Genomic DNA, 114,605 nt, shown 5'->3' on the forward strand with positions numbered 1-114,605 from the left:
TAAGTCTTTCTTTTTTTGGTGGACTTTAAACTCTTGCAAAACGATATTAAGAGGGAAAAAAAAAAAGAAATATTCCCTGTCCTAGAAGAGTTGAAGAGTTGTAACAATTTCACCTCCCACCTTAGCTTGCTCCAGGCTGATTTCCCCAGGCACGCCCAGGCCTTTTCTCAGGGCCGTTGTTCATATTTTGCTTTGGCATTCCTATACAGTCCTGCTCTTTCAGCTTTTCCTCATGTTCTCTCTCAAACAATAATCCCTTCCAATATTCCTTGAAGAGAAAAAGGGAACTCAGACTCTGAAATCATTTGTCAGGCCAGACATCTACAGGAAAATGAAGGAAGGCCCGTTCCCCGGAGTTTCCAAAACCTTGCTGAGTTTTGTCAGAAGAGCTTCCACTGTCCTTCAGAAGACTGCTTAAACTTGAAGATCTATGTTGGTAATCCACCAAAAAGAGCAGGGACATGGCACTGGTGTTCACATTTGGGTCATGCCTTGTAGGCAGTGCACAGCAGGCTCCTGCTCTCCCTGTGCAAGGTGCTGCCTGCTGGGATAAGGGATGTAACATGGGCTGTCTTTGCAAAGGTCTCCTTCTGAAGCAGGTAAAACTCTTTCCATGAGGTCAAACTGCACCATGAACAGGGACTTCTCTTTAAGGGCAGAGATCCATTCATTACTGCAGGTGGTTCCCTTCAAGGACCAAGCTTGCACTGCAGATGCTGCCCCTGAAATCCAGTGGAGGGGGGCAGGTATAAATATGTCTCTGAATGTAGGTCAGCTCTGAACTTCACTGCCACTAAACCAGGTCTTTACTGACTGCAATTAAATGTCACATTGTGTTAACAAGCAGGAAAAATCAAGAGTGATTTCCTAGTGAATAACCCTGAGTATCCTGTCAAGGACAAGGGAGCGGCTAATGAAGCTCATGAAATCAAAGTTTTGTAATGAACCAGATGGTCTCAGCTGTTGAATTATTCACCAGAGAGAATGAGTGCCATTTCTTCAGGTGTGCTACTGGGTGATATGTCTTCTTGGCATCTGCCAAGAAAGGCCAGACATATGTTCCTTTCACGCTTTCTTTGCTCTTTCTCAGTTGAGAGGCGCTCGAAGAACAACCTTTCACAAGTCACAATGGGATCAAAGCCTGGGGCCAGAAGTACATGCAATAAATTACAGGTTTTGGAGTGCAGCAGGAGGTCACACCTTTGTTTAGTCAAATTTTGGAACCTCCAAGGAAGCCAATGTGACATTCAGAAAGGGCCCAGTGTTCCTGGAGGAGTGTATTAGTGTTCTAACAAATTCCCCTCTGTGCTGCCATGGGCTCGCCATGGAAAGCTCATGTTGCAGTATCAGCTGGGGTAGTTGGAGGGGCATCTGTTGCTTCTCTTCATTTTCACCAGGTTATGGACAGCATCTGTAAGTTCTGATTCACAAATGTGTGTGGTTTATAAATCACTGTGAGCCTGTCTGAAAGAGGAATGCCCTCAGCCCCACAAAAGGATTTGTGCAAGTAGAATTGCCCCTACAGCTGGGTCATCTCTGTGAGGATCCACTTTAGACCAACCTGAAACATCTCCTGGTGGATGCAATAATGGCTCCACATCAGGAACAGGAACAGGACCTGCCATCATGTCTTTGTTAGGTGGGGTTGGCACTGGCTGTGGCCACCATGAGGACTGAGGACTGGGCAGGAAGAAGGCTCCTGGGCTGGAAGCAGTGGCCTGGCTGCTCTGGAGAGCTGATGCATGTGCCTGCAGGGAGGGTGGAGAGATGCCCAGTGCACCTGGGGACAGCAGACCAGGAGAATGGGGGGACAGCAGAGCTGGGCAAGACCTGTAATGGTGATGCTGAGCAGATCTGGGGCTGAGTCTGAGTTCCTCCATGGCCATGCAGTTCCCAGTCTCCAGGCTGTGGCTACAAGGGCAGAATGCCCTGTCCACACTGGTTTTAATGGTGCTCTCTTTACCTAGCCCTTGAAGAAGGGGGCAGCTGTGGTGATTTCTGTGCAGGTTGATCTGGGAAGAGTTGTGGAGTGCAGCACTGGCCCGTGGTTACTGCATGGAGATGATCTCTGAGCAGGTGTGGGGCAGTTGTGCCTGGCTATGGCAGTGGGTACACACAGACCCCACACAACATCCCTCAGCACCAGCCTGTCCACTGCAGCAGTCAGCCAGCACTGCCTTGTGTCCCTGGGCACGTACCCAGCAGCTCAGCATTAGGAGCCAGGAACTAAATTCATTTAAAGGTCTGTCCTTCATGTAAAAGAGATCTATAAAAGAGAAGGAGTAAGGGCATAAAGCAAGACCTCAGAAAGGAAGGCTGTAACTCTGCTGTGAGAGATGTGAAGTAGAAAAGCACAGAGAGTGCATTAAATAAGCACTGTTCATTTTCTCCTATAATATCACATAACTACCTCCAGAATGATAAATGGCTTTTATCTGCCCTGTATTAGAGATAAGGTTTTCTTTAAAATTACCATAGTTATTGGAATCTTTTTTGCCAAAGATGTATTTGCTGTAGCCTGAAGTGTTTCTGACACTACCTGGCAATCCCAAGCAAGAGATCACCTGAGGGTTTATTAAACTCCCTTACTAACCAAAGAACCAGGATGGACCTCTACTCCACTTCTGTAATTTGCATATCACCATATTACTTCAGGGAAATAAATGATGGAAGATGTGCTTCTGTTTTGAATTTTAACATCTGAGAGAGGCCATGTAATTTATTTTTTAACCTTTATCTATTGGTTTCTTAAACAAATGATAATAAGCTACTAGGCTACTTACTCTAAGACTAGTTAGGAGGAAAAACCTGCACAGTGCTAGAACCCATATTTTTATACTTCATTAATACATCAGGACTTGCAGCTGGACTTTTGCCCCCCTGTTATTTGAAAAATGGGAGTTGAGCCATTCTGCAGTGCAGTGAGCCGTGGCCATTCCAACACACCAGATATTAGTTTAGGAAGCCCTGGCAGCCTCCTGCATTTTGATGAATCTCCTCATGGCTCTGCATTGTTAAAAAAACTTCAGAACTTCATGCATGAAGGTTGTAGCAAGGCTGGCTCTCACAAAGAAGGCATTTCTTACTTGTTTTCCAGAGGTTATGGATCTCTTGGTTTGTGCATTACCTGGTTCAGGGATGGCAATAGGTAGCTCAGCCCTGAGGAAAGTGCTTTGCCCATTATCTTGGATGTGGGGAATTCTACACATCTGCACCAGGTCATCTTGGTTTTGATGCTGAGCTGAGGACATGGTGGGCACCCACAGTGCCCTGCCCTGGATGTCTGCAAAGCCCTGGTCCAGGTGGGATGTGCAAAGCAGAAACAGGAGCTACTTTTATAGAACCACAGAATATCTCAGGTTGGAAGGGATGCAATAAGGATCATCAAGACCAACTCGTTGCTCCTCACAGGACCTAAAACTAAACCAGGTTAGTAAGATAGCCGTGCAGAGATTGCCTGAACTCTGACTGGCTTGGTGCCGTGGCCACTTCCCTGGGAAGCCTGTTCCAGTGACTGACCACCTTCTGCGGTAAAGAACGTTTTCCTCATAACCCATCGGAGCTTCCCCTGACAGTTTCATTCCATTTTTTCATGTCCTGACACTGGTCACTGGAGAGAGGAGATCAGCATCTCCCCCTCCACCACCTCCCTTGAGGAAGCTGGAGACTTGCAGAAGTCAGAAGCCAAAGGCAGTTAAAAAGTCTATATACGAAAGAAATGAAAGTGGTGACATCTTGTATTTTAATGAAAAGTTTAATGTCAAAATTCATCTAAAGATAAGAAAAAATCCAACCTGCTATATATTTTTAATTCCCCCCATTCCTTAGCTCTTTGGGGAATGTCAAAGGCTCCCAGGGGCGCTGCAGACAATCCACATTCCAGCCTGCAGAACCCCAGCACAGCGGCAGTCCAGGGCACCTGCTTGGGCTGCCACCTCAGCCAGCATCAGTGCAGATCCAGGGTCTGGCCTCCTTATGCCAGGGAGAGGCAAGGTGGTGAGGCACAGCACTGGAAAAGGCACCAGGAAATGTTCAACTAAACCCCAAAACAAACAAAAAAACCCAGGTTGCACTTTTGTCTCTTACATATATCTCACTAGATCAAAAACCACTTGCTGCAGCCATTGCATGAGTAATTTCAATCAGGCTGTTCTTTGAGCAGATGAACTAGGGAAGCCCTGTCTTCTGTGGCTGAAGGCTCTTGTGGATGAGGAAGGGGAGTGCTGGCAGCAGCTTATCCAGCAGCTGAGTGTCTCTGTCCCACCGTTTCCCGTGTCAGAAGCATTGAAGTCACTTTCTGCAGCCAGACTAGCTTAAAAACCCTAAGTCGTGGCATTCAGAAGCTACTCAAAGAAATAGGTAGGAACTTAGTTTGGTGATTGTTTCTGTCTCTGCCAAATTCAGCTGAAATTTGCCAGTGGATTCAAGAATATACTGTTCTTGCCTAAAATTTGTTCCATAGGAAACAAGGCCACAGTAAAAAAAGGTGCAAATCAAAGATGATAACTTTACAGAGAAGTAACACTTGGCACTTTTTCATAAAGAGACACCTCATCACAAGCACTCCCCTGCCCAAGGGCTGGTCCAGGTCAGCCAGCAGAGCTTCCCAGGGCAGCCCCAGAGGGATGCCCTCCTTGCTGGCATGTTCAGGCATGGGACAGCTTGGAAAAGCCATGCTCTTAGTTCCCCCAGACAAACCTATACAGAAACCTCTGTCCTTAATGGGACAAATACATTGCTATACAATGTACCTTCTATTGCCAGTTCTTTTGACAACACACAAATACAAAAGCCAGTTCATTTTGTTAGCAGTCACTGTGTGCATATTTAGCAACTTTAGCCAGTGACACCAGAATCCTCTTCAATAACGCTACGGGGCCAGATGGCTCACGATCACACATCATAAATTCCTTTCTGCTATTTCCATCTCGTATTTACCCAGCTCAGTGTGTAACAGCTACTGGCGTTGAAGGCTTCCTTTTTCAGGAACATCTGTGGTTTTGATAAGTCTTTGTAGGTATGGAAAAGCCTGAAGTCCTTCAGCTCCAGTTCTCGGAGCAGACTGTACCAGTACCGCACCACGGTGCTGTCATTGCCACTGACCTCAAACCCAGGCCAGTGGATGTGCACCTCAAAGACCAGCTGTCCTATCTGCTCAACAACGTCTTCCAGGATCAGGTTTTCCAAAATTTTCCACTCGGCGCTCTCCACATCTGCCTTGAGGACATCAATCTGCAACAAAAGCACCGTTACTATGTGAAAACCAGAAACTTTGCAGTTATAGTTACATCTGAGGCCAGGGTAGGCCATTTTTCAATAGACAGATATTTATTTTGTATTAAAAAAATAAATCAAAAAGTCTCAGAGGACTAACACAGCAGTACACGGGGTTCCATGCTTGACTGTTCGCAGCCCTTGGGTAGCATCACAGCTATGAAAAAAAGAAACAGAACCAAAGAACAGACCCAAACCCACTAACAGGGATTACCTGCACCATAGCTGAGTAGGGTGCTCATGAGCCATATGCTACGTGCATCACACAAGTGCAAGAGAAGGGCAAATCAAAAAATGGACCCTGTGAGCAGCTCAGGTGATCAGCTGCCCTTGGCCAAGCTGCTGGCTGTAGCTTTTGCAGGCATCACTACAGATGCTGAGAGAGGAGGACCAAAACAAAGGATAACTATGCAAAGAGTCTTCAGGATTTTAAGGGCAGCTCCTCAAAAGGAAGAGGCAGAGCAGAAAAGAAGACGTGAAGGTGTTTGAAAGGAAATAACAAATCTAACAGAAAAGTTCCGTGTTCTAGTTTTAGACCATTATTTAATTTTGTAGTGAGATATTCAGCAATCCAGCTTTTCACAGCTGTGGGTTGACTTTGTTTGGAGGAGGCAAGCTGATGCTTTAACATCAAAAGAGCATTTCATCATCATTTCACACCTGGTAGAAAACAATGACCACAGTGCAGCAGTGGTCACAAGCTGCAGAGGTCAGCTTGTTTTCCAGAGCCCATGAGAGTAGGGTTTGCCTGTGCCAGTTCCACCTGAGCTGATGCTTCGGCCCATCTGCTCACACTCAAGATGGGTTTGAAGTGAAAATCTGAAGACTTTATTTAGTCAAGAATTCCTAAAAAAAAAAAAAAAAGGAAAAAATAAAAAGGAAAAAAAAAGAAAGAAGAAGAACCCCTAAAAATCAAACCAAGAAAAAAAAACCGAAACAAAACCAACAAAAACGCCCAGATCCTCTCTGGCAGTCTACCTTAACCACTTGTGGCAGTATCAAAAAAGGCACCTGTGTGGGTATAGGAGAGAGATTTGGGCAGGTGATGTAAAAGCACTTCCAAAGCAACTGTTCTCCTAAGCTGCCCCATGCCAGGGCAGCTGGCTGCTGTCATGCACGCCATCTCCCACCTGTGGGGTTCTTCACAGACCCCTCTGCCCTGGGCACAGGGCAGGGGTTGTGCTGTGAGCACCTCTCCAGCGCAACCAGAGCTGTGCTTTGTGTGGGCCATGGCCAAGAAACCACAGGGCCATGGCAAGGGCTGGCCACATCCACCTTCCCTTGTTCCATGGATGCTGACTGGAGATGCCAGGGGCTGGGGTGCAGGTGTGCAGAGCTCACAGCCACGTCAGCCCTCCTCCGGGGCTGGGCCCCAGCACTAAGGATGGGCATGGCATGGCAGGAATCTGCAGGTGCTGGACACTTGCCCGTTCTGGTCTCTATCTGTAAAACAAGGGTGGCAGTCACTGAACAGGAGTTGAGTGCATGAAGGGCTGTGAGACTCGCATGGAACAAGCTGTGAAACAGCTGGGAACAAAACACCACATTTTGAGAGCAGGACTTGAATGGGGCCCGTGGTCACAGAGTGAATCATAATAAGCCAAGCCAGCGCTTGTCTGCTCATTAAGAAGGCATTGTGCCTCCTTCACTCTGTAGGAGGCAGGGGCCAGTGGAAAATGGCCGAGGAACTGTGGAATTAAAGCCCACATTGTGGTATGTGCGCATGGGGAGCAGAAAGGAAGGTTGCACAGACAACCTTAGCTCTGGTATTTCCTAACTTGCCCCTCTAACAAAGAGCCTGTCAGTCTGTCCATCCGCGGGTCAGTGAAGCAGTTGAACGCAGGGCTCCTTTGGGTTCAAGGGGAGGCTGAATTGAAATGGTGCAGCTCATGACATTTCAGCTGGTGGGTGAGCCCACTTGCTTTCCTTCATACATTTAAATTGGTTATTTATTTTGCAAATACCAACTCATATCTCTACCTGCAACGCAGTTTCACAGGCAGCTGGTTCCACACGGGTGCGATTGCCACGGGACCACACTGCCACACTTAACAAACCACAGATTTTTGACTCTGGGAGACTTATGTAACTTTGAAAGCTGACAAATTATTCAAACCCCTTTTTTTCGGGGGGGGGGGGGGGGGGGAGGGAGTGGATGGATAGGGGAAGAAACGTTTCTAGGCATTTGGTTTTGTTTTCCCATGATCTTACTTTATGGCATCAGCAGGACATCTTTTTTCCCATGGTAATGTTTCCAGTCCTTCAGGTTTGTTTGTTTTTCTCTCGTGACACTAACTGCTGCTCTGGCTGCTCAGCAGGCACTCTGCATGCTTTGAGCTGTATTTGCAAAACTGATCTGAAAAGTGGCTGGTAACCAGCGTTTCAGTAGGAGAAAATGAGTTACCACAATAACAGCTTGAACACACAATGAAATGACCGGGAAAGAAACACGAGGCTAGTGGAGATGTGCTGCATACACAAACCAGAGGCTCTTTGTTGCTCCTAGTGCTCTGCACTGCTCAGAAACCTGGAGGGACAAAGGTACCTGTCTCAAGCCACCACATTTCATGACTGCTTTCCAGGCAAGGTGTCCCTCTCTGCCCACAGTCTCCATGCATGCCATGGATAGTGCAAAATAAATGGCAGAACAGCTCTGTTTAGGCATATCTGAGCAAATTACAAGCATCCTGCTAACACCAAATGCAAGTTTTGTGATGATCAGACAGCTCAGGAGATATTTACCATTGGTGATAAGCAGTGCACTAACGATAAAAAATGCACTACCGCCTTCCAGTTGCCTTGATCCAAAGTGCCAGTGAAAGGATTTGTGGACAAATCTATAAATTCAGAGCTCTAATTCACCCGGGAGCACAGCTGGAGTCTGCTGCTGTGAATAAATCCTGGAGGGCAAAGATCTACAGTGCCCGAAGGTAAAGTATGGCAGTGAGTTTCAAGCACTCACAAAGGCTGGTTCCTCTTATCTTCCACAAATCCTCTTATCCTCCATGAACTAACTAGGTTATCACAGGAAAGTTAAAAAATGGGGATTTTAGAATGTTTTCTCAGTTTAGCTCCCTTGAAAAAAGCACTGCAGCATTGTACCACTTACACTTGGAGGGGAAAAAAAAAGGGGGCCACGCTTGGGCACAACCAAGCATGTAAAACAGCTGAAAAGTTGTGTTTTACTTAGTGAAGGTCAACATATACTGTATGAAGGCTCATTTCTTCGTTTTAGGGTAATGACTTGTTACAAGTGTGCATCATTTCCTAAAGCAGAGATCTGAGCTCTGTTCACCTTGGCCGCTTTTGAAATAGCAGGGTTAACAGGGATTCAGGCTCCGTGCTGCCCCGTGGGCATCATTTAAAGCTCCCCATGGAGAAGAGTCAATTGAGAGTGAGTAGCTGGAGGAAGCAATTTAGCTGTATTACTTCCAGCATGAGCTCAGCATGTGGAAGTGGAAGGCAGGAAAGGCAAAACCAGCAAATGCAGGTCAGGCACAGAGGATCCCTCCAGTTCTGTGGGGGCAGGTCTGCAGTGTAAGCTTGGGAGGAGGGAGAGGAGAGCTGGCTGCGGCTTTCAGGCACAAGGACAGAGCTTGGAACCACCTCAGCCCCCTGAACTGCAGGGCTGCTCCCACAGTGCGAGAGAAAAATATTCTTCTGCTCCCTGTGATACCTGGTTACCATTCTGACACCAGCTGTACAGCAAGGAAAAGTCTGCTGTCTTGTGCATCAGTTTTTCCCCTCTTTCCCTAAGTACAATTCTCTGTTCTCAGAAAACAAAACTCCAGAAAAAGTTGTTTAATTTGCATTTTGATAGCATGTCTTTGCAGGTAACAGCGGGTGCTTGGGTGTATTTTGTTTAACTGTAACTTCTCTCTTATCCTTTTCCCACATGCAGATTTTCAGCATGATACTTCCCTCATTTTCTTTCCTCTCAAAATACATCCACAGCCTGTCCTCACCAGCAGGAGATGCCTTGGATGTAAAGTCCCTTTCATTCCCTTTTATTCTTAGTGAAGGCTGTAATTGATGGCAGCCAGGATGCCACATAGCCTAATAGCAAATTACCCTCCCAGCAGCTTGTGACTGTCTCTTTCCATGCTCCCTGTGAGCAGTGGGAAGGGGAAACATCCTGCCTCTCTCTGAGCCATCTGCTGGGGAGACCAGGAGTGCTGGGGGCCTGGCCAGAGCAACACGGGTGCTGGAATCAGGAGAAAAGTCAATCACCACTGAGCAGTGATGCACAGCCCCAACAGGCAGCACTTCTCTTCCAAATCACTTCCCTTCCTTCCTGCTCACATTTACACCTCTCTTGGTGGTCTGTACAGCCAGTTTCAAATTGGCTCTGGAACAAATGTGTCATTTGAGATTATACACTCCCACTGTGACAGATCGGGCACGTCTTCAAGAATCTGCTTAAGGCATCAAAGTCACAAAGCTGATTTGTGCAGTCGGGTGCTTACAGGGTCTTTGGTCTCTTTTTGCAGTAAAGGGCAACTGTCCAGTTGAAGTTACTCATACAATATCCCCATCACTGAAACAGAAAGCCTGCAGTGAGTGCAGGCAAGCTTCATACCTCTGCTCTCACCACCGATTCTGCACAGCCTCACAAGTGCCAGTCTATTCTCCCAGTTCTGGGGATGTACTTCCATGGACCCATTACACAGCAGGAGCAGGATATTAAGGAATACTATGTTTACCACTTAAATCAGAGAAAATGTTTCAAAATAATATTTTAAAAGCTTATTTAACTTTCTCACAGCCAACCAGCAGTACAGCAACAGCTTGCCAGATGCAGTAATGGCCCCAGACAAATGCACCCACCCAGAAAGCCTGCCCAGCACAGGCAGGAGGCATCAATCTCAGCTGCGTGCTCGGGAGCGCTACGAGCACTTTGCCCATGCTCTCCCATGGGAAACTGTTCCTAGGAAGGATCCATGCTGGCAGCCCAAGTGTTTCCTTCCCACAGCCTCAGAGCCCAGGTCTGGGGGGCAACTTGGCACTTTAACTCCCCAGCTCTTCCCTTGGTCTCTGATGCCAAGACATTTCCCATATACTCTCTCCATCTGGAAGCAATTTCTCTTTGAGGACCCATTCCAGAATAAAAGATACATAGACCTCATCCAGCCCAGTTAACTGGACCAGTTAAGCAATGCCTCTTACTCCAGTGAACAGGCAGAGAAGAAACCTTTTAGCTGGCAAAAGGCTCCTTTTAATGACACTTTACCAATGGACAACATAATCTTTGGACAAAGAAACCCCAGATGATTTACAAGATCAGCATGGCCTGAAATCTTTTCTCCCTGGCTGCAGTTGGTCAGGAGGTCACAGGTTTTCTCTTGTAGCCTTCTGTCACCACATACATCGTTCTTTGTCATGAGAGCAGCCCTTGGCATCTTTCCTATTTTGTGCTGAACACTGGACTAGTCAGAGACGGCAGGGCACTTGTTAATCATCTTCTGGTTGTACAAAAATACAGGTCCCCAAGCCTGAATTGATTTTCAGATAGGTTTGATGGGTCTAGCTAGCTCTACACTATAATGATCTTAAAGCCAGACATCTTGTCTAGCTTGCTACCCAGCAAGAACAAGGTTCCTGTACAGTGACCCAGAGAATAGGTTCTACAAACCCTGCATGGAGCAGGCACACACTGCACATGGACGTGGCTGAGGGAGAAGACCTTCCCCTCACAAGACAAAATGAGCATCAAAGATCTTTTTTCCCAATTTCTTTAAACTGAGACTGGTGTCCAGAGCAGGCAACAGGAACCTCACTACTAGCTGAAGACTCAAAGAGATGCTTCCTCAGAGGAAATGGTGAAAAGTCACCGTGAGGATGTAAGCCTTCAAACAGTGACCTCCTCGTCTGCTCCAAGTGGCAGCAGCTCACAAGTGTGCATCTCTGCTCAGAAACAGTGTGCTCCAGCTCCCATTTGCACCTGTTTCCTTTTCCAGTTCACATGGCTCTCCTGCTGTACACTAAAAGATGAAAACAACCTGGACCCCTTGCCCGGTCCTTCAATCAAATGTCTAGATTGCCCAAGTAGGAAAAATCCCACAAGGGGTCTGCAGAAATCCTGACTTTAAATTAATTAACAGCCTGATCAGCTGCAAAAGCTCTGCTTGCCAATGCCCATGCTGCAAACAGACATTTTAAATACTGCACGTCCTCCTCCAGCAGCCGAGCTGGAAGTGCAGCCGCTCTGTGTGCAGGAGTTGCTCTGCAAAACGTGCATTCAGCCATCTAATCCTGCTGGAGGTGTCCTGCTGCCCACTCCCCCCACAAAGGGGGGAAACCCTTTCCTTTCTGCTCTTTTGGTCTTCTCTGCCAGACCCTGCTGGATGCCTGTGGGAACGGATGTTTACTCAAAAGAATAAATGGTGTATGCTAGACCCTCAAGCCTCTTCATTAGAGGGGAACAAACATTTCCAGTCTCTTTGTGCTGCACCAAGCACGGATGGTGGGACACAGATCCCTGATTGCAAAAAGCCACATTATCCTGGTCTTGCTGAAAGTGAAAGCCAGCAGCAACAGGTCAAGCACATTGCAGCAGGACAAGAGAGCTGTCAGGGCAGGAGGTTTGCAATAGAAGGCAAATGGTAAAGTAACAATTGATTCCAAAACCCCGAGCAGCAAGACCTGCAAGTGTGTGCATGCAGTGTAAGGGACAGAGGGCTAGGCTACCATGAAATAGTTGCTCAGAGTAAACAGCATTTTGCCTGCAAGGCCTTCTGTGGTTTATTAACACAGTGCCCATGGGGGCCTTCAAAATGTAGGTAATTGAAGAAAGGAACCAGAGTCCCATCTTCAAAAAATGTCCACCACACCTTAAAGAACATCTCTTGCAGGATGGGAACCGGCAGCCCTGGTATACCCAAGTAGCTCCACTTAAATCTGGTGGAGGATTTGGTTCCCCATCTGCACTAGCCAGAGCAATAACATCCTTTGAGACTGCATCCCTCCATGGGGATCTATTTGTTTCATTTCATTTCTGGTCCAAGGTGCCAATCTGCCTCCCTGCTATTTGCTTGCAACCATGACAGGAAGAAATCTGCAGGTACATTCCTGAAAACCTGAATAAAAACCATCACAAAATGCTTGCACAACTCAGATTTCATCTGGGACAGGCACTCAGGAGGGGCAGGAAGAACTGCTAAGCCTTTGACCTCTGGATTTCAAATTTTTGAGAACGGAACCTTAAACTGCTGTCAGATGAAAAGAGAGACCAGAAAGGATCCAGACACTAAGGTGAAAGTATTTAAACAAGATATGTCCAATTCCAATGACAAGAACTTGTAAACCATGATAGGAGGAGGGAAAAATGTGGGGAGAGGAAAAGGTACATTTTTTTAGAAAGCTCCTAGAGGCTCTGAATGGGGCATTTATCTGAAGTGCTTGTTAATGTCAACACCACTGGGAAATTGTGAGAAAGATGGGCGGTGGAGAAAAACCAGGATGCTCATAGAAAGGGGTTGCTCTCAATTCTCATTAAACCCATGTCACACCATGGACCACCACCCTGATCAGATATTCAGTACCTTGGCCAAATTAAAACCGTAAAATTGACATTATTGTGTTTAAGCCAGGGTTAGTGGCTTAAGGAGGAGCTGGGGAGTGTGCATACAGGTCTGGGCTCAGCAGGTACCTGCAGCTGGCACCCCCTTGTGAAGCAGGGCAAGCTCCCCAGGCTCCTGCTGAGCTCCAGATTTGGCAGGAGGAGGGAACAGGACTGCCTGGTTTCCTACAGCAGCAGCACAGCTCTGTGCACTGCTCCACAGTGCCTGCAGCGAGGGCCATGCTTCTCTGAATGCAACTCTTAGACACTGAAATAGTCAAATAGGAAGGTGGAATTGAGCACAGCTTGCACAGCCCTCTGGCAAAGTGGGGGAAAGTGGATTTTTACTACCTGATTTTTTTTCTGGAGCGTCTTAACAACCACAACAAAGGTAGCAAAAAAAAAAAAAAAGAAAATAAAACCCTAAAAAGAATTGTCCTTCCCTTCTAATTTTTAGCAGACGATAATATGCTTTGAAAGTACCTTTATTTCTTATTTTGAAAGATGACCTGAGTAAGTTCTGCTTCAACAGTGGAATGCTTCAGCACTTTCATTACAATTCAGGTGTTGCACTAGGCCTTTTCCTAGGGGAAGAAAAGGCTATGGATTGCACCATATTCAGCCAGTGGTATCACTAAGAAGATCTTTCCTCAATGCCTGACAATTGCATACTGAACAGCACCTTTAGGTCGCTGTCTAGAAATACCAATATTCTTAACAATGTCCTGAGAAGTGCTCTTGGTGGAGAGAATTTAAATGAGGCAAAAGGAGATGTAAGGGACCAAGAGAAAACCTGCAAAGGAAAGTGCATGAGGCACTTTGTGCACACAACACCAAAAGCAAGAGGTGGTGAGCAGTAAATCACTATCCAAAGATCTTTGCTTCCAGAAACATGAGCCCATTTTTAGTTGCAGCCAAACTCTTCAATCTACCTACAATTAAAATACTTCAGGCAGCAGCAGCCCTAGCTGATTAAGCAAATACAGACCTATCACCACCTTGATTCCATTATCCCTGAAATGAAAAAAATACATACATGCAGGAAAGAAACACTGTGTGCCATGAGCTTGTGGATTACTCAGGGGCAACTATTACAAGGCTACAGAAGGCAGCGTTTCCAACTGCAGGTAGAAACATCTGCACCATCCTGACTGCCTCTTTCCAGCAAGGGGAATGAGGTTTGCCAACTCCCTGACAGACCCCCAAACAAAGGGCTCCCACGTGGCAGCAGTTAGTGCTCAAACTGCAGCAATGTCTGCCCTTGAATGAGACAAACTGCACCATACCAGTTTAGCTGGAGTCTATAAGGACTTCAACAGCTATCTCAAATGTAGAAATTTAAGTTAATGGAGGTGAGGTTTGTGCTCCTCCATCCTGTGGCAGGTCATTTATTTAGACTATAAGCTCTAAGTGCTACGGCATTGCATCTGCCTGGTGCAAAAGGGTGCAGTACTAAAATGGGACTTCACTGAGCAGACTTACTCCTTCTGTAAATAGGTCATGACCAGCCATTTACACTATGAAAAAATTCAGTGTTCTGGGACAAAACTCTTTCTACTGTGCCAGTCAGAAACTGATATAACAAGGAGACAGTCTAATGAGTCACAAAAGATCAAACAAGATGATAAGCAGTAACTGCAGACATTTCCAGGGAAGGACAGTCAGGACATTTCCAGGAAGAAGGCAGTCACAGCCTGAGCCTTAGCAGAGACACCATTGGGACTTCTGAATAGTACTGATTGCTGATGCTCCAGCTGCAGGAGGGGCAGCTGAACACAAATAAGATGTTATGGGAAATAGAGGATCTCTCATGTTGGAGAAATCTTAGAAAGGCCAGTATGATCACCCTGCAAAAGCAAAGGCTGTTCTTCAGTGCTATATATAGATGGTAAATAACAGCTGCAGAAAAAGGGCCACTTAAGCTTAGAGACCATTGATTGCACAAGAAAAATTGGATGTAAAAATAATGAGGCTAAAAATCAGATGAAGGGTGGGTTTTTTCCTTCTAGAATTGAGATTCTGGAAAAGCCCCAGATAAGCATAAAAAGCAAAGAAAAAATTAAACCCTTTCAAGAATTCAGAGCTCCAAACACTTTAGGATTTGTGATGCAATGATTCAAAAGACCTGGTTTCATTTGTTCTTTCTGACACTAAGCCACACGTAGCAGAGCAGATCTGAGCTGGTGCCCCCCCCTCCAGCAAGGTGATGGGAGCTGTTCCCCAGCTGCAGCAGCACCAGAGACAAGGACTCATGTCCCTGCCAGAGTTCCTGGGCTTCTGAGCTCCTGGCTTCTCATCTTGAGCTCAGGATTCCACATCAGGACCAGTCTGCAGGTGCTCACCAGCTGGAGCTGAGGTCCTGCTGGGAGCTGAGATGAGCTGAGTGTGCAAACGCTGGTGGCACCCACACACTCAGCTAGGGCACAGGGAACCTCAGTGAATGCCACTCACACCAAGCCACCCCCAGGCTCCCTGGGCAACACCTAAGTCTAGCCTTGCAAAGGATAACCAAAGTTAAATGATTTTGTATAGGCAGGATCAAGAATTCAAAAGCCTGTTCTGGCCCCTACAGCCCTAAGGTATGCATAGTAAAGAGTAATTTCATTGCTACAAAACTTGAACATGGAGAGTTTGAAGAGTTTTTTGTTTTTTTTGTTAATAAAATCACCATTCACATCTAAGCTGCTGCACATTTTCTCTGGTCTTTTTTATCTATTTGTGTACCACCAAATAGATAAAAATAAATAGATTTGAAGCAAAAATGGTTAATCCTTTCTTTAATACTTGTCCTTTCACATCAGCCTTTACAAAGCTGAAAGCAGCATAAAATAAATTCTATAGAATCTACTTGAGGAGAAGAGCAAGTGTTAAATTACTTGCCTAGTCAGAGATGATGTTATTAATCAAAATGACTCCAGGGTACAGTGTTTTGAAGTTGTGTTGAGTATTAAATAACAGGTGAAGAGTTTTTTCCTTTTGAAATCCTAAATTGAAGCCTATTCGTTAAAATGAAGCAGAATTATCCAAGTTATTACAGAAAAAAAATCTTCATGCAGGGAAAGTGTAAATTAAAGCCTTCAAATCAAAATCAGGATGTAAAGATTGATTTGCAATTCTTTCCATAACAAACAATGACACATTTTGGTCTCTTTCAGAGTTTGTTTGAGATAACTTGAATGTCAGGAGTGGAACACAGCTCTGCTGTCCCCTGAAAGTTACAGCTATGAGCATTTCCTGATTAAATTAGGGTTTTACCCAGCATTCTCAGATTCTCCTTTGCAGACTAATTTGTTTTACAAGAAACAATTTCATCCACTGGTGAGCCATACTGCCAAGGAATGCAAACTCATAGCACTTACTGAGGGCAAGAGACTTGTCCTGCAGAGTTCCAGAAGGAGGAAAACTACTATTGAAATAAAAATTTGCATGTGTGACCACTGTCCATTGGGACAGAATAAACTCTTGCTTTTTTCTGCTCCTCAGGGCCTTTCTGTGGAAGGTTTTTAACTGTGCTTCGCAGCACAATCTTTGGAATACAGAATACACTTAGTAGCTTGGTTTGAATTTCTTGTTAAGGGTTAGCAGTGCATAGGAGCAGGACAAGAGCCAACACACATGAAAGGAAATTAGGGATGTTCAGACTGGGTAAGAGGAGGAACATTTTCATGAAGAGAACAGTCCAGCAGGACAGCAGCTGACCCAGAGAAGCTGGAAAGTCTCTGCTCTGGAGATAACTCAGTGTCTTTCAAGACCAGAGTGGATAAAGCCTTGAACAACCTGGTCTGACTTCACAGCTGGCCTTGCTTTGAGCAGAGGACTGAAGCACAAGCCGTTCAGAATCCCTTCTGACTTGAATTCTCCAACAACTCCCTAGAAAGGAAGCTCTCCACGCATCTACCGCTAATCCATGGAAACACCAGCACTGCAGCATCCTCAGCCCTGTCAGGAGTTCAAGAATAGGAAAGTGAAAGCTTGCATTAAGTTGAACTCCACTGCCATAAGAATCATGGCCCCTCAGTGGCTTTCTCCCTTCTTTCCCCACTGTCCCTCCAGAGTGCACTACAGAGTGTGCATGTTCAGCAAAAAAGTTGAGGGTGGGAGGGATGAGATGGGAAGATGAGCAAGATCAATTTTTACATCTTTATGCTTTCCTGTGGCTGATAAAATATTGCTTTTCTCAGAAGATACACCAGTAAATTTTCAGTTTAGATCTGTATATCAAGAAATATGGCTCCCGTGACATCCTTTGGAGATTACTCCAGGGCTTAAGAGATTTCACACTCTAATGGTTCCCAAAAATACTCTGACTACATGTTTCCTTTGTCAGCCACATCCTAATATATTACTAGATAAGTCCTCTGCCTCCAGGCTATTTACAATCCTCAGAGAACTGAGGACTGTTTTGCCACATAGCCAGTTAGAAAGATCAAGTTCTTCTAATCTTTTCTCACATCCACTCTGACTCCAAAAAGTGTTTGTATTTCTTGCCAAAATATCAGGGTGGGTTTCCCTAGTGTGGATGAAGTCCCAGTATTGCCTGCAGAATAGCAGGTGTGCTCTCATCTGAGTCAGGGTGCAAATGAGCCCATCCAAGCTCTTTGATTCTCTTGCACACAAAACCCCCAAAATGCAAGTTTTCTTTTCAAGACTACAACAGCAAGAACTCTGGGAGATCTTGTCTGCGCAGCCTTCATCAGCCTGATTTTCTAACATCAGTGGAAGTAGTTTCAGTCACTTGTAGGGTCTTGGATCAAGTCCCAAATCTCAAAGAATAAAAGCATGGATAAAATGAGGCATTAACTTCAAATGCAGCTGCCTGGAATTCCTGCCTTGAAGTGGGAACAGAACAACGTTGAGGGTAGGAGGAAGGGTTTTTTAAATTAAAAATGGGACGAAGAGCATGTTTTAATTTTCTAATTGGAAAAAAGTGCTTCGGAAAATATTCTGTGAAACTGTTTTGAATTAACTTATTTATTCAGTCAAGGGAACATTCCACTCACATTCACCAGAAGAATGGTGTCTCTACACAATATACAACTTCTCAGGCTGCCTTCCTTCTAAGTTAAAGAGAACCTAAACAGAAAAATGTGAGGACAGTCATCCCACTCAGATATTTCCCAAGTATAAAACACCAGAAGTCTCAGAGTGTGTAACACCTTTATCTCCACTGGGAGAAGTCAGCACCTGACTTCACTAAGCCATAGCTTTGCAGACGGGAGCTCCTCAAATGCTACCAGAGCAAGAGGCATTAGTCACTGTTCATAATGCACCAAAACACTTAACCAAATCCCATGTCATAAGCACACAGCTAGAGGAAAGCCTGGTTGTATGTGTTATATGTGCATTATGTTCCTTGGCTGCCATCCAGCCCACTGTTTTCAGAAAGTTACACACTCTGAATTCAATCCTACATCCTCCTCTTTCACAGAAGGGGTTACAACCACTCTGTTCTGCCATGATAACCTAACTCTGGCCTCAGCAGGTCTGGTATGTCACAAGACTTGTACACTTTTTCTGGATTGGGTAATTCGTTTTTTTGCTGTGTGACAAATTCTTCTAAAAGCAAAACAATGCAAGGCTCACATCTAAGAAAAGCCATCTCTGTCTGCCCAGATGTTTCACTAATGCACAGCCTAGTACAGTTACAGTATGACTGGGAAGAAGAAGAATGGCTCCTTTTCTCTGCTGTTATCTTCAAAATGTTCCAATCAGTAGAGCTGAACCAAAGGAAAACATTCTAAAAAGGTAAAAAGTGAACTGAAAAGGACATCTTGCACTTTTAAATAACAAGCCAAACAAACGTTGCCCTGCTTGCTTTGTAAATCTTACAGAAGAGCACCTCCTTAGCCCAGGCTGCATATTTCTTGAAAAACAAAGACAAGCAGAAGTAGCTGCAGGCAATGAAGTATATTAGCATTTGAATTCATGTTTGTATATCCTCTGAAGCAAAAACTCTCTTAAAAGCAACCTAAGAACTTCCTGAAATGTATTATGGCAACATTTATTTGAGATTTGAAGATTCCTGATTTCTTTATAGTTCCTTAAAAACAAACTGAGAAATGCTAAAAAAACACCCCACCGATTGCTGCCAATTTCAAAACAGGATGTTTTTGTTTTTGAGGACCGTAATTAGGAACAGTGACCTTGAAAATGTAAACAAACCATCCATTACCTCTTCTCTTCAAATTACTGTTGCAAATATTGTTTTCTCTTTATGAACTTGCCTGTGTGAGTAGTTTAGTTTTCATACTCAGGCAAAGACCAGAACTTCCACAGGACTAAATGTGCTAGCACCCAATGTCACCAGATACTTCAAGGGAAAAGGAAGTGAGGAGGAGAAAGAAAGTATTCGCTATAGAGCTAGGGATTTAGAATCATTGTGGCAGTTTTCAGCACACAGAGAAAGCAAGAGAAAAAAGGCACCCCTAAAAGAAATGCATTACAAGTACTGCTGAAGAAAAAAATCCACTATCAGAGGAAGAGCTTGGAGAGCGTTTGGTCTCCTCAGGCAGCAAGAAGGGAGATCTGGAGCTTTCCCAACACCCAACCCTGCAGTCAGAAACCTGACACACAAGCCCTTGCTTACCTTCTGATGTCCAAATTCATTCAGTACTGTGCCCAGCTTCTTGGTGTTGCTGTGAAGTTTATGAGCTGCAATGGCTGGGTTGGGATCCCTCCAGTCAATGGAGAGGCGATGGTACCAGAGGTGCCGGCCCTGCTGAATGTGAGCTGACTTGATGCTGGGGTCGAAGCGATGCACCTCACACCCACTGTTGGCCATGCTGAGCTCAAACTGGTTGTCATCGTTGCCTAACCTATGTTAAAAAAAAAAAAACATATAAAAAACAGTAACTATTGATGCAGCAAAAAGAACTATTAGTGAGTAGGATGTTCTGAGGATGAATTAACTTAACTTGAAGAAGTTCAAGCTCAATGCAATATTAGAACTTTCTAGGCAAGAACTAAACCACTTTTAGCCAGGCTGATAACTTTCCCCAAATACTTTTCCTTAATTCAGAAGTTGGAAAAATTTGTACGAAAGTAAATTAAATATTGGAATCTTTGTGCTGTCATTAATTATATTAATATTTCATGTTTATATATATATTTCTCTATTTTCCATTTGCTTTTTTCTTGAAAAGTTTACACTACTTTCCTTAGTCCCTGCTGCACAAACTTCCAATAACCAAGCCATAAGCAGAAGAGAAAATACATTTAAAATGGTTGCAATACTACTTTGTAAAAATCTGGCATATTTCACACCACATCTGTCACCTGTTACAAACATGACCCACAGTGACCACCAGTATGGACATGACACAAGAACCAAATGCCTCCCTTTCTCTGTGGACAGGAAGACACAGATTTAAAATAGCATATTTAAAAATAAGCACTTCACAACAGTAGCAGAATTGTTACGTAAATTTGAGAGAAAGATTGCTGATAATTTGGTGAAGACCCCAAAGAAGAAGAAAATTTAATAGCCCACTTGTACAGCAGTATTGTCTCAGTCCCTGCCTCTGTGAGAAGACGTGTTTTAAAAGGCTGGGCCATATTCCCACCTCCTACGGCCCAGTGGTTCACACAGGGTGCACTAAAATGAAAAAAATCTGGTATTTACCATTGCTGTCACACATCTGAACCATGGGCCTTCCCTACTCCATAAAACAGGATGTTCTCTTCATTCCTACTCCTCCAAGCTTATTCCAAATGTGATTCAAATCATGCACTAAACATTAAACAAATTAAGCTGTTTGATATACATACGTGTAGCACTGAGAAAAGAATTAAGTTTTTTTCAAATCAGTTGTACTGCAAATTGTACAACTGAGATTCTTCATTTTGTATTAACAGCAGAGCATTTATCTGTTGTGCACAGACCATGACAGGGCAGTCCTCTTAGATGTACCAGCAGAGCACCTGCTACACTACACCACAGTTATCTTAAGCAAAGACGTGGGTCTGAAATAATTTTGGCTATTTGCATCAATATGTGAAACGTGGCACATTTTAAATCACATCACACACTATGGCACAATGTTAGGCCAGCACCAAATGATCTACACAGATGACAGGCAGGTAGGAAAAATTGAATTCAACTCATGAAACAATGTGTGGAAGAGCATTTGCTTTGGAAGCTACCAACACAGTGTGACACTTGCTGTAATACTGGCCAAGCACACTGTAACAATACCCTAGGACGCTGTCTTCTCCTCAACCAACTTCCCTTGGGAAAACAGGAGGAGAAAGGGTGTGCAAAAATAGCCCAGCATGCTTTTAAGAACAACCCTAATTCACAGGATTCCAACCCATACAGCTGTGTGGGAGGAAAAGAGAGGAGTTTTCTTTTAATACATTCAACACACATTAGGAAAAAAGTTCAGAAGTTAACCAAGTGAATCGACATGTTTGTTTGCATGTGGCTTTCTACAGAAGGGACAGTGAGGGACAAAGAGCAGCGTAATCCCTCAGGAATGAGACACTGGCTAAAAAGGAACAGCATGGGAATTGCTGGGGACACTCACAGCATTAGTGATGAGCCCAGCAGCGACTGATGGCCACATGTGTCCGTGACACACTTCCGACCATACCAGCTGGTACAACCCAGAGGGCCAGATGCTCTCGGTGCAGACAAACCTCAGGCTGCCTCCAAACAGATTGCTGCTCATGTGGACTGTGGTGGTTCTTTCCTCACTCGGGGTCACCATTTGTGACAGTGTTTGCAGGGGTCACAGGATGAGGGAAGAGACAAGAAAGTCGACTCCATGTTCAGAAGGCTTGGTTTATTATTTTATGATATATACTATATTTAAAACTATACTAAAAGAATAGAAGGAAGGATTTCATCAGAAGGCTCTAAGAATAGAAAAAGAATGAATAACAAAGGCTCAGACTGACCGAAACAGTCTGAGCCAGCTGGACTGCGATTGGCCATTAATTAGAAACAACCACATGACACCAATCACAGATCCACCTGTTGCAATCCACAGCAACAGATAATCATTGTTTACATTTGTTCCTGAGGCCTCTCAGCCTCTCAGGAGGAAAAATCCCAAGGAAAGGATTTTTCATAAAACATGTCGGTGACAGTGGACTGCAAAGGGAGCTTTACAGTAGTGGAAAAAACAGGAAAAAAATACAGATGAGGGTAGAGACGGGCATGTGTCTTCTGGCAGTCTAGTTAACAGCTCAAATTTATACCACAAGAGAGATCCAGCCAGCAACAAATACATAGGAGAGAAATCAGGTGTTCTCCAAAGGAACTGGTTCAAAAAATGCCTGGTCCACACGTGATCATGCGAAGGGATAATGTAGCATGAGAAAGATAAAAAAATTAGGTCTCCTAACAAAGATTTAGTTACTTAAAGAAAGAGGTGTCACTTAAAAAGGGATCATGATTTTAGAAGGATGGTGCGGAGGTCGTAGAAGACTAGCGAGGCCTTTCCTCACCATCAGGAGAGAGCAGCTGCTGCCTCCAGCAGCAACAAAACAAACCTGCCGAGGAAGATGGCCCGTTTTCCCGCGAGGGAGAAGGGAGCTGGGGCAGAGCTCCCGCGGTGCCCTGCGGAGGGGCAGAGGGGCCGCTCCCGGCTGCGAGCGCAGGGAGGGCTCCGCTCCCCGCCGGCGGCAGGGCAGCGACGCTGACCCGGGACACAGCGGGCAGCAGTGTCCCTTGGCTGTTCCCTGCGCCCGGGGTTCGCAGAGGGTCACGGGCACAGAGCCCTGCGCTCAGAATAGGCGCTGGGCCGCAGCTTGCGCTGGGTGAAACATCGCAGCGGCCCCGGCATCACCCGGGGGCACGGCGAGCGCCGAGCCGCACAAAAGCCGCTTTGTCCGCTCTGCACGGCTCCGGTGCACACCTGTAGCTGATCCAGCCTGAAAACTGCAGGTACTCCAGCTCCCACAGCGACCGCAGGACAGAGCTATAAACACATGCAAATTAAGGTCCAGCTTTCCCTTTCTCTGCTCCCCCTCCTCCTTCTCTCTTTCAAAGGAAGATAACTGAGCTAAGCAGCTCAGGGAAAAACGAAGGACCCCCTGCCTGAATCCTAAGGCTCCTACACACACTTTAGGATGCACCTGAAATGGCATTTATGCTGTATTACAGGAAGACTCTTAAAACCTCTGCTGGTAAATTTCTGAAATCCCATTCATTTATGTTATCCCAGCTTGAGTGCTTGCCTGTGGTGTTTGTAACTGACTTTAGTTTAATCTAAGCAGATTTAGCACTAATAACTAGAGCTCACTAATGCATATTGCAATTATGTATCACACTGGGAAATCCTGTCCCCCAAGCAAAAACATTGCTGCCTCCCAGTAGTGGAAGCAACTCATACTAATCCAGAAAGATCCCCAGATGTTCCAGACGCTGCTCGCTCCCATTCACAAGTAACCTCTTCTATGGCATTCAAGGAGGCAAAGCTTAAGCAGCATGTTTTATTCCAGCTCTAATGATATATGGATTTAATTCAGGATGCCTGCTAACACTCCCACTGAACTTTCACATTTGTCCTCCATCCATTTTCTATGCAGTGAATGCTCTTCATTAGAAGCAGCCGCTCCCCATTTGCTCCTTATGAAATATAAGAGACAACAAAAATGTTTAAAGTGAATTTTTGCCTTAGAACAAAATTACTTTTCTGTCTGTCATAAACTAAAGGAAGTGAGTCTGAGGGGAAGAATTATACAGTAACGAGCTCCAAAGCTTGCAGAAGTAAACTGGTGGATTTTAGAATGCTTCTCCATAACCTCAAGTATTTCTCTTTAATTTTTCAGGTATTTCATGTGATGCATCCTGGTTGGTTACTTACTGCATGTGTGTATCTAACGATTGATGGGAGAGCCAACATCAGTTCTGATCTTTGCTAAACCCCATCAGTACAGAAAATCTGGCACTTGTGCTCCCTGGACCATACACAGAACAGTAGCACATATAAAGCACTGGTATGCACACATTAGCTCGGTTTTGGCTAGTTTTTTTTTATTTTTTTCAAAACCATTGGCTGGTCAGCTTTGTGCCTTATCTGAACTTCCTAGCACAGATTAAATCAACTCTGTGTTGTGCCTACTGGACAAGTCAACAAAAATACCATTCTCAATCCACATTTGATCCGTAACAACAGGGAAAATGGACATAAACACAGGAGCTCAGGTCTAATATTAATGATCATGCAGCTTGAAGGGCAAGGGCTAGGTTGATTCCACTGAACTTTGAGTACTTTGCCAAGACATCTAAAATCAGCAGCCACCTTATCCCAGACTTCCACTATAATCAAAGGAAAGCTGTACCTACCTCCAGAATGCTATTTAGCTTAGCTGATTTTCTGCCTGAATGTGCTTGCCTCTCCCTACTGACTACTAGAAAGGCCCTCAGGCAATAAGTCAGTACTACAGTCAGAGAGTAAGTCTGGAACTGAGCATGCACAGCATCTCTCCTAAGTTTCATGGGAACATGAAAAGCTGAGAAGGAAAAAAATCATGTAAACCTCTATCTTGCATTAATGCCAGGTAAGAATAGTTTGAAATACATTGCAGAGAACACTCAGAAAATAAGAAGCAACAGTAGTCAAGAGAAATCTTCTCTCTGTATATGTGATTTGTCTCTAAGGAGCATGTTCTTGTTCTGCACATAGAGCAGCACTGCTGAACAAAACCTGAGAGCACCTCCCTCTCAGAGGATCTGGGTCTTTACAGCTCAAATAAACTCAGTCAAAGTACAAACCCACCCAAATTAACCAAAGCCACTCCCTTTGACTAGAGGGCACCCTGCCTCCCCTCCATGCTCCCTGCAGGTGTTACCTGCCGTGAGAAATGCCACCCCAGCATGGTTCCTTGCTATCCACCCTTTGTAAATCCACAGCAGCAAAATCACAGGAACAAACTGCACTGGTTCAAGGGAGATGGAGCCTTTCAGTGCACCTCTAACCTAAAGGTGCCTCTCAGGACAGCAAGCACAGTTTCATCAGGCAGCTCTACGTGGTGATCTGTGTGAAATGAGCCCCAGATCCCAGCGACTGTTCTCCTAATGCATCTGTGTGCTGATGGCCTGATGAACTCTGAGGACTGACCTCCCTCATCCTCTGGGACAACAGAATGCTTTACTAGCAGGGAAACAGGCTGCATGTGTGGTTTTGCTACCTGTAAAAGCACTTCTTCTGAGAAGAGTGAAAACTTCACTCTCAAGAGCTGTAAATATCATAAACGCTGCACGCATTTCACAGTAAAACCACAGCTGATTTTGTCACTATCACTTTGGCACATGTCACCCCTGAGGTGTTGAGCAAACACACTCTCATATGGAAATGTACTGTTTTGTCCCAGAGCTGGTTATTGAAGTTTTGTAAGCAATGCTGCTGAAATCCCTGGCAGTTATGAAAGTCACCTCTGCTCAAAGAGATGCTGTAGGCTTCTCAGCTTACCTCTTTGATTTCCATCTTCCTCCACATGAACTACCACTCACAACTCACCAGCAAGCAATTTGTTTTCATACCAATATCAGAAAGGTAAAGGAAAATAAAGACCCTTATGGAGAAAGGATTTTTCCCTAAAAATAAAGTTTACAGGAGCACATCAACAAATGATAAACACACCTGAACAAAGTTTGTATTTTAGAAGACAACCTTGCTGCAGCCTGTGTTGTATTTATAGGGCTTTTTGAAGCTACTTGCCATGAAACAATTTCCTTTCTTTTAAAAAGAGCACTTACCCAAGTGAATAGAGACGGCATTTCTTGCTTCTGATTCGATGGATGAGGCTAAACCTCTCATCAAGACAGACTGACCAGGGCTTTTTTGTGGTTTCAGAGTACCCTTTCAAGCTGTTCAGGTTCATGTGCTCACATGAAATCTGTTGAAATCAAAGGATATTTTATTTTAAGACAGGACTTTTAACTTGTTTTTAATTTGCCTTCTGGAGGAGTAGTGGAAAAAAGAAAAATGTTCATTGGTTTAATTTAAGTCTTATTGTCAATCTGATACACGGCTACAAAGATTTGATCATTTTTTTTCCTTGTTTGTCTGTTCCGCTTGGTGAAATTTAAGGCTTACATAATTCCCCAGAGAGCAACGCAGTTTGCAAAGCAAATAATTAAGCATTAGTACCATACCCAAATTCTTTTTTTTTTCCATGAGGAAAAGATGTTTCAGCATTCAAATGTGTAATTTTTTTTTTCTTTTCAAACCTTGGAGTGGATTCTGCATCCTGAATAATGTTAAAATCAAGAGTGTAATTACAAAGTTGCAGTGTCTCTGCAATGAGTACCTTACCCAGAGTGTCATGGATCTCAGCTCCAGAAGGGATTTAATCTTTACCCCAACACATGCCCTCTCCAATAACAAAGGGATTTAAGCAAGTGCATAACTAAACTAGAGGAATCATAGCATGTGTGTCCACGCTGAGCTGGCTTGGACATCTGGAGTCTAAAGCCAGGATAAAAGCCCTGCAAAAATAGAGACAGGGACCCTGCAGGGAGGAACACCGTGAGTCAAAGCCCTTGTGCAGACCAAGAAAGCAAGGACTGAAAATGCACTGGTTTCATCAGAGTGTCAAAAATCACTGAGGGGTGAAGTCAGCTTTGCCAGCAGCTGGGCAGCAGCCTGGAACAGCCAAACCCACAGTGACTGAGCCAGCAAAGCCATGGCCCTGTGAGTGACACCCTACAGAGGAGCTCCTGCCTGCAGCACCAGCTCTGCCTGTCCATCCAGCAGCTCAGGCCAGAATTTCACCCCCAGGCCATCACATTCCACTCCACCTTTTTCCTCCAAAACCACTTTGGAAAAGGCAGGCACAGAGCTGGAGAGTGCTGCACCCTTTGCAGAACACAGGAGCCAGAGCACAGCAGGGGATGGAGAGCTGGCACAATTCGTATGGCTCTCACCATAGCAGTGGCAAGGAGGCAGGGGGAAGCAGAAGGAAGCACCAAAGCTGTGGCTAATTCTGCCCAAAGCTGTGGTTGCTTCTGCCCAGGAAAGGCTGCACTGCTCTGCCTCAGCATCATCACCCACAGCCTGTTCTTGAAGGGCTTCTCAAACCATGCAGCCCAGCCATCAGTCAGGGGTTGCAGGGCACAGGCTGCTACCACGCAGAGAAGAAAGCAAAGGCTGAGAAGAGCTGCAGGAACCCAGCCGGGCCATCGGCATGGGAAGTTGTTCTTTGGGCCCAGTACCAGCCCTGGCTGCAGGAATGCGAGCTGGCACTGTCAGAAAGGCAACAGCTAAAATGGTGGAAAGGACAAAACCAGGTTGAATATCAGTCCTGAGCAGAGTGTTCTCATCTTGCTCCTTTCCTTCTTCTACAGCAGACTGCAGAGGCTCAGTTCTCATTAGTAGCCAAACTAAAAAGCACTGCTCTGGTCCCACCTGGAACCACAGAAACTAAACAATTGCACACAGAGGTGAGAGCAAAACCTGGAACCCAGCCTTTAATGTGGCACTCTCCACCACATACCTTATAATAAGTAAATAAAGTTCTCATTCTTTGAGAAGTGTATGCTCTGAAAGATCATTGCCTGGAGCTTTACATTCAAAGAGCTGCACACTGCATCACCACCTCCCTGCTCCTGCTTGGCACATAATTCCCATGGAAAATTCATAAAAGCAAATACAGCATCTCTTCATGCTGTTCCCAGGATTCACAAAGTTTTAAGCAATGATTTGCACTGCACCCCACCACCCATTTCCCTTCAGTCACATAACAATCAAGGAATAAATGGCACTGCAATAATAAGCACTAATTTAAGACACAGAAGAATAATGTACTCTCTACAGAAAACTAAGATTCTGCAATGCTGCCACTTAATTGACTCATGGCATTATGAGCAATTACAACAGTCAGAGTTTGAGGCAATTTTAACAGCTCTTGCTACTGAATAGCTCTTGCTATTAAAAAAAAAAAAAAAACAAAACCAAAAACCAACAACAACAAATTTTTTTTTAAAAAACCAAACAGAAATCAAACCCTGAACCTGCCTTTAGCACCATCATCCATCTGTTGCATGACTTATTGATGCACTGAGCTCACATCTTCTTCTGGGCTTCTGATCAGTACTGTTGCACAAACAGCAGCACAAGAAAAATACCAGCACTGAAAATGCTTTTTATGGCCACACCTTGACCCTGCTGACATGGCACCTTCCTGCTCCAGCAGTTTGAGCCATTCTACACTAAAGGCATGGGGCTGAACTTTGGCACAGTAATTAGCAGACACTTGCTCAGCAAACAAGGAAAATTACATCTCATGCTTATCTACATAAGCAGGATGCCATTTTCAGAAGTGCTCATCCCAGTCATGGTGTTATCCCATCAGTGACTCATCTTGTAACATCTGCCAGGTCAGGAACAGGGATTCCTCCCATTTTTTGTTTTCACTTATGCTTATTCCCCCAGCCAGGGTCATTTACTCTGGGAATGAAACTTCTCGCTGAGTGTGTCAAAAGCAATAAACTCTCTGTTAATTGATGTCCTTGTAGGCTTTGACCCAACTAGTGGAGTTTAGCAGCATCTGCCACTGTTTATTAAGTTGCTGAGATGAAGGATGTTTTCAGACTTAGTACTTCTGCCACAGTCTGAACTTCTGTACAACAAAACAAGCAGTTCTACACACATCTCTTGCTGTCCCACATGCATCACCTTGCCTCCTGCCCTCTCAGTGCTGGCATGAGTGCCAGCAGAGGTATCATTTTATTGAGAATTTAGCCATGGGTACCCCAAGCTGGAGAATACGTGAACACCCTGTTATCCTCTTTTTTAGAGGCTTTTCAAATTATCTCAGCCTCAAAAGCACTGCATTAACAAAGAATTTCATATGTGAATGACATTTCAGTGATGTTGGAACCTGGGGCTTTGTGCTGTTCTTCAGAGTAAGTAACGATGCTGTCAACTCCGTATGCAAGGGTCAATTGCTGATAGACCTGGGTGCCAAAAGCAGTAGCCCTGTCGGAATTGTGAGCATCCAGCACCTTTTCAATTTTTTTCTTACAGGAAATGTACACGCAGATGCTGTTGTGCATAAGTGATGCCTCTGTGAAGACATGATGGCCCATGAATTTCCATGTATGCTGAAAGCTGGAAGTATCCACCAGCACAATCTGGATTTGGAAATGCCATATTTTAAAAAGCACATAAACCCACCAATTTCCATGGCTGTTGTTTTTGTCCTGAAAATATCAATATTCTGTTGGTATCATTGAAACAACTTGTCCAAGTGAGGGCCTGAAGCCTTGTTCTCATTTTACTGGGAACCTCAGCTGCCTCCTTTTGGAGCACAATGAGCCCACTTATCATATTATTATTGAGAGGTGGAGAGGTAGAATACACTCTCTTGATACAGAGTGCTCTGTATTTTTCCATCTGAAAGGGAGAGAGGGGAGAGAGAGAGAGAAACATCACATCTAGAATTTCAGTCATACCATACTCCTGTCGGGACACAAGCCCATTTGGAAATAAATAACATGGAAATAATGCATTCTTTCAAACCTGTGTTTTGACCTTTATATTCATGTTGACCATCAGTTCTAGGTCAAGCAACTTTGGAAATAAATCAGTTTCAAAAAGGTTTGGTGTGAGGTTAATTCCTTAGATACCAGGGAACAATCTGCACCAGGCAGAGTGTTTTCTAAATGGAGACTGAAACAAAAAACCTACCTGAGAAGTGCTAATGTACTTTAGGAACCTTGAGGCCTCATAGTTGAGGGAAGGGGTTGGACTTGCCCATGGTTGTAGTTCAATGTGCCATCTTACAGTCTGTAAAACAAAGCAAAACAAAAAAACACCTGAAAGGCAATGCGAGCATAAATTACACGGGCTAATAAATTAAGGAGATTTAATTTCAAACTAAAATAATTTCCTGGGGGCTTGTCTACACATGAAAAACATTTCAGAACAAAGCAGGGTTTCAACTACAGTGAAAAAGCATCTAACTATGATTCAAAATGATCAGCTTTGAAAACAGATGCAGGTAATTCAGAAAGAAAGTGCTCCTCATCCAGGATACATGTGTTAACCCAATTATTCTAGGACACCCAAGTAACTCGTGAGAAATGCATGAAGAAAACCAAGATGTAAATAACCAAATCCTACATCAAAACATCTGGAAACAATGATATAATTTTAATTTCATATCTATCAGGTATGAATGTCCACTGAAAGAAGAACTTGGACTGCAAACACTAATCACCAAAGGAAAACCCTGCATGCAACCTGTTTTCTTTTTTAAGATCTATATTTTATTGAAAAAACAATCTCCTTGTGGGCTTTGAGAAAAGCCTTCTTCCTCTCCCCTGCTTGTCTGACAGATATACCAGAATTCTTTGTTCCCCTGGAAAAATAAAAGCGTGGCTGGCTGTAGCCCTACCACTCCTCATTTACATAGCCCCAAGGAAGTAGCTTTGGTGGGTGCTTTCTGCACTCCCTCAGCTCTGAACCTCGGGGATCCTGCCAGCTTTTCCAGAAACACTTCCCACGCAGACAGAGTGGGACAGAAAAGGCCTTTCAGACACGTGCTTGCAGAGCAACAGGGCTCTGGGCTCCCATCTGCACCTCCTTCTCCAAATTCTGCCCGCTGTCATGCTGGGAAGTTTAGACTTGTCATCTCTTGCCCTCAAGTAGATAAAAATACAAGCAGGGTGTTAAGTTGTGCTAAATCAAGATTGATTCCTCGTGGCCTTTCATCTTCAGGCGCCATAACTCACTTCTATGGTTGGGCAGGTACTATCAAGCTTCCCTTTAATCATCCTCAATTAACTGAGCTTCCATAATGGACAGGATGGGGTTTCTCCCTCAAAGGCTCATGCTGGCATTCAATAAAATACAATCAGAAGCCCCACTTGGGACTCCCACAGGACTGTGTTTCAGATGAAGCCCTGGAAAACACCTAGGAGAGAGCAATTAGCTGGAGAGGATGGAGGCAGACAGGTGAGGTGGGGCACTGAGCCCCCAGACAGGACTGCTCTGTGGCTCCAGGAGAAGAGTCAGCACAGTGACAGCAGGGATCCTCTGATGCCAGGGAGGAATGCAGGAAAGAGAAGGTAAAATTAGAGAAGATTATTAAAGAGGACCGCCAGACCAGATGGTGTTTGCCTTGAGCTGGTATCATGAATTGATATTTTTGCAGACAAAGTAAACATAGTCTACAGCAAATGCGAGCCAGGGGGTCTGCATGAGGTTTGTTGTTCCTTTCGGGGTTATTTACAGATTTGTTGTGGGTTTTGGGTTGTTTCGGGTTTTTTGGGTTTGGTTTTTTTTTTTGGCTTTTTTTTTTTTACTGTAAAGAGATGCTGAAAAGGATATTGAGGATTTTTTTTTCTACCCCAAAAGCAGACAAAAGTAGCATTTCTCACCCTGAAACTTCCTCCCTGCAGCAAACTTGGACTCCTACACTCTGCACAGCATGAGCCTGGAAGCAAGCTAGCAAGCCAGCTCTGCAGCTGCATGTCCCCCTGACCTCTGCCTGCAGCAGGCAGCCTGCAAACAGGGAACAGCAGGAGGATAGGTGCACACCAGGGAGGGAAATTCGTGTAATCTTTCAGAATGAGTCACAGTTCACACGGCTGAATAACGTTTGCAATGACAGGAATGCTGCTGTTTCAACAGGCTTGAAAGCTGAAATGAAAATGAAGACTGACAATCGTTTTCAGAGGAAAAAAAAAAAAAAAAAAGAAAAAAACCCAACCAACCAAAAAATGAAACAAACAAAAAAACCCAACCCAAACCAAATAAAATCACCAGCCACCCAGATACCTACACATCTGTGCCCAGTTTTTCTGAAATCTATTTGTGTGAGAAGTAGCTGAAGTATCTCATTAAGTAGAGGAATTGCAGGGTGACCATTGTGGACTATTCAGCAAGAATTCCTTCTGCACAGAGTTGTCAGGGAAGAAAAAAAAAAAAATCTCTATAATGAACCACATGAATGAGATTCTTTTTCAGCAGAGTGCAATGTCCAAGGGCCACTGCAGCTTACACTCAGGTTCTTAAAATCTTCAAGACGATAAACTGCCTTCCCACTGACTGCAGACTATTGATAAACACATGGAAATGAAATAAAAACCCCAGTGACTTACTAATGCAGTTTCACTAAAAAATGGGGGGAGGGAAGGGGGTAAGGAAAAAGAACAGAAAGAGATCAGGCTTTTGTATAGTTCTTTAAATTTAGGAGCAGTACATAAATGCTACCTTTGTGACAGAGATCAGACCTGAGGCTCCTGTTTGACAGCAAGGCTTTTGAATAGCTTCTCAAACTTCACACTTGGTCCCTGGCTCCTTGGGAAGCAGCAGCCTATTTCCATTCGCTAACGAACACACAGGAGAGTCCTGTTCCTAACACCTCCTGACACCCCTACAGGGTGCCTCAAGAGCTGCCTTACAATAAGATTCACAGACAATGGATGGGGGTGAAAATCCAACACATCTCTGGGACTGGGTGCACCCCTGCCCCGAGGGTAACTCACAGATGTCGGTGATGAGTTGATGAGTTTTGGGTACATTCAGGAATACAAAATATCCTCCTGAAGGAGCTGTTCCATAGGTACCTTCATAGCCTTTGTTTATAGCTTTCCAGGTAATTTTCAGCCTGGTTCATAGTGTTTCCATGTAAGCCTTCTCAAATAAACTCTAGAGATGCTTTGTGAAAATCAGGTTTACCCCTGATAAAAACCGACCCTTATTTGAGGAGTTTTCCCCTCTCTTGACTTTGCAATTTTGTTTACTCAGAGCGAAGCGGGGTGGGGCATCATGATTTGGGTTTTCCCACCTGTATCATGGAAATCTCTAGAGTCCCTGTGGCTGCTGAACAAACAGGCTGAGGAGCAGCTCCTTGCACAGAGGGCTTTGCAGCAAGAGGAGCAGAGGAGCTATTACAGCTCAGATTAAACAGCCCTGGATATGAAATTCAGACAGGCTACCCAGGAGGAGCCAGAAAATGGGCACAGACAATCTGCATTTTTGCCTATCACTATCAGTGTGCTCTCTTCCTAGGGTTAGGATTCATCCAGCCACACACCATGACTGTCTTTCCTAAACACCAACATACCCATATTCCGCAATACAAAGACATGACAGTACCTGGAAAGTTACAATGCCACTTAAAAAAATATCTTACCGAATATTTTAAGGTATTCCTTAGTACATAGCTTCACTTATAGACACATCAATTGAAATTAGCATTGTAAGAAAAGTCAGTCTTCAGCAAGACTTTATCACAAGCACTGGTCAGACACTGACTTCAGCTACCCCTGAAGGTAATGGATAGCCAGAAACTGTTATTCAGAGTGGTGTCTAAATTTTCACCACGTGAGATAACCACAGAGAAAAGAAAATCTTAAAGCAATGCCATTGTTTTGTTAGGAGAACTGGGATGCATTTGAAGGTCTGATTTTACTTCACACTGAAGAATAAGGACTGGTGTTTCCTTCAGAACAATCTGACAGTAATCTGCAGAGACTTCTCTCTGGAGACCACTTTTTCTTAGACCTTTTTTTTTCCCCTCATAGCCATCTGTGATAGTCATTTGATAATCCCTTAAGAACCTGTAGTATATATGTGATATATGTGTAGTGTATATGTGATATACTTTTAAACTGTCATTTAAAATCTGTCCTAAAAATCTGAAATCATAATATAAAATTTAAATCAAAATGTGCAAAGGGCTCACAAACAAGGTCTAAAATTTAGGCTGGAAAAGCCAAACATTTGGCAGACCTACAATTTTAGACCTGCCAAATGTTTGGCTTTTCCAGCCTAAACTTACGCACAAATAATTAACTTCTTTCCAGACCAATCCTAGTTTTAGTGCACTAATTCAAAAAGCCCAACCCCTTCCTTCCCTTCTGCTTACATTTGAAAGGGAATTAGTAAGTTTTTCACATTTCCATCTCTTTTAACTCAGTAGCTGTTTCTCCCCCCTTTTAATCTCCTTCCTTTTTAGAAGCCAATCAAAATACAGAAACATATTAGCCATTTTTGTAAACAAAAATTTGGATATCCCATTGCCCTGCCAAGAAGTCTGTTGCTTACAAAGAAGAAACAAAAGACTTGTCAATATATACACAGATGCCTTAAGTAAATCCTCTGATTAAATCATGCAACAATTTAATTTCTTACATCTGAGGCAGGACCAAATGTGAGTGGAAATCATTTGTGGCAATAAATTCCATCAAGAACCATAACTATTTGCCAGCCATAGGAACAAATGACATGCACATCTTCATCTCCAATAATTCTGCCTGTGTATTTCAGCAGAACAGAACCTGCTCATGGGTGAAATTTTGCAGGGTTTTTATCAGTTTGAAAGGCAATGCATGGGATTCAGATTCAGGCTGCAAAACTTCAGACATCTACACGGCAAATTTATTAGATTGCATTCCTTGAAGGCATGCCCTTGTGAGAACAGATTGCCCCCAGATACGGCTTACAGAGCTCGGACATAATTTCATTTGTGGTCCCTTCTCAAGCACCTGTGGCCTTAAGCATATTAGCTTGTTGTGGTCTTACTGACTGGGGTTTTCCCCTCAATTCCAAAGCACCCTGACCAGGGAAAGCTGCGTGCTGCAGCCCACACGAGCCCTGGCTTTGCGGGACACGCCAACGCCCCACGAGGGACACGCGACCAGCGCCAAGCCTGCTAGGGGAGTGGGAGGGCTGCTGAGGGTGGAGGCAGCCAAAGCTGGCACACTGCTCCTCTTGTGACAGCACAGAGCAGCTCCAGCCGCAGAGAATCCCTCGTGAACACCCACTTTTAGTTTCAGAGGCAATTAGCTGGGTGACTCCCAGGGAGAGCCAGGGGGATAGAAACGCTTGTGCATGCAGACAGCCGTCAACGAAGCTCCTGCAGTGGGCTGGAGAGCTAAGTTATTTGACAGGACAGATGAGGCAGACAGGATCTTATAGGGAATGATTCATCTCACTAGAGAATAGGCATATAAAATATGCAAGGTGAGTCAAGCACTGGAAAAGTCCACGTCTCTCCATGACCTGCAAAGGAAGCGTGAAGGATGGGCTCAGGAACACTTACACTGCAGACCCTCAACATCACAGAAGAGAAATGCCAGACCAGACATTCACACAGCCCATGCTGCAGAAAAATATGCATTTTAGAGGGCTGAGCCTGCTCTTTAGCTATGAGCCCTAAAGCAATATTTAGCTGTGCTTTATTCTTCAGCAGGGTTGAGTAATTCGTGTTTTATGTTTGGAGCAGCAGCACGTGGCACAAGTAAAACAGACTCCACCTAAAAGTGGAGGCATCAGTAGGAAAGAACAAGTAGGCCTTCAGCCTTGGCACAGACCTCCTTGAGAAAGGTCAATTCATACAGTCCCCTTTAGCTGAATGTAACCAGCACCACCAGGGCTCACAAGACACACACTCATAAAAACCTGCTACCTCACATCGTCACTGTAGGAGCAGTGGGGACACACACAGCCTCAGCAAGCTGTAATTTAAAACACAGGCTTACAAAGTGACTGACTCATATTTAAAGCTTTGAGTGAATTAATTTCCGACACAACTGGCTTTATAGGTATTCCATCCCTACGTGTCTGAACTGTTTCTTTCCTTTCTTTTCTCTTTCATATTACTATTATTTCCTTTTTCTTCTTTGCAGTTTATCTTTCTTAAACATATGAGGTTTTCTCTTAAGAAACCATAGTGCAAAACTTGCTAATACACACCTCCTCTGCATGTGTGTGCCTGCATTGAGGGAATCACAGGGAAAAGCAGCTGACATCTAGTTCTGCAGCCACCTAAACTGAAAGCAGCTGACATCTAGTTCTGCAGCCACCTAAACTGAGAGTTTGCCCTCCAACAGTGAAAATTCCACACATTGCACAAAGTCTATGATGAACTGAAGGAAAAAAACTAATACAGGAAATCTTTCTTCATATTTCTACTTTTCTGAGTTTAACTAAGGCAGAGACATCTCTGACACCACTGCACACATGCACACAGCCTTTTCCATACCCAGTCACCACCAGATTGCTCTGTCCTCTGCAGGCACCACATTGGAGCAATGCAACGAGCAGGCCACAAAGGGAGCCCCTCCTGCAGGCAAACTGCAGAGCTAAAAAATCTGCAGTGTGTTCCAGAACCACAGAATGGTCTGGGTTGGAAAGGGCATTTAAATATCCCCCAGTACAGCTCGCTTCCATTGGGCACACATTCCACTAGGTCAGGTTGCCCAAAATAAACAGCATTGCCCCCAGTACACACCCTTGATGGGCACCACTCATTACTGGTTTGTCATCTAGACATTGAGCCACTGACTACAACCAAATCCTTATCCATCTACCAGTCTATCCAGCAAATCAATATCTTTCCATTTTGGCTGTGCCTAAACAGCTCCCCATCCTCAGCGTGTTTTAAGGTGTCTTCCAGGAGGATCCACTCCATGATCTTATCCAAAGATCTGATGTTGGAACAATAGGCTAAGGAACAATAGCTTTGTGCCAAGATAAGCCAGCAATGTGTCACACATGCAGTCCAGCTTTCCCATGCAGGAAGGCTGCTCAGGAGAAAGTAAATCCTGCCTATGGAAAGCAGTCCCGTGATAAGAGTGCATTCTGAATTAATGAGTGTGTGTCTTCAATTTAAATGGGTTTCCAACATGATCTGTATGAGGAGAATTCTATGTCTGGACATGTGTGTTTAATTTTGTGGAAAAGGGAATGTCTAGGATGCACTTAAGTCTCCCCTAGCTCCTCACTCTCTGTACATCATCTTTTCCAAGTCTCAGCAGTGCAGCACACATTTGTCTGCCTGGAAGCAGGATGTGAGTGCTGCAAGAGTCAATTTAGGAAGCTCCAAACATCACCCAGAGGGCTCCACTTAAAAGCAGTTTATCAGTACTTGCTTCATAAGGCTCCAGTTTGCACCAGTAAGTAAAACTCTTAGACTTAGCAGGGAAAAGGAAAAAAAGGCAAAGTTTTACATTGAAATGAAGCAAACTATTTTCTGACTTCAATTCTCATTAGAAAAGCTTTCAGTCACTGCATGGTAATTGAAACCAAGAGTCTTTACTCTAGTAGAGCAAATCAGTCTGAACATGAATTCATAACAACGCATGAAAAGGCAGCAACCACCAAGCATTTCACCTCTGCTTTCCTTTTGTTAATGTTGATGTTTATTTTCTGCTCCTTTTGCTTCTCATTTCCCATCTGAAGGTGTGAAATGCAGCCACACCCATACAAATTACTGCTCTGGGGGCAACTGCCGCCCTCACCTGCAGGCGAGCTGCACTAGAGAGCTCCACGCAAAACACCAACCTCGATGCCCTGGGAGATTCTGTGTTTCACACACAAAGCCCACACTCAAGCTCTCTCCAACTCTGTTTTCAGGTTTGTGTCTTTTCCCCTAAATAAGCATCTCAAAAGAAAAGCATGCACAGGAAAAAAAAAGGACGCCCACCATTGACTTCAAGTGGCAGAATTTACATCACTTTAAGAATCAAGAAATGGATTTGTGAAATAAAGAGCAGCTTCCAAAATTAACAGGAGGAAGCCACATCTGTAGAGGAATTTAGGTGACTAATGCTCTAATGAATTCAAATAGTAACCCTGAATTTCCCAGGAAAGGTATTGGGATGTTGGGGTATTGGGAACTCCCTTGCCAGGTTTGCTTTAGCCTCTGTGGACACCCCTGTAAATTCACCATCACCCTGAGTGCAGGTTTGGGACTTACAGGAAGCAGGGTTTCAGAAGAGTTGCCAAAATATTAATTTGCAAGTACTTATGAATTCAGAAAGCATTGCATCTAATTCATAATTTACACAGCATAGCTACCACTCCTCACTACCTCTGAGGCATAAATCCACTGCAGCCAAAGGATCTGGGGGCTGCAGGGGTAGGAAAGGGCAATGCTGCACTGGGGAACCTCTCCTCAGGCATTCAAAGGTCACCAGAGACTAACAGCTCTGCCACTGGAAATCCCAGCTACATATGGGAGAAATGCACATTTATTAAAAGAGAGATAGATTTTACTCTAAGAGACATACAGCTTTGAAAATAGCCAAGTGAGATTTCTTTGCTATGGTTCTAAAATGAAATAAATAAACCGGGCAGCAGCATTCCTGCGCTATCCAGAGGCTGACAGCATGATAATATATCTAATGGAGGTAAAACCGGGAGCCAAAACAGATTGAAATTTATGGGAGTAAATTCTCAAAACTGCTTAAGCAGCTCAATCAGCCCGAATGCCTTTGCCAACAATTAAGGGTAACAGCAAGAAACAGAGACAGCAACTACCGGTCACTGCTTGTCAAATTCAGTTTCTTCTAAGCAGAGGCAAGACCGTGGTTTCAGCCTGTATTCATAACTGCTTTAGCTGAAGTGCACTGGCTGAGAAATATGGAGATGTCATAATCCATACAATAAAGGAAAAAAGCTATTTTCCTCTAGGTTGACTTCACTGCAAAATTTAAACCATGGAATACAAAAAACAGAATTCATCAGTAAATACTCAGCCAGATAAGCTGCGTTTATTTTGTGCACGTTCCAGCACTCTAACTGTGATTTACATGTAGGGATGCCTCTGGCAGCCTATCCTCTGACTTCAGAGCCTCTGCCTGAGGCTAAGAACTGGGGAAAGAGAAGGTGCTTTAAAGTAAAACCAATGCTTTCACACAAATAAGAGCATTTCACACTTGTGCAACCTTCTCTCTCATCCAAGTGGAATGCAAATGTCTAAACAGAAATGGTCCACCACACCTTCTAGACTAAAGGGAGATTGGAAGCATCAGAAAAGCCCTTCCTCTTCACCTTCCCCTCCTGGGTAAGTACCAGGACAACCCCCTGTGCCCAGGGAGCAGAAGGTAGTATTTGTCACTATATGTCTATAGTCTCATACAGCAAGTAAATATCAACTCTTATCCATGCGTAAACCAAAAGGTTGAGTAACTTCTACAGGTATATGGATTTCAGAGTGTAAAACCCTAAGGCAAGATAGACAGTATTCACAACAGGTACTGAGGGTACTGTTCCTTCAACCCACCATCAGTTCACTTGGTTGAACTGGGTTTTACTGGATACCCAGGGAAGACTCAAAAAGCCAAAGTCCACTTTTTTCTTCTTTAACTCCTTATTTAATAAAAGCATTAGATAACGGAGTTCCACAGAATGAAATGTATTCTAGCTTTAAACATTTTCCCTTTCTTTTTTTAATATGGTTATGAATTAGTGTCCTTGGTCTAGAGCTATGCAAAAGTCTTCCAAATAAAATAAAACTGTGTTGGGCAAGTAGTTCCCTCTGTCTAGAAAGGGAACAACAGCTGGCTTACAACTGTTAGGATTTTAAGTACCAAATGACACATTTATTTTCCAGTCTATAGAGAAGAAAATCAAGCTCATTTCAAAGCACACAACTTTGAAATATGTTTTGTTCAAGACAAGTATAGAAACAAGCATCATAATCCCGTGGAGGATGGGCTTGAGCAAACATGTACCATCCTCTTTAATCAAGGATATTTTCCAATGTTTTATCACTAATTCTGAGCATTAAACAGATGAAATACTGAAAAACTACATGGTTTGACCCTGAACTTATGATGCACCCAGAATTCCCACGGATTTCATAATGAATAATAATTGCAAGATCAAACCATTAATCAAGACATCTAATGAAGAAAAAACACATCAGCTCAGCGGCAACCAATTGACACATAATTGCTTCTTGTTTAATTTTCACTAAAGAGGGAGGGAAAAGGAACACAATGTTGTTGCTTCGCCCTATTCAAGATGAAACAAAGTTCATTTCTTTGAAAGTTTCAGTACTGCAGAACAGCCATGAGGAAAGTCCAAAAACAGTCAGGGCACCAGTATTAAAAATTTGGGGTTTTTCAGACAGCCCCTACCCTATTGTTTAAATCTCACTCCTCCACTACTGCTGTCCACTCTGCAGGGAGCAGGAAAGATTTGGAACTGATTCCTATCATTTTTAGGCTTCTAAGTGGCAGATATTTTCTAACATTGCATGCCATATCAATAGACATTACCATCTGCTCCCCCTAACATTTCAAACAGCGTCTCTTTGTAAAATATGAAAGAGGATACTAAAAAAAGGCCACTGACTTTGAAGCTCCCAGTTGATTATTTGACTTAGCTAGCTACTAGGAGAGGAATGAGGAAGAGGGCTGGGGATTGATGAGGCCAAGAGGGGGAGGACAAAGCAGCAACAGCAACTCTGTGATGTTAATGTCTGCTGGTTCTAGCATTATTTTCACAGGCACAGCTTTCCCAACCAGGTCCAGCCCCTGGCACATCACTGATTTTTGCTTCTCTGCAGTAATTTTGGCCAGCTGACCAACGTGCCACAGAAACACACGCTAAAAAAGTGACCCTACCTTATCAAAACTAATAGCAAGAACGGATTTTCAGCAATATCCCTAAGACAAACAAGTTGCCTATCAGGGTCTTGTAGGTGTTTCCTTGCTAAACTCTCAAGGCCCACAGATTTGTCTTCCACAGCCCAAGAAGGGCAGAGGTTTCAATTCCTTCAGTTTGCAGAAGCCACAAGGTCAGTCCTGGAAAGAACCCAGAATTCTGTCTCTTCCAGAAGAACTCACAGCACTGCACCTGAAGCTGCATCTGAAACCTATGAGAAAGTGGAACCCAAAGTAAACTTCAGTGGGTCACTTGTTAAATGAGCTGCTGGTTAGCTCCTTCTTCCACAAGAACCTAAACCCAGAGGTTCTCTACACAAAATCTGAAGCAGGTGGCTTGACCTGACTGTCCCAAGAGATTCCAAAAGCCAATGGCCCACTGCATAGTCCTCCTGGTCCTAAATGGCAAGAGAAGCCTCCATTGCATGATGGGGAGAGGTGGCAGCAGGAATGATGTTTCTCACAAGTACCCCATATTTGGGATTTACAAAGTCACAACAATTCTGTTCTGACTTTTGAAGAACTCTGCAAAGCCATTTTCTGCAAAGAAAATGGAGAAGATTTGGTGAGAAGCAAGATTTCTGTCTTCTAACAGCTGCATTACACAAAGACACAAGGATAGGATTTTTTATTTTATTCATACATGTGTCAAGGTGGACATAAATTACAATGCTAGCTTTTAAATGCTGCAAAAAATCACTAAGAGAGCAAAATAATCACCAAGGTGTTCCCCCAGAACCACGCTCAAGACCTGTGCTTTTCAAGGGGTCAGCAAAGACCCCATCCACCCATTCTCTTCTGACAGTGCAGTTCATGAAAATTTGCAGCCAGAGCCTTTCCTGGGGGCACCTGAGCTTGATGGCACATTGAAAAGCAACGATGGGGAAACAACATGTCATTGAAAATCCAAGCCCTTCCATTTAGCATAAACATCTGGGAACATTTCCGCAGTCTCCTGTTGAAATTGACCCAGCTGTTGCCACAGAGCGAGTTCAAAATCATGGCTTTCATCTATTACCCCAGGCATCAGTCCATTTGTGCACATGGTTTCTATTACCCTGAGGGACTGGCTAACTCAAAAGGGGGCAGCACATCATCTTGTCACTTTTGTAGGCAAAAACACTAAAAAAAACAGCATTAGGGTGGTTGTATGCATACAGATTGCATGATACGTATGTTAAATACCACAAACGAAAGAAAAATTGAATCACGCCTTTTTTTCCCCTCTTTTAATTGTTCCACTGAACTGCAGGTCATTTGATCTTAGACTTACAAACATGGAAGGGCTCTGGACAACATTTCATCACGCACAAAAGTATCTTGGTGCATATCTTCTAGCTACAAAAACACTGAAGTTGATTAAATGAAGTTGATTAAATGACTCACATCCACTGCACACAGCTCTGGAGCACCGAGCAGCCGTCCAAGACAAACTCAGCTCTGAGTTAATATTAGAACAAGCGATAAGAGCGGGCTGTGTTGTGGATGCCATCAAAGATTAGTGGTGGTTCACACAAACTCTCTCACTTACATGTCAAATCTTTTATCTAATCTGTGCCACGAGTGGCAGCCATCACTTGCAGGCTGCAGGACAGCCTGATCTAGCATGACAAAACCAGACTGCTTGAGCAAAGGCTGGAGATCCCTTTGCTCCAAAATCTCCAAATTCTACAACTGTTTTGTAGGAAGTGACACACTCATCACGCTGTCTGCACAAGTCTGCAAGGCAGCTGGGAGAGGGTTTTGTTGCTCACCACAGGATTTCAGTGCTGCTCCCCTTGTCAGGGGCTGCTGGAGTTTTGCTCACACCAAAGATCCCCCAGCTGCACCTCGGTCTGAACTGTGGGCACAGCTCAGGGAAAGTGGCACGAGAGAGATATCTGGCATGCTGGCACCTACCAGGCAGCCCTGAGCAGATACATCTCTGTTAAGAGCCTGGCTGGCTGAGTAAATGTTGATGTGAGCTGACTGAATTAAGTGGGATGAAAACCTTACTAGCAATGAAGTTAAACACTTGTCTCCTACAAAGGCAGATAAAGGTTGGAGATGTAAAGTAAAAGCCCTAGGGCTATCCAGTAGAATTTTTACCTGTCCAAATCTCTCTTTCTGGACTCTTCTTTCTCCACAGAAGGAAATTTTAGAAAAGAATGTAAAAAGATTGGCTGCCTTGAGAGCTGCTTGAGCAAGGAAAGCTTTGTGTCCTCAAAACTATCCCCTTCCTATTTCAAAACATGAAATGTGACAAAAGATCATTTTTGGCACTAACCATGCTACTGCTACTGGGCAGTTCAGGTCACTTGGCCCCCAGAGCAGCCCCATGAAACAGTTTGAACTGAACACAGCAAACAGGAACACTTTTTTTCTGATCTGCTGCAGCAGTTATAAAGGATTCACATTTCGTACAATGTGAACTATGTCTCTGGGTTCAAGGAAATGATGGCACAACTGCAATGGCCACACAGAGCAAGGCATCTGCAGAATAAATTACCACCTCAATCCTTGGGTCCATTAGAAGAGAAGGCCTAAACACCTAGATTTACTTTCTTCTGTACCACAGCAACCTAGAAAAACTTCTCTTGTCTTTATATGCCAAAAGAAAGCCCTAAGCTGGCATTTGAAAGATTTTTAAAGAAATCTATGCTATTGGATATAAAGCCTCATAACACTGTAATGACTTTCTGAAGAATAATATTCCCCATCTGCTTCTCAAAAATTCATGAAGAAAGAACTATTTCAGGTAATAAAAAGTGTGTAAGAATCAAGGTTATTCTTAGTAATCACTTATCTCACAAGCTTGCAAGTGACATCATTGTCAGAAAAAACATTACCATTTCCTCTTTATGGTATACTATAAACACATTTCATCTGCAGTTAAAATACAATAAAAGCCCAGTATTGCCATTGCTTGACTACTTGGAGAAGGATTCCTGTGTTTGGGTACTTTCTGCTACCTCAGCTGCCCTTGTTTAAGGACAGGGCTGATGCTCCCCAGATTTGGTTATCAGCTGACGAAAACTGCTTTCAATAAAAGTTTATTCTTTTCTTCCAAAGACAATAACCTCGCCCAGTCTGTGCTATTAGCCTGAATATTTGAGCAAAACCAGACCAAGGCTGTTCCCCAGGTACTAACAGATTGAAGCCTCAAGCTTCTATCTTGTGCTTATTTACCAGACAAGTAACTTTGGGTTGGTTTATATTTGCTAAGAGACCTCCAAGTGCTGGAGGGAAAAAAGTTGTCAACTAGTGTCCCTTCCTCTGGGGTCCACTAAGTCATCACACAGAACAATTTTGGTGGGTCTGTTCTCTCTAGTGAGGTATTAAGCCAGGGCAAAGATTGCTTATTATAGTCTTAAAAGAGCCCATTACCTCTTTTTATTCCACTGATGTTAGATCATTGTTCAGGCTAAATTCCAGTTTGGCTAATCACATTGTATCTGCCAGATTGCTTCTCTAATTGCAGAGCAGGTAAATGTAGCCAGAGGGATGTCAGGAGGTTGCCCTGAAGCACTAGGAAAACATTCCTAGACCTACCCTGTGTGCATACCCACAGTTCACATTTTTCTAAGGAGTTTTTCCATTCCTTACCAGCTGCAGAGTTAAAAGATTTTCCTAATACCTTGCCTGAAAATTACGCCAGTTACTTCTTGTCCTACTTCCAGTGGACCTAGGGAACAATCGGTCATTATGTCCTTCAAAAAAATTGGGTTTTTTTAGTTTGAAGAGTCTTGGCACATTCCCTCAAAACCTACTTTTCCCTCTTCAAAACAAGTACCAGTACTTCAGGCTTTCCCTGCAGGCTTGCCTTCCTGCACCTCTTAACACCTTTTTTCCTCTGAATGAAACTCTTTTCGGTTTGTCTACCTGTTATTAAAGAAGGTGCCCAGAAGTAGCACACTCCAAGGAATAACCAATATCCAGCTCTTCAGCTCTGTACTCCTCTGCAGCAGCATCCCACGTGCCACTCCCATCCATCAAAGCCAGGATGTTATTCACTCCTCAACACAGCACTTAGGGAACAGCACTGCACTCTGTGAAGCTCATCATGCTGGGACACAGGTGGAGAGGCTGGAAAAATCTTTGGAGATGCAAGAGGCTGCTTTAACTCCTGTGGCTCCTCTGGTTTGGCTCAGCCAGGGTGAACCCGCTGCTGCAGACGCAGCCTGGTGGGACTCCCTGCACAGCTCCCAAAGCCCTGCCGTGTCAAACTCTGCTGTAATGTTAAATCGTTGCTCCAGGCACACAGAATTAATAAACTTAAAAAAGTTAAATCCCAATCCAAAACAGACAAGCTATTACACCATGAGATGTGGAAAGACAGATGGATAAATTTAACTTCAGAAAGACAGACGGATCAATTCAACTTCAGAATAACCAAGTTTTCTCCAAGAATTTTGGCTCTTCCTCAAGAAGAGTCAGAGTAACTTCCTATAAAAGCAGTACCCAAAACGTACTGTACTTTTAAAGATGTGAAGACAGCTTGAAAACCCTATGCATGCAATTAGGCAATGGAAGCATCCAATACATTTTTTTAAACCAAATTTCTAGAAGAACTAAAAAGGGCTCTTGTCATAAGCCCCACACATCACTGACACCAATGTAAATGGAATTGTCACTCTAAAGTTAAAACACAAATGTAAATTTAAGTAAAATCTTAGCAATAGTGTAACACTAAAACAAATGAGGTTTTAATGAGCCTGCTGTATTACTAAGTGCCAAACATGTGTTATTCCACATAATTTCAAAGATATCGCTCCAAAATAATTTGCAGACAAATAAAGATGAGACTGTTATCAGTCATCACTGCAGAGGAGCAGTAACCCCTTAGAAATAGTTCCTATTTAAAGGAAACCACAACTTTCAATTCAACAAGGAACAGCAAAAGATAATTAGTCTGCATTTAAAATGAACCAAAAGACAAATGTATACAAGTGAAAGGAACACCTAAAAAAATATAATCTCAAAAGAGTTTTTGGTTTTAGGCAATAATACATCATGTTTCAAATTACATTATAATCCCAGGCAGAGTATACATGGGCCCAGCAGCAAAATCTTATTCTTTGCTTTTAATCACTGAAGATAATATACTTTTATGTTCCTAGATATGACATGAAAGTGCATCCAAAATAACATCAGGTTAAGTTTAGCAGCATACCACACTCCCCACCTCCATGGAAATAAATCTGCCCAGAAGGCAAGGAATTCCAGCTTTTCTCAACCAGACTCTTGAAGAAGGCTCCTCCCAAATTCAGTGCACAAGAGCCAACATAACCTTGTTATTGCAATTATTGTGACAGGAATTTGCTGTTACTTCAAATTCCAAATGCAATATTTTTTTTTCTTTTGCCATGGCATCCTGGAATAACCTTTTAAAACACACCTCACATCTCCTCCACAGTGCTCTGTGGGCGCACATCCTGCTAATAACTATTGCAGGAGGAGGTACACCTGGCAGAATCTGCGTGTTTCCAGGTAGCCAGAGTTTTTGTCTGCCGCATATGTTACCAGCTCAGTGCTTAACACAACCAGATCTCAGAATCACAGTTTAAAAACATAATTTTATTAGCAACAATGCAGTTTTAAGTGGGATTATGAACTTCCACCAAGTATAAGTGGGACTATGAACTTCCATTTGCTTTACTCTTGCAGCACAACAAAACTTCTGATTCTTCAGATGACCATCATATGCTGTCAGTGCCAAATCTTGCTTGTTATTTGTCAGCAAGAGCAGCAGCATCTGCTCTTTGGTAGACTCAACCGGGAGCAAAACAGCTGGGAGCAGCACAGCTCCCTTAAGCACCACAACAGACAGCTCCAGCAGCTCCCAGAGATATCACAGCTAAATTACTTTATTCCCTGCCCCTTTCAGTTAACATTTTTTACATATGCATCTTAGGGCACAAACAGAGCTTGGAACCTTTGTGGTCAAACCCTCCCACTGCTGCACAGCCATCGTCTCCGCTGACAGAGCCTCACCCGTGGTCAGGAAAAGCACAGACAGTTTTCTGCAGACTTAGGGACCATTTATGGACAAGAGTCCATCTTTCCCATCCTGTGTCTTTTTTTTTTTTCCTCTTTTGGTGGTGTTGGTGTTGGTTGATGACTGCAGTTGTGCTTGGGAAATAAATAACACCGCCCTGCTCAGGAAACTTTAAAGTGATTCAGAGCAGGCACCAAATAATTTCCTTGTGTGCTTTTGCAATTTATTTTTTTAATACAGCCACAAAGTAGGATATTCAACTTCATCTATGGAAACACTCTGTTCATCAGTCTTCTGCATTAATTCAGTGATGTAAGTGTGAGCAGAGCTATAACCTAGAGGCACTAGGAAAACAGAGCAAAGTCTGGCCTCACTGATTTTTCCTTGCTGCCATCCTGCTGGCTCACACATCCCAATATAGTCCAACACCATCCCCATAAACAGCAGGAGAGAAAAAACTCCCATACCTGAAAGCCTCTGCAGGCTTTAAGAAGAGACTGATAATAATTTATGGACAGACAGAAGACACTGAAAACACATAAAAGCCACAGCAAAAAGCAATCCCAGCCCAATGTAGCACAGATCTGTGCAAAGAGCCTGTCCGTCTCCAGCAGGCAGCATTTATACTCAGTGGTACAGCACACTGGCAGATGTGGCATCCTGATGCCTTTCTCCAGAGGTGCTGGTAGAAGCCATGGACCATCAATTTAAGCAGCCTTTTTTGGTAAATGCTCCCATCTTGTCATACAATAGTCTGATATGAAATACCATGTTTCCTGATTAAAAAAAAAAAAATTACAAATCACCCATTACATTTTTTAGCTATTGCGATTCTTCTCATGAAAAAATTTCAGAGCACAGACCAGTTCCACTTTATTTTACCATAACTTTTGCCCCTATATTTTATTTAACAATTCTATTCCAAAGTACAGTTCTGCTATCCCCAAATCCTATCTTTAAGTAGATTTTTCTTAGCCTGAAGCAACATGTTCAAGTCAAATAGCTGAACACAGAAGACACTTGATGGTTTCAAACCTAATAACCTGGAAACAACTCCACCCTCTATTATATATACTAATATTTTTCCTTTGACTTAACTAGAGGGATTCAAATGAGACCTCAGCAGCAACATGCCCAACACCACAAACCACAGCAGTGATGTTTCTTTCACACACTTCTCCTGGAGTGCACAAAAACACACTTGGGCTTTCCAGAGCCTCGAGCTCTCCAACACTGCAAGGTCCTGCCAGTTCTCAGGTAAAATGACCAGCCTCTCCTCTACTTCCCCACTAGAATTTCCTCAAAAATCATTAACTCAATTAGGATGTGTTTTAATTTTGCCTCTTGTTTTTTGATGCCATGGCATATTTTCAAGAAACTCTCTGAATCCACAGGATTACAGGCTTTTTCCTCCATTAATGCTGAAATTCTTCCACGATCAGAATCGCTTAAAAGCTGTACTTTAGGATAATGCCAAGTAACAGAGCATCAACAACAAAAGTCACAAAAACTGACACTGCAAGACCTAGGTATCTCAAAGCACAAGCATCAAGACCACAGCACAAAAGAACACCACACAGTTATTATTCTGAACAAACATGTGGCAATGTTGACCTCATCACTGCCAGTGGTCAAGGAAGTGTGGTGAAGGATTGTCTTCTAAACCTTTCAGGAAACCAGAGGCAGAAAGTAGCAGGTTATTTTTTACATCACAGTTTCCCACAGAGGATGAGCCGAACCTTGGAGTCAATCTATATATGAGATCATTGTCCATCTCCTCATGAAATAAAAAAAATTATTACTGGGGTGGAACAGGCAAAGAAAAGAAAGCAGATTTGCAGTTGACACCACATGCATGACCTGTGAGAGATCACTAGTCAGGTGGTGGTTTGGATGTTAACAAGTAGTCTTTTATCAAGGCAGTAAGGACAAGCTTTAGCCATTACACAGAAAACTGGTTTTATTCTTGTTGGGGTAAAGATCAGAAATAGTTTTCTACTTTGACCACAAAGGTGGTCTCATCTCTAGCAAAACCCTGTGTGCTCCTCCTCAAGATCATTCCAATTTTATTAAGAACCTGTACATCTCTGCATGGACCATCACTACTGCGCCCTGACAGCAGTACATAACAAACTACTCTTTCACCACCCTCAAAGCTGGCTCTTCTCCCCCTGACACTCTGCAAAGAAAACTCCACAAAATCATTATCTATATCTCTAAGCAGTTCCTGAGAGCGTGGAATCTGCCAAAACCGAGGACGACACGGAGATCATTGAAGAAGGCAACATCCCTCTACTGGCCACACACGCAGCTGAATGGGGGGTGGAGGTAGCACAGGCACTCCTCACTCTTGCTGATCTCCAGATCCTAATGACGGTCCTCACTCCCCCAAAAGGCTTTACAGTCATTGCAGGGTAGGAACCTTGTTACAGGTTCATTTTCCAGCTCGTTCACTAACTCACTAATTCTCAGGCAGACCAGGTCTTTGAACCATTTCTTGACGCCTTTCTGCGAATGCAATGGCACTCGGATGCCAAGAACGCCAAGGGCCGTGGTCTTTGCCCAAGGTTGATCCATTTGGGGATGCGGCAGCCTGCGGAGCCCACCCTGACTCGGGGTCACTGTCACCTTCTCAGACCGAGCTCTCTCCTTGTCCAGCTCCCCTCCCGCTTCACTCCAGCTGAGCAGCACTGCTCAAAAAGTCGCTTGACCGCTTCCCAAGAAGTCGACATGCCACCACACCATCTCGCTTCCCCACCGCCCTCCCGGCCGCCTTTTCTCAGGTACCAGCCGCATCTCCGCCCCGGGCGCCCGCTCGCCCTCAACCTCTCGCAGGGAGCCGGGGTCGCCTGTCGCGACACGGCGGCCGCTCCCCCCGAGCCCGCCCTACCTTCCTGCGGCGGCTGCCCGGGGGCTGCGGGGCGCAGCAGGCGGGCGCGGCGCTGCCCCGCCGGCCGCTCCGCACGTAGGTGACCCTCCGACGGCCACCCCCGGCCACCGGCACCGCCACCGCGGCCGGGCGCTGCTCCGCGCCGCGGGACGGGGCGGGCGCCCGCGCCGCCGCCGGGTCCCGGGACTTCTCCTCCGGACACCAGGATCGCCTCATGCCCAGCTGCAGGCAGAGGAAGAGCGCGGCGGAGAGCAGGCAGAGGCGGAAAGCGGCGCCCCGCCAGAGCGGCCGCTCCTTGGGCATGGCGTCGGGGGCTGCCCTGCCCGACGCTGCCGCCCCCCCGTCCCGCCGTAGGGCTCATGCCGCCGGCGGGCCGGGCCCCGCGGCCCCCGCCGCCGAAACTTGGGAGTCCCCGCCCCGAGCGGGGCCGGCCGGGGAGGGGCCGGGATGCCCCTGTCCCGGCCCGGCGGGGGCTGCGGGGCGCAGCGGTGCTCGCCCGCAGGCGGCCCGAGGGATGCTCCGCGCCTCGGCGGGGACAGTGCCCGCTACGAACGTGGGGCCGCGCCGCTGTGTAGCTACAGGTGCGTGTCAGCGGGCACAAACCCGCTGAGCGAAGACACAAACCCCTGCCCTAACTATTGTATCAGCTCGTCTCTATAGAATGGAAGTCTGCTGACTTGTTAAGGTACGTATTAGTTCAGATTATACACTGTGATGTCACGAGGTAGTGAAATTTTACTGGAGTCTTAGGGATTGTTTATGTTGAAGTCAAACAAAAGGACAGCCCAGACCTGGAAGTAAGGGCTTTCCTTCTTGAAAGGTTAAAATCCTTATCCTGTGAAGGATAAAGGATTTTAGACAACTAAGATAACACCAAAATCCTAGCTCCTCTGATGCGTCTTTGAAACCCCCCTTCTCCCCCAGTATCCCTGGCAGTACAGATAACTAACTCTAGCAAGGTTGACTCCAGGGACATCTGGATCAATAGACAAGCAGCAAGGATGTTGCAAAAATAGACCCGCTTTGGAAAGTTTTACTATGATTAGTAACCAGTGGTGTGGCTGTTAGTGACCTGTTAAATCATGCTGGTCCTGAATTTTTGAAGGATGTGAGAAGCCTGCGTGAAACATCAGTTGGGGGGCCCTAATTTGGCTGCAACACCTCGTGCTTATGAGTAACTCTTTCAAGTTTATACTTCACCTCCTAGCCTCTCTCCTGAGTAGTCACACCATCCTGATGATTTTCATGACACATCCTTGGTTTCACGTGTGAAGGAATGGATCTGCGTGAGCTGAGAGGCAGTGCAGGGGACACGTCCTGCCCATCTCAGTGGGAGCGCGGGAGGCCCTGCATTTGTTTTGCAGTGGGGACACACTGTGAAGAACTGTGAGGTGCTCAGGAAGGCTTTGGCACAACACTATTCCATGGCTAAGGCATGAGCAGGGAGCCATGGCTGGTGGGATTTTCTGAAGCAGGAGCACAGCAGGGGAGCAGGGTCAATGACAGGAGGCAAACTCTGTGGGAACAGGGACCAGGCAATGGCAACCAATTTGCAGCTCAGTGAGTAATAAATATATTTCCAGATGGGATATACAGGGCTCAGATACATGACTATTCCCTGTTTCTTTAACAAGAGGGGCTGTGACTTTTGTCTCCTGTGAGCAGTTTTGTGCTTCCAGTGTCCCCGCCTTGTCTGCTGGCAAGGGAGGGGCTTGTTGCACCAAGCTCCTTCTGGGGTCCTCTCTTCAGCAGCAGGCTGCACTGCTCCTCTCTGACCTTTCCTGTCTCTTCACGGCCTGGAGCAGAGCCAGAGCAGGCTGCTGCTGGGAGAGCAGGTCAGAGAGGAGTGCTGGTAGAAGTGGAGCGTGCCAGCAGCCAAGCAACCTGACCTGCTGGCAGCAAGATGGAGGAGCTGCACCTAGGAAGATAAGGAAGGGAGCAATGATCTCTCTGGAGAAGTGGGATTTCAGTGTGGCTCTAAGCACAGATGCACTGACAGATGAGGTGCATGATTCCTGCCATTTAAACATTGCTGTTCTCTATTTTTTAGGCAAACTGTCCTTCTGAATTCGGTTAAAGCAATTCCATGGGTGTTTTAAAACACCATAAATGTCGGCCCCTCTCAGAAGGGTGTGTCAGTCCTACCTGCCTTTCCTGTAGCAGGAGGGTGGCTCCTTTGTCATCAACTAAGTCAAAACAGGGCCTGGCACAGATGAAAACTCACTCAAAAAGCACCCTATCTGGAGCAGTTTCCTAATAGACCTGGACATATTTATTGATATAATTCTATCTTTTGATCAGCTTTCAGCCAACATGGGACAGCCTCAGATGTTTGCCACAGGGAAGCCAGTTGGCTCTGGAAGTGGATCCTTCTGACAAGCACACACTTTTCCTATTTCCACCCCACTCAAGTGGCTCATGAATGGATCAGACAAGTCGTGGTGCTTGTGTGAGGAACAAACACATTCATGGGGGCAAAGGGAGAGTGCAACTTAAGTTGCATGACTGACATCAACTTAAGAGACATGAACCTGGCTCCATTTGTGAGCATCACCTGGAGTTCACCAGCAGAAGGTCACTTGGGCTGTTATAGGGCTGCCTGTGCATCACTTTGCTCCTCTGTGAAATGGCAACATTCACATGGAGGACAAAAGTAATGTTGCTGTTCAGGGAAGAGAGATTTTAGACATCCCTCAGGAACATTAAATGCAAGGGTATCATTTCATGAACAACTTAGCACAAATGTTGTTTTAAGCTATCGTCACCTAGTCAGTAAATGAGGGTATGTGAAGTTTCTTTTAAAATGTAAGTTTGTGTGTGTATGGTTATGGAGGAAATCTTGAAGGCAGGTTGACTCCAGAAGTATAAAGTGCAGAAATACATTTTAAAACTCTCTCTTGAAGTTTAATCCTTGAGAAATCAAAGCTTTTCTAAAAGCTTGAACAATGCATACTCACATAAAAGAGGTCTACCTAAGCAGAACAGAAACTGCAAGGTATTTCTTGGTTTTAGCATCAGTTTCCTTTTTGTTCTTCTCTTTGTGTAGTTTCAGCAAAAAGCTCAAATACTTGAATCCAGCCACGCTTCTTGTCATCACTGAGCTGTAAGTGCTGACCTTGTACAAAATATTCCCTTCCTTAGAAAGCTGATAAGCCTCAATTTGTGGGTATGCTAGGAGGGGTACTGATAAAGAACAGTTCACTAATTTAACTCAGTGTTTTCATTTTCCTTTTGTGTTTTAACAAACAGTTTAATTTCTTGTGTTTCCTCCCCACTCCCCTGCCCTGCAATTTCTTATGAATGTAAGTCTGCCTGTTAAAAACACAATGGAGGGTTTCTAAAGATAGAGAATAAAAGAACAATGGTAGAGAATGATCTCAGGAAATCTCAGGGACAATGAGAAATCTTATCAGGGTTAGCAGGACAATCAGTGAGAATTAAGAAAGTCCCTTAAACAGTCCCACTTCTTCATTTTAACAAGTGTATTATAAATCAATTCCTCCCCCAGGAATTGGCTGCAAAGATAGCTGTGTGAGCAAAGCCTGTTGAGAAGTAGAGCAAATTAAAATTTTAGCATAATGCATGAAACTCCAGTCCAGCTGGAGGATGGGCCTTTTTGAGGCGATTACTGAGAAACACAGCTTCTGCAAAGTTCCATATCTTTTGCAAAACACGCTCTCTCACTGAGTCAGGCAGCAAATAACCTCCCCTGCTTGCTCTCCTAAAGCAAGATGGATGGTGTTAGAGGGACATTCATCAAGCTGGATCCAGCTGAGCACAAACTGCCGCCATGAAACGCAAGGAGTAACTGGAACAGAGACTCTGAATGCGAGCATGCAATTTCTGCTGAGAACAGGGAGCTTCGTGCCCTGATAACCAAAATCAGATATTGGTCTTGCAGTATCTACTTTTTATGTAGGTACCACAGAGCTACAGCTCCCTCAGTTTCTGCTGGCAAAGTCTTTAAACTATTAAAATTTCTCTCTCATTTACAAATTTGTAGTAAGAGCACAGTGCTAAACCTCTAGAAGGAAAAAGTTTAACACAAATGAAATTTCATTGCTTCGGTGCTATCTTTGCTGCATACAAATTACCTCTTGCCTGGGATATTGCTGGTAGTGAAATCTCTCCTTTGCAGCAGTTATTTAATGTTTCTCTCTCTTATGGCCATTTTCAGTTCAAACACCTTGCCTACCCCATTCATATTCTGCCTCCACCCACTGTCAGGGCTTTTGTTTATCTTTTGGTTAGTTAAAATGTCTGCCTCAATCCCTGTGCAAAATTAAACCCCAGGCAAGAAAAATGCCACTAGGATCCCCTAGGATTCTCCAAGGGCTGTTAATACAAGTCAAACCTTCCTCCTATAAAATGAGTAAATGAATAAAAACACTCTTTTTGACTCTGTGCACTGGAATTGGTATGAGCCAAAATCTACAGGACAGAGCAAAGGAAGAGTTTTTTCCCCTCTCCTTCCTCCTGCACTTCTGACTAATGCTTCAAAAATTGGAGTGACGTTGTTCCGTGCACTTGAAAACAGAGATGTTCTGTGTAGAAACTTCCCCAAGCACGGTGTGTCCTTCCCATAGAAGATGCATGTGCCTCAGATCCTGAGTCTGCAGCAGTCAGAGCTTGGGTCCTGGCCCAGTTTATTGCCTTGTGCATTTATGTGTGAAAGCTTTGCCATAGCCCTAAGGAACATGGAATTAAAAGTCTGTAGTTCCCTGGGTGGCTTCTCAGTGACAGCTTTGTGCAAGCCTGGTTTCAGTTCTGTTCCTTGAAACTGCAGCTCAAAATCCTGGAAGGATTTCTTTATGCACCAACAGACCCTCTGTGGAGCCTGCACACAGCTCTGCCAGGTAAGTATAGCCCTTACTCCTTCCCATGCCTTAAATCCCACTGAAAACGATGGAATAATCTCTTTGTCTTATCTTTTAAATGTTAGCAACAGAGAAGTAAATTGGCTGTATTGGTCTATTACCCACTTACCGCTGCTGAGAAATACGTGTCTGAACAGCTGTCAAGGCAAAGCTGTGTGAATCATTAAAACAGCTTCTCAGCTCGCCACTGGTAAGTTTGAAGATAACAACTAAAAAATATATGTTCATGCATTCTCCCATTAGCTCTCATCAAGCTCGTGGGCCGTTTAGGCAGCTTAACACAAGATTGATCTTGATGTTCAGCGGCACAGCACGAGGCACAGGCAGAAGCTGTTCTTTCCCTCCAGCTACAGAGGGAATCGAACAGCACAGCCTTGCCGCGTGCTCCAAATTTGATGGAAGAGATGGTTGATAATTATTGGCCTGGAGAGGGGATTATAGCTGAAGGTTTACCTGTGAGTCACACCCTTGTGTGGTTGCACTCATACATACCTGTACCTGTGCACACACATTCGCTACAAGAAGGAGAAGAATAATAAGAATGAGACGGCCCTTTGGGAGAAGATGCTCTGCAGCTCTCTGCTACTCGCAGGCTTCAACTTCATTCATTTAACCCTGATCCTTGGGGTATCTACAAAATACAACTGTTGCCTCCAGAAGATGTGTTTCAGTCCTGGATAGGAATAACGGTGCTTTTGCAGCTTGCCTCTTACTAAATTGTTCAGTCATTCTGAACAAGCAAAATTCTGCCTGTTTTTTAAAATAACGTCTGGAAATTTTATTGAAGAGATATTAGTATAAAAATTGAAAATGTGTTGCCATTGTGGAAAAAAGACATTCCAGTTTACAGGAATTAAGTAGTGATGGCTCACATGCAGTTCACATACCATTGCACAAAGATTTTTGTGATATCAGTTCCTCATTTGTATTTCCCCTGTATCTATATTGTAATCCCAGGCAGATGTCCAGCTTTGCTTACAAATTACCCTGTGTTTCTATTAAAAATCCTATTTTCTGTATGTTTTAAATATTACCTTAGTGTTATTCTAGCTTCAGCTCTCTGCCTTTTTTTGGATGCAATAAATTTGACTTACATTTTTACACTTCTAAGCTCAAGGATGAATATCTTTCATTAAAAAGTGTAATTTGGCATAGGGATTAATCTATAATTGTCAGAATTTGACAAAACACCACAGCTGGAGTAGTAATGATGGCTTTAAGAAATTATATAATCCTTTTTATTACATGTTTTTAATGGGCTTATATAGAACAGTACAAATGCCAAAGTATTTATATAGGGGATGGCAGCAGCACTGGCACAATGGAGCAGATGTCACTGAGAGAAACCTTCCTTCATCTGCAAGCACTCAGGGGGGTCTCCAAAGGGGTCTCCAAGAGGGGATGAGGTGCAAGCCAAAGCACTGGGGCTGACAGGGAGAAGAACAGTAGCAAAATGTGTCAGGTAGAAGATTCACAAACAAATTAAGACCCATAATTAATGTACTATTCACTTTTTCCATGGTCTGTCTTTCAATGTTGTTTGATAACCTGGCACGTTTCCATACAATTTATGCATCATTAAAGGCGATAGGAAACAATAAAAGCTGGGAGGAGCTGGCAGCATCCTTGAGACCTGATGGATGAAAAGCAGCTTTCCTAGGATAGGAGGGTTTCCAAAATGTTCAGGACCAGTATTCAGGCCAGTTTAATAATATGCATCCATCTACAATAAAGGTCTCATCCACATGTCTGGAAAGCATTTCATTTTTTCATGACATTTTTAAATTCAGTCTTTATCTGTAACAAAAAGGTTGTTTTTCTGAGCTATTACCATGTGGTCAGCCAGTCCTCTCCTCCATCTGGTTGCATTTTGAAGTCTTAGATACAATCCTAACAAGGAGGAGAGAAATGGTCTGCCCTCAGCAGAAAAGATCCCACAGCTCCCCTGCAGCTGAGCAGCCTGTCTAGGAGCAGACGGTGAGGATAAAACTCAGTGTTCTTCCTGCAGGCTCTTTTCCAAGCAGTTTGCCCTCAATGTCATGTGGAGCAGCATCAATGATGCAGAGACACCGGTATTGATCCAAAGTGGAATAACCTCCTCAGCCAAGAGTTTGTATGTAGGTTAGGTGCTACCACAGGGCTCATCCTTCCGGCATGTGCCTCCTTGCAGTGTGTCTGCCTCCCTCCTCAGCTCTGGATGTGGGAAGCAAAGGCCAGTCAGACGCCTCAAAGATGTACTGGGAAGGACAGAGTGGGTTTGTGACAATGCAGGCACCTCTAGCGGCATTGCTTCCAGTGAGGAACACTCAGCAGGGCTAATGCTTGTGCCTGTGTCCTAGCTTTTGGCTTGCTTATGGGCTCCTTGTTAGGAGGAGATCCCCTTGCCAGAATGTATTGAATTTCCTCAGGAACAGGGTCGTTTCTCTGTATGCTATCAGCAGATAAGGACATGTTTCTGAAAGCATAAAGGCTTTTTTGCAGGGCTCGCTTTGTGCCTCCTACTCTCCTGTCGGCAAGGCTGGAGGCAGAGCCACCAGCTACAGAGGAAAGCCTGCTCTGCTATCTCCCCATGGTCCAGTCAGCACAGAGTGGGGAGGAGTGTCTCACAGGACACTCACCTCTCCTGCAAGACAAAAGTGAAGCCGTGGCTTCTCCTGAACTGTAGCTGGGTCAATGCCAGAAGTCAGGCAAGCAAACGAACCTCCTAGCTGGAGCCCAGGACACCGAGACCTGCAGGGGGACACCCCAACACTGGGACATGCAGAGCAGCAGCTAGAAGAGACAAATTTTCCCCCTTAACTTCTCACTTCTCCCTCAGGCTTAACATGAAGCAAAGAAGATGATCACTGATATATAGCGGCAGGAGCCTTTAGGAATCTAGGGGTTTTTACTCAATCTTTGTGCTGAAGTGCTCAGCCTTATACTGCAAAGACAAACAGCAACAAGATTGCTCTCAGCAACCCAGACAAGAACATTTTAGTGCATAATTATGGATGAGATGCAAAAGGACAAAAAAGAGGGAAAACAGCTGTTCGCATAGAGTTTATTGCCGTTCACTTAAGAGGCCCATTAAATGCCAGAAAAAGCTATTTATCCTTCTGTTTGAGGCAATTATCCTGCTGCAAATCTCTGTGTCAATTCGTCCTGTGATTATTCCTGGAGTGCTGACACTGTGCAGATACACTCACCACACAGAAAAAAAGTGCCCACCCAGGATTACGGAGGGATTTTCAGAAGCAGGATAGCCAGTGCTTCTCAGGGGCTTTACCTCTGTAGAGAAGTGGCTTGTTTCTTGGAGTCTTTCCCTGGAGTTCAGCTGCCTCTACTTTTTTATTTCAAAAATACCCTTCGAGCTTTTTTTTATTGGAAGCACACATTAAAGTGGGATTGCTCTTCTTGTAGTCAAAGCAACATGGGATGTGAGAAGCCAAAATCCAGTTCTTCAAATGCTCAAAGGAGACCAGCTGTCCCACTGACCAAGGAATCATTTGACTCACCAGGCTGCAAGGTCTGTGCAGAGGAGAGGCTTCATCTCCTTGAAGCCCAACAATGTTCTTGTTTGGCAAGGAGGAAAGCAAGTGTAAATGCATTGGTTCATCCCTCTCCCTGTCTCCTCTGGCCTGTTCAGGCCTTTCCACAAGAGATTTGTGGTGAAGCATCTCTTGATCATACTGGGAACTCTTGGAAAGCTAAGCTGGGGGGCAGTACTGACTGTACCAGGAACTCCTGCTGCCTTATCAAGGTGGGAGAAGACAGCGGGAATAATCAATCACCCCTGACAGCCCTGGAATGTTCCTTATCTGAAAAGTAGCTCAAGTGGAACAGTACCATCCTCACTGGAATTTCGTAAATTCCAGTAATAACCCAGACTGCAGCCAGGATGAAAATATATCAATGGCTTAAGCCAACCATTCACGGCCCTAAAAACAGTGGTCCTAAGACAGACCCTTTAAGTTCTTCTGGACTGCAGTGGGCTGCATCAGTATTTCCCTTTGTGTGGGATGCCTCTCAGAGTGCCCAAACTCTCTAGTCTGTGAAATTCAGAGAAGTATCACTTGGTGACAGAAGCTGGACTGATATCCCAATACTTGAGGCTCAACACCCCACCTCACCCCCGTTAAGAAATGCCTTTAAAAAAGGCATTAGATATGAGTGTTTCACTGATTCTCGAGGGAAATGTTATGGTACATATACCTTTGCACTTACACATTACATATCTGTGCCTGTGTGGGTATTACCTTTGTACATTTGCATACACATATCTGGGGGTGTGTATTCACTTGGACACCCCCTAGCAAATATAAGTATGCCTGTTATTATCTTGAATCCTTAACTGTTATTACTGTTTGTAGTTGATCCTTGGTTAATCTAACATTTCAGTGCTTCTAGATCCTTTCGACAAACAATTGACCCTGTGTGAGTCTGAGATAGGATCCAGCCATGTGTCGGCACCTCTCTGAGAAGCAGTCTACAAGCAAGGGAGTTCACTCTGAATCTCATGACCCACCAGAGAGTCTTCCCTAACCTTTCCTTCCTTACCCCTTTTTACATCCCTGGCCTCCATATAAATCACTGTAAATTGATTCTAATTGGTTTATATATATTTATATAATATTTATATATATTATCCACGCAGTATTAGAACAAGCCTTTAATACTGTATAGATAATACATATAAAGGAAATATATGTATTGTATATCAGGCTTTGCCTGACTTTTGCATTTGTATTAAAGTTTGTTTTCACTAATATATTTGATGGTGATCCTTTAAGCAATCTAAACCATTCATTTGTGTGTCAGAGAAGCTCCCTCCATGGCTCTACTGTGTTCCCTGAGGGAAGGATTATTTTTCAGAACCCTGTTTTAGCTAAAATGCTGACTGAAGGCTCACACACAGGTGCTTCTGAAACACGGACAGCTGGCTTAGCTGCTTAATTGTCTGATGACACAGAAAATAAGCAAACCTCCCCTCCTTTGTTTGGCTTGCAAATTGAAGGAAAGGCTAATGTCAGGCTTAGATATCCACTGGTTGACTGGGACTTTGGAGAAGTTTAATCAAAAAGTGAGAGATGTGACAATGATGGGAGCACAGCACGTGATGCACATGGTACATGCCTCTTACTGTGTGAGAAATATATTGGTGTTATGGTGGGTAGTGGACATTAACAGGAGCAGAGGAAAGTGATGTGGGGCAGTGCTCCCCTAGTGCTGGCTGCTCTCAGTGGTGTAAGACAGTCTCAAAGAATGAAAGCAAAACACAGGAAAAATATTCCCTTGAAACTACTTTTACTTTTGGAAATACCTCTTGTATGAAATTTTTCACTTTCAGAAAAGTTTCTTTCCCTCTTCTTTTCTTACCAGCACCTCCCTTTCTTAGTAAGCTTGGGTTTTGACTCATGTCTGCTTCTCCTTCTCCAAAATATGTAATTTTTACTTCTTCATTGAGAAAAATAGACATGAAGGGGAAATTCACAGAAAGAAACCAGTCCGTTTCAGATCTTGAAGCAGCAGTAATTTCTAATACCTGAGCACCCAGAATGGTGTCTGGGCTCACTAGGAACCTGGTCAGGAGCCAATGGACGCATGAACCAGGGTGCAGCCCCATAGGGACTGCCCCACAGGATGTCCAAACCAGGCATTACTTGAGGGGCTAGGGGACCCCAAGAACCCACAACATGAGGAACTGAGGACACTTGGCTATCCAAGACAATGGTTTCCTCTCCAGCCTTTTGGTAGGGGAAAAAACTCTGGGACATGGTGCTATAGCAGCAGCTTTACCTAGGAGGATTATTTTTATTATTATTATTATTATTATTATTATTAGTAGTAGTAGTAGTAGTAGTATTTCGTTTGGGGTTTTTTGTTTTTCTTGGGGTTTTTTATTAACAACCCCTTCTGCTGCTACCTTCACATTTTATTGTACTTCTTTTAAGTGTTCTCCATAAATCCATAAAGGATCCACAATCATTATTCAGAGCTTTATTGAAGCACCCAAATCCCCCAAGCCCCGCAGGAGCCAGATTGGCACCCAGATTTTCACTGAATTAAGTATCATTGCATTTGCTCCTTGAGATGGTGTGAGGTTTTTTCAGCAACTGCTTGATCCAATATCTCCCTCTGGTGGAAAGTAGGGAATGGAGCAGGATAGACTACAGCAGCGGACACCCTAACAATAGTCACTTGATTGCTGTGAAAACAATAAAAAACTCGGTCCACGCCATGATGTTATCTCTAATTGCTACATTTATTCCTAATGAATTTGCAGTTTACCTCAAATAGTCCTCGACTGGAAGAGAATGGTAACGAATGGTGAATGCCAATTTTCATGTATTTTCCAGAAATTTGTTTTAAGAAGAGGCAAAAGCCTATATCAAGAAAATATGATTTTTTGGCATTATTTCTGTAAAGAAAAATCAACAACATTCACTGTTGCAGAAAACTATTATTTTGTGCTCAAGCTCTAAAATCCATCACACATTCCATCTGCTCTCTGGAATCACAAGAATTGATAAAAATGTCTCAAAATATAATCGTTCTCTTTCTATACCACAATTACACCTTTGAAGTTCCATGTGAGTGTGACAGATTGGTTGCCATCTGCCAGGGGTGCCTCTTCGATGTAGATCAGAAAGTGTGGATAAGAAGGAAATACTCAAGCACAGTTTGGATAACTTATGTCCAGACACGCATGGGCTTAAGGAACAGCACAGGGATAAAATGCTTTGCCCAGGTGACAGCTAAGTCTTTCTTTCAGGACATCTTTCATAAGCACAGACAGGTCAGGGAGATTTAATGAACCTTCCACTGTTAATCCTCTCCCACATGTGAGTGTTTCTCTGACACTTGTTCTGTGATTCCAGATGAAATCTACAGAGCTGATGCGGCAGAACAGACAGACTGAAGATCAAAACAGTGTTTTGAAAATTCCTCAGCTGCTGGCTCAGCTTCAGCTGGAGCTGGAGAGGCAACAGAGGCCACAGCTTTGCTTCAGCTCCTGGCATGAGTCTTGGGTGAGGAGCAGAGACTCAGGGATGGCTGATGAGATATTGCTGGAGACCGACACCTGGGGCTGGGCAGCTGAAGCAAGCCAGGACTCATCTCAACAAACCTCAACTGCCTGAAAGCAGTCAGTGTCAGTGAGATGGCCTGAAGGCTCTGAAATAGTGTGACTCCCCTTTGTGGGCAGGTATACAGCTGGCACATGTATCTAGGATCACTATGTATCTAGGATATATTTTAGATTATTTAAATTTTCCATGCCCAGGGAGGCATATTACTGGCAAACTGAAAGCTTTTGGAACAAAAAGACGAGGTTTCTGAATAGAATGCCCAGTCTTTTTGTGGCATGACTTTAACCAGGGAGAATACCTCTGTGAGGAGTAAGATTTTAAAAAGAATTTCAAGCTAGAAACTGGAGAAGTGAGGAGGAAAAGAGGAGCAGAGAATCATGATGACATTTGTTTAAAGGTGCCATTTTGACCTCTTCATAATCACAAGTCAGAAATATCAGACATATTCCAGAAGGAAGATAATTACTGGGGTATTGTAATAGCATGATAAAAATTACATGGGAAAAAACCAAAATAGATCCCCTCCAAATTAGGAAAAGGACATGAACTCTGTGAAATTAAAAGCAGAAACAGAAAGGAAGACTAAAAAAATATTTTGAGGAAACTTGCTACTAGACAAAAAGCCTCCTCTATCCCAGCAGGAGCAGGGAGCCTGCTGGAGGGTTCTGCAGGTGACCAGGATATGCAGTCAGCAGATGATCAAGGTGGCAAAGGAGTTTGAGAGGAAACACATCCTAACACACCAGCTAAACAGATTACATGTGTCTGTGTTCAGCACAGAAAAGCTTAGTGAAATTCCCATGCCAGAACCACTTGTTAAAGGGATAATGCAGGGAAGCTGCCTCAGATCGAAGGGTCATTAGATGAGGCTTTAGATCAAATAAATGCAAGGGACAGTAGCAAATTCATGAAAAGTAGATGTTACTCGCTTGTGGGTTTTTAAGGAATGCTAATGGAAATTATTGCACTATAAGAGGCAGTGTATAAGCTTTTACTTAAAACAGCCAAAGAAAAAGGATGGCAATTGATACTGTTTTCTTTTAAGTACTGAAAGGGAACTAGAGAAATGCAAGCCATTAAATCTGACACCTGTGGCAGGCAAACAGCAAAAGCCATAGTAACAGAATAGTTGCAAGGAGAGACACAGACTAAGAGGGGAGAATTGGCAGAGCTTTGCAGTGAGAGCCTATGAAGCTGTGCTCCACCACCCTCTGACAGCTTCAGAGGAAACTGTGAAGCTGCAGATGAGAGCAATCCGCTCGCTATGCTCTGCTCAGCTTCTGGAAAGCCTGTAACAACATCTGTCACCAAGGACCCATTAAGAAGATAATCTGGCACGGGGTAAGAAAAAAGATCCTCTCATGAGTCAGCAACTGCATACAGGATAGAGAAACAAGGTAAGGATAAATCATCCATTCTTCACAGTGGAGAGAAGCTGCCAATTGCATCTTAGAGGGATTGTGGTAGGGCCAGTGTTCACCCACAGACCCATCAGTCAGGCAAATGACTGATCTGCTGGTGGTACCAGTTTGTTCAAGGCAGTAAAATGCAAACTGCCTAAAGGAGTTGCAAAAGCCATCTCATGAGTTTGCACAAAGTAATGGCAGGTGAAAATCAGTATAGCTAACAGCAGAGAAAAACACCTGGCTGAGCTGGGAGGAAGACTGCCTCACTACCCAGGCACATCCATGGCCTCTAAAACACCTAGTACTACTCAGGACAGGTATCTGGTTGCCACTTAAATGCTTATTAATTACTAGAAAGCATTTTAATATGAAGGGAAGAGGGGTCATGGAGTTATGGAATGGTCTGGGTTGGAAGGGACATTAAAGATCATCTAGTTCCACCCCTTGGCATGGGCAGGTGCACCTTCTATTAGACCAAGTTGTTTAAAGCCCCATTTAATTTGGCCTTGGATGATTCCAGGTATAAGGCACTCATGTCTCTAGACAACCTGTGCCAGGGCCCCACCACCCTTATAGTGAAGAATTTTTTGCTAATTTAAATCCACCCTCTTTCATTTTAAAGTCATTCCTGTTACTACATGCCCTTCCAAAAAGTCTCTCTCCAACTCTCTTGTAAACCCCCTTTAGGTACTGGGAGGTGCTGTAAGGTCTCTCCAGAGCTGTCTCCTCTCCAGGCTTAACAACCCCAGCTCTCTCAGCCTACATACATAGGAGAGGCTCTCCAGCCCTCTGATCATCTTCATTGTTTCCTCTGGACTCCCTCCAGCAGGTGCATATTCTTCTTATGTTGGGGTCCCCAGAGGTGGATGCAGCACTTGAGGTGAGGTCTCACAAGAGCAGAGCAGAGGGGCAGAATCACCCTCCTCAACCTGATGGTCACTCTGCTTCAATGTAGACAAGGATACAGTTGGCTTCCTGGGCTCTGAGCACACATTGCTGGGTCAGGTTGAGTTTCTCCTAAACCAACACCTCCAGGTCCTTCTCAGGGCTGTTCTCATTCCATTCTCCACCCAACCTGTATTCGTGTTTGGGATTTCCCCGGTCCAGATGCAGGACTTTGCACTTGGCCTTGTTGAACATGACAAAGTTTGCACAGTCCCACCTCTCAAACCTGCCAAGGCCCCTCTGGATGACATCCCTTCCCTCCAGTGTGTCCACTGCACCACACAGCCTGGTGTCACTGGCAAACTTGGTGAGCATGCACCCAGTCCCACTGTCCATGACACAAATAAAAGATCTTTAACAGCACCAGCCCCAATGCTGACCCCTGAGAAATATCTCCCTCTTGGGACACCAGCCCCTCCTTGTTGACAAGAACAGGGTCCAGCATAGCACCTCGCCTTGTTGGCTGCTCTATCACTTGGAGAAGGAACCTCCTGGATTGCTTATGCTTTACTGTGCTGTCTTCTCCAACAGATATGTCCCCATGAAGATCGGGGCTTGTGAAAGTGAGGTAATTATGTATTATGTAAACCAAGATTCTTCAAGGTGGGAAAGAAGAGTCTGAGAGAGAGTATGGTGGAGCTCTATAAACTCAAATGTGCCATGGAGTCACTACCTCTCATAACATGCACAAAAGGGGTATCAGATGATGTTTTTAGGTTCAAGACAAAGATGAAGGCAACAAGCACTGCTCATGGACAAAGAAGTTTCTCCCTTTACAGAACCTGTTTCCACAGGATGTTGGGGAATATAGAAGCACCATAAAAGGTTTTAGAGGCAAGTCAACAACTGTGTGGAAGATAAATAATCTGAAACACTAAGCTACCCCTCAGATGAGGAAGACCCTAGACCAGAAGTGGCTGTCCTCCCTGCTGGCCATGAGCAGCGCTAGGACTCCAGACGGATAAGCTTTGCAGCCAAACCTGTTTTGACACGGTATCAACCAGACAACTTTTATAAGTAGATTAGAAGAAACCCCATCACCCTGCGGAGAAGAAGTGCACAAGAACAGCTTTGCTTTCTTATGAGACTATGATCACCCTATTAGCATTAGCAGCATTTCTTGCTCCAGGATAAGTTACACTGTTTGCTATTTTAAAGCTTAAAATAAAGATTAAGAAAAAGAGCCCATATTCTTTTTCCATGTATTTTTATGTTCTGTGTTAGCTGAGGACAAAGCTGCAGTTTGACAAGCCCTATGCCAACACTGCTGCCAAAAGCAGCAGCTCTGCCCTCTCATACCACTGGAAAGGACAAATGGCGGGGGGGGGCGGGGGGGGGGGGGAACAAAGAGGGGAGAGCAAAATTAGCTTTCAGAGCTGAGAAAATGAGAATTCTCTTTTTCATTCTTCTTCAGTCCTGGTGAAGGCAGAGCTGGCTTAGGCTGGTCCCAGGCACTTATTGACCCATAATTTAATTTGGTGATGTTTCTTCTGACAGCTGTCCCTTGCAAATGATAACTGTCCTCACCCCCCCGAGAACAGCAGGAGTTGGTAGCTGAATGTGGCCTTTCTTGGCCCTGTCAGGCCATCCCATATGAAAGAAAATCCCTTGCTTATGAAAGGAAACACTACAGAACTGCAGAACTGACCTTTGCTCCATTATTAGAACTTTATTTATCAGTTAATTTTAATCATTGGAATTATTGAAGGATTTTGAATGGTTTTGTAATTCTGTGGACAAAAAAGCTAGACAAAAATGGATGATAACACTCTCAAGTGAGCCATTAAAGATTTAATGAGTCATTTAATCACTAAGAGTCAGACCTGTACTTTGATGGTAAGATCCAGTTTTGGGAGTGATTATCTTCAGACACATCAAAGGGCTTGAATTGCTGAGGGGAGTGTAAAGCCCAAGAGAGCCTCTGCCATGCAGTGAGCAGAGGACTCAGCTTTCTTACAGCAGAGGAGCTTGCTCATGTCCAGTTACAGACAAATTTTTCCGTAGTGTGTTTATCTAGTCTTAAATGGCTCTTCTACAAAACCGATACTGGTGTCAGAATCCTTGTTGGTTTGTCTCCAATTTATTCATATCAGCTGTTGCAAGGAAAGCAGACAGTGTTGTTGTGAAGTAGAAAAGCCCCCAGCCCACTCTGAAAAATCCTCTTCAGTAGAACAAGTCCATATCAATGTTGCTGTGTGGGGGAGAAGGGGAGGGGCTGAGGGGAAATCATTGGTGTCTGAGAGCAAAATCTGAGGGCCTTGAAGGAAAAAAACAAATTTGCAAACTAGTGTGAGAAAAGACGCACAAAACTGTAGCTCATGTGGGGCAATATTAGCAGAAACTTCAAGTTCCCTGAGGTGCAATATGAGCAAATGCAGTGATGGGTATCACAGACCTGCTCTTTAAATCACACTTGCCTGGTCACTGTGTGTGACAGTGACCTAATGCTGCTTTCTGTAAGAGCTGACCTGGAGCACTGTAATGCAGCACTGCATGGGGTTTTCTTTTCCTTTTAAATCATATAGACAAATGATAAAATTTATTAGCAAGGTGGCAGAAACAAGGGCAATTCTAAATTAGATTTGGTATAAGAGGAGACAACCTATTTTTACTGAATCTGAGTCTATTGCATCTGACATCCTTTAGATGCAGGGGCAGAAATGCTAAATTGATGTTATTCGTATTACACTGCAGCAATCTGTTATGTGAAGAGTATTTATCTATCTTGTCTTCTTCACATGAGACTGGGACAAATGCCCAGGGCAGATGGAGGAGATGATCAGCTAATACATGGATCAGCATATCATGCCTTTCCAAGGTGGTTAAAGATAACACTGAGTATCTGCACTGGAACAAGATGTTGACTTAGTTCCCTTCTATACAGTAATGGACTTAAAGTCCAAGCTACTGCTAGGAAATGCACTAGCTGTAAATGGAAAAGGAGCCTCTGGGATTCAAAGGTTGGCCCTTGATGAGGAGCCTTGCAGAGCAGAAAGGCACTCTTCCACCAGGTGAGCAGCCTCTTTGGCTGTGCCCCTGTGCACTGAAAAGCCACCTGCCCCATGCCCATAGTTGTGAACCACTGGGAGCTTGACTCCTCCTTGGCTCAAAACCTCTCTCTGCACTCTCACACACTGCCTGGATGGCCTCAGGCCCACCTTCACCTCAATATCCTGAGCTCCCTGCAGTGAGGGCTCAAGAGAGCAGCATCTGTCAAAGATGTCTCTAGTAGTGCCAGCATCAGGAGAGAGACTCCAGCTCCCCTTTTCCCTGGTTCCCCCCAGGGTCACCTTGTGTATCCCTGGGTAGATGTAAGTTAAGCCATCTCCATCCCGGATGAATTGTGTCACCCAAGGAGCGTGAACCTTGAGTACTTGTCCCCTGACAGGGAAGAGCTGCTTGTCCCCCACCAGCTGGTGGGCTCCCATGCCTGTGCAGTTGACAACGATGTCATATTCATTGTGCAGCTCCCACAAGTCTGCCACTTTCCTGGTGTACATCAGGGTGCCAGTTGCTTTCAACCTGTAAAAAGACTCCAGAAGTGAGGCAGAAAAGAAACTCCTAAACCCTTATGCAATTATTATGAACATTAAGTAAATGAGATAGATTGCCTTTGCCTTTACACACTGATCAAAACCAAACAATAGAGAGGACAAAAAGAAAAGAAAATGCCATGGAGGTTCTCTTTGAGATTTGTCTGATTTGATCAGAGGTATTTAGCCTGGTGGGGCTGGAAAAAGTACAGCAAGTTGAGCAGTTTTAGAGAAGGGTCTGGCATGAGACCCTAGGCAAACAGGTCTTTGTGGTCTGATTCATTTCTGTAACAGTATCAAGATTTAACAGCCTAAGCTAGCTGAGAAACAACAGATTCATTTACCAACTTGCTCATACTAGTGGCAGAGCTATTGTCCTACACTCCTTTTAATGTGCCTGTTGTATGCTGTCACATTCATTCCCAACTCACCTCCTGAGCTACATAGCCATCTAGTGCCATGTGTCAAGCCCTAAGATCTGCACTAAGGCTGGGAAGATGTGGCACAGGACCACCAGGGTGCCCATAACCTTTTGGAGCAGCAGCCAGGAGTCATCCAGGACGGCTCAGAGCACTATACATACATGTCTGCTCTTCAGTGAAAGTCACACCTTCTTGAGATCCATTTTTGAGCTCCATTTCAAGGCAAATCCTCCCCTGAACTTGCCTGAATTTTGAAGCCTTTCACTAAGGAAAATCACTAGTATGAAGTCCCTGCATGCTGTCAGCTGGATCCTGTTGCTGGGGGTTTTTGCTGGGGGTTTTAGAATAAGCAAGTCAGGAGACAGGTCTGTGATGCACTAAGTGGAAAATCCCATCCTCTGCAACATTCTAGCAGCTGGCAAAGTCATCAACTCTACTATGAAGGCAGTGGTTTCCCACAAAGCAGTGAGTGAGCCAAGAATCCAGAGCATAGTTGAAGCTCTGGGGCCTGATGTAGCAGGATATTGAGGCTGTCTATGAAGAACAGGGGAGATCTCATGCAGCAGCTGTGGCTGGGCAACTTGCAAGAAGAGCTCTAAGAGTTCTAACTGGGACTCTGTCACCATGCCATAAAAAATACACCAATGAAAACACCTGATGAGAACTCCTGAATTCGGGCAAGTAAGCAGGAAAAAATTCCTGAAGTCTATTTTTGGCCAAGCAAGGTGGGCACAACAACAATTTTCCTTGTGGATTGCCAGGAGAATGGTCTATAAATACTGCTCAGGTCACTAGGGGCCTTACATGTTTAGTTACATGTTTAATATTCTCTCGCTTCTCATCACCAGGGAGAAGAGAAAAAAAAAAGAGCTTGATCATCTCATTAGACTATATCCTTTGAGAAATAAGACTACAGCAGGAATAAGGAGGGAGCAGAAATCACATGGCAGATACTAAATGGGTTGTACAACTTAGCTGTCCTGCAGCAGAAACTTGCTTCAGTTAGGCAATGAAACATGACAGATCATGTGTACTGAGTAGATGGCACAGACCTCACATGGCACTGGTGCCACAGGAGAACTCCCAGCCCACTTGGCTGCTACAATAAGAAATGCTTTTTCACATTTTGCAGTGTGATGAAAGGCATCCAAGTAACCAGCTGAGCTGGCAATTTGTACCTTGGTGTCAGTACACATCTCTTTACTTAACCCCAAATCAGCTTGCAGCCTGTCTCTTTCTCTCAAGAAGATACAGCCATTTTCTCACTTTAGAGGTACTTATTTGAATTAAATAATTAACCCAGTATGTCTCAGGGTGTCAAAGCCCTTTTACATCTTTATCTTGTCTCTCCTATGGTTCTGCAAAATTGGGGTATTGGGGGGAAACTTAAAAATTTGGAAATTGGCAGATTTTCTAACTTTGATGTCAATCCAGGCATGAACTCTGAAACCATAACTCCTAAGAGTGAGTGCATCACCCATCTTATGCAGGAAAACTTTTTCAAGAAATTTGTTACAAGATGATGCTGTTTAACATTTTGGGGTTTTTTTCATCTAAATGGATTAAGAAATTACTCCAATTGTTGAACAAATTTGAGATTAATTGGTCCAGCTACTTCATAAGAGCAAAGTCTTCACAATAAGACACCTTCCTAGATGTGCTTATTCTCACAGGGACTGGATGTATCTTCAAAAACAGAGAGATATTATTTGGGAAGTTTGGCAAATGTGGAGCGGCCAAACATTTTCTCAGGACATGGCAGGTTCCTGATGTACCTTCAAGCTCTGTCTGGCCAAGCATAGCCCCTGTGGCTATGTTGGCTCTACACTCAGGGTCGCTCACACTCCAAGCCCTACTGTACAGACACACTGGGAAAAACTGGACATTGCATAAATAGGGCCTTCCACATTTCAGAAAAGTTCTGTATTTATTTCCTGTGCTTCTCCCCAAGCAAGAGCTTGTTGCATTTTCCACAATGAGAAACAGCCTTTTCCCAGTTTTGTTCAAACCTAAGGCTCTCAAGGAAACCGTGTCTTGCCTCCAGTCCCTCTGCCAGGGTTTCCCTCTGCATGCCCAGCCTGCAGCAAACCCTACCTTTTCTCCAGCCACAGCAGGTAGGGTGGGCAGTCACATTTCAGGGTTGTAAAGGCATGACCAAATCGGTGCTGCGGGAACTTCTGGAGTTCTGCTTCCGACATTGGTCGAAATCCCAACACAATATCTGACCAGAAAGGTAACTCTTCCTTGGGAGTGCTTTTAAAGATCTGCCAACTAAAAAGACAAAGAAAAATCTTGAAAACTTCACTGCTATTGCTCTGTCATGTTATGTGTCATGGCAATCTTAGAACAAACCCAGGAGCTCAGAACCTCTTTCCCCCCATCAGTGCAGCTCTGCAAGGCTAACAGCAATGGGGAAAAATTGCTGCCTGCTCCTGCAATACCTGTCTGGGCAACAGGCAGAAGGTCAGCACAGCTGAGTGTGAGGGTGGCACAATAGGGTAAATAAACTGCAGAGAGCCCTTCCAGTGATAGTGTATGTAGAGAGTGCCCTCGTACAGTGTCCCACCACAACTGCAGACACCTGGCTGGACCTGGTGGGGCCACTTGCCCCACCGGATTGAATTTCCTCACTGACCTCCCTGTCCCCAGGGAAGAAAGGGGAGCTGTGGCTTGGTAGAGATTCAGGTTTCACAAGTCTACCCAGTTCAGATGGGATTTTTGCAGATGAGTCAGTTTGATATCAACTGATCCCTATGCTGCAAAACCCAGCGAGGGCAGGAAGGGGCTGCTGACCTGTTCACCATTCCTTGAACATGCATAAAGCTACAGAGTGCTCAGTCTCAATACTCCTAAGAGGCAAATTTCTCAGTACATAATAGGCAGCATAAAACACCCCAACACAAACACCGTCCAGCAGAATCCCTGTACCTATTTGCTGAAGCTGGAGGATCCTGAAGTCCCATCCCTATGGAGATGATCCCTGATGCAAACAACTAGTGGGTGACAGTGTGGAAAACATTGGTTATTAAAAGACATTTGGTGCTGGTCAGACTTGAGTGGGTTTTCTGCGCACACCTGTTCCTGAATTTTGCCTAAAAATACATCACATGTGAGCAGCTACAATGTCGTTTCTTGGGAATACAGACATAAAAGCTATTCCTTAAAGGGAATACCCCTGAATTCTAGCAAAGAAAACCTGCTCCTGAACACAGCACAAATGTACCAAAGGCTGCCCCAGGGGCTGTTCTTACCCAGAGACCAGGTGAATGCCAGCCTCTGATGCCTCGGCTGAGTTGCTGATGGCAAAAAGATAAGTGAAGGTCTCTTGGAACCACTGCTTCTGCCTGTGGATCGGTGTGTCTGCAGGTGAACAAACCCAAACGTGCAGAGAGGAATAATGCAAAGAAGAGAAGCATTCAAATGAGTGTGAAGGATATGGGGCAGACAGGGAACACAGGTCAAGGCACCTTTTCTTCCTGAGCCTTTATGCACTGCTGCACACCTAGACACAGCTGCATGAGGTGCCATGGGAAGTGCTGCCCTGAATTGAACAAACCTGGGTAGATGTGAGGGATGAGCATCCCAGCTGCCACATCACTCGTTGTGTTGGGGCTGAACTGGTCTGAAAGGACCGTCACAGAGCAGCTGGGACAAGTCTCTGTGATGCACAGTGCTGTGGAAAGGCCGATGACTCCTGCACCCACCACTGCAACCTTGGGTGAGGCCATCTCCAGGATGCAGAGCCAGAGGAGAGAGGTTCCTACCTGCATTTGGAAACAACATATCACACACCAGTATATCCAGGGCAAGTATCAGGCTATGAAATACCCACACGAGATGTAACATAATTCCTCCCCAACAACTAATTAACTGCTGCACACAACCAGGACTGTTGAGCCTTTGATATGACAAAAAAGTTTTGAAAAGTCTTTAAGTAGCCAATACCTCATCCTCAGCACAAGAGAGGGATCTGCATGTGCACCACTAGTGCTTGGGCTGGTTTGGGGGAGGTTTCCTCAATAAAATCTGAGGGAGTGAGACACCCATCAAGTTTTCTATTGTGTCAGGTGCAAAAGGCACAGAGTGCCTTTTTCTCTGGAGAAATTGTTTTTTTTTAAAGCTTGTTAAGCCAAAAGTTACTTGAATATTGGGATCTCCAGCAGTGAGGGCTATCACTGCCTGGGCAGAAGAAGCAAATCACACTGGAGGTCTCCAATCCATTCTTGGTCCTTGTACCTGCGAGCATGACTCACTACCTTGCACAGATTCATGGGCATCCAAGGCTGCCATGCTCTCCTAGCAACATATCGTGGTTCCCAGGTGCCAGCCAGTCCTGCTGCTCCAAAAGCCTGTATTTTTGCCTCTATGCATTACTTTATATCTTGCTTTATGTCCTGGGCTCCACTCCACTCCTCATCTGCTGATTGCTACTCCAGGAAGTCAGTGTCTCTATTTTCCCCTGTCCTGGGCAAGTCTTGGAGCTGGCACCTGTCCTGAGGAGTGGCACACAGCTCTTGGTAGACAGTCACCTGGTTGTCCATCCCACGGAAGTGCCAGCCTGTGTTTCTGGCCATGGCCAGCTCAGGTCCCACACTGGTGATGGCACAAAGTAGAACTGAACCATGCAGCTGCGTGCACCCTGCAAACTCCCTGAAGCCAGGACTAAATGGGCCCAGGAGAGAGACACTGGGCAACCTCAGAGGTGATAAATCATTTAGCAGCTTTGAACCAGGTGAGTAGGGGGGCTCCTGCTGGGTCAGGCATCCTTTCAATAGGTTACTGCCAACATCTGACCAAGGATGTAGGGGGGAGGATCCCTTCTGCCTATGACTAATTTTTTCCTGGAATAGCTACAATATTCACTCTCGGAGAGGATGCTGAGCGAGATAGACCTTCAGTTGTGTGCCCTGATGGTTCTAGTTTCTCCTATGGGGCTTGCTTATCAGTGACGAGAAATCCAGCCTCACTAATTGCTCTCTGAGAACTTTTTCTGGAAACCAGTGCCTGCACTTAAAATGACAGGCTGATTTACCATCTTCCTGTGGCTTTTGGCATCTTTGATGTAAATTTAGGCAAGACAGACAACCTGGAATTATGACAGGTCAGGTTTATTTATGAGATCCTTGTTCATAACTGTTCACACAGCTTCTCATTTACCCCTGAGGTTTTAGTACTTAAAATTTGATGTCTCTGCTATTTAAGAAGGGAAAGAGCAGCAGGAACTGTTGCCTGTCACTGCATTCCTTCTGCATCACAGCCAAGGGTTGTTACAACCCGTCTTCTTCCTCTCTGGGCAACGCTTAAGTTTCTTTCTGTTAATTATCACATCATCTTTTACAAGCTGACTACAGAAGTGCCTGCACTGCAGAGGAAGAGGACACAGTACAGAGGGGGAAAAATGGACCCTGGACCAGAACTGCTGGCCTGCATGGCTGACACCCAGAAACCCAGTCAGGAAAACTGCTGGGGGAAGAGGAAAGGGAAAGTAAGGAAGAATATTAGCGACAAGAAACTGGGGGAAGGGGGGGGGGGGGGCAGGTGCTGGGTAATAATTCTGTAATTACTGAGGAACACTGGTTCTGAGAAAGGTATCTAAATACATCTTTATGAACAAACCTTCTCACTCAGAACTGGCAGCTGTGGAAATGGCGTGTGGCCCTCAGAGTGCCCAGTGAGCCTCCCAGCAGTCCATGGACAAGCACAGTCCTGCTTTTCAGCTGCCCTGGAACATATGCAATGGGTACATTATCCACCTGCCAGAGATGTGCTTTCGGTTGTCCCTCACAACTCTCCTTCGCTGAAGCCCTTGGACCATGGTGGAGATTGAATTTCCTGACTGACCTCCCTGTCCCTGGGGAAGAAAGGGGAGCTGTGGCTTGGTGGAGATTCAGGTTTCACAAGTCTACCCAGTTCAGATGGGATTTTTGCAGATGAGCCAGTTTGATATCAACTGATCCCTATGCTGCAAAATCCAGCGAGGGCAGGAAGGGGCTGCTGACAGTGCTGGAGCCTGTGAGAGCAGCTCAGAAGATCATGACAAGCACCTGTTCAAAGCACCACTTTTCCTGCACCTACTGCTGCAGTCCAGGAGCACGAAAAGCTTTCCTGCCAAAAACTAACTGGGTGCAAAGCTGTGCATACACAGCTTGTATGAACAAGCACAGCTCAGGCTTTGCAGAGCTACTGACCTGCTTTGAGTGCAAGGCCCACCTATGGCTCTGCCCTGGCAGCACGGCCTGCATCTTGCTGGGTGGAGGGCAGAGAAGGAGAAACTATTTTTAGCTGATGTGGCAGCCCAGCTTAGTCCCAGCAGGGTTGACACATCTCATCCCCTCAGACAGGCCTGAGCATTTTGCAAAAATCAGCATTTAAAAAGCAGATCAGTTGCAGTAGCTCTTGGGGAGGGAGGTGAATGGTGACAGATATCGTTTAGCTCTCTGTCCCTTCATAGTGTATGAAGAACAAGACAGAAGAGAAGCCAGAGAGAGCTACCTGGAGCAGTACTCCCCAGCAAGGAGGACACCAGTTGCCTAATGTGGGTTTCATGTCCCTGCCACCCTCCTGCTTCTCTAGGCCAGAATGAATTAGTTTTAAAAATACTGAGATACTTTGTGACGTGACTTCATCTCTCAACTCCCATAGCTGAAGATGTCAGCCTCATGTGACACAAGGGGGTCTTTATTCTTTCTTGTCTCACATAGCTGTAGGTCACCACTAAGTGCCACTAACTTTCAGCTCTAACATCATTCTAGCAGTGAGTAACATGGCCAATATGGATAAATACACTGTTCCCCAGCACACACACACACAGAGGAACATGCACATCCACTGCCAGCTGCAGCTGCAGCCCACGGTCACAGCAGGCTGGACACTCTTAGCTTGTGTCGCAATCTGGCTGCCCTACCAAAATAAGCATATTTACACACCCAAATAAACAGTGGAAAAAGCCCAGCTGAACTGTTGACCAGAAAAGTTAAAACAGGAAGTAACTAAAGAAAACCAAAACCTGTTATATTTGAACGGCTTTGTTTGGTGTTTTTTTTTTTTAACTGAAGCTCCTCATAAGTCCTGAAATACTGTTTTGAATTGTGTGAAGCCTCCGGCACTGCAGAGCAAAGGCTCAAGCCTTTCTTAGCTTCTGGAGGGGCTCCTCATCCACCACGGCAGCTGTACCCACTGTCCCTGTCAGTGCATGCCATGGAATACTTTTTCCCTTCATTTTTTTGTTGATCGCTTTTGTTTTATCACTTCCCCAGTTTACAAGCACCTTTGGTGTTACTTCCCTTCACATGACCCCAGAGAGGGGTTTTTCTGGGCAAAGACTGATTCATTCTTGGGTGTTTGCTGTGGAGGAGCTCCTGATTTTGGCCTTTTGACTCTGGCCAGGTCCCCTTTCTACTCTTTGGGCTGTCCTGTGAGATGTACATTTAGGAAGTGCTGCAGGAGAAAGACGAGGATGATCTTTCCTCACTGAACAAAGGACTCTAGAGGCTTCTCAGGAATCCCCTCATACACAGCACTGCTGTCAGAAAGCAGGATTCACAGGTGACCACAGAGAACCACTGCCACAGAGGACCCCAGCTCCTCCTTCAGGTGGATTGTTTGCAAGCATGGGACACACCTTCGAAGGGATGGTAGGGATACCCCTCCAGCAGCCCCTTGCAAGAGCTGCCTACCAAAAGCACCTACACACCGAGCGATGCTCTTGCTTTCCTGCCAAACGGAGAGGAAATCCATCCTCTCTGCGATCCTCGCTCCCCCAGGGCCGGCATGCCGCCGCTCAGGGCGGGGAAGAGGGGAACAGGGAGCAGCTGCGATCCCGGGCCTTCCGCACAGCTAAGCCCCGCGGTTCACCCCTCCCGCGCCGGGGTGTGGGCTGAGCCCTCCCTGCACCGGCTCCGAGAGATGGGATCTGCCCGCGGGAATTCCCCACGCAGCCACTGCGGGCGCTTCCCCGGCCCTCGGCAGCAAAAGGGTTGTGGCATACCAGCATTTACTTCTTCACCTAGAAGTACGGTCTAGAAACAACCCAAGCGGGGAGAGCAGGCGATACCTGGTGAGGAGGAGGCCCCCGCTCCCGCCTGGAAGGGCCGGCGTGCCGGGCAGCGCGGGGGCCGCCGCACCCCCGTCCCGGGGCGCTGCCGGGCCGGCTCCGCGCCCCGCGGGATGAAGGAGCTGTTTGTGCCCCGGCCCAGGCCCAGGCCCAGGCTCAGGCCGCCTCCGGCGCTGGCAGCGCTCCCGGGGCGCCCGGCGGCCTCTGCCAGGGCCGGCCTCTCTGCCGCCTGCCAGAACTTTTCCCCCTGATATTCCCTCTGGGGGAGGCCCAACGGGACCCGCTGTGCTGCAGGGAATACATTGCCCTTTTCCGTCCCTCCCAGGCAGTCATGCTCTGAGTGCTTTGGAGCTGCCTGAGGATTGCCACAGCGCTGGAGCAACGGCCAGGAGGGGAACTCCAGCCACCACAGCTCGGTGAGGGGCGAGCGGGCTCCTGCCAGACCGCAAATCCCTAATGAGCGCAGCCAGGCAGGGCTGCTTTCAGCACGAAAACATGAGTTTGTCATAAACAAACCTCTCTGCAGGAGCTCTAGGATGAAATTGCATGCCATACACCTCGGTTTATTGCCTCCGGGGCATTAGCCGTTGGCAGGATATTTTGGCTAATATTTGACAGCCTGAGCATTCGTCCCTGAACGCTCTCAGCAGGACAGTGTTTGCCGACCACACCCCTCCAAGCCTGTCGAACAGCATTTGCAAAGGATCTTCCAAGCAGATGCCTTTTCTCTGTAGCCATTTGAATTCAGACCAGCAGCCATCCAAAGGGTGTCTGTATGAACAGCAACAGCGTGCACCACACACGGTAGATTGTTCTTGCCTCCCAGTCTAGCTGTGCTCTGAAAACTAAAGCCATGATACATTACAGTTCACTGATCTTTAAGATAAATGATTTTTTAAAGGATTTTCCCTTCAACAGTGACAGGAATAAGGCATAATTCTCCCAAATTATAGTATGGCCTGATTTTTCTGAGTGTTCTGAAAATAGGGGATTAAGACAGGGAAGGCAGCAGAGGAACAGAGATTTGCTTGATTAGAAGTTAAATTTTTGATAGGCTTGCTGTATTGTAAAATGAACACTGGTCTAAGTCATTGCAGGGTATCTACAAAAGGTTTGGAAAGGATCCTTTCACATATGGAAATCTACAAATATAAATGGAGGTTGCAGTTCCAGCTAAGATAAAAACTGCCTTCTACTTCTCCTGAGACTCTACTGCTTATTGCTTAGAACTTTGCCAAATTTGAATGATTTGGATCAAAACATTCTGTGACAGATGTTTTTGCAAGTCTGAATGTTTCAGGGAATTCTCAGTGTGTTTTTTTCCTGAGAATAAGATGCAGGAAATTCAAGTTGGTTTGGGATACCAAATAATATTATTGAAAAGAATCTTCTATGGGCTAAAGTACCTTGCAAAGGTGAACAAACACATTGTTTTTGGTAAAGTACAAGTCATGATTTGTGTGTTTGGGAAGAGACTGCCAGCCTTCTGGCACAGAACAAACACAGCCCTGATTGTACTTGGAGCTCTTCCTGAACCATGACTGGCAGTGGCATCCCAGCACAGCACCTACCCAGCTTGAGCAGTGCTTAAGAAGTGCTTCCTTTTACCTTAGCATTCCCTTTGCTTTGTGTGCTATCCTGAACAGAGCCATAACAACAGGCAGAAATGACCTCTCTGAACACAGCAGTGCTGACCTATTTCAGATCTTGTGAGTGGCATGCACCATTTATCTGCCACTTCTTTAACCAGTTCAAATCAAGCATCAGTGTCCATGGCACGTTACTATTTCAGCAAGGAGTTTCAGCTGTGCCTCATTTTGCTGTTATTTACTTACCTCTGGGGGAATTCTCTCTCCACGAGGAAGAACCCAGCAGTGATGACATTCCTATTGAAAAGCTTTCTGAAAATATTTACTGAGAGATAGCCCAGCCATTTAGGATGGTTGTTCACCATGTTCCTGATTACCTCACTTTTTAATCTCATCACTGGCAGTGAGGCTGTGGAGACAATTTTTACAAGAATCACCCCTTGACGCTGTTTTGTTCTTATTCCTGTGCAAGTCTGTTCATCTCCACGTGGAAGATTATGAGGCAATGTTAATAACTGAATGCCTATGAGCATTCCATAGCTGGATCCTGATTATCTGCAGCAAATACCCAAGCAGTATCCATGGCTTGTATGTTAGCCAGGAAGGCAGAGACAGAAGAGTGGGTTTGTCTCTAAATGAGATATTCCCCATTACTTCTGATTATTCATAAATCTAATTTGGTAATTTTTTTGAAATTGTTGTTTTGTCCAGAAACTGGAATCTGTCATCACTGTTTATATACCAGTCATACTAAAAAGGATATTTTCCCATATGAAGTATATACTTCTTAGGCTTGATTTTTCTCAGCTTGATTGAACTCAGTGCTCTTGAAATCAGTCTATCAGGCTTGATTCAAATTTCTCAGCTTTAGCAGCAACTATTTGGACCATTCACTCCAGTTACTTTCAGAGAGGAATGTAAATCACCTGCCAAGGATGCATTAAGACTTCAAAACACAAATGATGAAGCAAAGCAATGAGCGTAACTTGGTCAGAAAACACAAGATTAATAAAATATGCATGGAAAGTTGAGTCATTTGCACTAATTAGAGATTTAAGGGAAGTGAAGAATAAATAGGTTCCTGAGACACTCTAAGAGGACAAATAACAATAGAGCTATGCATTGCTGTAATTCTTATTTTCCTTGCACTGTCAGCCCACTCCAGTTCCCGCATGAGGAAACTATAGTTAGTCTTCACATGCACTGAAAACCACGTGCTTACAAGTACATTGTTCTGTCATTCCTGTGGTCACCTACTCTCTCTTCTGGTAACTCATACCCCTTCCTCAGTATCTGCAGCTATTTTTGTCACTACTGAACGTGTCTGAGGGACTAGTGCTCCAGTCACCTTATACAAACAAAGGCAAGAAAGAATCATGTTTTTCCTGCAACTGAAATGCAAAACATGTCACATTTTAAATGCACCTTTTGTCATAGTCACCACTTAAGATATTACCCAAATCTTGGTTTACATCTGCAAAGACAAACAGGGAAAAGACACACACATGATATTTGCCATCCTAAATCATAGGATCTCCATGGAATGCCAAAACACCAGCCATACCTCTTTACAGGAGTGTGAACCAAATGAAAAGTTGGTAATAGAAGTTCATTAAATCAGGTAAAGGTGTAAAGATTAAAAATGTGTCTGACATAATTCTTGCACATAATTGCAGATAATAAATACACATTAAAAAACCCCATTAAAATATATTGTATTAAATCCACAAATTCTGGGCAAACAAACTTTCCTACGAGTACATACTTCTCCCATGTAACCAAAAGGCACACTCCATGTAGTACAGAATCCTGTACAGAATTACGGGGCTATCAGAACATGGATGTGTTTTAGCTTTCTTCCTGTGAGAGGTAACTAATTGTCAGCATTGACTAGAATTTTCCCTCATAGAATAAACTCAGTTTTTGTCACTGCTCTATTTTCTTTTTAGTCCTGGTATCTAATTTCTCCCCTAGGAATCTTTTCTAGGATTCAGACAAACATGTTTCAGATGTTTGTAAAGCATGCAGGATGAATCCAGAGCCTCCTTTTTGCAGTCACAAATGCCTTTCTGGACCAAGAGCCCACGGCAGAAGTGAGCTCACCTTTCCCTAAGCCTTTCCAAAAGGCACTCACAGGCCATGCACGCTGCTGAGCCCGATGCCACAGAGGCTTCCTAAGTGACTGCACCTACGGGGTTGCTAAAATAAACCTGTGGAAGGCACAGGAGAATGCCAGCAAGTCCTTCGCTCCATCCCAGAGCTGGGATGTCAGGCCATTTGTCTTTCCACAGAGCCCCTACACAAAAGCCCTCAGCTTTCAAGGAGGCTTCTCCCCTTGTTCAGACATTCAGGGTACCACCCAAAGCATATGATAACCCCACATGATTTGCATAGCATTTTTTTCCTACATAGTTGGTTAAATTACAGAATGTTGCACAGAGAAATTGAATGAAGCTCTTAAAGTATGATGTAAAATGTATCCTTTTGTCTAACTTAATAACACAGTTTTGAAATACCAAACACGTGTACTTATTATTTTTCCTTAGTTATCGTTAAACTAATAATAATTGCTCGTATTGTTATATTTAACCCAGAAAAGTATGTCCTTAACAAATTGCAAGACTGTCTAATAAAACTGGTTATCAAATTTCGGACAAAAACATTTGCCATCATGCAATAGTGCCCAGCAATTAAGACAGATAAGAACTCTAATTCATTATCTCACAGAACCCTTGTGTAACTCCAGAGACATTGATGAGCACAAAAAATTTGCACTAAGATAAGGATGACAAATACAAACATAAAAGGACTTGTGAACTGAAGTGAGAAACTATGAAAATTAATTCTTCTTATGAGCACTGAAATGAAAATATGCCCCGTTGGAACAGAAGCATTTGTTCTCAAACTAAGTGCTCTCTTGCAAAAGGATTTAAAAAAATCTATGAATATTTAATAGAAAAAAATCAACTCACCCTGATTTTCCTACACTTATAATGCATGACTAGTGTTAACATATTTTTGCCCATATGGAAAAAACAAGCAAATAGAAATGCTAGAGACAGAGATACATGCTATTTCCTTTTTTTAAAAGTAATATTCTTCCTCAGGTTAAAGAATAGGATACCCCAAGGCAATCTCTACGGTATTGATGCATAAAATCACAAAAGATGTACTGGTAAATCAACAAACATTTTATTTCCAAGGAAAAACAGTAACATCATTAGTTAAGGGAAATTCAGGGGTCATTTGAATTAAAGACCAAATACCAACTGACTTCAGTAATAGGAGGAAATGGCTTTTGGGGTTAAACCATCAAGCTACATTGTGGTCTAGACTCAAAATTCAATTTTACTTGTAAGCAGTATCAGTATCATTGCGTATTTAACTTTCTTCTTGTTCTTTTCTTCTCCTTATGTGTACTGATTACACATGACCAGATCCTGAATCCCTCAAGCCAAAGGAACACAGAATATGCTTTGGGTGTTCTTGGCGGGGTAAGACTGAAATCAGTTACTCAGCAGGTAAAGAAGTAGAAAATTTAATTGTAAATATTCTTTAATACCTTGTTAGAAATAGACTGTGCTGTTCCTAAAAGTTATGAGTAGTGAGTTTTAAGATAGATGGAGTTAGATAGAGTTTTGAGATATTAAAAGAGGGACTATCAGTGTGAAAGAACTCCAAAATAAGGAAAGAATGTGGAGCTCTGTGTGTGGGGAGGGTGGTTGTAAGGCAAGACAGTACCAGTTTAATTCCTTGTTAGGTCTATTGCATGATGGTGGTTTTTTAGCATGATTAAACCCTTATTTAAGGCAGAGCAGGAAGAGTTTGGCAGTAGATCTTGCAGATAAAGAGAGCTGCTCTGCCCTGGGAAGTGGAGGAGGACCTGAAAGCAGTGGAAGAATACTGGGTTTGCTCTTCAGCAAAATAAAAAACCCCAGCATGTGAGTAATCTGATCTTCAGTCATCAAAGTATGTATTCAAGTCATTCTCAGAATAATGATGGGATTACTCACAGGAGAAGGTTAAGTGCTTTTGCTGAACTCATATCTGGACAGAAGCCACAGTATTCTGTGCAGGTCTTTTTGGAGGTTTTCCCTGCAAACACTGGAACACCCACAGAATTGTAAGAAGCATGAAGACTCCTTTGTGCTTTTTATGTAATTATTTCAGAGAAACTCCTTAAACTTAAATTTACTGATTTTTGCTTGCTTTGAAGCATGTTAATCCTCATATAGGGTATTATTTTCTTCTAATATCAGGACCAAATTCTAGGACAGTGCAGTGAAGAATAAAATCTTCTATAAGGGGATATAAACCATTATTCTGGTTTCAGAAGTCATTGAAAGTAATAAAACTGTGCATATATAATTGAAAAATGTGGCCATTGATTTCTACAGCATATAGAATATCTACAGTAATATAGATATCTTTTGGGGTGGGTACATGGCAAAGATCAAGGAAGACTTGTTTTGGTGAGACCATGCCATGAGAAAAGGGGCCTGAGAGGGGAAAACACTGATTTCAAACCAGGGAGGATGGAATTCACACAACCCAGGCAAGAGAGGGCTGTCTGAACCTCAGCACACAGATGTTCCTGTGCTGCTGACTCAAACCAAGGGTGGTAAAGCAAAGGAGATGCAGATCCTCAGAGAAGAAAGAAACCCCCAGGTCTAGAGATAGACTGAAAAAGGAGAGGTGGGAGAAAGCCATAAAAGAAGCAGCCAGAATGATGCATTCCTATCAGTTTTCTGTGGTCCAGAGTCATAAGGCAGAACCACTGCACCAACAGTAAGTGTTGATGCACACATGAGGTGTAGCAGCAGACGGATATTTTGACACTTTGACTAAAACTACTACTAGTAACTCTTCTATTGATCAGTGTCCTCTAGCTACCATCCTTTAAATTCTATTACTCTAACTGGTTTTGTGTGATATAGTAAGGAAAAAATTAGTTACAGACAGCTGATCTATGAGAAAAATGGTGAGTGTAAACCGTTTCTACCAAAAATTAATAAATAAATACACTTCTGTGCAGAGAGCCTGAATAAGAGCAATATGCCATTTATTCTTTTCCACTGAGGACTATGAAGACCTTGATGGAGGCATTTGGCAAAGTAGCTGGTCTAGCTCTTAGAAATTATGAAAAATCTGATGCTAGATCTAAGCTGAAATAAGTGAGAAAGGCTGCACTGAAATAATGGTCTGGAATGAATATTACTTTAAATGGGATCAGACAGTTTAGTTTTACCTAAACTAAAACAGCAGTAGATCCAGTGAACTTTTTTTCTCCTAAACCCCTAAAAAATACATTTGCCATTCAACAGAATGAATATACAAACTATTTGCACATTTTGCAAACTTAGTATTATTTTTTCAGTCAGAAGCTGTGCCATAGAATACTTTCCTTTTGTTAGCAATGGCACCATTTCTAGTAGAAAACTTGAAAGAAAAAGAATAAATTAGTTTAAAATTATTTATATGACCTGATGCAATGATAAGGCTTCTCTCTTGAATTGTAACAGAGTTTACTGTGTTCTGAAGTCTCAAGCCTGTAACTGGCAGCTGCAACAGGAAGAGGCCAGGCAGGGCACTTTGTTGTAGGTTTACAGATCTAACTGCAGAAAATGTGAAGCAAAGAACTGGCATATTTTTTTACATACATGTAATCAGGTAGGTTCCAACATTTAGATTAATCATTCCAACTGGTCACAGCATGTCAGTTTAAAGTCTGGGTAAGTTTGATAAGGGATCTAGAAATCCTATCAATTTTCTGCAGTAACTCAGTCACTTTGAAAAGGTTTCATACAATTGCTCTATTGAAAAGGGAAGACAGAATACAAAGTAAAAGGCACATATGTTATAGAACAGTCACATTTCTTGAATACAGAGATCATATAAATTAGATAGTGATTAAAATTAGGAACGGCCATTTTGCTGCTGCTTTATTTGTCAGTGCTGACTCTTTCTTGACCAAACATCTCTATCTTTTCTAATGCTGCACCACTATGTGCTGGAGGAGTCTTTTCTGAACAGCTTTTCTTGTTTCTTCCCATTTCTGTAGCTTCCACCAAAGTATTAGTCAATGGTTTTCCCAGTGTTTCTGGAAGCATTATGGTTAAGATTCCACTCAGAAGAGCCATGATTCCAACAAGCAACTGGAAGAAATAAACAGTAGCTGTAAAGGTAAATAAGTCTTTCAATCTAATCATAGTTTTGATCTTGCTTGAGAGTAAATCTAAAATAAAGCACAAGGAACTGTAAAGCAAAGATCATAAGTCTTAAATGTTGCCTGTATAAAAGATCTACCTTTGTTGTTGCATAAATGAAAAGATTACACAGCAGAATTAATGAATGAGCAAGTGAAGTGTTTTGTTCACAAGGGATCAATACAGTGCAAGCAGGAATAATTCTGTTTGAGTAAACAACACATATTACCTTCATTTGGTATTTCAGTATCAGGAGCTTGTTTAAGAACTGATTCTAGGATTGCATACATTTCTTTTTACAGGCATGTTCACAGAGCTACAATTTCCCTGTCACCTGTAATCTCAATGCACATTCCAGCTCCTGTGTACCTGTACCTGTGTGCTTGTTCCTTCTCTACAGAGCCAGACTGGAATTTCTCAATATGGCTCATTGGCCCAGAGCCACAGAAGTGCACATCTGTGCTCAGGAGAGCTCTTCAGCATCTGCTAACTCTCAATAGGAATACTTTGCTAAACTCAGTTTCAAAGAACTGTCAGGAGTGCAGGCATCTACTGACATTTGCACTGGGATCACATTTTGGATTTGTCCATAGTGTACACAATTCCACAGCAACAGCAGAAGTGGTGCAAGGATCAGGATAATGTGGGGTCAGTAGAGAAACACTCACTTGTTCCAGGAATATCTACTCTTTCCATTCACATTCCCTTCACACAGACATTTCTATGTCTTGTTCAATGACATCAATTCCTACTTTGGTCCTCTGAGTACAGAACAGCATTAAACTCCTGACAGTTCTCCAACACCAGGTTAAAATGACCTAATTCTCTCCTGATAGAAAAGCTTTCACATAGAACATCATGCCTGGTCTCAGTGTTTTTCCATTCTCTGACTGTGAACTTTGATGCTATATTATCCTTATCTTGCCCTGTGCTGATTCTGAAGTCCTTTGCTTAATGCATTCTTTCCAAGGGTGAGAGAGAACATTTGGAATCACTGTGCCTATGTCTCTCACACAGAGCTTGAGACAAGAGCTGCCCAGCTACTATCTGCAGCTAAGCCAGACTTTAAGTCAGAAAGGTGCTTTAAAATCAGAATTCCCTACTGTAACCTTCCTATTTGCCTGCCCGTGCACCACACTGGTTTTGCTTCTCTTCCCTCCAAAAAAAAAAAGAGGACAGTTTGTTTCGTGTATTCTTTTGAGAGGCAAAATGCACTGTTACATACCCTCTTTTTTGCATTTGCAATAAATACAGAGCCAGACAAAAAAAAAACCCCCCAACTTTCAAATACTACAAACTACAGTGAAAATAAAAGTCACAGTCTTACCATGAAAGTTAAAAAAAAAATCCTGGCAGTAATAGGACTAGAGGAAATGGAGGAAATGGCACAAACTGAGTGAGATCCTTTTAGCCATGTATATGGCAGGAGTGATACTTAAAAATATATTCCAAAATATTAAAATCTCATCTTTGAGTGTCAAATTTCTTCTCTACTATTCAGACATGATTTTCTGCCATGGAAAGACAGGATAAATTGACACATGGCAGCTATTCCACAATATGCTCTTTTATGTCCACCCTTTAGTCTGTCAGAAGTTTATAACTGAGGATGTTGGGGTCTGTAAAGGATATGGAATCTTAGAGACACCCATAAATTGGAGTGTATGAGAACTGGGTCACTAGTGGTACTCAAAAGAACAAGCTTAAAGTAACACTGTGTGCTTTGAATATGTGTGTGTTTTCTCTTTTCATTATTCTTTATAGACACTTGGCATTCTTCTCATGTTTTCCCTCCTCATGAACCTACTCTCATTCCCCTGAGAACTCTCACTATTCTGTAAGTGTACACACCACCATCTTTCCTGCCTTTTCATCTCAGCTCTCATAACTCTATTTCATCCCATGTTAGTTTCCTTTTTTTTTCCTCTTATGTGAAAGCTGCTGCATGCTGAGTAATTCAGTACATTTCCCTTCTCCCTGACCCTCAAACCCTTTTCCAGTATTCCCTACAACAGACAGAGTATGAAACAATTATTAATTCAAGGACGTCTACCTTTTCAAGGGCAGTAGCCACAGTTATCAATGAAGGGACTCACATTTAGTAAAAGCAACTCTTCTGCCGTCTTGGCACATTTCTTCATAAGGCATCTGACATAATTTAACCCTTTGTTTGCTCACTACAAATGTATGCATTTAGTATGTATGTATTTACTATTTTAAATACACAATTCAGTATCAGAAAATGTTCTCCTGATATGGTCAAATGTGTAGAAATAAAGTGTATTTGTGTTATTGTACACATACATGGTTAAATGCATTGTGTTTTCAGGGTGTTAATTTGAAATCTGAATTTTTGCTTAGTCAAACTCTTAGAATGTTCCCAACACTTCAGTACAACCAGCAGCTTCTAACAGATACCATAGAAATCTTAAGAAAATATTTACCATAATTTTTCTTATGTCCTCTTTCATTTCTGGAGCAACATTTATAATTCTGCAGTGATCTAACACTAGGACTTGATATATATACTCCAGAACAAAAGATAATTCGAATTAAATATCCCTACAAAATAATACCTTTACTTCTGAGAACAAATTATTATTATTACTATAGTCTGCTATTTATATTTATATTCACATCTGATGGCTCTGAACCAATCTAAAATGTGATCTTATTGACAAAATTCCTACTTCAACAAAAGAGGTTATATTTTGACATGAAAAAAAAATAGTATTTGACTGAGGGTTTGTATTAATTTATTAACACCAGTGTGGGCTTTTAAAATTTCTAATTTATGTTTTTTCTGAGAGAAAAATCAACTCTGTTAAAGAGCTATTGCAACATAATTCTTAACAGCTGAGAAACAGAAATAGGTTATATAAGGAGCAGTTGTTTTACTGCACATTTTCTATAAAGTTGTCACATGAAAAACATACTTGGCAAGTTATTCAATTTATAGACTTATTGAAGATTTATAGCCACTCAAGATGCTTGCAGTACTCACAGGTGGCATAACTGTGCATGAGGCAGAGTGCCAAACAAACAGCAGTAGTAACTGTTCAACACTGTGTGGTGTTTGCAATAGATCAGGGTGATGTGTATCAGTTTACTTACAAATGTAATCCATTTGATTTCACTTCCATTCCAAAACACTTATTTGACCTGAGACTTGGCACGCTATGCTCCAACTCAAGACAAGCCTATTTAATAAATTGACAAATGCTCTATAACAGGAGCTAATAATGGAAACATGTTCACTGTGAACACTACTACCCAACTCTACAAAAACTCTGGACAACTTTTGTACCCTGGGAGTTGTTCATAGCTGAAATAACTCCTGTGTTTATACTGCCATTTGCACTGCTCTCCAAAACATTTGAGCACTCCCCCATCTGTGGTTTAACTGCAGCACTTCTGCACAGATAAATCTTATTTCAGACAGTAAAGGCAAAATGCTGACAAGAGGAAAGAAGAAATGTTCTCCCATGACCACTCTGCTGTGCAAATGTTTCTTTGTCTTTTCTGGGATCATATCTTGGTGGAGACAATGTTAAGAAAGAAAACATTTTTAGGAACTTGAAGAAATAAATTCATTTGTGGTCTCCTTCATCCTCTTAGTTTTCATCGAAAACAATCAAAAGTACTTAATTTAAATAATGAAATAAGCTCACAAGAATTCTCTGAAACAATCGATTATAAAAGTTGCCAAATCAAAGGGACACAATGCCCTTGTTTAGGAAACTTCAGTATGGTGGATAAAATTTGACTAAGAATCCAGGTTAAAGACACTTTCACTTTCTGACATGTATAATCTACATATAACAGTGCCTGACTCACAGTGAATTCTAAGAATTCTAATTCTTTTTAAAGAACTTAAACTATTCTAAATCATTAATAAACGTTTCTTTACTTAAAACTTCAATGCAAATTTTGTAATTCCATCTGGTTTTACATATATATGCATAATTTATCCTTCAGGAGAAAAAATGGATTGAATTGCTGCAGGATTTCTAAGCAGCAAATGCTTCATAACAGAAATGCAATGAAGAAATGTGATTCATGTGTGAGCAGGGAACACATAAAATATTTTGTAGTAGTGGGTCTACTACATAATGCCCAAAGTACACAAAAGAAGGGTCCCACCTCTCTTTTCTGGGGCAACTGGTGGTAAAAGACAAAACCTAAGGGTAACCTGACTTGCTTGTCAAAGTCATCATGAAGCTCATCAATATACCATTTCTTTTTTTTCTATCTCATGAATTGTTTTGTTCAGTTCTGGTGAAAAACACAGGAAAAAAGACAGGTCAGGAGAACAAATATAGTAAACACAACACCTTCTTGACCTTTTGGGAGGCTATTCCAAAGATGCAACATCTCAAAGAAGCCGTGGAAAATGTTAAGGCATAATGTAAGAAAGTCCAGCTACCTGTGGTTACTTTCAGGAATAGAAGAACTATGCCTTTGAAAAAAAGTGATACTAAATCAGGAGCATGGTCAAAAACTGCAAAAAAGTCTGGACTACGACACTTCCTAAATGATACATGCTAAGTGCAGAATATTTTTATCAATTTTATGCTAGGATTCAGAGCATAAATATTTTTATGTCTTCTGTCATAAAAACTTTTCTGAATATTTCAGTGATTCAAAGTCTCCCTTTTGCTTTAGCAGCGTATTTTTAACAATATAAGACTACTACTCTTTGGGACTTGAAAATTTCAAACTAGAATGGTTTACTCAATTTTCTTTTTGAAATAAATGTTCAGCTTTTGCTTCCTTTGTCGCGTGAAAAACATACTTAGTAAGTTACTAAAGACAAAAAAAGTGAGACATACGCCTTTTCAAAAAACATTCACCATTGAAATAAATACCTACAAGTGGCATGAAAATCCAGACACTTCTCAGATATACACAGAAAGGAGCAACCACACTTCCTACTCGGCACATCATGCTTCCACTTCCAACAGCAAGTGTTCTACACAGAAAAGAATCATAGTAAGAATTCTAGCAGTTAAGGGAAACAATTAGAAATGCACAGACACTTAAAACATCAGTAAGATTTGTGTCTTTAAGCAATTATACTAAGAAGCTGTTGCTATGCCAATGTAAATTTATATTGTAGTGAAATTCAGCTGCTTCTGTAATTAAGATTAAAAATATAATTATCATTCAGCACAGATAATGGGATGAATAACCAGGACTTATAAGAAAGGCATAAAAAATGTTTAAGAAAGTATTGAGTATTCTTCTAGTTCCCCATTGGAACATATCAAGGCACATGAAATGCAAAATAAACAAAAAACTATGGTACAGCCAAACTCCAGACAGCTCTGAGGCAGCTGAGGAACTCATCCCATCCCAAGTCTTTCAGATCACCACCACTGATGCCAAGAGCTGCTGGATCTTGTGTAGAATAACAAATTAATTAATGAAAATTAATTAATTAATGAAAAATACATGACTGGCAAAAGTTCTTACCTTACTATTGTTGGGTACAGTTCTGCTGTGTAGAGATATATAAGGCCAAATGCCACACCTATGCAAAATTTTCCAGCCATATTTGCTAAGATAATTAATATATTGTAATCCTATTGAAAGAGAGCACAAATAAATATATCACCAGAAAATTACACCCTTCCAAACATCATTTACATTCTTCAAAAGTTGTGACCCTTCTTTAAACAATAAGCAATACTCATTGCTTGCTTTTTAAAAACTGCTCAATAAATTACTAGTTTGCACATCACTTTTCACCAGTCCTGGTTCACTGAAGCTCTAGGAGCATTTTATGTATGACTCCAGCAATGACATTGAAACTTGTACTGAAAATACAGAAATCTATCTTAGACTGGCAGCTGCAACTTAAAACCAGCCTTTAATTAATTATTCTATGATTTAGAAAGAGCAGCTGCATCTACTGACTTAAGAGCCTTTAAAAGCAATTTCTGCTATAGGAACACTTCCAAGCATATGTGACTAACCTGAGGTATGAACATAATTAAAACACAGATCAGTGCACTTAAAATAAGGAATGGAATGAGTGTGTTTCTCCTTCCCAGTTTGTCCATCGCAACGCAAGCAATGATATAGCAAGGCAACTCCACAGCACCTGTCAGTATGAAATTATCTCAGTTTAAGTCATGATTGCACATATTCATCTCATAACTGTAACTTCCTCTTTATGAGGAATTTATCTGATCTAGGGGCTAGTAAACAAGTAATATCTAAAGATAACCAGTGTGTTGGGCTAGTTCATTTGGTTACAGAAAGTGTGACAGAAGGCAGAGAACAGCCTAAAATACAGAAGTGGGAGTGGAGAAGGACAAGGGAAACTGGTTTCACAGCACAGAGCAGCTCCAGTTCTCTTTGGGGTGGAAAATTACAGAAAAGAGCAAGGCCACAGTTCTGTTTCTATGACACTGACACTTCTGTCTGAAAGCTCTACATTTGCTGCTCTTCTCCTTCAGGTGTTTTCACATTAAGAGCTCAAGTGTGCCCACAGGGAATATTGCTAGTGTCACACCAACACACCTCTCAGGATTTGCCAGCTTCCACCTGGACAGGGAATGGCAGCCACAGGTGCCTCCCCCAGCATCAGCTCAAAATCATCTCAAAGTAAAAGGCAAGAAAGGTCTGTCCACATCCAGTTTTCTGAGTAAGCCCCAATAATACAGACTGCAGTTCCAGCTTTCTCCCTTCTCCATTAAAAAAGAGGGCTTACAAGACCCCACTCTTAATACAGATCATCCTGTCCTAATGTTCCTTTCCAGAGAAAACGTTAGGCTGCTCTAAAGGTCCTGGCATTTGGCTAGACCTGTTTGCACTGTGTAAACATGATTTGCCCCTAGATAAATAATACTGAGCCAAAGCCAGTTTGGACACGTTTTAAGCCAATTTGCTCAGGAAGAATGCTACTATGTCCAATAGAAAACCAAGGAAGAACATAAGATACAGCCCTGAACAGCCTGAATTCCTTTATTAAGTACATATAGCATGTCAATACACCTGTAATATCAGGAAACAATACTTTGGAGTTGTGTTGGAAAAAGCAGGTGGTAATTATTCAGTGTCTGTTAGTCTGCTAAAATATTTTTAGAAGAGGTGGGTACAGTGTACTCCACAATAGCAGCTTAGTTATCTGTGCAGTACTAGCACCCACTCTTCAACACATCAGTCTAACAATGCACTGTACTGCATGACAAAACAAACTGGAATAATGAGAGCCCCAGTCCTTCTGTGAGCCTGTGTACACGATCAGTCACATTCACTTCACTGAGAGTACTCAGCTGCACAAAGCAAAGCACATGATTTAATTCTTCACTGGCTCAGAGCTGCAAGTCTGATCTAGAGTCTTCTGAAGTCAGTGGAATATTTTTACTGATGTTAACAAACTTTGGATCAGGCCTTGAATGCACTTGAGCTGCCTTTATAAACAACTTACATGCCAGAGAAAGATTACAGCCAGAATGATAAAATTAAAAGAGTACTACCACTTAATTAAAAATACACTTCTGAGAAAATGAAAATTACTCTTCCTTCTGACAATTATGACTATGTTTTCCACAAAGACAAACTCAATGTATCGTGACTGTAAGTAATAAAAGGAATATTTTTTCTCCCATTTTCCTAGTTTGTGCCTTTAATGGAGCTGTGTGAATTTTGTATTGCTTGTCTGCTTCCCCTGGTGTTTGTACAGATCTGCTATAAGCTTCCAAGGCAAAGAGAAGACAAGCCAGAATATGGTTTTACAATCAGAAAGACAGACAGAGAAGAATTCTGTGCATCAACAAATTACAATTTTTTTTTCTCAGATACAGTGAAATTTGAAGTGAATGATACTGTGTTAGTCAATTTTATGAAAAGTTAGCAAGAAACTTTTCAAACAAGATTCACAATTGAATGAACAAAGTAAAAAATTTGCTATCAAATCTATAGACATTTTTAAATGTTTGTTCCAGTTCTGTCATTAACAGAGTAAGGTACAAGAATATTTACCTATGAGAAAGAGATTTAAATATTCATTGCCTCCTAGACTGACAGAACTGAGGGAGAAGACGTAGTACCCCAAGCTCCCAGTGAACCAGATCAGCCAGACTGTGATGGTCCTTCTTGCAATTTGCCAGTTACAAAACAAGTCTAAGATGTTGTGCTTCTTTGCCGAGGATGTATCATCATCACCTGTTCTGCCACTGGCTAGATCATCTTGTTGGACTGAGCACAGTTCAGAAACCTTGCAGGGAGTGCTGACTTTATTCCATCTTGCCATTGTATCAATCACTTTTTGTGCATCTTCATATCTTTCCTCTGACAGCAGCCAAAAAGGTGTTTCTGGGAGCATCCAGCAGCACAAGACAAAGGGAAGAGTTGCTATGGATAGAAATATCTGATAGACCCACCAGGTCCGAACCAAAAATCCCACGAGTGCCACAATCATAATTCCCATAGCAAAAAAAGCATGGACATGCATAGAAGCCCAAGTTCGTGCTTTAATGCCAACAAATTCAGTCACATAAACAAAAGCCACAACCAGATAGCCACTTGAAACCTGGGAGGGTGGGAGAGAGAAAAGAAAAAAAAAACAGAGTCAGGTTTGTTTCTACTCTCCCTGTGCACCAGCAGTAAAAGCAAACAGCTAACAATGGTCTACATCTGTGTATGCTAAATTGTCACCGCACTGGCCTGTCTCACACTGACAGAAAAAAAGGCAACCATGAAAATGAGTCAGCTGGAGAAAAATTCACTCAAACCTTCCGACTGCGTGGACACTATTTAAAAATGTGAAGTGAATTAGGATGCTTCTCTGTAGTGGGGGACAGCCAGCAAGAGACACCTGTGAAGAAACTTAATTTGCTGATGTCATTAAGCCCTTCTCTTCCAAAAAATCAGGTCCCTTAATGACATCACAAACTGGATGCTTGGGAAAGAGAGGTCCCCTGAAGTAATTGTCACTTCTGAAAATCTTGATCTCGGCTTTTAAGCAGACCATTAATATCCTGCACATCAGAAAACTGCATATTTACAAACATTTACCTTCCACAGCTTTGTACAATATCTCATTAAATCAAAGTTTTTGCAATATTGGAAGAGAATCTCATATATATACACAATTACATATGGCATCAAGTGAATGCAATACTAGCATGTTCTGCACAATAGTATTTCTTCAGTGAATATATATATAATTCAATTTCTCAAATATCTCAAAATCAAATTCCTGGTGTCTTAAAACATTGCAAAACACAGCTAGACAATACAGACTAGAAAATATTTCAGTATATTGTTTTGATTAATCAATTTTCCCATTAACAATATTCCAGTTAATAGTCTCCGATTCTGAACCCACTGATAGGAAAGCTGCACTGACTGCAGTTGCACAGGGCTAGAGTTTAGGACTGCACCTTGCAAATCAGTCCCAGTGGCCAGATAAAACCTACAGTATCAGCCTGGATAGAGCCTTTTGCTTTTCTAAACTACCACAGGACCTGGCATCAACAGCCAAGGGAGTCAGCAGAAGGACTCCTGTAGATCTCACTGTAGATCTCAGTAGATCTCCTGTAGATTTCAGTTCAAGGCTGACATGATGCAGTTTTTCCTGCTAGGAAGTTCAGGCAAAGGGAGCTCCAGGTACAAGGTCCTGTCTTGACTAATGCACTGTCAGCAGAACAAATAAATTATGGGAATATTTTCAAATATCATGTTCAATAAGTTAGATGATTTTTTTTGTGATGGCATTCTAATTTCTTTGAGCATTATGTAGTGAAAAGCTCAAGAATATACTTTGAGCTGTAAAATAGTTATTTAAAATTGGTTATTACGTATAATATTGAGTAAGTGTCAGATATTGGATGTATACCACACACACATAAAATTGTGTGTGTGGGTCTGCATAAACACATATACTGAAATACCCTTTAGTACAGTATAAAACATCTAGTTGTTAAGCATATCTGCCTATGTATTTAGTATTCCCGATACAGCTTAAAAGACCAAAGAGATGCATGGAAGAGAAAATGTGCATCTCTCCTCCATCACTCAAAACGGTAGAGATAAAAATAATACTTATTATAGATTTGCTAGTTTAAGAAAAAATATATTCCATTTCTAACAATAAGGAGAAATGCAACAGCAGCTGCAATGCAGAATCCAGAGTTTGCTGCTCACACTTGGTATTTAATTACCAGTCCAGCAGAGGTTGGGATGGAGGAAGTACCAAACACTGCTTCATACAGACGCTTTCTATTAATTCAAAGAGGAAAACTGCTGTGGTCCAAGAACATTCAGACTCTCCCTGCTCTGCTGAAATAAGTGCAACAGACGGGGCTTTAGAATAATGAAGTAGGAGAGGCAATAATAACAAAAGGGAGGTTTTCCTGAGAAGGGGTAAGAAATGACATGGAAAAGGGCCAAGGGTGAACGTCCTTTCTTACCATAGCGAGGAGAAAGCGCACAATCACAAAACTGTAGTAGTCAAATGTGAAGGCCACTGCGATGCCAAATACAAACTGACCAGCACTTGTGAACCATATAACACGCTGTCTTCCCAGTCTGCAAATCACAGCAGTAATAAAATCATCAATAGCCACAACATTCTGTTAAAATACACCTGCAGCTCCAGAGAGCCTACATGTAAGTTAATAACTCACCACAGAAATTCTGATTTAGTTACCTGTATTAATTTGTCAGTAATTCCAGCTTCCAAGAAAAAGGATGAATGGAACTTCCACAATTCCTTGGCTGGAAGCAATGTGCAATGAGCATTACATATGTTCACCTCCAGTTTTAACTTCTACATAACTGATTGGTAATTTTACTCTTATTTGTGAGGACATAAATCAGTTTTTCAGCTATTTTATATTAAGTAGCATCATGTTAATAATTTCTTACAAAAGCTGGCTGTGATAACACATGCCATCTTTTGTCAAAGTAACAATCAATTTTGATAGTAATGGAAGGTTTCTGAAACATACCTTTATCCAGTTTTTTAAAATTGAATTCTCTAATAAATGACAATTACACAATTCCCCACCAATTTTTGATTTGGGACAGCACATATGCATGCATATAAAAACAGAGAAGTCCAGGAAGAAAGTAAACTAATGGCAAAAAAAATCATGTCAAACACTAGCTGCAGCAGTACATGTACAAGACTCGTTGGGAATTCACTAAATTCTATCTACAAAAGCTCTGTAACACAAACTGCACGGAATTATTTTTCTTCCCCAATAATAATTCCTTGGCCTCTTATTACCTCCTCCATTGCAAACAGCTTTTCACAAACGGGGATATTACTTTTGGACAGAGAGTTGGAGGAGTTTTGGACTGGTTTTTTTTATGTATTTCATACTCCAGTAAAATTCCTCCTGTTTCTTCCCCAGCCTTGACCTGAAGTCTTGATTTGGTCTTTGATCCCTGCCAGGAAAGATCCCAATAAGTCTTAGCTATCAGAGCTCTTCTGTTGGGAAATCTGTTAATTGGTAATGGGAGGGATACACAAGCTTATTTCCCATGAGCCAGGATGTGTCAGAAAATAATAACTTGCAGCTGTAAATTCTGCAGCTGTAAATCTGCAACTCAAAATGTGTGTATTATCTTAACTGGTTGTCCATGGGATGAATTAATGGAAATGAGAACAAAACAATCCTAACCTTATAAATAATGTCCAAGTATTAATTAATAAATTTATGAATTATTTAAAGGGACTCAAAACAGACGTTGGCATTATATTCTGGTTTTGTATTAAATACAATTTTACAAAGCCTGGGATTGGGAGGCAGATTGATTCCATGTGTTCTAAAAGCCAAATTAAAAAGTTCATCATTGCTTTTGCATTCCCATGTTGTGACTGTCACACTGCAGTGTTGTGCTAATGAAGGAAAATCAGAAAACAACACTCCTGATCTCCTTGTTCTGCTTACAGTCTTAGATGTGGGATGAAATGTCACTCTCCACCCAGCAGAACCGTCAGTCAACAAGCTCCTTTATAGAAAGATGTAACTCTAAACCAGCCTTCAAAGCAAAGCACAGGTACAGAAAGTGCCCAAGACAAAGCTAAGTTCAACACAACTTGAATATTTGATTCTCATATGGACAGACAGGCATGGCTGCTCTCTGAGGCAGGAATATGCCTGGTCATGTTGAGAGAGAAAACCAGCTGAGGCAGGAGACCACAGATGTGCACCCTGAGGCTCACTTTGCTTCTGAGTCCAGCTCTGATGCTGGATTTCAGTGCATGGTCTGAGATAACACCCAGGGAGGAACTGTTGGACAGGAATGGGCCTTGGAACTGTGAGCAAGAGACGGCTCGGGTCAAGTCCCTCCAGGACTGGTGCTCCTCGTGCTCAAACAGAACTTTGTACATGCTGGTAAACAAGTGAAGCTACAGCACAGCTCACCCACACCCATTTTTCCTCTTATGTTCACAAGCTTTCAAGAGACTGAAGTTTAAGCTAATTTCTCAGGGAAAACCTACAACAGGACAGCAAGGAAAAATAGTATTTGGGTGTTATTTTATGAAGTGGGGTTTGATTAAACCTTCAAAGCCTTTGCATCAGCTCCATTGAGCTGTACTCCTGACGGAGGTTAGGAAAGGTGACTTTCAAATGCATGATATTTAACCTTCTAGTAGCCCTTCAGCTGTTTGTCATATTACAAAAAATAAAGAAATCTGCATTTCCACGAGGGAGCTTTTCTCACAAAAAATGAGGTGAAAATCTCCTCCCAGGTTTTACAATTTATATAACAATGAGCTATTGCTATTCCTGTCAAAATAAGTAAACGAACAAACAAATAAATAAAAATCTAAAGGCAAATACTAGCTGCACGGGGCAATTTCAGGGATCAAGGCCTAGAACAATGGATGAGAAAGTATGAAAAAGTTTTAAAAGTAAATTACTTGAGAATACATTTTAAAATTAGGACTTATTATAGGAAAAAGAAACCAAGTTAAACAGATCTGTGAATAAAGCAATATCCAAACCTCCTGATGTTGCATATGTAGTTATGAATATACAATGAATAGAAACAACAAAAACAGTAGATACACATGAAGTTACTATAGTCTGAAGCTACAATTTTCAGAGGATGGCACTTTACCTGTCAGCAATGTCACCAAAAATCACTGCTCCAATCAAGACTCCAAGCATGAACGTAGGCTGGATTAATTTTGCAAGCCATTCTCGGTCACAGACCAGATCCCACTGTGTAACAACAGTGCTCTTCCACTTTGTATCATCATAGAGAAATCCATCAGAACAAGGAAATACAGATTTGTTGCCTTTGTATTCGTATGCCAGATCCAAACTGGCTTCTCGTTTGGACCTGCTGCACTGATCAAGTTCCCAAATTTCTCCATTTTCCAGCTGGACTACAATGTAGTTTTCTGTTGACGTCCATAGTGTCCAGATGTCCTCTATACTTGATGCAGAGGAGTTGTGGAAAAGAACACTACTCACATTTCCAGGGAACCCACATACAAAGTTAGGAGTAACAGCCATGAACACAGATGCTAAGTAATGGATACCACATGACATAGCTTGAAAGACAGATGCAAAATAAACACATGCTTGAAATCTGTAAAGGGAAAGAAAACATTTTACTGAGGAAAAGCCCTCTACACATGAAAAAAATATTCAGCATAATTGTTTGGGTAGATCAGTAAATGGAGATACCATTAACGTGTCTAGTGTTTTGTTGTGTGGTGCTGCTTCAATGTTAGCTAAGCTCTGCGAGAGACCAAAGATGAGAAAAAGATCCCCAATTTTGAATCTATTGCTAAGAAATGAGTGCTGCTCTTAGTCATGTGTTCAGTCATAAGAGAAGACAATTTAAAATGAAACAGTTCTGACCTTAAGCGCTTAGTGTGAAGCAGCCTTCCACTCTCCAATTCTCTGCAGCACATCCCCTTAAAATAAGGCCTTAGATTACTTGAATAGGTAGAAAAAACAAAATGTTGCAACTTCAGGTTCTTAGGGATAGAGATGTGTGCATCAAATAAAACAGACCAAACACATTACGACCCTCATTCCACCTAATCGTATCTCTATAGCTGAATTCCATCTATTTTCCATCTCTCTTTATTGCAGCCAAAAGACAAAGGGAGAATACATGTAGACACACGTAGAAGATAGAATCTGAACAATGTGAAATGTTTTGTAGCAAAACAGCTCTGAACTGGGTTGGGTTTTGGCTCAGAGTGTGCAGTTATCCATTAAAGATTGTATCATAAAGCAAACCTAGTAAAAGAATGTTTTATGCCTAGCCTGAATTTGGGCATTTTAACAGCTTTTAAAGCTTGCTTGAGATGCAAGTAAATCTTAGTAAAAAAATTGCACGTGTTCAGAATTTCAAAAGACTTGCATTGAACTCTAGTGTCACTGTATGCAAATTCTAGACCGTTTCTGATAATTTAAGCATAAGGAGTCTTTTTCTCAATTAAATGTTTAATTTATGCATCTAATTAATACAACATCTGTTCAGAAAAAATAAAAAAGCTTTTGTTTTCCTCCCTTTTTTATTTCCTGAAGGCCAATGAATTGCAATAATTTGAAGAAGTGTTCAGTGAGCTTCTATACATACATTCTTACTGCAGGACACAGCAGGCCTCGGCAGCATGAAACAAAAAGCAGAATTTTTTTTTTACATGATCAGAGGCTATCTCTGCTGAAGTTATAGGAAATAATGTCTAAAACCAAATGCCTTGAAATGTCTTTTGGGAAAAGTCAGAGCAATTCCAATCCCTGTAAAAAATGCAGACTCTAGATACTCCTTCTCCAAAATGTATCTGATCTAGCCATGAATTCCTATAATATGAATCTCAACAGTACATGCCCTAGGACTTTTAAATCTATCATCAAAATTTCTGAACAATTTTGATACTATCTATAAGCAAAGTATTGAAGCAGAATTTACTGGCTACATTGTCTTAATACCCAATTAACCTTTCCAGTAAAGCATACCTCCATTCACCATCCTCATTCTCCTCTGCCTTTTATCTTGATTCTTATTTCTTTCCTTGGTGAATGTACACCCAGTGGCCTATCCTGTCCTTCCAATGGCATTTGACATTGCTGTTGTTCTGCTGCAGTGCTTTTTATCCCCCTTTCTCTTAACTAACAGCTCTATTGACTTTTCTACAGCACTCTGAGGAGTGAGTTGAATTTCTAAAGCCACCGTGGCAGCTCAAAATCTGGCTCCACTTCCCTCTGGAGGATACTGCAAGGCAATCCTCACACAGGTGCTGTGCTGCTCCTTCCCCAACAAAACCGAAAGATATGGTCAGGAGAAACTGAACATAACCACAGCGACCCTTCAAGTCTATCAATTCTCTCTGGAGAACAGCTTCTTGGGGATTAAGTAGCTAGCCATAGATCAAAGCAAGGCTGAAACAGCTCTGAAAGGTGTTTGAGCTATCTTGGGAAAAAAGCATAAAAAAAGCAAAGGTTATTTTGAAATGTAACCCTTGGGACCCTATTCATGCAGACAAACATGGTCAATGATGTTTTTTAGTTCCTCTTCTCCAGTTTCATTTTAAACTGTTCCCATCAAAAGACACAGAGCACAACCAAATTCAACAACCTGGGCTACTGTTGCAGTATGCAGAACGCTAGAAAGAGATAATAGTAAATTAAACCCTTAGAAGCTGTGACTTACATCTTCTACTAGCTAGTAAAAAGTGGCATACATGGAATCAGGGTTCCCAGTATTTGCAATATCTGTCATTATGCATTAGAAAATTGCAGTGTCAAATAATCCACTTGGTATTTCTGAGAGAGAGGGAGAATGAAATAATTTCAAACTCTCATACACACCTCTTGAATTTCCTAATCAGTTCTTGCAATACAAGAAATATTAGGATCATCATTTATCTTCATCTCAGTAAGAGTGAGTAGGAAAAATATATTTATGCCTTTTTTTGTCAGAGAGGCTTAAGGGAGATGACAACTTTTAAGGATAGAGTCTGAGAAGATGGCATGAAACAATCCACTACACAAATTTTTACAAATTCAAAGCCCCACAGTATCACCAGGGCTATGAGCAGGTCTAGTTAATCTCTGCTCTCACTACTCACTTGAGAGTTTTATCTTATCTCTTCCTGAACATTTCTTGTGATCATACTTCAATTACCATTTTGACAGACTGCTCCACTGTCAAATCTTTCTGTGGAAAAGTTTCTCATTAAATCTAATATCTGTGTCCCCTTTTCAAATATAAGACTATTATTAGCTTATAAAACACCCTGGTACAATCTTGAATAAAACTTCCTTTTCTTTTATCGCTTCATTGTACAGAATTCTCAGTTCTCCTCCTCCCGTTACTGCCGACAACCATACAAACTACAGTCTGTACCCTTTCCTCTTTTTTGTGTCCTTTCTTTCTTTCCACCTCTCTAAAAAGCAATAAAGGACTCATTTTAAAGAAATACCTGTCATACAATATTTCACCCATCTTTCAAGGGTTTAACTTACAATTAGATATAGCTTATTCTTGTAAAAACATCCTTCCATTTCCAATGTTATGAAAATCTTATTCAGTTTCAACAAAGGAATCCACTCTGTAGCACCATTATTTTTCTTACCTAATTTGCAGCATTAATGTTAGGCAAACACAAGAAGTCAGAATACCAGATATACGTTAATAGACATAATTTATGCTGAATATGACTTCATTTAAGAATGGAAATTGGGTTTTTACAGCAAAATGACCATGTTGATCAGAATTTTGCAGGTGGGATTGTACTGCAGTTATTAACCTCTACCTGCTCAATAAAAGAGCCAAGGAGCAGGCAGGGGGAGCTGAGATAGGGAGGAATAAGGCCTGATGTAAAGTTAGAAAAGCATTTGGAAGCACCAGGGTCTGAAGGCACTCTGCACCACACTAACATGCTGCTTCCCTGCCTGCAAAAACTATTTACTGCTCTCTCCAGTAAAATTCCACTCTGGGCTGGCTAAGCCTGTCTCTGTATATACTCTGTACGTGCATATGTTTGTACATACAAAACACAGAAAAGCTATCCTGAAAGTCCTGTTTTGCTGTGAAGGAAACCCACTGGTGTTCTAACAGCATTCCCACCGGTCCTAGACTGAAAAGATCAACCTTACAGGCTTCTGCCAATCTCCTGTGGGTAGGAAGAGCTTTTCTTCCAGAAAGACCAGTGGTGTAAATTTCAGGAAATTCCTTAACCTGTATAGTTCCCAAAGAGGAATGAATCCAACCATTAGGGACAACATAGGGAAAGAATGAAAAGTCTGTAGGGAGATCAATATGTAGGGATGCAGGAAAATAAGCATGTAGGGACGGGAGGAGATGGGAGAGTACTACAGGTTCATGGAATTTTGCCTTCCAGAACAGCTGGGGACTGAAAAGGGACAAGGGCACACGTCCAGCCTCAGTGCAGACAGAGGAACAGAGACTGGGGTGGCAGAGAGTGCTGAGCGAGGAGGAGCACAGAGCTGCTGCCTCTCTGTTGCCACCTGGGATGCCTCCCTTGGAACCCCTGGGTCCATGAGCTGTGCTGTGGCCATGTGGGTGCCCTGTCCCGTGTCAGAGCCCTGGCACAGGTCCTGGCCCGTGCTCATGCCATGGGCCAGCAGCCCCCGGCCTTTGCGGGAGCCGGAGCAGCTCCCGGGACGCTGTGCGGGGCCAGGAGGTCACAGCACAACAGGCACAGGTCATGCACTTCTCTGAGGCACAGGGTAAAGTCTAGGCTGTCCTTGCTCCCCACTGAAAATTATTAACTTTTCCCCCAATTCTTAATTTAAGAACACCAAATCGATAAGAAAGTCCTTTATTACTGAGCTTAAACCTCTCTGCTGCAGACAAATATATACTATAATCCCTTTATTAACCACACCAAACTCAATGGTTAAAGTCAATTTTCCCTGAGTAAAGAAATGCTGTTGTTCATGAATCGAAATGGTAAGAAAATACCATTGCAGGAGCAAAAAACACTATTGAAATTAACCAAAAGAAAGCAAATTCTGTCATTTATTTTCCAGGACTGATCTCAAAAAGGGCAGATTTTGCCAACAGGATTTTAGATACCAGTCATCTTCACATACACACAACAGATTATAGAACATCTATTGTTGCAAATAGTCTAGCCTATTTTACAGATATGTTTTCCTTTTTAAAACCCCACTTTTTGCCATTTTCAAAAAAGTTCTGTGAACACGATGACTGTCCTAAAAGGTATGATAATTTCTCTCAGTGTTTTTCCATCTCTTCAGTGACTTGCCATGGGAGATAATTATTTGGCAAGTATGTTTTGTCACTCTTGCCAGGAGTGTCAAATATAGAAATCAAGAAGACTTTATAGGCTACTGCTCCAGTATAGAGATGCTTAATGAATGCCAGAAGTCAAATGAGCCTAAAATTGTCTTCACAAAAGCAAGACACAACATGAAAACGTTCCAGTTCCTCTTAAAATATTTGTGATATTTCTCCACAGTCTTTTTTTTTTTTTCACTTGGCAGCTTATAGTAAAAAAAGATTTTTGCATTTTCTATTTCCTCTGCACAAGTTCAAAGATCAGTAAGAAAAGCAACTGGTAATATCATGTCAGTACCTGAATAGGAGAAATGCTGTTCCATAAAGACAATGAACTAGATCTCAGACCGCTGTTGCCCTGGCTGTAGTCTCATGGCACAACATCTCTGTGGCATTGTCACTGCAAGATATTTTCTCCCTTCTCTTTTGCCACTATTTATTCCCCCGTTAAGACACAGTGCACTCTAGCCTCAGCAGTGGTGGTATTTCTTTTGTGGACCATCTGTGAACTTTGTCTGGCAAACTGATCTGACTTGAATAAAAAAGTCAAAATAGATATTCAATTTTCAAAAATGAAACACAAAACCAATAAGCTAGACTAGTAGTTCAGTCTAATTTATATTACATCCATGCAAATTGTCCATACCAATCTATTTGGAAAGTTGTCCATCTCTCAACACAAAAAGTACTTCAAGTGCACACTGTCACATATATGTTAGAGAATAAATCCCCAGCCTCAGAGCACTTTTAGCATTGTCAGTTATTGCAGTGTATAGCAGGGACAAGACTTGCTGTTGGACACTAATTTTATGTTAAATAAAATATGATTCTGATTTCTTTGCCTGTCCATCAAAAAGAGAAGAGGGGAAATTACCAGATACTCATCAAAATCTAATATAAACATTTTAAATCATTTTGGTGTAGAATAGACTCACAAATCTGTTCTGAGATTAGCAAAATATTTGTACTATTCCACAGGCTTTACAAGACCTATTTTTACTGCTTGTCTTGTCAACAACCTCACTTGTAAGTTGCTTAAGTCAGAAAACACAGGAATTTTTGTTGTGCAGTGTACACTCAACAGGATGGATTCAGTGGAAAGAAATTTCCAGATATTTACTATTTCTGAAAGAATTTGTGTTCAGTAACCACTTAAACCTCTGTATTCCATCCTGGGTTTATTGGGTTTTGGTTTGGTTTTTTTTTTCATGTGAGAAAAGCCCTTCAGCATTCTTTCCACTCTAAACCAAAAAGTGATGATGAGCTTCCACATTTATCTTTTGAGAGGAAAGGAAATGAATGTGACTCAAGAGTATTTTTGCTATGGTGCAGAAATACAGATTTGGAGGCAGCCTTAAATATACAACATGCACAGCCTTATTTGACTTATGGTGTCAAGAATAAACTTCTTTCCCTCCTAAGGTCAGTTTGAACTATGCTGAGAGTCTCAGCCCCATATGGTTATTGCCAAAATTTGTTTTCAGAGGCAGAAGATGCTGTGTTTGATGTCCAGTTTGAACCTATCAACAGGACAGATGAAACAGGAATGAAGGAAAATGTGGAGATCAGGAAGTCCTCAGGAATTAAATATTATAATCACTGACAACAATGTGTGCATCAATGAATGTGCAGTCACCAAACATCAGACATCAAATCATTCTTACATTTAAAACTGATTATCTCTAGAATTCACTTCCATCCCATTAAACTTATGCACATTTGCCTTTCATTAAGACAAGTTCAGCATTTGCTCACCAGAGTCAAGAAGAAAAATACATTGGCTGCTCACTACTCAGCATTTAGTATGACAGCTCAGATGAAGGAAGTCACATCAGCATGAAAATGAAACAGTGCTACAGAATTAAGGGCCATACTTAAAAACAGATACGTTTTTTGAAACCTAATAGAACAGTTCTACAGTTCTTCCTTTTTGGCTATTTAAATCAGGCACATAAGGTTCCCATCATCACCTGTGACAAAACAATAAATATTGCTGGGTTCCAACAGTTGAGCAGCACAGCTTTCACCGAGGGACAGCTGTGCACAGCCGAGAGGGAGCTGCTGCTAAAGGTGCCCTGGAGTTTCTTGCTGCACCCCTGCCAAGGGCAGAGCCAGGCAGGAAGATGGTGTGATCATGGCTCAGCCACTCCAGCCCAGTGCCCAACCTTCTCATTCAAATGCCAGTGAAACTGGGAAAGACACAGAGGCTCTGGATTTGCACTCAAGCAACCAAGGTACACAGAAACATTCCACTCGACTTTCCTGGGAAAGCAACCTCTGATTAAGGGGGAGCACATCACTGGGAGCAACAGCAATTCCAACACTGGAGTCAGTATTTTTTTATTCTAGCTACCCACTTGCCCTTTCTGCTATACATGGGTTAAGGACATATACCAGGTAATTTAATTAGGAAAGAGCATGACCATGCAGTTTGTAAGTGATTTAGCTTTGTTTTGGAATAATTTGGACTAGTGTTACACACAGCAGAGTGGTTCCACTTGAACAGTAGTAACACTTCAGGCTCTATACTTGGAAGTTTCTATTCCAGGAATGGCATTTCTATAAACATCTACCATTTAGAAAATGAGCATGTACTCTGCATGATGTATCACTAGCATTACTGTCACAGGGAAAACTCAATTCCAGTTTCTCTGGTAACACTGTTTTCTTTTGGTCAGCCTCTGTTTCGTGGACAAATCCAAATAAGGTATTTCATTCCCTTCCACACTGTACCGTTTCCACAAGCTTACATAAGCAAATCATATCACATCATAATCTGTAAAGTCTCTAATAGAATTTCAGTGTTTTACTGAGGTTCCATCTAACTATAGACATAGGCAGTACTTCATATATAGACAGTTACATTTCATTCTTCCTTTCCCATTTAGGAAATAGGATGTTTTCTGCTGGTTACATTGCTGACACAATGGACTAACTTTGCTCAAACTAGGTTATACTTATTTTACCTTTTTTTCTGTCTATAATCCTGAAATAAATCTAACTGGTTGTCATATTAATTACATTCTTACTCCTCTGTTATTCTATTTACATATTTCTTCTGCAAAACCTTGCATTTGTTGCAGCTGACAGTAAAAACACATTAATTGAATATCTACTTCAGAGTGGCGAAAACTGCCTATTCTGAAGCAATAAGCAATCTATTTTTTAAAGATTAATTCACAAAGTAATTAAGGCTTACAGTTCTCATGGTTATATTATGCCTTTTAAGAACTCTTTTTTTGTTGTTGTTTCCTATTTATAGTTCACACCTAGGAAGATCTGGATACAGACAGCTCATTTTCAGCAAAAATTCCACATAAATTTTCTGCATATCCTGCCACACATTGTTAAGAATGCTATCCAAAGTTTAAAATTTCTATATTTGAAATTTAATTCTTTCCTGCCTGGAAAATGATTGTAAAGTTACTCATTCTTACATGTTTTTGAAAGTCTCGTGGAAAAATGTAAACAAGTGAGGAATCTGTGTAATTAATTTAAGAACACTGGACATCACTTTCCTAGGGAATGTTTGTAGCTGTTCCTGTACCTACAAGTATCTTCTGAGTTTTCAGTTAGAAATAATATGGACTATTAGCTCCATGGATCAAAGTATGTTTAAATTATTTCTATAAATACTTGAGAGAAATGTCATGGAATTTTGGGTTGCTCTGTTCTGTAAATCTCCCTTAATATAAGCAGTGATTTTATCCATAGCATTACTTTTGCAGCCTTGAACATGGTTAAGGTAATTTAGTCTATTTCTATGGGCTACATAAAGCAGTTTATACTAGATAATGTGTCATTTTACTCTCCCTGGCTCCATTTACAACTCTTACAACGTTCTTTGTTAATTCTGACATTCACCATAGTGACTTTTCATCAAAAGCAAAACAGAAAAGCTGAAGTAGTACCTTTGCTGTATTAGTTTTTTTTAATATTTCACTTTAAAAATTAATATTACTTAACAAGACATTACATTAAGAGAATTAAGTGTCAGATAACTCTGTCTTCTAAAATTTGGGACAAAGTCAACATTTAAATCAAGGCATCACTTCAGAAAAGGCAACTCAGTGTCAGTCACAGATTCTTTTCTGTTGAAGAGAATACTGCCAGTTGCAATCTTACCTATAGGGAATTCTACCTTTTCAATTCTATATCTCTACACCTTGAAGAAAGAGATTCAATTTAATGCAGAGTCTGGTATGGTCAAATGGTTTTCTTCTGTTAAACAGGATTTAGTTTCTGGAATTAAGTACACCTGTGTTTAGTGGCTATGTACTACATGAGAAATAAAACAGCCTCCACAATGACAGCTCTTCTCCCTCTCTGTAACAGAAGAGCTTGAGTCTTTAACAAAGTCATCTGCAGGCTTTGTTAAAAGCCAGTTAGGACATGGAAGAGGAGTAAAAAGCATGTCCTTTCTTCCTCTCTCTTCCAGAGTCCACATTGATGACCCACTAGTCATTCAGGAGCTCTTGGGAGGGCTCAGGTTTGTAGCCCTGACAGCACATCTTCCCCAAGGCAAGGCATTTTCTAAACCCACAGAAAAGATGCCTATGGGTAGAGAGAGGACTTTTAGCTTCTTTTGCAGGCTCTTGCCTCATCTTCCCTCCAAACTGTTCCTCTTCACTGCAAATGCACAACCCATTCTTTACTTCCACAGTACTGTCAGGTTCTTTTCTTGAGTCTTTCCCTTGTGGTACCTCATCCTAGGGAATGATGTGGAATAATTCTATTTTCTAACTGCACATTAATATTTACAAGCATTTTAGAGGTCCCATTTTCCACAAAGATGAAGAAGCTGAATTCTGCTCAGACCTACCAGGATTCTTCTACATAAATGTACTTTTGTACTAACTGCCCCCTCTATTCAATGGGTGAGACAGAACCAAGGTTGGCCACACTGATCTACAAAGGATGACAGTCCTTCGAGGAGCCTAAAATACAGGTGTAAATAGGATGAGGTTCCAGTTTCTCTGAACCTGGAACTAACATGTATTATCTCTCTCAGAAAGGTGGACCTGTAGCAACTTTATGGTATTCCCAGCTCTGCTGACATACACCAGTTCTAAAGACACAGAAAAAAGATCAAACAACAATTTGTTCTGGAATATGATACCTAAATATAAATTATTTAAATGAAATGGGATATCATCAGTATAATTTTACCATGCTTACAGTTCACTTAGATGCAATAAAATGTATACAGTATGCAATCCATATGCATCTGTATTATTTCTCTAGATCCCTTTTCCACTTGGTGAGGAACCACACACAAACCAGGATTTACCTTGTCCTAAACCACGTAGTGAAAACAAGACAGAGGTCATGCCCTTAACAGTCCAATTCTCCCTCTGGACAAGGTGATTTAACAGGTGTCTGAAGTTTACACTACAGGCTGTAAAGACACTGAGGTGAGCTCTCCAGTGCTTTGATTTGGACAGCTGATTCCTCACACAGCTAGAACAGACTTTTACAGATGTATCAGGTAGGAACTTAGATGCTTCCCTATCTCTTTCACAACTCAGAGAGGAGAATGAAGTCACAATACAGCTGGAAAAGTTCAGGCCATCACAGATATAACACATTTAAATGGCACTGAACTCCATCCAAAGTGTGGTGCTGATTGCTCTTTATAGAGCAGCAAATTATTCCCAGTTCTTTGAAGCACCTTTTCAGCACTTCTTTTCTACTTCTTGCTGCCTTATTGGCCTTATCCATCAATCCTTCAGGGCTTGTCCTGTATTCTTGCCTCAGCACCACTGCTGCAGCTGCATCTCCGATGCAGCTACCTAATGGTAATGCCTCCAGATAACAGGAAGAGGAAACCTAACTTCACCTCTTGATGAAAACATTTTCTTGAGGAAAGGGTTCAGTATATGATCCAATAGATGGTGCTTCTAGATTCCTCAAATCATATTTTCACCACATGTGATTTTCAAAGAACATCTGCTCTGCATCAGCTGATCTGCCAATGTATACCTTAATATGGTACTATATTATTATACATTAGCTAATCTGCTAATGTGTACCTTAATATGGTACATTGGTGGCCAAACTATCATTATTAGGACTTGTAAATCTCTGTCTTCTACAATTTTTCATCACACTTTTCCCAGTCTTGCAATTGTAAAGATATAGCTACCTCAGCTGGTATCTTCTCTGGCTTGCTATTTTTTCCCGTATTTCTGAAAAGTTGAGGATCTCATGTTCTTGTTCAGCTGCTAGAGTTTTGTGCCTCAAGTTATCTTAAATAAAACATCAGCAGTGTATGTGTCTCAGTGCCATCTTTGTTGTGTATAGCAAAATGGTGGCAGCAAAATTGTCACAGAACGTGCTAAAGGCTCCTGGGACCTTCCAAAAATTCCCTAAATTTAAAGATGTTTTCTGCTTGCATGACTTTACTTCCTGCAATAAATTCAAACTTTCCATGAGAAAGGCCTTTAATAAAAATTTCCTCCCACCTTAGATATATCATAGCATTGCTGAAAATCTTTACTATTGTAAGAAAAGTACTGACACAGCTTTTATAGGAATACAATCCCTGTCCTAGGCATTGTATTACAGGGAACACACTGTCCAGTGCCCTCCATATTTCATATTCATTCACACCATAATATTTCAGGATGAAAGAGTTGATCATCAGCTCCTTGACATGTGTGATAACTGCCATATGCTGCCATAACTGTGTCTATGTTGCAGCTTGGTTTAGAAGCCACCCTGGGGTGTTGGCAACATTTCAGAGGTGAATCTCAGCCCATAATTGATTTACCAGCTTTAGATTTCAGTGTTGCTCGCACTGCAGGTTCTAACCTTAGAGAAGAAATGGACAGTACAGGTGCAATTTCATCCCACTTTTTATTTAGTCATCTTTCTATTATGGCAATCTACTTTTTAATCTGCTTCTCTTACTATAATTTACTTTTTCAAGCCAGCAACAGGCAAGCACCTCCAGGGTGAGGATGCCAGCATGTTCAGTGGCAGAACACCTTTGTCTACACAGATCTTGCTTTAGACTGCCCCCAGTATGACCTGGATCCCAGCAAATGCTGTTAGAGCCTCCATGCTGCTGGTACATTGCCACCATTATCCTGGAACACTTGCCAGTATCCAGCTTTGGTTCTGAGTCTTGAGAATATTTCCACTTTTGCCTAGTCAGTCATAGATAATCAGGCCTTTGTTTGGGCTGCTAGAGTTTGCTCTCTGGAAACACATGGGCTGTCTCGGTTCTCCAAAGCTATTACCATGCCTTTCAACCAACAAGGTTCAGCACCATTTGCAAATTATCCCCCCCCACTCCACACACACACAAAAGGGGGGAAAAAAAGAAATGCTCCAGTCCCCCTGTTTCATCCTCTGAACTTCTGAAATGAGCACAGGCTGACTCAGATGTTAGAATATAGCATAGCTGTAAGAATGCTTATCAAACATTTCTGTCAAACAGCACCCCTGACTAGGAGCCAAAGGAGGACTTAGAGATGAGATTCTTCTGTCTGACAGCTGTCCACTGGTACATTTTGAAAACTGAATGACAGATATGGTGCAATAAACTTTTCCACTGTATACCATAGCATATTGGGGAAAAAAGGATTTTTTTAAAAAACAATTTCCAAACCATGGTGCTTTGTTCATTGTCAGCAAACTACTCAAAGGTTTAGCAGAAATTCACACTATATTTTTTAAAAATATTAATTTTGTGTAATTAGTACTAAATGTACTAGTATTTGAGAAAAATCTTGCAATGCTCCACTTTTTAAATTAAAACTAGACTGCTCAAATGATGAATATGAATACAATGGGCTGCTTCTCCATACTAATTTGAAAAAGGGAAACCAATTTCTTTCCATATCTAACAAGCACACATCTCTACTTGAAAAATATATTTTTGCTGGGAAAGAACCTTTCAAGGTATCTGTAAAATATGTGAGTGTGAAAAATCATTGCTTGAAAGTGCTCTTTTTTCTTTGAGATACTTGGGACTCCTTGTTAATTGATACAAACCAAGAATTTCTGGAAGTAAAATGTACACAGCACAATTTGTAGATGTAATCTGATCACAAGAGCTGTGAGCTGTGAAACAAGAGAAAGGATAAGGGCAACAGCATGAAAAGAGGAGCCTGGAAAATTTCCAGGATGTGAAAAGAAGACAGACTGTTTGGTGTAGAGCTTTAGAAGTGAACCAAAGCTCTGCAAAGTAGGGAGAGGAGAAACAGTTGTTAGCACTGGCCACTTAAATATTGCTACCATGGCACTGAGCAGCAGTCAGCAGAAGTCCACTAGAAAGAATTTCTACAAAAGTCAAGCAAGTTTTTTAGCTAAGCAGACTCTCTCATATATTTATAAACACTAGAAAAGTTCCAGGGTAATAAAGAGACATTGAAACTGTTGTTACTTGTATTAATTTCTACTAAATCCCACTTTTGGCTGGAACAGGTGACTGTTCTACCCAAACAGGCAGCCTGTCCTGCTTCCCTCCTCCTCACAATAGAGCCATTGCTAATCTTTGGTTTGCTTGCTTCTAAAGTCCAAACAGCAACAACTCCACTGACAAGGCAAAAGGTTCACAGAAGACAACAGTGCAAAGATGTCAAAACCTGAATAAGTACATAAGTATCTCAGCGGACATAAACAGCAGCAATTTTTAATTTATCAGATAGTCTAGCTGCTAGTAAAATGTATTCTTTATAAAATCAACATTTGAAAATCTAGGTAACATACTCAACTTTGTAAAAGACAGCATATTTCAGAAGAAAAGGCAATCTTTTAAAAGATTCTGAAAATACTTCATTACAAAATCTGGAAACAGTGTCAGTGACACCCAATCTTCCTCTCTCGCCCTGACAATTTTCACCACCTGCTTTTAGCTAAAGTATAAGCCAAGATTTGAAAACTGTTAATCACAAGGAAAACTCTGCATACCCTGTAAGCTGCATCTCAGAGCTACCAGACGTTCCAGCTGGGAAATCAAATCCTTACACTCATCCACACGTACCCTAAGGGGCACCTCCCCGGAGCTCCCTCTGGACAGTCATTCCTGATTAGATCATGTCTCCACTCTGCACACATGGTGCAGATGAGAGCAACAGCATACACAGCCTGCTTCTCACCAGCAACCACACATGAATGTTTTGTGTCCTGCTGGTAGATTAAAGTCACTGAAGTTTTTAAAAGTCCTTTAGTTTACCTGGGAATTAGCCGTGCAGGCAGTGTGAGCCATCTCCTAAGGCTCACCTACCCACTAATGCTACCAACCTTATGGTTGTGTCTCCCCTTTCCCAGCACGGGGCCTGCCAGTGACAGCCGGTGTTTGACTGCACCTGACTTTACCTGATGGGGCCCTGAGAGGGTTTTTGGACTTGGAGGGGGTGGGCAGAGAGGGGCTGAGGCACGGGGTTGAGAGGGAGGGCCCATAGGTGCAGTCTGGCAGGATCTGCTGCAGGGGAGAAGGGTGCAGTTCACTGCAGCTCACTGGGAGCTTTAAGGCTTGGCAACCCTTTAGTGATGAGGTTATCTGAGTCAGGCAAGCACTATTTGTCTGTCACCCAATCTCTGCAATAGTGACCAGTGATCTCATGCTCCACAGACTCAAGAACAATGTTTAAAACAACCTTCTTGAATTTATAGGCCACAGATGCTGCCCAAGCCCAAATTCAAACAGAGGCATAAAGTCTTCCTTTAGTGGCATAGGCTACATGACATTTTTATGGTCATTCATGCATGTCTCAAGACCCTATTAAGAACAATGGCATCACTGAGGCTTGTGAAACAGAGCCCAAACAGAAAGCAAAATATTGTCAGCATCCATGTGAATGTCAATTCTTAATCAATAGGAAAGGTGTATATATAATATTTACATTAATAACTTATGCATTATCTGTATATTAAAAACTTTTATATAGCTATATATTATATATTACATGTATATAAAATGCATGCATATTATCTCTGTGTTTATATATGTATGAACAGCTGCTCATTCTCTACTGCATCTGTCAGATTTTAAGAAAATCAAAACAGTCTCAAAATACTAACAGTCATGCTTGGATTGCTCAGAATCTGACTGTGTCAAATCTATAGAATCTATATATAGTGCATAGCTTATATGGGCCTTATGGGAATTGCTTGAACTGAAGAAATGAACCACTGATTATCTCTCAGTGCCAGGATGCTGCAAACTGAACAGAATTAACTCAATGGTTACAGTCATGAACAACTTTTTCATATGAAATAGGATCATTTATCTAGCACTATCAAGGGATTTAAAAAAGTTTCTACAATACTTTTAAATAGCTCCACCCACCATAAGCTGCTAGTATATCTATTATTATACTGTACCACTAGTGTGGCCTTTGAAATCTCAAACAGCCATAAATCTAACAGTATTATGCAAATTTTGGTAGCCTGCATCTCATCTCAAAGCTCTTAAGCTTAAAGCAGCTCTTATGGAACTGCATCTCACATAACCTAGATATCAGGTTATTGCTGTAGAATTGGTCTCCTTTTAATTGCAAGGAGTAGCCTTGAAAACTTTATCCAAAGTATTGATAAATGTTCTCAAGAAGGAAAACTACTCCAGTATTTAAAAATAACTACTTTCGTGTTATTTCAGTACTTAGTGTGAAGTGCCTGCTTTCCACAAAGAGCACAAAATAGAAAAACAACAGCAGCAGCAAAATCAACTGATTTCTCTCCTAGTTCACACAGAACAAGGCATTTTTGTTGCTGATCCAGAACTGATAACAAATGAGATTTGTTCAGATACACATGGCTGCAAGTCACAACCTAGTCAAATATCTAATTTAAGCACAGGTACCACTTAAGCAAGAAAATGTCTTTCCATCCTAACCGTCTGAAGAGACTATTGATACCCACCACTACTGCTTGCACATATTAACAGACTCTCCTGCTGCAGTTTGGGCACTTCAACCATTACAAGGAGCCCCCAGGCTTTGTCCAAAATGCTGATCCTGCCTGGCCCTGGGAGAAGACCAGCACTGTGGGTTAGGCTGGCTCCCTGGTCACCAGTTAGAAAGCACAGCACTGAAACTCAACAGCTTGAACTCGTAGCCAAATTGTGACACCCGGGTCTGTTCCAGCCATCTGCTCCGAGCAGCGTGTGCCTGCAAAGCCACGATGATCAGCACATCACGGACGTGCAGGAGAGAGCTCACTGCGAGGATGTGCACTCATTAGCCTTAATATTCATATCCTCTAAAACTTAATTTCCTTGCCTAACATTTCTTCTCTGTTACCTGCTATGAGCAGTCTCAGATACCAGCCTTGCATCCAGAGCTACAGAAGCATAAACAGACACACATGCCATGTCTGTGTATCCATCCAACAAACCCGGGCCTCTGTACACACAGACACACCCCACAGCCACCAGGCACATCAAAGGAAACTCACCACCAGGCACGCATCATTTACCATACAGGTAAACCCTTGCTGATAAGGATATATGCACATATTCCTATTGCCTGTAACACAGACAACAAACCCAGCCTCAATAAAAAAAACATCATCTACTGCACTCAACATCTCTGTGCCCCTAAGCAGAAACAGCCTGAGTGTCACACAGTGCTCCCCTGCCTAATGCTTGTGCTCTTCTGTCACCCCTGAAGTGCGCAGGCTGGGGCTGTGTGTGTGCTCTGTGTGTGTGTGTGCTCTGTGCTGTGTCTGTGTGTGTGTGCTCTGTGTGTGTGTGTGTGTGTGCTCTGTGTGTGTGTGTGCTCTGTGCTGTGTCTCTGTGTGTGTGCTCTGTGTGTGTGTGTGTGCTCTGTGTGTGTGTGTGTGCTCTGTGTGTGTGTGCTCTGTGTGTGTGTGCTCTGTGTGTGCTCACACGTGCAAGAAACCTGCCAGTTTTAAGTGTCTCAGAGTGCACGGCCCTGACTGGTGGCTGCACACACGTGGTGCCGGCAGCTCTCCGAGGCCATGTGGGATCGCTGCGGTGCGAGCACGGCGCACACAGGGATGTGCTGCACGGCGTGAGCGGGCACACGCGTGGAGCGCTGCGTCTGGGTGGGAAAGTGCACGGGGGGTGTGGAGTGCTGCAGATAGAAGCAGCAGCGCCTGTCAGTTCCGCGTGAGTTCGCACAGCGCGGTGCCGTGTGTCATTTTCTGCGTGCGTGTGACAGTCCCCGCGCGCGTGTCGCTGTGTCGGAGTGAGCGCCCCGCGGGCTGCGCGATGCCGGGAGCACAGGGACACACGCGGTGCTGTGTGCCCCTGGGGCAGCTGTGACACCCGGCCGGCGCGGGCAGCATCGGTCCCCGCACGGGGCTGTGCGGTGTGACTGCCGCGTGCGCGGGGCATCCCCAGTACCTGCCGAAATGTCCCAGCGAGTCGAAGAGCCGCTCGGAGCTGAGAGCCATGGCGGGGCGGCTGCAAGCCGGGAGCCTCGGCGTCGCTGTCCCGGCGGTGCGGGGAAGAGGCACTGTCCCGTCCCGTCCCGTCCCGTCCGTCCCCACCCCGCCCCCGGCGCCGGGCCCCGCCCGCCGCGGGGAGAATGGGCGGGCGGGAATGGCGGGCGGGAATAACGGGCGCGCCCAACGGCCGCCGCTGCCCGCGGGAGCGGGAGCCGGCAGCGGGAGCCGGGAGCCCCGAGCCCCGAGCCCCGAGCCGGCAGCGGGAGCCGGGAGCCGAGAGCCGGCAGCGGGAGCCGGGAGCCCCGAGCCCCGAGCCGGCAGCGGGAGCCCCGAGCCGGCAGCGGGAGCCGGGAGCTGCCTTGGCGGCGGCCCTGCGCGCCCCGGGCGGGCTCCGGGCCAGTCACAGCCCCCGTGTCGCCACTGCGGAGCTTTGGCTCCCCAGTGAGCGGTTCAACCTCCCGTACTTACCGAGCGCCTCAGCCCGCTCCTGTTTTTAACGCAGAATGAAATTAAAGGAGGCTGTTATGTGCTTACATCCTCCTGCTACAATCCAATTATCCAATATATTTAGGCTGCAGTGTATTTCACATGGACGTTTTGAATTAAAGGAGGATAAAACTTTTTTTTCCCCCACTGGACAGTATCTGAATCATTTTTAGTAGCCTTACAATCTGCATTGCTGCTTGAATACATCACCTTCCTCCCCTGCCCCCAAAGTTTTAGCATACAATGTAAAATAGAATTATCATTTAATGAAAGTAAAATTTATAACATATCCCATATCTGCTTGACTGTCATTAGTTCTCAAATTTGTAATGAAGCC

General features: G+C 43.0%; 3 protein-coding genes across 8 annotated transcripts; all 3 read right to left on the minus strand.

Moving 5' to 3' along the window:
• Positions 1 to 3,819: 3,819 nt before the first annotated feature.
• Positions 3,820 to 49,360, minus strand: METTL24 (methyltransferase like 24; the record flags this gene model as incomplete). Its single annotated transcript, XM_084203635.1, has 5 exons — positions 3,820 to 5,232; positions 19,419 to 19,647; positions 25,539 to 25,678; positions 29,473 to 29,571; positions 49,058 to 49,360. The coding sequence occupies 5 exons, from the start codon at positions 49,358 to 49,360 to the stop codon at positions 4,918 to 4,920; spliced, it is 1,086 nt and encodes a 361-aa protein (XP_084059761.1). The 3' UTR covers positions 3,820 to 4,917.
• A 15,639-nt stretch (positions 49,361 to 64,999) lies between these two features.
• On the minus strand, positions 65,000 to 75,604 carry DDO (D-aspartate oxidase). 2 transcript variants are annotated; one of them, XM_084203457.1, is made up of 6 exons: positions 75,364 to 75,604; positions 72,927 to 73,032; positions 70,867 to 71,074; positions 70,562 to 70,670; positions 69,405 to 69,581; positions 65,000 to 66,877 (listed from the first exon to the last, which is right to left on the minus strand). In XM_084203457.1, exons 3-6 carry the CDS (start codon positions 71,036 to 71,038, stop codon positions 66,310 to 66,312), a joined length of 1,026 nt encoding a protein of 341 aa, XP_084059583.1. In that variant the 5' UTR covers positions 71,039 to 71,074; positions 72,927 to 73,032; positions 75,364 to 75,604; the 3' UTR covers positions 65,000 to 66,309. The 2 variants fall into 2 exon arrangements, with proteins under 2 accessions (XP_084059583.1, XP_084059584.1); XM_084203458.1 differs by lacking the exons at positions 70,867 to 71,074; positions 72,927 to 73,032; positions 75,364 to 75,604 and adding an exon at positions 70,239 to 70,303 and having other exon boundaries at positions 70,562 to 70,642.
• Positions 75,605 to 80,122: 4,518 nt separating this feature from the next.
• Positions 80,123 to 113,841, minus strand: SLC22A16 (solute carrier family 22 member 16). Of its 5 annotated transcripts, none has more exons than XM_084203403.1 (9): positions 113,739 to 113,841; positions 96,248 to 96,724; positions 93,583 to 93,700; positions 91,151 to 91,700; positions 89,137 to 89,264; positions 88,634 to 88,743; positions 88,031 to 88,130; positions 85,603 to 85,686; positions 80,123 to 83,107 (listed from the first exon to the last, which is right to left on the minus strand). In XM_084203403.1, exons 1-9 carry the CDS (start codon positions 113,786 to 113,788, stop codon positions 82,895 to 82,897), a joined length of 1,830 nt encoding a protein of 609 aa, XP_084059529.1. In that variant the 5' UTR covers positions 113,789 to 113,841; the 3' UTR covers positions 80,123 to 82,894. The 5 variants fall into 5 exon arrangements, 4 of the variants coding, with proteins under 4 accessions (XP_084059529.1, XP_084059530.1, XP_084059531.1 ...); XR_014616065.1 differs by lacking the exon at positions 85,603 to 85,686 and adding an exon at positions 87,302 to 87,433 and having other exon boundaries at positions 83,051 to 83,107; XM_084203404.1 differs by lacking the exon at positions 85,603 to 85,686.
• Between the last annotated feature and the right edge of the window lie 764 nt (positions 113,842 to 114,605).

Source organism: Fringilla coelebs (genome assembly GCF_963513975.1).
Source record: "Fringilla coelebs genome assembly, chromosome: 3".
NCBI lineage: Eukaryota > Metazoa > Chordata > Aves > Passeriformes > Fringillidae > Fringilla > Fringilla coelebs.

Excerpts from the sequence above, each read along its gene's own strand:
- DDO (XM_084203457.1), bottom strand. The coding sequence starts at position 71,038 with ATGGCCTCACCCAAGGTTGCAGTGGTGGGTGCAGGAGTCATCGGCCTT. Across the intron at positions 70,671-70,866 it reads CATCCCTCACATCTACCCAG|ACACACCGATCCACAGGCAG; the intron begins GTTTGTTCAATT and ends GTTCACCTGCAG. Across the intron at positions 69,582-70,561 it reads GGCATTCACCTGGTCTCTGG|TTGGCAGATCTTTAAAAGCA; the intron begins GTAAGAACAGCC and ends TTGTCTTTTTAG.
- SLC22A16 (XM_084203403.1), bottom strand. The coding sequence starts at position 113,788 with ATGGCTCTCAGCTCCGAGCGGCTCTTCGACTCGCTGGGACATTTCGGC. Across the intron at positions 91,701-93,582 it reads TGCGCTTTCTCCTCGCTATG|GTTTCAAGTGGCTATCTGGT; the intron begins GTAAGAAAGGAC and ends CCACCCTCCCAG. Across the intron at positions 88,744-89,136 it reads TAATTATGTTCATACCTCAG|GATTACAATATATTAATTAT; the intron begins GTTAGTCACATA and ends CTCTTTCAATAG.